Here is a 142,527-nt window from a genome sequence, read left to right as displayed (position 1 = left end):
GATTACAGCATGAACAATAGCTGAGGAGAGGGGATCATGCTGAGCTTGCTACTGTGAATTTACTCAAAATTTAATGAGCCCAATCTGCCACCTTTGCATCCAGCAGGAATTTTGCCACTGATTGGAAAGGCAGCAGAATAAGGCCCAATATCAGACATTGGGTAATGGCACTGGTGCAGAGTTTTGTTGCTGTTCTTTTCAAGAGATGCAAAGGCACCAGTAACAGCACTTGCACATGCTCTTGTCACTACTTCAGAGAAAGGTAAGCTTGGGTTACAATGTTTTATCCTCTGCTCTAAAGTTACACCTTGAGAAGTACCCATCAGATGCCATGACTTTCAGTTTGCTTCTTCCACGTGCTGGCCTAATTCCTAGCTACCTTCTGGTACAGAGAGTAAAACATAATCAAAGGGTTCAGAGGCTCTTCTAATTAGTCCTTACCTTCCGAAAACTGGGAATAAATTCCAGATTTTTTTACTAGCAGATCCCTGTTCTAGGTATTTGGTTATAACGTTTCCTTCAAAAGCTTTTTATTGGAATGTTTCAGTCCAGTTTACGCTACTTCTTTTCAGACCACTTTATCTTGCTTTTCCTTTAAGAGGTATTCAGTATCTCAAATTATGGTTTCCTGGTTTAGCACTAGACACTAGTGTACCTCCATACTAGAAATAATACATAATGTCAAGAAGGAAGCTGTCTAGAACATAAATACTTGCAATCTTTCTAGTAACTCGAAGTCACTTTCAGGTTAAATTTCACTCTAGATAGTCAGGAAGGCAAATCTGATTAGTAGTGTTTGTGCACTGAAGCTGTCTTTGATATTAGATTATTGCTTTTTCCCTCCCAGTTTTTTTGCCAGTGTTCATTGATTAAATGTGCTGCTCCAGGCACAAATAAATAAATAAATAGAATCTCGGTCCTGCAGTCCTGCAGCTAATCAATGGGCTGGTTTTTAAAAGTCTGCAGATCACATTACAAGGGCAACTGCTATTGCGGGTTCAGCAGATGTGGCTGCAAGCTGTGATTTTGCATGCAAATGTGATTTAAAAATAAACCAGTGTCTCCCTGCATCTCAGCTCTCTGGTTTCAAAAATGGCCCGTTCACTCAAATCTTTTGCTAGAATGCATTTGTTCAAACACCTTTTTATGTGAGGAAGCTGGCACAACCAGAAATTTGTTTCCGCTTTTCTTACTATTCTCTTCTTTGCACAAGGCAAAAAGAATTTCGCATCAGAAAAATCTACTTTAGCCCATCTTCACTGATCAATGTCATTGGACACAGTGCTCTAAAATACACTGGCAGAGCAATTAACTGTCATTATTTTGCCTGATTCCCATCCTGAAGGGAGTAGGTGGAAGCAGTGTTGACTCAGTGCAGTTGTAATGGAGATGAGCAATTCAGTGGATCTTTTAATATGCCATAATGATGATTTCTTCCCTTTCATTTGATGTGCAAAAGTGTACATTTTATTTTTGTCAGTGTGTGTCTCTTTTGTCACTTATTGTGTGGCATCCTGACATTCTAATGTTAAAATTATACTAAAAAGTTGAGAGTGAAATAAACAGATTTGTGAAAGTTTTGTAGGAGGAACTGTACAAGCACAGATTCCTACAGAGAGAATGTTTTAAATTGATAAGGTAAGTACATAATGGAAGAACTTTTGCCCAAAATGGCATGGTGCAGGAAGACCAGTCTGAACCTGGCTGTTACTTTCAGTTAACTGGTTAATCCATTAAGTGGTGCTACTGTCCCTGCTTACAATCCCATCTAATAATGTAGCATCCATATAAGAAAGCAGATTCCAGTGCTGACTGTGATCTCACCATGGGTGTTTAACTCCATCTTTAGCAGCAGTATGTCCTACTATATTACTATATCCGAAAGTAGCTAAAGGAAGTGGGACTCTTTTTATTGATTTCTATGGACTTTTAATTAGGTCCTCAGACAAACCTGCCTGAATCTGTTAGAGTTACTGGGAGCTTTGTCAACAATTCCACCCAGATCAGAAGAATATTTATGCCCCTAATTTCTTATTAAGTCACTGGGAGACTTGCTGTGGAATGGAGGCTGTCTCTGTGAACCCCCGTCGCCTGTGGAAGGGTAATAAATGCTTAGAAAATTTTGAGCTGTCATGCCAGTGTTTTTAAGTCAATACCAGCAGTGGCTGAGGTCCACAGACATTAAACTAACCTTGTGTTCTAGATATCTGTTTATTAAATGCTGTGTTTCAGTGCTCAGGGATGCTTATTTCTGCATACCTAAGAGTCCTTACTCTTTTCCACAGTTAATACTTCCTATAGTTCACTTTTTCACATTTATAACAAATGTGCTCTTTTGAAATGCAAAACTGTGGCAGAAACTGTTGTGTGGAGAGAATTCTGAGTAGAGTCTGTAGCTGTGATGAATGTTTATTTTAATAACAAGGGCGTTTACAAACGTGAAAGGAAAAGCTTTTGAGGAAGAAAGGCTTGTCTCTTTCTTACCAATCTGCTAATATTCTCAACCACAACTTCTTGGAACCATTATGTTCCAGTATACATTACTGTATTTCAGGCTGAACTTTGTATAGATGTGTGATTTTTAAAGGAAGGGGATATCTGACCATAGACCACAGGACCACTGTAAGTAAGGTTATAAAATGTTACATGAAAAATCAAGAATCATCCTATAGGATTTAAAATTTTAGTACCAAGTCACTATGGGCCAAATCCTGGTTACTTTACTTCTGCTTGAGCCAAAGGATGTTTTGTCAGGGTAGGTTCAGGAGGGATTTGGCCTTAGGTCTTTCACAAGTTCATTTTTGTCTGGCCTAGCTGTGGCATGTCTGCAGAATAGCCAGAGTCTGTAACTTGTCTAGTGATCAGCAGCGACAGCAGAACATGACACTGTTGTGTGCTGGCAGACAACAGCAAACAAATTGGCCTTATGTATCACGCATGTCAATAAACCAAGCAACTCTATTCTTTTGAAAATAACTGCTCTCTTTCACTTTCTTGCTTTCTCTCCTCTCTCTGCTTCCCCCCTTCCCACCCTTTATTTTTTCAATAGTCAGGACCAATGGTGTGTAATGTAGACATTTCAGTTTTGATTTAAGTAGTCTTTATATACCAAGCTACAAATCTTCCAGTTTTGAGTGCTCATTCTGAGAGCGAGAAGCCAAAGGCTGCTGCATGTTATTCCAGGTTCTGAGACCAGTGCTGGTTTAGGATATCACCTGACCTTGGGGTGTTTTAGAGCAGAATCCTTTGCCTTTAGATGTCCTTTATTCCTCTACAAAAGACTTACAGAAAAGAGGATGATTTAGTTAGTGCAATGCAGGTTCACCCTTTCTCTATCACATTCTCTGTTTCATCATACTTGTCCTATATGCTGTACACTCCTTTCTGTACCAGTCACCTCAGTATACTAGCTGACCTTTTCCCAAACAGTTCCCATTTTAAATTAAAATACATAATGTCATGCAATTTCTTTGGGATTTTTTGTTTGCTTTTTAGAACAAGGATAAGTAAGGAAAAGGCTAAAATGCCTAAGAGCCTGCATATCTGAAATTTCAGGATTTCAGTGTTGAAAGGCATCTATAACTTTATTCAGAAAATACTAGGCAGACAACATACCTAGTGAGTAGGATCAGGGGTATCTGGACTCTTTCTTTAATGGCAGTACCTTTGTGCTTCGTGCTAGCATGATTTACAGTGCCTTAAATGAATTAGTAGCTGAGCTTCACTGGTCTTGAAAGAACACCTATGCATCATCTTACTTTGACAGAGCAGCTAATCACATCCAGGAGAATTAACAGACATGTAGCCATAAATCTTGGCATTTAAACTTCAGATAAAGATTGGAGGTGAAGAACTGGGTTGGGAGCCAAGTAGATGCTGTAGCTTGCAAAATACATCCTAGGCAAATCACAAGGTCAAAGTGTGCAGAAGTTGTTTTTAACTCGGATGTTCAGTAGTTCCTGCCCTAATCGCTCGTTTGCACTCTCAAAGCTTATTAAAGAAACCAGGAACATTGGTCTCTGGGTCTCTTTCCTCCAAACATTAGATCTGTGTTCAGATAGACCCTTTTCCTGTTCAGCCTGCTAGTGAAGCTATCAGAATTTCCAGTGGTCAACCCCACAACGCTCTCATACTGGATGCGCAGAAGTGAATTATCTAGTAATGGAAGCCAGCTTTTCAAGTATCCAGTCAACAACTGAAATGGAACATACTAAGGGTCTCAAGCAGAGCATCTTTAGCCAGCAGAGGTTAAGGATGCTATTTTTATAGTGTTGACAGTAGGAAGAAACCATTTTCTAGTCCAGTTAGCTTTGTCCGTCCAGTCTGGTCTAGATGGGAAGCACCAGTAAGAGATGGCCTTTGAGGAAGAAATAAAACAAGATGAAGGAAACCTAACCTTATCTTTGCTTTCTTCTCATAAATCACTATTGGTAATAATGTGTATCATCAGCTGCAAGGAATTAGAAAAGCTCTACAGAAATCCTGTTTTTACCAGCTTGAAGATCTGGGACAAAACCCTGGTTCTGTGCTGTAAGTTTATATTGGTCAGTACCAAGTAACTCCCTGGAAACATCCATGAACTCCGAGTCAGTTTGGACCTGGATTTTTCTGTCTGTAAACTATAAAGGATCTATACATGCAAAATGAAATGTGTATGCGTAGCCTGGATTGCAAGTGCTTGAGTGCTCAAGGAACCCTCTGTTATTTTGATCCCTTACTATTCCATCCGACCGCATCAAGTCCTATATCCAGTACTCTACTACTAGACAGGGGGTTTACTTTCACTGGCACAGTTATTGAGAAAGGTATCTGTAAATATAGGTATAAAAACTGTACAGCAATCTTGAGAGACACAGACTGCTTTGTATCTCTCTCTCATATATGTGTATATATATGTATTCCACTGGCTTGACTGAATCATTGCTAAATTACCTGAGTATAGAAGGAGAAGCAGACCCACCTGCTTAGCAGAAACCACAGTACTTTATTTTCATTCTGACTGAAGCGAGAAGGATTTAGTGCTTCAGCTGTCAGCAGTGAGACGGTAGATACCACCGCTGGAGCTGCTACAGACAAGCAAGAGCACTGAAAAGCTACTGACAGATTTTTATTTCTGTTAATGGGAGGTTTAGACATTGATGTGAATACAAAAGAACATAGTTTTCTCTATCAGGTATGTGTGCCTGGCTTATGCATAAGGGCTCAATGTCACTCTTGTTTGCATTTTCACAGGGCATCTGTTTTTCTTCTTTCCTCTATAACTGGACATGTTCTAAAAGGAATGTTTCACTGCTTTCCTCTAAACTGTACTACATTGTGTCTTGATATTCTTTTCTTTCCTGCAGCCTCAGGCAATTAGACTGTTAACATAGTTACTTGTGATGAAGGATGGGAGGAAGGCAGAAATCTAGGCTCTGAAACAGAACAGCAAGCCATATGATTCTGCAGTGCATCCCTCTTGTCCATACTGCATAGTCATTAATAAAGTCCCATAGGTTTCTCATCGCGTGCTCTCAGGCTCAGAATCTGGGCTGCCCTTCACAGGGGAGTAAGGATAATGCTGGTGTGGCTCTTCCCAAATTCAAATAGGTCTAACCTCTGGGACTGCTCTACTTTATTGTCTACAGCACCTCTCTTGCAAGCCAGTGACAGACAACCTAGAATAGGTGAGCTACAAAATACTTTGTCCAGGTTTCCTCAGATCCTCGCACTGTGGCTTTATTCAATAGCAAGGAAGAACAGCAAGCAAAGATAAATATCTGTGTGTAATTGATTTGTTTAGTAATCTGATGCAGACAAAATTTTGATCTTGGAAAGATCTTGGAAAAAAATTCAGGTCAGTTGTGAAGTGAAAAGTCAAAGGCATTCCTCTAGAAAATGTTTCTCTGGTTTAGCTTCAGCAAAGTTCTACTTTTCCTTCATTCTTCTAACCAAAACTGTTTACTGAAGTTGACCTGCATTTACAAATAGCTGATTTTTCATCAAAAGTTTCATCAAAACCTGTAAGAGAATTTGTGTGGAACCTATGCCTCAGTTTACCATATAACCCAGATGGATTTGGGAAAATTGCACTGTCATGCTTGCCTTGTATTGGATCTTTGCAATGAAGCACCAGGAATTAAGATTCTCGGGCAGGCATCTGCAAACCCTGTTCTCTGCAGCAAGCCCTTCCTATGTGAAAAACAACAAACCAAAATACTCTTTACACATATGCACACACATACTGAAACTTTGTTTTGAGGAAAGGAGGGTATCTATAGCAAATACAGATTACTTATATCCTAAGTTTCTAGTTTAAATACTGCACAACTTGGTGCTTGCCTTTTTGAGGCAGTTTGCTCTAAAAAGAGTTAAGCTTTGTGTTTGTCGACAGCATTGCAGCAAAGGGGATGAAGTAAGCTTGAAGGGCAGGACTGATGTACTGCATCTTTAATAGGGTGTGTCCAATCCACTTGCTGCAGTCTCTGCTGCAGTGAAGTTTAAATTGGGCTCTGTCTTGTTAACCCTCCTTATTTAATGATAATTTGAGATAGTGATCATGTTCAGACATAGTGCTAGTATGCTGTTGATCTGAACCTGACGATTAGCCCACGAAGGATGGGAAACTGTACAGCACATATCCTCAGCTTAGTCACCCATGACTTGAGTTAGTTCGAAAAAACTTTTTTACTAATTCTGCGCTTTAGTGAGTTAAAAGGTTCTGTTCTATATAAAAAGGAGCTAGCCAGAGATTTCAGCACTTGGTAGCATGTTACCCTGTTAGTAACCTCGCTCAGTCATCAAACATTTTCTGCAGCACTTGCTGAATGTTACTGAATCAATTTGGCACTTACAAGAAGATTATTAGGCTGGTGAATTTCCTTGAGATTTTTAACAGTCTCTTGAACCCGTTTTACATGTAGTCATAAAAGATGCAGGATTTTAAAAGTACCGAGAAGCAGTTTTTAGAGGACTGGAAGACAGCAGTGGTTTTGAAATGCATCCTCTGCCTTCATAACTGCAGTGCTAGCTACACTGTGCTGGGCAGTCATTGCTGGCGTATTGGTTTAGTTATGCAAAGCTTTCCATAGTCTCCTGAGTGCTTGTTCTCTTTATATAAAAAAATCCATCTGTAACACAAATATCATTTAATCTTGTGAATTTGTGTACTACGGACTTGGTAGACAGTGTTTGCAGTTATTTTTCTGTAAAAAGAAGACACTTTCTTAGCCGAACTTGTGATTTACTACTACTCTGACAAAAAGTGCTGCTGTAAGAAGAGTTCCAATGTCACCAGATATACTTGCTGTTTCATGCTCAAATCTCATCATTTTTTAACAGAGATTTTGATCATAATATGCATCCAAGACTTCATCTTTCTTCTAAGAAACTGAGGTAGTGGCGGATGTTTTGTTAACCTAAATCCAGAGGTAATATTTAACCAAAATGAAACTACAGTTCAGGATATTGGTTTAATAGCAACTTGCACATTGTTACAGATTCATGCTGCTAGCTCATTTGTATGCATGGGCTCCTGCAGAATATGTGGAATCCAGATAAAACTGGACTGATTGCAAGATCAGCCTCTGCAATTATAACCTGGCAGACATAATTTCTGCTTGTCTGTGAAGTCTTCACTGTTCTTTTGGCTCTGGAAATTATATAGGTTATTCAATTTCCTCTGATGGCATGAGAAATCACAATTCTAAATCCTGTGGAGACTTCAGAGAAGATTGCCGCAAACTGTAAGCAGACAGCATTTCACTTAGAATCATACAGCACATATATTTTCAAAGTGCAGAGCCAGACTTCAAAGCGCATTGAGTGATGTTACAGAGCAAACCGTTTTAGACGACACTGTGCATCAACTATACAAACAGTGAAATGCTGCTGATTCATCTGTATCTTTACTTCTACTTGTATGAACTCTAGTGCCACCAAGTGCCAGTCCACAGTAAGAAAGCAGCCCTACCTGATCGACACACAACTGCAGCTGATGTTTTCCGGGAATGCAGTGATCTGCAGCAGGTGGGATCAGAGCTAAAATAATCTCTGAAACATAGAAATATGAAGGCCTGAGGTTGGGATTTACAGCATGGATTCTTCCAGAGCCTTAAAACTTACTGCAATTTAGCTATTAATAAGAGATTTAGCCACATTCTCAGATTAAAGTTGTTGACTGAAATGATAGAAACAATGATTCAGCAGTTAATATAGCAGACACGGATCCTACAGCACAGTTTAGACCACAAAAGTACCAGATGCTTTGTTTGTGATCATGTCCTTTTCCTCCCAAGCCAGAGATTCAGCAGAATTGTGAAGGGGTGCCTGAAAGCCAGTGTGAAGTTGCTGGGCTGGATTTTGCGTACAGGGAAAGAGCTGGAAAGGAACTTATTCTCTTGGCCTCTGAAATGCTAGTTCTGCAGGTGACAGAAAAAGAAAAGGAAAGGAGAAAGGATAGTAGCATGAAATTGTAGCAGCCTTAAAGCAATGGTGGATGAGACAATACATGATATGAATGCATTAATCTTATGTAATCCTAGAGAAGCAAGCTTGCCAGAACTGACGTAAATAGCGAGCTGGAACATTTTTAGGTATATACTCATCTTGATTCTCAAGTGGACTGTATCTGCCAGGACTCACTGTACTAGTATTTTTTTTCTATACCACTCAAGGTGATCCAGGTTTGTCCTGCATTCCTCCTGCTGTGTTATGAGAAGGGAATAATGCCTGAATTTTAGAGCTCACGTAATATAAATTCCTGCTGTTCTCTTCCTGTTAGTAAAGCTTCACTGAATTGCACCATCTCTGGCAGGGTATTATCAAGAGTTGGGTCTTTTTTTAGTCCTCGATTTATTTCGAGTATAATTTGGAAGATTTATGTTAGCTAATTATACTGTACTACTGCAGCAGTCCTGTTAATAAGACAGGAATACTTGTCTAAGAAATTAAACCTATTGACTGCAATATGAGTACATAGCCTTGAGTCTCTCGCAGGAGATCCCTCTCAGAATGGGGACTCTAGCCCAGTGAAGATTTGTTCCCTCCAGTGTATTTTCTAAGCACTACTTGCATATGAATCTGAGATTTCCTAAGTAGGCAAAAACTGGAAGTAGCCAAGTGATAAATAAGGCTCTATGAATTTTCCTTTTCTGTCTTAAAGAATGCAGAGTCCCTTAGCCCAGACAAGACAATCATGCGCCTCACCAGGAGATCAGCCTGTTCCCTGCAGTGCTAAAAAAACACTTTCATGTTGATAGGGCTGGGGATGGCTTCAGCAAATTGCAGATCAAGCCTCCTTCTGCCTTCCCTCCCATAAAACAATACATTGAACTGCTACCTATGATTCAGTCTTCCCATCTGGTACTCACTGAAACCAAAGAGGGCTGAATCACCAAATTGAAAAGAGTCAGAACTGGTCCCTTAATTGATGGATTTATATCTTAAGATTTGAAAAACATTCAAAGGCCTGAGCAGTGTCAGCATGTCATTGAAGGCAGCAGAGTGGTGCCGATTTGCAGCAGCTGAGATCCAGCATTCTCATTTGCTTTCTAATGCAGACTTCGAACTAGCAATTACAGATTGCACACGAGCACACGAATTTTCTCTTAGCACAAAAGGCTCCATCCTTTTTGTTCCGTTTTGTGGGTTCTTTTTCATTTCTTAAGTAGTGTAACTGTGTCTCTAACTTGCATCTCAACCAAGCTGATGTTCCAGGCTAGAGGCTGTCATCTCTCTATTTCTGTTACTGCACTGGCTTATAAAAGAAAGTGCTTCTGATTCTGCAATGCCACTGTGCTTAATCCCCCACCCTGAAAGCTGGTGTTGGATCAAGCACTTTCTCTTACTCTGATTAGTCCTTGATGTCAGTAAAGCAATAATATAATCAAGTCTTCCTGCCCTTCTTGTGGTGCAGATTCGATGAACAAATTAGTTAATGTTTTTAGACTGCTGTATTAAAGATAAGTTTGGGCTGAATTACTTGGACAGGGTATTGACAATCTGTTCCTCTTCGATGTCTGTACTAAACTCACTAATTAAAATCCAGACGAATAGGAAGACAGAGGGAAGCTTTTTCTTGCCTACTACATAGAGTTACCAGTTGCCAGCAAGTAATTTTATTTTCTTTTGCTTGGTTGGTTGGTTCTGCTTTGATACAGGCAGTGCATATACTTCTAAATGCCTGGCAACAGTGATCTGACGTCAGACCAGGCACACTCCTGGGCAACAGAAATAGAGTGTCTTGTCAACGTGTTCTTGGGAGTGAGCTACTGTGTGCTGCTGCAGGGATGGACTCTCTTAGATTTCCTGGCTGCATAGAGAAGTGAAAATGTGCTGCTTGGCCTGGCTAGAAAGGGGGGTTATAAGCAGTGCTGGTGGTGGGTGCGTGCTATGTGCTATGCTGAGGGCATGGATCTGAGCACAGCAATAGCAGATTCCCTACAGGGACAAGTGACTGCTTGTCACCTGATGACAGCTTCTGTGCATAGCAAAGTGGCAGAGCCACTCTCTCCCGTAGAGCAAAATGCCATTGCATGCAAGGCTGTGGTTCCCAGTTCCTGTAGGATTTGTGGAGCGATCTGTTGCAGTGAGTTACTACTCAGCCAGTTGGCAGTATCTTGTCTCAGTGACTCCTGATTCTTCTGTAGTGCTCTCACAGTTACACAGAATACGAAGTTTTATAAAAAAAAAAAAAATACATATAACATCTTCAAAATAAAATGGGGTTGGCATAGTAAACAGAGGGAAGCCTGCAGAGGGTATTTGCTACATTGCTATGAAGTTCGTCCTTAGTATGGATTTAAAAAACCTAATGACCACTTAATCACTTTTAAAATTCTAGATTGCCACTAATGGCTTTGAAAAGTGAGGATGTTTTGAGTTGTAGTTCATGTGCACATCTATAAAGAGTCCTTATAGAGCATGACTCTGCAAATGCACTTTTTATTCTTGCACAGCAAATACTGAGACCAAAATGGAATGATAATTTTATCTTATGTCTCTGTATTGGAGGAGGTAGTTTTTCATGTAGGAGAAGACTAAATCTCTTCTTGTTTGCTGTTGATATTTGCTGCAGAAATATTTGAAGCGGGCAAGGACTTTAGTAGGAAGTAACTTCACAGAAACTGAAATACTACACTAACTCTTCAGCTGTGCAAATTGCTTCTTCTTCATGGATTTCTGTGGCACTGTTTTAATTTGCTTTTCTTTTGCTTCTGCCAAGGAACCAGCCCATTAGTCCCAAATATCACAAACCGTGCTGTAGCCTTTCCATGGAATGGTCCAGGGCTGTTTCTGTTCTGCAGAGAAGAGCATTCTCTGCTACCAGAGGCTGGACTACTCCCTGCTGAGTCTGGGCTAGCGCTCCTTTTCCATGCTGATCTCTTAGTGGCATCTAGTGTTTAACATACGTAATAGCGTCTTCTCGTAAACGTTTGGGGCTGCAGTAACCTTGAGGACTTCTCCTGAGATAAAGCATTTGTAGATCTCTTTTTATGGAGAATATCCACCCCTACATGAGGGTTGTAGGCTGAGAGCTTTTAAAACAAACCATTTCTAATACCCTCCTCCTCCTTACATCACAGTGGTTGCCTTTGATTTTGGTATTTAGTGAGTCTTTTAATATATTTTTATATATAAAAAGACTCACTTTATAATGAGAAATATATAAAATATTTACATATTTTATATATTTGTCATTAACTGTCACTCAGCAGAGTTTTTTCCCTCCCAGTACAATTATAAAGGTTTTGCTTTTGTGGAGGGAGGAAACAATCTAAAGGGTTCTCTGTTGGAATGAACCTCATGCTATAGGAGCATCAAGATAACAAAGAGGGTGTCTGTGAACATTACTGGCCGAAAGTCTGTGTTCAGGCTCTGTACCCCTTTTGTGAGGTTTGTATGGGAGAGGGAGGGGAAGAAGGCAGTACATGGAACAGCCACAAGAAGCAACATGTGAATTAAGAGTGATCTTAAGGGTTAATGCCAGAGGTCTTCAAACCCCTAGACTATACCGCTCATAGGTGGTCATTATTTTGCCTGTTCACCCCATTCCTGCAAGCAGTGAGAACCAAGCATACTTTGCTCCTTTTTTCTCCTTTTTGGTCCCCTTTATAAAAGAAAAAAGCTCTACATTCAGTGTATTCTATCGCGTGAGTGATGACTGCACAGAGCCAGCGTACTCTCTTGAAGGTCTACATATGCAAGAGAGCTGCAAACTTTGAATGTCATCTAAACTTTTATTTCTAGAATGGATTGGTTCCCAGGAGGAGAAGTATTCTACCTCTGGAGAATCAAAACTGAATGAGAGATTACAAGAAATTTCCTTTAAAAATTAAAGCCTATTTCAAGCAAGAGAGAATTGACTTACACAGAGGACATTTAAAGCTCTGAAGACAGTCTCTTATCAGCAGTACTGCATGCATCAGGCAGTACCCTAGAAAAAGTGATTATTGTGTTGGTATTGTTTCTCAGTTTGTATTCTTCATATTGTGAATACGACTCTTTCCTCTTTTTCAATGGGAGAAAAGGGAAATAAGAAAGTTGAAGGAAAAAATTAGATAAAACTCATAAAAAGAGTCAGTATTAGATGAATGGAGAAATTCTTAGGGCTATGAATGTATCATTCATGTACTCATTTATTCCTATGCAAATGGAACTGAGTCATAAGAAGCATACAGTCTTTATTTTTTTCTATTCCACATGCATCATGTAGTAAAACTTTGTGCTTGTTCAGAACATTTCCTATAAAGATCTCTAAGATGCTTATGCAAATAAATCAAGCCCTGCAAGTAAATACAGGGCATTTGTCTTTATTGCGGATGCAAAGAATATGCTGTACCCAGAACCCTTAAGTTGTAGATTAGTACTTATGATGAGTTGCATATAACCATTGTTTGCAACAAAGTAAGGCACATCTACATCTTTATAGGTCCATACTAAGTGGAGATTAGTCTGAGCCACAAAACATGTATCTGGGTGTTAGACTGCATGACTTCTTGGGTGCCTTTATTGTTCATGATTAGGTCTAGAAACTGCAGCATTTAGTATTAGCTTGAGCTCATCGGTTCTATGTTGATTTTTTTTATCAGCATTATTATTTGAGGTAGAGACAAGCAGGCATCAAACTCCTGTGAGATCAGAGTCAGATCCTTCCACTGTTGCTGCTCTGTCAATCTCAACCTACATCTCCCCATCACCACCCAAATGTCTGACTTTTTTGCAAGGAAGCAACCCCTGAACTAAAGCAAAACAATTACTGGTTTTTCTAAAATGTATGGGAACTCCTTAGGAAAAAACACTCTAGTCCTGGACGTAACAGGCTTCCAACTTAAATAGATGTTTTTAGCTTTCTGGTATCCTCCTGACTGCTTGATTGTGTAGTAATACTTTTCATATAGACTTCCCAGGAGCAGAGGAATTTAAAAAGAGTATTGCTTTTAAAAAAAGGAATTATTGATTGCAGTCTGCTGAAGACAACTCCTAAGAATTATTGGAAGCTCATTTCCAGCCTTGGAAATTTTGATTAAATCTGACCACACTACCCCCTGCTGAGGACACTTTCGGGAACAAGCTCTTCAAACATTAAAGATGTAAGAGCTACATTAAATATAAAATAGTCGATATCCATGATTCAGCTGTGATGGATAGATACCACAGGCATTGCAAGAGGGCTTCTAGTAATAGGCACTTTGGAATTAGCTAGTGATTCTTAATGAAAATGCCTGCCAGCGCTTCCTCCTTTTAATCTTTCACATGATCTTAAAAAGGAGGGAGGAGCAGGATTACTGGCACAAAAGTAAAATATAAATTCAGAGTTTGCAAGTCTCTTGGTACCTGTTGTTTTGTTGCAGTTGTGCCACAGTGGCTCCACTTGAGGGTTCTGGACTACATGATAGCAGAGAAGCCAGAACAAGAAAGAGATAATAAAAACTCAACCTGGATTCATACTGGTGTAAATATGCAGTTTCTGTCTGAGATACTGAACTAATGGCTACAGCAAAACGTATCCTTAACTGATTAATGCTATTTGCAGCCCATGCTGTCACACCAAGAATTTTGCTGACATCTTCATCTTACTAAAGTTAGGCTGACCATTACTACTGACTTTGTGTCTCAGCTCCTCAGGTGTTGCAGAACACTTGTTTTTAGTGCTAAAACAAACTTTCATCACAGTTTTCCTTGCTGTTCCATGCATTGTAAATATAGAGTAATTATGTATTCAGTAATCTTTTCCTTTATCCTTTAGTCTTTTGCAATGAAATGTCTCTTATAGGTCTGTGAAGAATGCCACAATAGCAGCAGTAACAAAGTTTATTCTTTTATCAGGAAATTAACTGAGCTCTGTTGTATCTCACTGATTATAAAACAGGTTTAATTTTCCATAGTAAATGGAAACAATATAACATAATAAACCCTACAGTACGTTGTCATTGAAATTAAGTATTTTATCAGCAATACATTTCTACAGAACATTTATCTCCACTATAATTATTCAGTCAGACAGCACAAGAGGGCTCAGGCATATTCACGGTGTGAATGGTGTCATAAAGCAGATATTGCCCTGGGGATGCTCTTTTGCTGTTCCAAATCTAGCAGAATTCTGTGCTTCCTTTTCACAGTTCCAAACCATTAATGGAGCTGCTATATGCAATTGCTTGCATAAAAAACAATATTAGAAAGCATATGAATATGGGCTTTAATATAGCTGGGAACAAGGGGTTGAAAACATAACCCTGTGACCATTTAGTTCTATACAAATCAACAACTAGATGAAAGAAAAGCTGTCAGTATTATGGCTTTTTCACAGACAAATACCAGTTTGAGAGAGAGGAGTTTAAATCAATCTACCAGTTGTGAAAGTGATCTTTCTTGAACTTACAGAGTTCTTCCTGCAGCATCAAATGGTCTTTTACTGCAATAAAATAGCAAAAGCATAAAATACAATGATTAAAACAGAGTGTGGGGATTTGGAATCCCTACATTATGTCCCAGGCTCTGAAAATGTCTTTCTAACAGAGATTGAAACAACTGAGATTTTGCTTTTCCCTTCACAGCAATTAGCCATTGTATATAGTTTTAAACAGCAATGGCAAATTAACTGTTACTCCTCTACGAGTTTGAGTGTCCTTTTAAAAAGTGAAATCCGTTCATTTAAGCCCATTTCCTGGGCCAGTTTTTTAGGCTGATTTACTGTGAAGAATGGGAAGGAAATGACTTCAGTATTTTTGAAGGAAGAGTTACTTTTCATCATTCTTAATTTGTAAAGCTCAAGTCAATAGCTGAGGGAGTTTTAGGTAACCCAGGGTTTAACTAGATACAAGACTGAGGTACATAAACAGATTTCCTTCTCTAACAATGAGTTGATAGTAGTCATTTGTTGTGGAAGTTTCTGGCCTGTTTCAGTCACCTACCAGAGAGATCATGTGTCTGCCCCTCTGGCAATAGATCAGAACCTCAGTTAATGTAAATCCTCGTAGAAACATTGACACAAGTGGAGAACTGCTCATTTATAGCAGCTGACAATGTATTCTGCTGTTTCCTTAACTCTGCTGACTTTGCTCATGTAATCTTATGGCAGGGTTCATTTGGGTAGCGCATGCCTCATCAGATCAGTTGTTGGCAGGACAAGGTAACAGCGATTGTTATCTTCACAGATTTTGTAATAGAAGCTTGGAGTACTAAAGGTCTATTTCTGACAAATGTTCTCCTTCTGTTATTCCCTAGAAATAGTCACAAATGCCAGTCCAGCAATTCTGATTATGAGATTTTACCCATGGCCACAGTCTTGCATAACCTTTCCTCAAATATCCAGCAGTCTTTCAACGGGAACTGCAAGATAACCTCTGCCTATGCCTTCTGCTGACCTTTTTAAAAGAAGCTCAAAAGAAAGATAAAACCATTTAATATCCAGCTGTTGGGAAGGATCCTGGCATCATGACTTGAAATATATCAGTCAGATGATCTCCAACTAAAATTAATGTCACAACCCTTATTACTGGGACTGACATTTAGTGCATAAAATGTGAAAAGCAAGCAAAAGAACTTATTTCAATGAGACTGTGCTGATTTACATCCCTTGGGGATCATGACCACTGAATGAGTTACTAATATGAATAATAAAGTCTGGCTTCCAGCTGTAATTCATTCATGAGCTGAAGAGTTGAATTTGCTGCTGGCCTGTGAGGCTCTTTCTCAGTGCATGTGGCAGCAATAAATGGACTCAAGTGAATTATAGATGATGAAGATAGTTAAAAGCAATTTTACAAGTGAAATCTCTAAATGCTCTACCACTTGAGGTATTCTTTCCCATTGTGTTTCATTTCAGGAATATTGGATTTGGGACTTAACAGGGCCTACAGGAGTAAGGTATTGGTCTTCTCACATTGAGTTGGTGCAGATAAGTAAAGGAAGGCGTGCATCATGCTGGCATTTGCAGCACTGAACATGCTCTTAAGTCTTTCAGATGTGGCATTGCACCTTGCGTTTTCCAATGAAGGAAAGATCCTACTGACCTTTGCAACTAATGCAAAAGTTGATTGTATGATCGATGCTTTGATTTACATGGATAGAATTCAAGCCTGAACAGAGAGAGGGATCACCATCTGGATAAAATGCAGACTAGATGGGAAGATTCTTCTGTCTTTCCTTAAAAAGAAACAGATGGAGGAGGGGTAGAGAAGCTAAGCTTTGAAATTTTAATAAACTCAGACATAAAAATACAAAGCTATTAAAATGGAAATGCCAACTCACTGATTACTCAGAACCTGTTCATCTGACTTAAGGATACATCAAGGCAGAAATTTTCAAGGCTGCCTCAGGGCTGTTATAGTCCCCATTCCTGTTTAATTGAAAAGGAGTCAGGTTTCAGTAGTCAGATGGCTTTGGAAATATTTGCACAACATCATGAAGTGGAGATGATTATATTTCATCTAGAATTTCTCTTGAGAAGAAGTGATAAACCTGTCTAACAAACTGTTAAGCTACTCAGCAGCGTGTCACCCCAACTCAACAGTGGCAAAATTGTATTGGAAACAACAGCTCTGCCCCATTAGGACTGAAGAAATGCAGGGCTGACTTGGAGGGAATCCAGGGGAACTACACAGCACTGTGCCTGCAGACAAGTCCCGTGCTAGGGATACTAGTCATGCCAGTTGCTGCTGATAAGGGGAAGTCAAGTCCTCTTGACCTCTCCAAAGAATCTCTGCCTGCCTGTTATTTGAATGCAGATCTTGAAATCATTAAAACTGGGAGATTTTGAGCATTGCTGAACCCAGCTGAGTAAGCCATGTGAAGACAGCTTCTGAATTTGAGCTGATAAGCTTGTGTGGCACAGTGCTGGAGACATGAAATGTCAAGTCTTTATTAACTTAAACACACATTAGCAAATCTAAGTCTGGATGCTTTTCTGAGAAACTTACTGTTCCTATATTCATTTCAACAGGAATTAGCTTTTAAGGTACTTTTAAATTCTTATTAAGCATCCTTCAGCATCATTAAGCATCTAAATACCTTCACGAATCTGTCCCCAAATCATGTATCAGTTTTGGACACGAAATCTCCTGTCCAAATCATGTAATTGCTTTTGTTATTTTTACACAAAAGCAACAACTTTACATAGCATCTTCTCCATTACTGGTCTTCTCGGAAACACTGTTTACCCGCTGTTCTGCTTGTTTGTCAGCCTAGACTACCATGCAGGATAACGGTGTGTTACCATACGCAGTTAGCCTCCCCGGGAATTTGCTACTGTGTTCTATTCAGAGAAACACTATATGCCCTGCCTAAGAAACAATTTATACTGTATATAAATAAACCAAGGAAACAGTGAACACCCATTCATGTTAGACCTTGGGTCAACAAGGTGTGCACGGAGCTGCTATATATTTCTTCCAGTAAAGAAATTGTTTCCATTCATCACTGCAGGAAGATGGAACGTACTGAATGTATATGCAGAAGAGAGGAATCTTGCAATAATGCATGAGCTGGTGTTGGTTACACAGTCCTTTGCTTGCTCTTTAGCTGAAAATAGGAGAAAATACTTCTGTACAAGTTTATCATACCTGAGCTCCATGTGATAATAAAAAGGTGGGTTGTAGTAGCTGTAAACCTCAGTTCAGTTAATGGGTGTTTGCCCTCTCTTGTAGCTCTGCTGGTGCAAAATAATCCAGAAAAAAAGAGTGCCAGTGGAATTGGTGACAGGTAAATAGTGATTTTGTTGAAAAATTGTTTAGAAATATCCCTGTTACTTTAACAGAAGAACAAAATGAACTGACAATAGGGTAATGCAAACTAAGTAATAAAACTGGCATAATCATATAAGCATTTCCCTTATTTGGGTAGCAAAATGTGCGGTGAAATATTCAGCTATAATGGATCTGGGCTATGAGATTTTCAGATATGTTAAATATTGTTCCATGATAAAACATGTACAGGCAGATGGATAAAACCACCGTTTTTTCCTGTTTGTGGTGTATGTATGTATTTGCATACTTAATTGCTTCTCTAGCTTACTCTGCTGCTTTTTATTTACAGTTTCTGTTGGTGATCAGAAAATAAGAGTCCAATTCTTAACCAGACCTGATCATTCATCAGCTAGAGGGATTGCCTTATTAAATTAATGAACAGATGGCTTTGGTTGTAGTAGTAGTTTTTCAGTTGGTATGCTAAAACCAATTACTGTTTTGCTGAACAGCATGGTTTTACTATGTTTTTCTGCACAGTTTCCACATCATTTCTCTTGCTTTGAAGGCAAACCGCTTGATCAAGTGCCATCTTTTCTGTTTGTATATGCACAGAAGCTAGCTAGATAGGATCCAGGCTGATGACTAGAAAGGTTCATAAGTATTATCACAGGAAAACCCTTTTTTCCTTCCCTTTTCCATTCATTCAATGACGGTCGGTGTACTTGACCTCGTGTAGTTCTTATTCGGAACACCGGAGGGCACTAGAATAACGTTTCTTAAACAAGTATTGCCACAAAACGAGAGCTACCGTTAGTATTCCAGAAATGTTTCTAAGACACGGGTTTCTTTCTAATGGCTCTGTTAACTTCACATTTTGAACTGTTAAGTTTAGATGAAGGCTTTACTTCATCAGGCTGATAATTTGCAAATAGGCTGTTCTTTCAATTGTGAAGTAAAAGACCCAGGTGTAATACAACTTTTTTAGTGCACTAAAAATGTGAATAAACTTTATTCACCCAAGTTCTGTCCACCTCTGATCTGCAACATGACCAGTACTGTGGTTTTGATGCAGTTTTTATGTTAACTGAGTTAGTTTCTGATGTAGCTTCAATTAGAATTTAACTATTTATCCTGCTCCTGTTTGGGGCAGAGAAGAACAGAGTCCAGACTGTTCACCATTAATGGTCCTGTTAAGTGACACTTGAGCATTAAAGAAAGAAAGAGAGAAGGAAAAAATTTATTTAGTGATACTATAAAATGAAATAAAAAACTTTCTGAAATAAACCTTACTTTTAGTGATAGCTGAGATTGCTTCCTTCATGTGCCCCTGACATTTGCAAATCATTATATTTAATGAAATATTCACCAACTTTCCCTACTTCAGTAATAAAACCAGCTACTCTAGTTACTACTTGTCTGTCTTTCATGCTTTGCTCTGTTTTTCATTTGCTGCCAAGAATTTGCTTTACCTGGGTTGGAAAATTCTGGCACAGCTCAGCGAGTTTAACTACAAAATCAAGAATCTTAAAGTAAAATCAAGGTTCTAGGTTGCCAGTTAGACTTGATTAGAGAACCTCTAGCCAAAGGCCTTGGCAGCCTGAATACAGGTGGTCTTTCAAAAACTCATTTCAGTGTCTTCATGAATACTTTTCTTTAATAATCTGGCCTCAGATCTAATCATGTTCCACAGTCCCTCTCTTATCATCTACATGATACTACTCATCAAGCTGTTTCTTTTCTTTATTTGGGGTGATGCTACAGAAAGCCATGGCTAAGCATAAGCGAAATGGAAGGAAAGAAAACTATATTTGCCAGAAAAGAAACAGATTTTTTTCCAAAGAGGGTCATTTTACCTAACTTTGGGTGTTAGCACACACATAGCACCTTGAATTGCAGCAAGGAATGTTTAGCTCGAAGCACTGAAACTTTTACAAGACTAACACTTCAGGCATTGCTAAAGCAGCCCTCCACAGAAGGAAATGCAGGGTGATGCAAAAAAAAAAAAAAAAAAAAGCATCTTGTTCTGCCATAGGCTGCAAAGGGCCACAGAAAAGCTGTATCCCATTTGTAGCAGGGAGTATTTTGGAATCCGGGCAGTCCAAGAGCAGAAGCCTAGAACAACCTTCACCCTGTTTAATTGTCTTGATAGCCCACTTACATTGCTCTTTGTGTTAAGGTCTCAAAGCACTTTGCAATATTAAGCTTCCATTTAAAAAGTCTTGGTGAATCTTCCACAGTAGAAGGATTTGCAGAACATGTAAATATTTGCTCTTCATACAAGCTTGGATGCCCCCATCCCGTGGTGAGGGGACTGGCTCTAGGCAGTGCCCAGTACTCTCTGTGAGCCCTCAGCTCTCTGCAGAAACACTGCAAGGACTACGTCTAGTGGCACTACTAAATCTTTAGCTAGAGGAACTGCAGGATTCTGTGCATAAGAACAATGACTTTAGATATATGCCAGTACAACATCTGATCATGGTTGGCTGGGTTCAATTAGTGTTTTATAAATAACAAATTGGTTAACCAGTTCCAGCTTGCAAATATTTTCTTTTTTTTTTTTTTTTTATTTTCTTATAACTTGTTCTACATATGGGCCTACTCTGTGTTGAAGATTCAGGTGCCGTTTAGGTATTGAAAGAGCCCGTGTCCATATTTAACCTATAAGCTGCAGTGTCCTCACATTCAGTGGTTCAGATGTACACATCTGAATATAGTTGGGAGCATCTCAGTCACGTCATGAGCAGCCCTTGGGAGAAGATCAAAACATCATTTTAGAGAAGGGTTTGGCTGTCTGGTAGAAACTGGGTGTAGCATTACTGCACATCACAGCTAGATGAGTAACACACTGTGTGTGTAACAAATTCATGGGCCACATTCTTGACAGAAGACAGATCACCACATATTGTTAAAAAAACAGTACCTTGTACAATGATAGCGTGGCTAATAGCGATAGTGTCGTGTTTAAAATTCTGGCTTGCAAAGAACAAGTTTATTTGTTAGAGCAAATTACCAGTAATTAATTCTTGTTTATATTACTCTGCCACGTAGAGGCACCAGTGAAGATCGAGGCAAATTAAACTTCCTAGAAACACAGGTGGGAGAGCTGTAGGATGGAAAGCTGTTCTGAACAGGCAAGAGGGATGGAAGCTGGGAATCAGAGATATGGTCTGCCCAGGGCAACAAAGCTACCCCTAGTGCTTCTCACATGTAGTGTAAAATAATAAAAAGATTCTCTCACCAGATTTTCATGCTTTCATGCAATTAAACAGGTGGTTAGGTTTTAAAATATTCTGAATTATCATAGTTCTTGTTGCCTTCTGTGGGGGACGGGCATCCAGAGAAGCTCATGCACTAATGAAAATCAGATCTAGTTGCTTACAGCCCCAGCGAGATGATGAGAAACCAGATCTGCTCGGTTTGGACCAAACGCTTTGTAAAGGGTCTGCCACCGTGCTTTGCAATGGTGCTGCTTAATTAGGGGTGTAAGGAGTAGTTGTTGATGAAGACCCCCTGCCAGATTGGCACAGTGTGGTTGGGGGTGGAAGGGCAGACCTGCCTTCCAGGATGCGGGTGCGCACACGGCTCCAGTCTCCGCATCACCAGTTTGAAATCTTTTTATCAGCTCCCAGGTCGCAACACCGGAGTCGAGTGGGGGTTTACGTCACGGAGTGCCAAGTCCATCTTACAAACTCGAACACTGCGCCTTTTGCAAAGTGCAGTCCCGTGACCGTACTTTTTAAACGACCCTTTTGTTTTCTTAGTTATTAATCAATTACTTTTTGAAAATCTGTATTTACGCTAACAGTGGGGAGATGTCCGCACGCTTACACCTCGGTATATTAAGCAGCAATAATGGGAACCATTCCCGGTAGCTGCCCTCCCTCCAGCAGCGCCCGGCTTTCTCCCCCGTGCCCCATTAGCACCTTGCAGCAGCTCCCCGGGGCGGGCCGGGGGGGCCGGGCCGGGAGCAGGTGATCCCCGCCGGGGCGGGGAGAGCCGCCCGCCTGCCCCCCTCCCTCCCTCCTTCCCTCCCTCCCTCCCTCCTTCCTTCTCCTCCGCTCGGCGCGGCGGGGGAGGCAGGAAAGTTGGGCGGCTGCCGGGAAGTTCCGTGGCATGGCGGAGCGGCGCGGGCAGCCCGGCCGCAGGCAGCGCGGCGGGGCGGCGGCGGGCGAGCGGCCGCGCTGAGCCCAGCCCAGCCCAGCCCCGGCTCCGCGGGGCCCCGCCGGCATGGCCCGCTGGATCCCCACCAAGCGGGAGAAGTACGGGGTCGGTGAGTGCCAGCCCGGGCCGCCCGGACCCCCACCCTCCCCGGCCCGGCCGCCCCTTCCCCGCCGCCCTCCCCGGGACCCCGCTCTGCCTCCCCGCCCCGCCGCTGCCGAGCCCGCGGCTGCCCGCTTCCCGCACCGCCCGTTCATTTGCTACCCCCAGCTGGAGTCATTCCTTTTGCACACCTTTGACTCGTTTCTCCTCCATGCAATTTCTTCATTCTTTTTTTTTTTTTTTTTTCCTTTCTCCTCCCCCCCTCCCCCTTTGTGTTCTCTTCCACTTTCAGGTTTCAGCAGTTTATGTTCTTCACTCTTTGAACCCTCAGAGGTGGAGGCAGTGGTGTGTGTCCAGTTCACACCCTGGGAGCTCTGGCTTTCCGGAATCCTGCAAGTTTGGAACTGACCTTTATAATTTTGCCTCTCCAGCATGTCTTACAGTGAAGAGTGCTCTAACATAGCAGCAGAAATGAACATGTGGCTTGAAGAAGTGATGATGGTTGTAATCGATTTCAGGACTGCGGGTGATATCTTTGCAGGGGTTAGAAACCTTGACGTGGGGCAAGGAATGGTGAAAGCCTGACTGACACTGCCCTGTCTTCTTTATGTTTAGAAAGAGGTTGTTGAATGCCGGCTCGCTTTTCTCTAGGAGGAACATAACCATTAGTGTCACTGATAGGTTCTTCTTTTCTTGAGCGTTTGATAAATTGAAAACCACCCAATTTTGAGGTTGCTTGTGAGAATTGGGCAGAGAACAGTAAGCAGGAAACCACTAATGACACAAACAATTTCTGATAGTTTATTTTTATACAGTGATCGTCTGTCCCTTTGCGTTCCACAGAGGACTTCTTGATGTGAGAAAAATGTTTAATTTCATGCTTGCAAAGTGTTAACTGCCCCGACTCCCATAAGGTTGCTTGTTGAAGTTCAGTCCATGAGTTTAAAGGTGAAGAACCTCATCCTGCACATTTTTTCACAGAGTGAATTTGAAATAAGTCACCCACTTGATTTCAAAGGGGCTTTGCAGAGAGGCAGCCCGCTTCTCGCAGGACTGTGGCTTAAGCCTCAGAGGTGCTATACCCAGCACAACCTTATCTAGTTTCTGCTCTGGTAACTGGGAGGGTGTGGAGTATTGTACGCCCTGAACTTTGTTTCTTTCTGTGTAGGTAACAGCCCAGGCTGTGTCTATATGGGAGCCTGTATGTGTGATTGGGGAAATTACTCTGAGCATCGGGAATTTAAAAATTTTGGTATTTTAATCAGCTATATAATGTTATTGTGATTGGCTGTGTTACATTATGGTGGGAGTTTTTTTAAGCACATCTTTGATCAAGGCTCTTCTACCTCCAGAATGGCCTTGGGCAATAGGATGAATCAGAGGCACTCCTCTAGCTTCCTTTTTATTAGCTTCCGGGGTGAGTTTTTTGTGCTGGCTTGAGCCAACTGCTGCTGATGACAGCTTCTCTCCCAGAAGGGGCACTGGCTTGTGTGAGTAAGCAGGGTGGAGGGAGAAAACTGCCTCTTCCCTTACATTACCAGTCAAAAAGTGCACTGGTGGGAAGTATCCCTTTACTTCTGTGTGTTCAGACAGCTGTGTGAAAAAGATACTTCTTTCCCCTGTATACAGAGACATGGACCAAACTGGCATAGAGTGTAATGCTTCAGCTCTTGTGTTTAATTTGCACCAGAATTGACAGGGTCAATCCGCAGGCAGTAAACAGAATTATTCATGCAGTGGCGAGCTTTATCAGGAAGTGTTTGACACATGGCATTAATGGAATCGTAATGTTGGCAGTTTGATGTTTGGAGACTTGAGTTCCCTATCTACCATTGCATCCTGGGCTGTGTTCAAGCTTTGCACTCAGGTACCAGTCCTCATTGGTTTCGTGTTTAATTTGAAGAAGTTGATGAGAATTGAAAAGGAAGTGTGAGCTTCTTGGGCCGTTAATCTGCCTGCTAACTGAGGTACCTGTTTGTACCAATATGAAGGTTGTTGCAGTGAGGGTAGTGCCAGTATTTGTATGATACAGGCCATGAGACGGTAACAGCTTCCATTCACTGGCAGCATGGGTAACTTGATAGGTGTGACGTGTAAGGGTACAAGTTCATTCTTTTCAGAAAGAACACACGCATGATGGCTGTTAGTAATCTGTGCTTTGCAAACTAGTATAGGACTACTTGTGTTTATTTTAAACACAACTCTGTAAATCTTACCAATGCAGTAAGAAATTCCAAGAAGTACACCGTGTGATTCAATGTCACTTGTCTGATTTTTGTGTTTCAGTTCAAAATCCCATGCATTATATTCCACAGACCTGTTGATTATAGGTTCCAACTGATTTGCTGCTTTCTAGTTTTTTGCTCAGTTGGTTAAACCTGGAGACTGCTACCTTTAGCACGGATAGTACAGATGGCATATGGGCTGAGTTTGAAATGGCAGACAACAGAGAGTGCAAGATTGAAAATTGCAGCATTTCTGGGGAAGCATACGTGAGAGACAAATGGCTTGCAGTTTCTCACTTGCAATGAATTTTCAACCCAGTAACAGATGGGATTTTGGAAGCTTCAGCCTTGTAAAGGGACAAAAACACTGCTGATCATCCGATGGGCAACATCTTGCCTCTTTAAGCAACAGGATTTTCCGGGTCTTACAGAGCTTCCTTGCAACACACTTCACCTCTGATTTGGGAAGGAAAGATGCTATCTGGTGCATCTTCCTTGAAAGCTGGTCAGGTTTGGGTGCAAACAAAATGAAGTAACCTATTCTTGGTCAAGTGCTTTTCTCAAAAAGAAGTTGTCATTTGCAGAATGCCTTTCATGCAGACTCTTTTCAGTCTTTTAAAACGGTGTGCTCTGTAGGAAATTATACCTGAATGATGCCCCACAATTTTTAACTTCTATTATCTACTTCTTTTAAAATTATTAGGTTAGGGCATAAGGAATCAACAATGTAATTATTTTTTTTTTTTTCTGCTGGAAATAATGCAGGCTTGCATTAACTTCAACTTAAGTATTACACTTCAGCTGTAAAAGCAATTCTTTATTAGTCATCATCTGTTGTTAACATGCAAGCGTTCTTTGTGGACTTGAGAAGAGTGTGTTAATGGATTCAGTACCATTGAGAGAATCAGGAGTCAGTGGAAGCATACACTGTTCTATTCTTTTATAAACCCAGGCTGCGATCAGAACCAAGCAATTGGACCCCTTTTTACAATTCCTTCCTGCAGGCAATAGCAGTGTGGTAAGCCAGGTCAGGGAACTGACCCTGCTCAAAACCAATTCAGAAATGGGAAGTGCCGAGTTTTCAGTCAGAACAGACTCCAGGTGACTGTAATGATGCATCAGGTACACACATGCTTTATATGTCACCTTTGTCTGTGAACTAACAGGATGTGAAGTGTTTTTTTATAATTACGTAGTTTGATCTGTAGATGCACCTGTTGTTCAGCCAATCCACAAATCCGGTCTTCCAGAATAAGGAATTATTAACTGAAGTTTTATTGAAAGAGCTCTGAGACATGAGGTCCAGAATAGTTTGTGTTCTGGTGAAGATGGTGGCTTGCACCTGGTATGACTATCTCTTGAAATGTAAATTTACCCTTATTTTTGGGGTCGTGGTTGTTTCACAGAGCTTGAATTGTAGGACTGGGGAAGGACCAGGCAAATTATCGTGGCTGGCCCTCTGCAGCTGCAGGCCATAATGGACCATTCACTCCATATACCACAAAACGTTTCAAGCCAACAACAAACTTGGAGCTTGCAGCAAAACCCCGAAACCCACAAATTACGATCTTCTGCTTAGAAGGAGCAAGTGAAAGCTTAAGCAATATTTGTTGCCTACAATCTCTCCAAATTGTTAAATGCATAACTTAAAATATTACTATAAGGCCACAAAAACGTCACTCGTCAGTAAGGTACATCAATGTGCTGTTTGTATTTTAGTGTATCTTTCTAAGCTCTGAGTAAAACCAGAGTCGTGTTTTGTTTAGAAGATGTCTTAAAATGTTGGGGGAAGCTAATTAAACAAAGTGGTTCAGTTGCTCTGTGGAAAATGTTTTGATCTGGGGCATTGTTAAAGGCAGGGGGCTGGGAGGGGAAGGTTGAGAAGCCTTTGGGCAGCTTTAATTCCCAAGCTTTCCCTGCGTCTTCACATCCCATTCCAGGGATTCCCATTTTGGACTTCAAGTATGTGGATACGTGGGTGGCTATTTGAAAAGGAATAGCTCGATTTGACGTGGTTCCAAAAGAAGTGTGGCTACTTGCTACAGCTAAAATACCTTAGCCATATTACCAATAGAGACTGTTTCTTACAGTGGCAAAAAGCAGCTTTTGAGTTCCAATCTACCATTTTTTTTTTCTTCTTTTTAAATATATTTTTTTTGTTAAACTGACGGGTAATTGTCCGTAATAGTTATTGGTGGCCTATTAAACCCATTACATTTTTCCCTGCTGGAGGGACCAGAACATAGGACTATTCTTGTCATGAAGAAGTATTTACTTTGTCAAAATACCATGTGGTAGTTGAGTTACAATCAGCTGCGTCATGTCTTAGGAATGGCAGTAATTTCTCAAATGTAAACCAGTGCCTGCCAGCTACATTTGTGATTAATGTGAGCAGAAATGCAAAGGATCAGAGAGGAAGAGAGAGTGCTGCAGAATAAGGTTTTCTTACTAATGGTTTGATTTGTGATAACTTCTGATATGTTGGGCCATCAGGTCTTGGCTTCGTGTTCAAACTTCATACACCTTCTGCAAAATTGTCTCAAAATAGAGTCTGTGATCAAAGGAGTTTGATAGTACTGATAGTAGTACATCATGTCAAATTAGAGCAAAATTCATATTTGTTTCAACTTGCTGCTTGCCTTACGCCCACCATTCCTGCAGAATGCTTCTAACTTGAAACTTAAGTCCACCCTTGTGCAACAGGTTCCTGGCAAGGGCTCTGGAAGGATGGAAGAGCCTGTTCCTGCTGCAGAAGTGGCTGTCTTCCTTTCTATTGATAGAAACACTCTAGAACTACTCATGTTCCCTTCTATTTGCTTTATTCCTATTTGTGTCTAAAAATTGTTGCGTGATGGCAATAGCAACAAAACTTTCAATAGGGAAAAGTAAAAACTTAGCATTATTGACAGCAAAAAGTTTTGACTCTTCATAATAGTATATGGCACTTAATTTCTGATTTAGTTCCCCAATTTTTACTGCTGTGTCTGCAGTTTATTTGATGTGAAAGTTGGCTCTGCTACTTCTTGATTTGATAGTGCTTTCTATCTTCTGTTAATCCGTATTAGCCTGAGTCTGTCTTCTCTTACTTTTGGTGATTACTCCTTAAGTAGTTCCCTGTGAAACTAATCCCGTGGAGTTCAAAGGCATTGCTGACATAAACAAGACTTGTAACTGTTCCTTTGCTTATTCTTTCTTTGAAAAGCAATACTTCTAGAAGTGTCTTGTGACTTCTGGGTGCTTTAGCTCTTGGGTATCCACCTTGAAACATCACCAACAGTCCTGATGTTTAGGAACTGTAATACAGTTCATCTTACTAACAACCAGGTCCCTTTGTGGAGGCTCTGATTCCTCTCTCGAGGCATCTAGAGCTGCTGGCTGCCTTCTGGAGTTTTGACTGAGCTGTCTCCTGCTGATTAGATGTGGGTCTGATTGTTCGGAGGTGTCAGAGGCTGTAAGTGCCAACTTCCACCAGAGCTGGGTGTGCCGACCAGGTCTGAATTTCACACCAGTCTCTTGAATATTCTTGTGGTTCTTCTTTTGGCATAGGGGACTGTATTTGCTAGCACAAATGCAGATAGGAACTATGAATAATAAAATTTCATTAACTGAAAAAACTTCAGCCAATAGCATATTGATCAAGAAGCAGTAAATGTGTAATAATCTTTCACTATCATTCAAAAGTTGAAAGATGTATACACGTTCTACATGGAAGCTTGCCAAAGCTCCTTTAATTGAAAGTCAACTTTTTTTTTTTTTTGCTATTTAACTTACACGTGACTGGTAAGACATTTCTGTCAATTAGTGCTTTTAGGGAAAAAAAAAAAACCAACCTATTTATGCTAGCACATTAAAGACACAACCATGGCCAAGCTTAAGACTACCTTAGTCCAAAGTCATAAACACATTTATTCCCTTGCTACCATAATGAGATAATGTTTTCAGGTCCGATGCATTTAACTTATGATTGAATGCCTAAAATACTCTAATGAATTTTGGTGTGTTTGCCAGGAAACATGTACTAATAAAACTGAACACAAATATGAATTACTAAATAGCTTTTTAGGTGGCCAGTTCATGGTTGTCTTCAAAAACTGAAGATGTTACAGAGTGCTAGTTGGACCAATTGCTTAATGATAAAAATGTCACTTTAGCATAGTCAGACTGTACTTCCTACGAAGATCTCCCAGGTTTAGTGGAAGGAGCATTGTTTAAAGGATCAATAGCTCTGGCAGCCTCTTGAAGCTTTCAGATAGCTGTCTGGCACATTGTCAGAATGTCTAAAAAAAGTAATGATTGTCCTGTGGCGATTAGTCTTTGGCCACTTCTTACACTCTCAAATTTTTGGAGGTGTTGCTGCAATAACAGTGGACCTCGTTCTAGAAAGTGCTGAATCTGGGCAAAAAGTTCATTGAGATACAATGGAGATAATAATAGTTTTCTGCTCTTGGGAAGCTTGGTATTTTGATCTTCTGTAATAATAAAACAGCTTGTAACGTCAGCCGTAAAGTTCTAATAGTGTTTCAGAATGTCACAGACAAATAGTGGTTAGTTCTGACAGAGCACTTTCATTTTTCTTTTTTAAAATGCAAGAGTAACTAATATTAGAGACCTGATTCTTGTAGCACTTCCATTCTCACTGCTCTGATGATGTAGTGGGGGCTTCAGGCTGCAGAGAGATGGAGCTTAATGTGAAGGAATAAAGTAGCTCTAGAAAATGAAGGGAAGGCTACAGTGCACGGTACCCAATTTCAAATTATTTATATCCTTGCATCTTGTGCAGTTCAATTAAAACTGATCTGCTTACTGCAAATTTGGGAGTAGCTTGTTCTTCATTCTCCTTGACAACAAAGGGATCGATACTCTTGTTTAGCTTTTTTCCTTCCAGAGTAAGACCCTTAGTTCCCAGCCAAGATTTCCTGTTCCTCGTTTCAACACTATTCCCCTGTTTGCCGTTTGCTTGTTACCTGAGATAGGTGGCAAGATAAAAATGCTTTGGAACTAAAGGTCTCTGGAAATGTGAAACTGTATATCTCACTGTGCGGTGCCAGTTCTCTGATTGGGGCTTGTGTCATTTTGCAAACATGAATCAATGAAACCACAGGCATCCATTACAGGAGAGTAATCTGTTACGAAGCCCATGTTGAATGAGAAGGACTGAAGGTACAGAGGCCAATTGAAATCCCTATGGTTATGCATATTAGAAATTCTGCTTGTGTTAGCCTTGCCAGCATGAGTTAGCTCAGGTGCTAGTTCTATAGAGGTGCTATCCAGTGGAGGTAAAGAGTTTCTTGGCAGCATATCCCAAGTTTCTTAAGATACAGTGGGCCAAGCCACACTATGAATTCTTCTGATGCAAATTGTGGGGGAGCTTGTCTGTCTTTCTGAGAACATGGATGGAGAGAGGAAGGTGTTGGAGGCCTGAGAATACTTGTACAAAAAATTATGGCTGTGATTCCAGTGGGTTCCATTTGCAGCTGATGAAGTGGGATCCCTTAGCTTTATATTCTCTGTGGGTCTGTCAGCTCGAGTTTAGTGTTGATATGTGTAGGTGTGATGCTAGCAAGGGACAGTGCTGAAGTTTTAACTCAAGTGAACTTTATGGTGAAGACTAGCCTGTAGGCACAGTTGGACTCCATGCTCAAGTGTTTTACTCATTAGACCTCCTCCCATCTCTCCACTCTTACTCCCTCTGGAAGTAATGCATACAGCAGAACTCATTAGATAGGAACACTCACAGTTCTGTACAGTAGTATTTCGAAGGGATTTTTTCTACTTCCTTTGATGTTTTGCCCAGTAAGAACTAGGACAGTAATTTAAAGCCAGTGGCAAATTCACTTAATTCTTTTGAAAGTGCCACACGCTTTCAAGTTGGGAATTAGCTGAGTAGTCCAATTTATCAAGTGCTGGTTTTGGTTTTTTGCTTTTACAATTCTGCTTGAAAATTTCATTGCAAAAGTTACTCTTGTCCATAATGTATCCAAACACAAGTTGCACGTTTGCAAGCTTGGAAGGAAAAAAGGTGATAACAGACAGACTTGGTGATCAGTTCCAATTGTATGCGTATTGTAAATGAGTATCTGTTTCTTCACAGGACATAAAAATGGAAACATTCAAAATCAGAGGTTACTTTTGTGAAAATGATTTCAAACCTCTGGAAGGTATATGCGGTTGTTAAAACCAGCATGTAAGCACCACAACACTCAGAAAGCTACATATGGGTGTGAACTGGAGAAGATGCATAATATTTTAAGTTCATTGGATTCCCATGAGGCCAATAGGCTAACCTGAATACAGACCGGATCCTGATTCAGCTAAAACCAGTGGCAGAACTTGATTTCTGTGGTCACATGATAGTTGAAAGTGTTATGGGGTCAGAACTATTGCTCTAAAGGACAAGACTGTGATTTAATGTATTTTTGGGAGAATACTAATCATTCAGGCTACATGTTACTACTCAGATTTCAAAGAGGTAGAATAAGGCTGCAGGGCTTGGAAGATACGTACCTTACAATAATAGCAAGCACCCCTTAAACTAATAAGATCTATAAGCCACATGTCATTATGGTATCTAGTTCTTGTAGCCTCGCCAGTAGATGAAAAGGAGCAGTGTTGTCTTGTATCCTGCATGTTGAGAAGGTCACTGTCCCAGTGAAAACAGTTGAATGTATATCTTGGTAAATGAATGAAGTAATTAAACACAGTAGGTAGATGTGTTTTGTGAAATTAGAGCTGCCGCTTTGATATTAGCAGGATCCGAGGTTTCTCTGCAGCGTGGTAGTAATAACAACGTTGGCAGCTGTTGCTGCACCTTTCGTCCCCGAGCCAACTTCATACTGCTCCCAGCTGAGTGCCACTGGAACAGGAATGGCACTGTGGTGTCACTGTGTCAGCTGGAGGAAGGTTGACTCAATGGAATGGCAAAATCTTCCAGCAGCTGGGTTGAGAACCATGAAGTCAAGGACCACCTTGCAGACCCAAGCAGCAGTGTGTTGTCATCTTTTTGCACTTGGAAGCAGCTTTTGGCATGCGAGTTGCAAGCTGGGTACTCCTGCATCTGTTCATTCCACTTGAACACTGACGTGCTACTGCATGTTGTTTAGTTTGGATCAACCAGACCTGAAACAGACTGTAGCCTTAAAAACTGTTTTACACTGTGGCTAACACTTCATTATTTTTTCTTCCCTTTTTATGTTTGAACACTGTTAGGCAGGCACCGTTCTCACTGGCTGCCGGAAGCAGATGGGGGCTGGTAATGTAGTAGGAACAAAAGCCCAGGGCATTCCTCTAAACCACAGCCTAGGTAATCTTGCAGACAACTTTAAATGGTTGTAGCAGAAAGATATATTAAGGCAACCTGATAAAAGTTTACAAAAGCATGAATCTTCAAGAAGAGAGGGAGGCTATTTTCTTTTTCCCTTTTGCAGATACACAGATGGGACATTTCATGGTGTCCAAGGAGGCTGGAATTGCAGGTTTGGAGGGGTTTTGGGGTTGGTTGTTGTGTTGTTGTTTTGTGTTTTTTTTTTTTTTTTTTTTTTTAAATCAAGCACCAGATTGAGTGTAGTATATTCAGGAGTGGGTTGGCTCCTACACTGCTAGTACTGATTTATTTCTTCATTGACTCACAGCACTCCCTCTTACTCCAGACATAAGCTGAGACAGCTAATGTAGATTAATTCTTTATCTGAGTTTAAAATCCCTAAGAGCCCTTTAGAGTGAAAATAATAAAAGGAAGTAGAGAGCCTAGTGAAGAAAATCACACAGCTAACTGTTTGTGTATGCGTTACCCATATATAAAATAAAATACAAACTTACTATAATGTATAATGTACTGTGACTCTGCTGTGCATTATTCTGGTATATGTTTTCAGGAAAATGGTTTAGAAAACTACTGCATCTGTAAAACAGCAGAGCTGTAAACTCTACCTTGAGATGGATAGAAGGGAAAATTGGACTTTTGTTGCTGGGGGTTTTCATTTAACTTTTGAGGACAGAGTGGGTTATTGCAGATCCTAGGAGCTCTGAACTGAGTTGATTCTTTAGTCAGGGGGTAAAGCCAGAGCGTGTTCTACCACAGCAGGATTTTGCCCAGAGTGTCTGTATGAGTGTCTGTCTTAAGTGTGTTTGGAGAGACTTATTTTCTGATGGTTTTCCTGCTGTAGGTCTTCTTTGCTACTGGTTTCTATGGCCTAGTTATGAGGAGGAGGCAGAGGGGCCGAGACTTTAAAGTTCTTCCATTTGGGAAAAATGTGGAGCTACTTTAAAATGTGCACTTGGTGACAGAGAGAAATTTCAAGATTTTTCGAAGTGTCTGTCTGCTCGTATACAGCAAAGTCTGGGTTTGTATGCCATAATGCTCTAACCAATGCACTGTAGCCTTGCTCTGCTAGCCACTGACATGAAAGTAAGTCCAGAAAAGTCACTGATCATCAAGAAAACTTATTCTCTAGTCTTACCAATGTAACAGAGGGTTTCTGTGCGGTTCAGATCACAGAAGCAGCTATGACGTGGCTACTTCTACCCTAAGTACACTTATAGAGAGGCAAAACAGCTTATGCTGTGGTGACATCATTATTGGTATCCAAATCCGTGTATGTTTAGGGTGTATGTGGCTGTCCTGTATGGCAGCACAGATGCACTCTGAGAACAGATTCGCCTCTATTTTCATACAGCTACTGTGGTATAAACACTTTGCAATAAATGTTTGAGGGGAAGATGACTAATGGGAATTCTGCAGACATGAAAAAAGAGATTATTTCTGTTTCCTTTATAATCACTATGTCTTTTGCTTCAGCAGTTCTGAATCATCTCAGTTTGCCTGATCTAAATCTACTAAGAAGCTCTGATTAGGATACACGGGCTACTTTGTCATTGGGTCTGCCGCTTGCTCCAGAGCCCTGTTGTGGAACTGACTGTGGTTTTGGTCAGTAGAGTTTAAAGCCATAAGAGATCATTAGATCATCTAGTTGGAGCACTTGTGTAACAATTGTGAAGCCATCCGTACTCCCATGGGCTGAGGTTGGGAAGTTGTTTTTTTTCTAAAGCAATCCAGTCTTGAAGAGATTAAACCATTGATTCTAGAATCTGATCCAATCTGTGATAGAAAGAGAGTCAGGAATATCTGAAAATTGATGGTCACATGACAGAAAGACAAAATCTTCCCCAGTCCCAGACTTGGAAATTAGTTTGATTTTGACTGTTTGTGCAGGACAGACTCTGCAAACCTTAGATTATTTGCCTATCCCATCTCCAGGATAATACTGTGTTATTCAGAGGAGATCAGAATAATCTTAGCAGACTTTTGATCAGCTGTGCATCTGGCAGACACACTTCTTGTCCTCGGCAGGTGAGCAGGTAACACCCTTATTTGGGTTTGGTAATTGGAACAGTCTTAGGTTGAAACTGCAGTGTTGGAAGCATGTTGAGGACAGTGGATCTTCATGGTTTTCTCATAGTTCTCAAAATAAATGAATGAAATATAGAAACTGACAGTTACAGAATCCAAATTAGAAAGGCCATGCCATATCCTCCTGCACAGTCAAATGGTATAATATCTCAGTTGATTTAATGCCTGTTTTTAAGACAATCCAGCTTAAAAATTTCAAGAATAAGTAAAAGTCTTTCCAAGTGTATTCCTGTGTGTGAGGTCAGCCTGAAACAGTAAGTACGCAAGATATTAAAGGTCCACCTCTAGCTCTTCAGAAGTTGACTCTGAAGTATAATGATGTCTGTTAATTAAAGCATTTCCATCCATGTAATCTTGTTATTCTGGATTATTTGTATTCAAAATGCTAAGCAGTGACTTGGAACCTTGTAGAATCAAGACTGAAGGCCAGCATCAACCAATTCAGGAGTAGGAATTTTTTTCATAACAGTCAGTTAATGTGCATGTTTCAGTGTTTGAACCATGACTTTTTTTTTTGAAGAAGAAGTAGTCTGACATATAAATCTTAATTATGCTATTCTCAATTTTTCAGACACAAATTCCTGGGAAGTTACAAGAACGTTTTTGCTCAAACATCAAAAAGCCTTTGTTCCTATTAAGAATTAATTCCTTGGGCAGTTCCTTGTTTTTTAAATAAAGCCACTGTTTTTTTGGTTATATCTTGGCAACAGATAGCATACCAGGCTTCTCCAAATGGGGCTGTCCGACATAAATGCCATTTCTTAATACGGGGTTGTTGCAGCATAAAAGCACATACTTCTGTTTCTGTACAATAGTTTTTGACTCTTCAGTCAAAAGATGTAATGAGATGAAGTCTGGTTATTGCAACAGCACTGAATGTGATTCTTTGTTCAGAGGAAGCAAGGCACAGCCCTCTCCTATCAGATAGTGGCAAGGGCAGACTTCAGAGAAGTGGGACATGGTATTTGGAAGTGGTTATCGTGTCTTTGTGATGGGTGGAGGGGTGGTTATTTTGAGCCAAGTTAGAGATAACGGATCTTGCAGTGGCTGTGATTTTCAGGCCAATATTCCACACTTCAGATGGATTTAAATAAGTTATTGAGGGAAGGATTCCATTTCATTCTGCTTTGAATTACACACAAAATAGTATGTGACAGTTTCTACCTCATTCACTTTAGTTTCAGACATTTTAGCTGAGCTTCACTTTTAGAACAGTCTTGAAAATGAGTTACAATCTTGTTAAAATGGGACTGGGAATTAATATTTGGGTTTCATCTTTGGATATGCTGCAGATGAACAGTATGACATTCAGTTTTTCTGTCCTCTGTTTCTCTGCATGCAAGAGAACATTGCTCTTCTAATGTGCATCGGTGGTACTATGTGAAAGACACTGCATTAGTGCAGGAGATGACTTGTCCAGATATGTACTGGCTCCTTAAAGCCCAATACATATGTGGCATTGGAGCTGAGGGCACCATTACCTTCCTCCCAAATGAATGTTGTTGGTAGGCACTGCAGAAACAAGCCTGACACTGCTTTCATGGAGACCTATGTCAAATCTCCCACTATTTTCACTAAAGCTACATCAGGCTCAGTGCGTTGCTGACAGACCTGTTGCCCATTAAGGCTTCTCCCAGGACTCTTAGGCAAAGTGAAGTTTTGTGGTTTTTCAAAGTCTATTTTGGGTTGGTTCTTTTTTTTTTTTTGTAATACAACAGTGCTGCTTCTCATTTTCCACCCCATGCATGACACTGAGGCTTCTTACTCATTTAAGTGCCGCTATCTGGTGTTTCACAGATCAGGAACGTGTGCTGTGATGAATCTTATGTCTTCATACAACTGGAGGGAGTGACATAGCTAAACCTGCGCTTCCCATCATGATACTGCCGTGTGCCAGCCCACATCAAACTCTGTGCTTTCTCAGAAACTTCCAGCTCACTGTTAGCTATTACTCAGAGCCCTGGCTACCCTGGAAAGCCCCAGCTATCTTTGGTTTCCTTTGCCATTCATGCAGTCCTTGATTCTGCTGATGGCTGTTGCGTGATGCTTCAGAACACAGCAGTGTATCCCCCGACATCCAGCGTGCACGCCCAGTTGTGCAATGCCTTTAGAGTTCCTTCTCCATCCATTTTCAGGAATCACCTTCTGCCCTGAAGGATGAAAATTGCTTCTCCTTATCTTCCCCTGCATTACTCTGGCTGCTGTCACTAGTCATAAAGTTATCTGTTGCCCTTTTCAAACCAGCCCCAGTGTTGACTTCTCTGACCTTCCCTCCTCATGAATTCCATAGGCTGGATGCACTGTTGAGAAAACCACTTCTTAAACTTCCCACTAATCAAACCGGGGGACTGTAAATTATTTAATATGATACATTGCCTCTAGTAATGCTCAAAGAATATGATCATTAAAACAAACTCACTATCTCCTTCCTATGGATCACGTTTTTCACCTCTGCCTCTTTATTTAGATTAAATTGGCTAGACCTAAGTGCTGCTTTTCATTCAGGATGATAAAAGGAACAGGATCACCATCCTAAAGTGAATTTCAAAGGACAAAATCTGAACTGAAGTTTAACTTGAAGCGAAAAGACTTAGCTTTAGATATTCCTGCAAATTCAGGGACAAAAGTCTCTATTTTTTTTTTCCCTTCTTCCTTTCTTGCTGCTCTGTCAGGATTTTGTATGAAGGATTTTTATTTTTTTCATGCCACGACCATGTTTGTCATGTGCAGCTTCCTTTTTCTTTTAAGTCTGAAAGAGGTCAGATTAAATACACAAAATGAAAAAGAGGCTAAGCAGTTCAAATAACTGCAGATGGACTACTTCGGACGGGACTGACTTCAAGCATCAGGAAGCATCAGTTGCAAACAGTAAAACTCCCAGGGAAAATATGCCAGCAATTTGTCTTTTATAACTTTGTTCATAACCATTGGGTAGGAGATGTTATATACAGTGACCCTCTGTTCCTGCTTAATTCAATCTTGTAAAGCAAGATACTGCAAATCTTGCCTTTTTCTGATGTGCAGCAGCAGAGGAGTCTTCCTTTAGCTTGTAAATGCTACACATGGGGTTCTGAAACCTTTCTGATAAAAGTGGGAAAAGAGAAGGGAAGGGAACTGCAATGTTTAGTTCTCTGTCTTGTGGCTGTTGTGGTCTTTGGTGAGGGGAAGGGAACTGCAATGTTTAATTCTCCCTCTGCTTGTGGCGGTTGCGCTCTTTAGTTTTGAATTAACTGTCTGTGTTCTCAAAAGAAAGGCTTGTCTGATGCCCGCCCACCTTTCTGTTAGACACTTGGTGCTGCTCAGACTGCTTTTGTCTGAAGCTAAAGCAGCAATTTATGGAAAAATACAGACTGGTATTTATATAATGTCTGTTTGTCCCGAAGAAACTCAAGGCATTTAAAAATTGTATGTGGGAATCCCTGCACATATAAGCACACGTGTGTTTCTAAACAGCAGCCATTTCTCATGGTGACCACAGCCATGAAACAGGAATCCCAAACAGCATTTTAGGACAGAAAGTAAGGCAGTCCAGCTGTAACCACAGGAGGAGACGTCAGTAGACAGAATGTAATCAGCCAAGTTAGGAATTGGCTAAGACACTCTGCTTTAAATCTTCCTAAATTTGTTGACAGTGCAAGGGGATTATTAATGCCCGTAGAACGCTCGACGCCTGGGCCGCAGCTGGGGAGTGTCCCCGCAGGACGCGGTGGGCCAGCAGCTCGGCACTGACCCCACGGGAAGCCGGGATCCTTTCATCCCTCCACGCCGCTTCCTGCTGCACCTTGGGGAGATTTGGAGGTGTCCCATCCAGGGAACGGATTGCAGCATCCCTGCGTAACGTGAGAGATTTGGCAGGTTTACTGTGTGGCCGCAGGGAGTTTCTTTTGGGTCGGGCGCTGCGCTTTTATGCTGATCTCTGCAAACCCTAGCAGAATTACATTCTGTATCTGGCAGAATGGTTTCTTTTTAACTGAATCAAATGCAGTACTAATCAGTTCTTCTGCCAATTTATGATCTTGGAGTCTGTCAATACAAGGTAGTTCTTAATGGATTACTCTTATCTACTCCTGTGTATGTTCATGTTAGTCTTTGGCCATAACCATTATACAATTATTTCTGCAAAACTGTTGATGGGATATTTACTTTTGGGCCTATTCTAGGGCCTTCAAGGTGTCTAAACTAGATACCCAGATCACCAGTCAGTTTTTAATATCCTGGTTTACAACACCATTGCAGGGAGGGAGAGGAAAATGGATTTCAAAGCAGCTAGTGCCTTAGGAACAAAAGTCCAGTAACATTCCTGTAACCCTCTGGAAAACACTGTAATAGATTCAGTGCATACTCCGTGTGTATCTCTGCAGGCACTGGAGTTACGGAAGGCATGAATTAGGGGCACTGGGAACAAACACTGCCCCTGCAGCATAAGAAAATAAGTATCTGTTTGTGATCAGGGTCTGTTTTGGATACTGCAGGGAATTCACACCGCCTGCCTACTTCTGTTGGATTATTTATAGTTACATTATTTTAAAGAAAGCTAGTATATGTGAGATAATTTCCGGTGTGGTAAGCCACAGTCATTTGTTTATGCTGGATCCTTGCCAGGAGGCAATATACCTCATCTTAACGGAAATGATAGGCATTTGATGCAAATTTCCTGAAAGAAAAGCTCTATTTTTTAATTCATTTATTTAATTTTCAGAGAGAGTTCTTCAAATACAAACCTTCTGAAGCCTGAAGAATTTTCCCAAAGCCCCCTGAAAGTGCTTGTATGATTTGCCTTCTTAAAAGTAAACATTGTGCTTACTTCACTAATACATTTGCTTGGGGGACAGATTTGGATATGTAAAAATGACATGTGTGTAATAAGATTGCATTGCTGCATTTAAGATGTGGTCTGTACTTGAACCGGTGTTTTAAATAAATAAATAAGATTCATTTTGGTAGAGGAGTGGTCTGTTCTGACTTAGCTGACCAATTAATTGAACAATAGGAAAGCATTTTCCTGACTGCTTTTTGTCTTTCTACTTGCATTGGTTTGAAAGCAAACTAAAATTAAACTTTCTCATCCTGACAAGATTCCAGCAGCTGTAAGGAGGACTCTTCTGCTTTGCCCAGTGAAACTGTGCACCTCAAAAAAGTTCCAGAGAAAAGGTAGTTTAGAAGCATGGACTTCTGGACTTGATCTTATTCCCACTGGAAATCCGATAAGCATTCAGATTAGCTTTGTCTTTGGTAGGGATTAAATTTGCAGAGGATCTCAAGTTTTCATCCTAAGATTCATTCTTGTCTGGGAAGAGCCTTTAGTAGCAAATGGTCCGAGGCATTTAGTGTAGAATAGTGGTATTTTTGCTTATGACATCCAAGTTATGTTGTTTTGCCAGTGCTTGTGAGTGGTACATTGCAGTTAGTCCTTGAAATGCTAATAAAAAATGACAATTACCTAATTGATCCATAACCTCTGCCTGAGGTAAGTGACCTTTGCTGGGCAGGTTGTCAGTAAAGTGGGAAGATGCAGCTTCTTCATTTAGTGCCACAGATCCGTATTCTTAGTGGTAAAAGACAGACTTTGTTGGCTGTTAAGAGTAATATTTCTTATCCTTGCAGGAACTGATGATAGAATCTGGAAATAGATATGTCACGTGCTTTTCCGGTGTATTATACACAGAGGATAGCTTAGTAACTTTATAGTGCTTTTTCAAAATCATATTCTGCCTTTGACGGGCGCCATGGTACCAGATTTCAAAATCTGATTACCTCGCAGCTTCCATGACTGTGCTTTTCATCTCCCTCTCCCTCTGCTTTTCTTTTTTAGCAATCTACAATTATGATGCTGTCCAAGATGTGGAGCTCTCCTTGCAAGTCGGCGATACTGTCCACATTTTGGAGATGTTTGAAGGTAGGTTGCAGATCACTTTCAAGTACTTTACAGTGGTTTTTGAAAGTAAATATAATAAATCAAGATTTTTTTTTTTTTTAAATAATATAAATTTCACATCTCGGTTTTCAACCTCTGATATGCCTAAAAGCACAAAGCTTGCTATTTAGTGGTTACTGTATGCATTTACATTTTTAATACCTTTTTAAAATTTACAAAATATCAGAAGCAGCAATTATATTTATGCTGTCCCTGGCAGAGGTCTGTCGAGGTAAGATTTCACTAGTATCTCAAGGTAGCACTGCAAAAGAAAGCAACACACTTCTGGCTGTTCATTCCTGTTTTCACACCACACCTGTTTACCTTGGCTCCAGCCAAGCGCTTGTATAGTCATGTGATGAACTGATCCAGCTGGAAAATAATAATAATTTTTTTAAAAGCAGCTTTTAACCTGAATTGGTTCTTTGATCTGAGACAACGGAGGCAGTGGATGAGAGGAAAGGAGAGGGCAGGTCTAAATGTTTTAAAAGTAATGTTGCTTTAAGCCATAATATCACAAACTGGTGTTATATGTTTTAAAAAGCCTCCAGTTATGAGGCTTCCATGCCCTTTTTAGGCTGTTTCTCCCAGTACTTTACTTGGAAGTTTTTCATTATACATACCTTAATGTAACACATCTTGTGGAAAGGAAAACAAAATTCCTATTTTAAACAAGATGAAAATGACACTTCTGTGTTTTATATCTACTTACTAAACTGGACTGTTTAATAACGATTTCAGTATTATGAGTGGAACAGAGCCATTTAATTATTTTAAAGAATGTACTAGTCACTGCTTCATTTGGAAGGCTCTCCACAATTTAAATACTTTTTCCAAAGCATAAATTTAATTATTTTCACAAGCAGCATCAGTATGAAAGACTCTGCATACAAAAACTCTTTATTATCTCTGCTGGGAACAGCAAGCTGCTTGTTTAGCAATTTGTGCTTAGTCAATTGTTCTCTTCCCACTTCTCTGTGACCTTGACACTGGAAACAGACAGCCAGTTCCTACATGTCAAAGCAGATTATGTTGCTGATGTGTGTTTTTACACTGATGTGTGTGATAGCGGTGACTGTGTTGGGGGTGGGGGGGGGAGAGAGAGAGGGAGAAAGGGAAAAAAGTCCATATGTAATAGTACTAACTTATGAGCTGGTTTTGCAAGAAGAGACAAGGAAGAAGGAGCGTCAGAGGTGAAAATTGCCCTCCTGAAGAGTATGCATCTTGTACTTTGCAAAATTTTGGGGTACCTCTTTCTTTTTTTAAAGGAACATCTTGCCACTTGGTCTGTAATCAGCTGTTTAATGGAGAGACAGTCAAAAATAGGAAATGAATACCCAAATGGCATCCATTTTTTCACTTGAAATGTCCCAGTTTGGAACTTCAGCCTGAGAAGATTGTAAATTGTTTGGGAAAGTGAATGTGTTTTGAATGTTTTCATACACTTGAGCCATCAGTGTGGCATCGTAATTTGTGACAGAGGCATCTAGAAATTACTGCAGTACAACTAAATACTTTTCCTGGAAGGACCTGCCAGAAATTCAGGCCAGACTTTTGTGAACCTAAAAGAAAATATGTAGATTGTCTCTGAGATGATAACTTTGCTGTGGGCCTGGTCTTTTATCCCATAAATTCATCTTAAAAACTCCAAATTCTGATATTCTGTTGGCTTGGGAGGAGATTCTCATGTCTTATTGTATCTATTTTTCTTTCTTTTGGGACATTGGCTTTCAGCTTGCCTTCCAGATATCTGTGGGTTGTGTTTTTGAGAATTAGTGCTCTCACAAGAAGCCTTTTCTGTTTCTTCTCATGCTAATGATGTATACTTACACATACAACTCCAGTCTGATAAAAGTGGGGTTTTGTTCCGCTAATCACTGTTCTTATCTGGATACACAAGTCTCAATTTAGAAAAAGGTTCCATTTAACCAGGGCGTTGGCTTTGCAAGAAGAAAGGCTCAGAGATGCCTTGTGAAGCCCTTTTTTTTTTTTTTTTTTTTTTTTTTTAGTGAGTGTAAGTTATCCACGCAGCTCGGCTGAGGGCGTTCCTTAGGCTATCGGTAACATTCCGTAGGGAATTAAGGGGGAGCTTTTCAGGGCTGTCCAGAGGCTCTCATGAAATGGTAACAGCCACTTGGAAAATCTCGCTATTGTTCCCTACCTCAGGGTGCACGGGAGCATCTTTTGTGAGTTACCAGAAGGTTCTTAAGGCTGTTGCACAACGGTCCACTTCCCATTCTGTCAGTCATCTAGAACATGCCTCCTTTTTCCTCCTGGTTGAAGCCAACAGGTATTCATCCCTCAGCAGCGTTCAGTGAAAGCTCTCTGTGTATCAAACAGCCTTCACTTGAGAGCTCTTTGTATTCTGCATCTGGGGTTTTGGCTGGCTCCGCTCTGTCTGTAGGAATTGAAGTGCACAGTTTGTTCCTTGACAGCGAGGCAGCAAGGTTGAAGCTTGCGCTGGGTTTTGGTGTTAACAGTAAATGTTATCTGACTCTCAGCTGCCTGAATAGCTTTGAGACGTAACACTGATACAGCTAAGCCACTGGGGGAGGTGTGTGAGAAGCAAAGAGCAATAAAGTGAATTAAAGTGCAAGGCAGAAGGGATGGGTGCAGTTTGGCATGGGCCCTGTGCTACACAAGCTTGGAAGTAGTGTCTCCCAAACCCTTATGGTGGAGAGCCTGCAGTCAAGTGCTGCTGTTGTACCACCTTGTGGCCTCACAATGAGAGAGAACACCTTTAAATTGCAAAATGCCCGCTCTTTTATGCTAGTGCATGCTATCAGGAGTTAGAGGCCTGTTGCAAAGGCTGGAAGCCCTTGGAAAGTTGGCCAAATTTGGGATGCATTCTGCATTGCACTTTTGTTAGCAGAACTTTCTTTTCCCATGCTCTAAACAGATGCTTTGCCTAATATTTTATAAGTCCCAGTTACAACTACGGAGTTAGGCTTGGATTGTGAGTGAACAAAAGAAGATAAGGGAGTGACAACGTGGTAGGTTGTTGGTATTGTTGGACTGCAGCTTACCTGTATCAAAGGTTCATCAGAGGGTGATCATCCGTGTAAATGGTAGCTTCGATGGGGACAAAGTACACAACATTGAAGTGAAGGTCATCAGAGCTGAAACCACAGACTGAGCAGTTTGAACTAAACGTTTCACATATTTCTAGTACAAGCTGTAATGTTCTGCTGTCCCATGCAGCTTGAATCCATACGGGGACAACCTGAGAGCTGTTTGCTATTGGGTTGAATAAACTTCATAGTCCAGACTGCGTAACATTTCCTTGAGTCCAAGAACACGAAGATCATGGCATACTGCATCTTTGTCAGTCAGCTGTTGGGTGCAGTTGAATGTGGGGTTTGCACCGTAGAGTCTAAATTTGCATGTTCAGTGTTTTACTTTGAGACTGATTCTAAATAACTTTTGAAATGTCTTCGTTGGGCTTCAAGCATGCTGTGGTGTATTATACATGCAGATCTGGAGAATACCAGTTTTCTTAGACTTACCTTCCCTTTGAAACAAATGCACATGTACCCTCTGCAAAGCATGGTTTTGTTACTTCAGGTGTCTTGGTCGTGATGCACTCTTGTAAACTGCAAGGCAAAGGTTTTTTTCCTCCTATCTCTGGCTGTCTGGCTGCAGAAGGGCATGAGGTCTTTGTACAAAATTACTTTTTCAACTTGATAATAAGATAAGCAGTGCGTGCTTATCCTGTTGTTTGCCAAATATTGGCAAGCCTGTGCAGACACTGTGAAGTCCAACAAAAGAAGGAAACTTGCTATGTCCAATACCTTGAGGGCTGCTTCAGCGCAGGATTTACTTATTCTCTGGAAATCTGTCCTTGAGTAGTGAGCTGGGGGAGGGTATGTTTCTGATTAGGGGAATCTTGTCTAATCTGCAGAGTATATTATTTCATGCAAGCTGTGGAAAATAGCCAAATAGTGCATAGAAGGAATGTGTGCCCACATACCGTGATTCCAATCGGTTTCTTCTCCTGATGAAAATAAGTTTGCATTGAATTTGTTCCTAGTTTCAGTCTTTTTCTTTCTTCTGACCACAGCAGGTAAATGAAGCAATCCCTCGTTTTATTTCAGTACAGTGCAGCGGTGTATGTTGTGGTACCAAGACACAGTACACTACTGTGGAAGAGGAACAGAGACCTTGTGGTTAAGCATGTGACCAGGAATTGCATCACTGTGTATAACTTTTCCTTGTCTAAACTATTGTAATTTGAATAATTTTTCTTAGATTTTCTGATCTTTTACATACTGCATAAAATCTATTTAATGAAAGGTAAAATTGAGGACCTGTGTTCCATTAAAAAAAAAAAAAAACCCTCACAACAAAAACAAACAAAACAAAACCAAACCCCAAACTTTATGTAATTTCTTTGCAAGACTCAGTCTGTTATCCTTGCATTCTTAATGAGACTTCAGTTTGAAAGAGCGTTGTAGTAGATGAAATTTGCCATGTCATCTTCAACTGAAAAGCCTTTTAGCACATCTTTGCTTGGGGAAAATAATCAAGAGAAACGCTTGAATAGTCTATTATTCCTCTGAAGCTTTAGGCAGATTTTGTTGGGGTTTTTTAAAGAAATCAGATAATCAATTGACCACTGCAAAAAGCTTTTGTTCCTTTTAAAATTCTGGATAAGATTATTGGAGCAGAATTCTGAAAAAATTGCATGAGATGCTTGCTGAAATAGTTTTGCATGCTTTTATGCAATGATTGCAAAATATTTTACAGGAATGTGGTTAATGCCAAGAGGCCATTTTAAATATGAGGAAGCTGTGGTATAGAAGAGCTGAGGGGCTGTGTCAAATGGAATTGAAATCATGGGGAAAACATTCTTGTTAAATTCCATGAGCTTTGTAGCACACCTTAAATAACTTGTACTTGACCTTTCAGTTAATTACAATTTAGATAAAAATAGAACCTAAATCTTCTCATCCCTAATCCAGTACCTTATCCATTGGGCCATGATCGATGTATAATCTTATTTTCATGCTGTAGAAGGAATAGAATTTCTTATTTCCTCCTAACTTGCTAATGGAATATTGGGGTTTTTGTGGTCAAGCAGATTCACCTTCTAATTGCTAGAGAAAGGAAACAAAATGGTGCTTAAAAAAAAAAAAAACTCACAAAAAAACGAGCAAGTACAAAAGTGTCACCACCCCTTCACCACCCCACCCTCCCCACCTCACCCAAAAAAAAAAAACCAAACAAAAAAGCAAACAAAAAAAAAAACCAAACCCCACAACAACAACAAAAAAAAACCACCCTAAACTGTAATTTATGGTCGAAGGATCTCAGCTCCATGGGTCTTCATGGAACCTTCTTTGCTAAATATATAAACATGTGGGGGAAAAAGAAAAAACAAACAAACAAAACCAAACAAACAAACAAAAAAACAAACAAAAACCTCCACAATAAACCGCCCCCCCCCCCCCACAACAACAAAAAACAAAACAGAACACCCTCCCCTCCTCTCTTCTGTGCCTGATGATTCCCTCGAGTCCCTTTGCCTTCTTGATGCTGCTTCCTCGGCCAGTCAGCTGAACATAATCGTTTTGGGTCAGTGGTGGTGTCTGGCTTGGTAGCTCCGAACATCATTCCTGCAGAGCTATCACTGATGTAGAGCATCATCTATACCCTTCGTGTTTGCTGAGAGGTAGGGTCAGTGTTTTCAGTTTCAATGCAAGTAGAACCTCAGGAGAAGAATCAAAAAACAGCGCTCTAGGAGCATGGGAAATTGAGAGTTGGGGTCACAGAGAATCCTGACATTTGGAATGGTGTTTTTAGCGGCTGAGAGTCGGTGGGAAAGTGCAAGTTTGCATCCTGTCTCAGAACAGTGTAAGGGACATGATGTCTGCACGTCAGCATTTAAAATGTAGGAGATTCTTATAAAATGTTTAGTTTGTTATTTCCAGTACAGTAACTTCAGGAGGACTGAAGGTGAGGGGAACTGTTGCTTATGGCAAGGAGCGGGCACCCAGTGGAAAGTGCTTGATCGTGCACAGCTCTTACATAGCTGAGACAAATGCTGAAGGTGAGGGTGGAGAGGGAAAGCCCCTTTGTCTCACACAGTTTGGAGGTGGTGGAAGAAGAGTGGGAGCGACTTGCCCACAGCTATGCTTCTCTCCTCTCCTCTCATTAAGCGAGGCTCGCCTGAGGATTTAAGAAATGCAGCATTTTTTTCATAAGCTTGCATTTCAGTGACCTTGAAATCTAAATACTGGTTAAACCCCAGGTTCTGAGGGGGGAAGAAAGAAAAGTGAGATATACTTCTGAGTCTTGGGGATCGCAGTTATTACTTTGTATTTTATACTTTACTGGATCTTGTCAGGATAATACTGAGAAACAATATCTGTACCAGGGCAAACCGTTCAGGGTTGGGGGGGGCCTTTGCCTTACCTAATAAAATACTCTCTTTCAGCCTTCCTTTGAAGGAAGGCTTTCAACTGAGTCACAGAAGAAAATAACCTATACAATGTGGAACTCAAGCTCAATCTATAAGGTGATTTGGGTGAAAATGTATTTCATAGAAAAAGAAGAGGTGAAGTGGAATTGGACTTGGGACACTTGAACATATTTCTCTTTGCCAGCTACATGCTATACGAGCTTGGGTTGGAAGTTCTGCATGCACATCTGTGTCTCTCTGTCTCAACTATCAGATGATCGTGGCAGTACTTCTGGGCTGTGTATATAACTTGTAGGCTTTATGGAACAAGGAGCATCACTTTCAAAATATATAGCACGGAGTGGCCTGCTTTTCCATCCAGCCCTGTCAGTACAACCCAAAGGCAGAGGCATGGTAGAAGTGAGAGGGTCAGTTCGTGGTGGGAAGAGACATCCTTCTGCCCTGCTCTGAGGAACCAAGCCTCCTACAAACAGCGCAGAGGTGCCTTCAGGAGAGTAGATCTCAAACGAGCAAGATCCATATATTCATGTTGTAGTATTGTGAGAATGACAATATGTATTTAATTGCTATAGACAGGAAAACAAACAAACAAACAAATATTTTTGTTTCCCTTTGGCAGGCTGGTACCGAGGATACACACTTCGAAATAAATCTAAGAAGGTATGACCTCACTTTCCGGTAGCTCTTGATTTTCATTTCACACCTTGCCAGAACCCATCCGGTGCTGTAATCTGCTATGCTTCTGCTGTATTTGTTGTCTTAATATTGTGCAGGTCTCCTGATCACTGTGTCCTTTTCCATAGTGATAGAAATAAATACCCTTGAGCTAAATGTTTCAGAGCCATTAACTGGGTAGTCCTCTGTCGTGAGCATGCATAATGTAGTTTGAACTAGCAAAATTGACTTGCACATCTCTATGCACTAGCTTATTGCTTTATTATTATGGTCTTGGACTTGTACACACCCAGCATTAGTTTTATGTAATGGTAAGATTAGAGTTTTGATTTGACTTGGAAAATATTCAAAAGGTTATGCATGCATGGATCTCGGCCAACCTTCTTAACATTTGTGAAACCAGTCTGAAAACTGCATGGAAATCTGGTTTCCCATAGGAATCCTGGCACCTCTCATGTGGTAACATCCTTCCCAGTCTCCATTATTCAGGCATAAAGGGGAATGAAAAGAAAACAGAAAAGGATTACAGTACACCTATAAGGTTTCTCTTAAATAAAGGAAACTTGGGACTGATGAATTTCTACAAATACTGTCATGTGTTGTGAGCTTTTCTAGACCATCACAAGTCCAGGGCAACGTGACAAATGACTCCAAGAATATTTCATAGCAAGGGCAAATGAGTATGACTGATACTTTGCAAGAGTTTACAGTATTTCATATGGGAAGATGAGTGTCATTGAAGTGAAACAAGGAATTGACTTCTCCGAGGTGCTAAGGTCAAATATAGTGGTCAAGCATGCGGCCTGACGCTCCTAACTGTCTTTTTTCCTGTAGTACTGGGACTGGTGGACCTAACATGCTTCTATTATAGGTACACAGGAAACATCAGTCACAGTTACTGTTCTGCTGATCATGCTCTTAACCCTTTCCTCTGCTTTCTGTTGAATGCATTTTTGTCATGTCATACCTACAGTGTGATTTATTTTATTTCATTTCTGTATTCATTTTCAGGGCATTTTCCCAGAAACATATATCCATTTAAAAGAGGCAATCGTGAAGGACCGGGGGTAGGTTGGAACTTCTTGAGATTTAGTAGCAAAACCAGTGGCATGCTGTTTCATTTGAAAACGAACAAACAGAAAACCAACTTAAGTAGTGGTGGTTGTAATGAATGCTACTGGTCTGTGTGTGCAGCAGGGCACACCACCAGTGTGAAACTTCTAGAGCTGCATAACTTCTTTTTTGTCAGAGCACTGTACATACCAAACCAGTTGTAGGCATAGGTGCAGGAGAATACCATTTGCAAAAACAAGAAAGCTCTGCTAGACAAGTTAGTAGTGAGGCAGGTCAATCAAGCTTCATTTAGCTCCTCTGGGGACTCCTGCGAGTCATAACACACTCCTGCTCGCAGCCAAGTAGCCAGCAGGAGTGTGGATTCCTTCCTGTCTTGGAAAACGTTTAAGGAAATGACTCCTCATTTGTTTCTTAGAGCTGATTCTGTGATCATAGTGAGAGGAAAACAGCAGTTGCAAAGGAAGAGACTTTAGAAAGTACTTTCTCTATTTTAATTTTTTTTTTTTTTAAATACCACTGGCCAAGTTACCATTGCACATGGTGATTCTTCCAAACTTAATTTCTGTCTATTTAGCATGTTTCTGGAATGGATCCATTGAGAAGAGCAAGACTGAGAGAAAACTGAAACATGTTTGCATTAAAAATGGATAATGAATGTGCATGTATGTGTTGGAGAACCAATTGAACAACTTAAGAATCTTGGCATCGTGTGTGAGTGAATTGTGTGAATATCAAGCCCTCTGACATTTCCATTTACATATTTATCAAAGAAAGATGTTTTACCACTAAGTTTTCATCTTGAGTATAACAGCTTCTTTCTATTTTCTCCTTATTTCTCTAGACAACATGAAACAGTGATTCCAAGTGAATTGCCCCTTGGACAAGAACTCACTTCCACCCTGAGGGAGTGGGCAGTTATCTGGCACAAGTTATATGTGGTAAGTTTTCTTCAGTGGTTGATATTTTATTACATGACCTCAGATGAGATGAGGCTGTGCTTGGCACTTTAAGACTGAATAGAACATTTTGCAGAATTGTAAAACTGTCATTATTGTAAAGTTGGTCTTGAGAATTTTCTGCTCTCCCCTGAACGGAATGTGTGATCACAGATAGAACTGCAGTTCAGTCTGTGTTGCAATGTTCATGGTACTTGAATAACTGTGTGATGACACAGCACTGATGAAGCATTGACTGGCACAAGCCACACAGCATCATGTCAGCTGGCTGAGCTTCTGCGTGTGAGTCACAGTTCACTAGTAAAATACGGGTTCCTGCTTTGACTGTTGTGTGTCCGTCCTGTGTGAGTGCAATATATCTCAGCTGGGTGACAGTTGGGCAGGAAACCATGATACTGTTTTCACAGAACCTTTAGCAAGTGTGAACTCTCTTTTTCTAAAAGTACTGTAGGTACTTAATGGAATGGTTGATCCTCAGCCCAGAGTGCCTACAGCTCAAATAGGCAAGATTACAAAGGGTGGGAAGAGAATTAGGGCTGTGTATGGTGGGGGAAGATTTGACTTGTCAGAAATCACATAATAGATTTAGTTCTCAGTAGGGCAGGGGAGATATCTCTTACCTGCTAAATATGTCTAGTAGCCTGACCATACGATAGTCACATCAGAAAAGTCAGAAGCCAAAGTAATGTGTGGATTTGGTGGCTTTGCTGAGATAGGTGCGTTCTTGCTCAAAGAAACACAACTGGAGTTTACAATGAATTGCCTTCTTTTGAAGGTGGTTATTAAGGCACATTAGTCAAACTTGTTTTTTCTGTGGTTACTAGTGAGTTCAGCCTGTGTAATATGTGCTCTGAGACTTGAATTAAGATGAGAGAACGGTTTTAAATTGGCTCTAACCATTCAGTTTACTCAGAGCAAGCTTTCCTATTGAAAATTTCACCAGGCCACAAGTACATTCTGTTTGTGTGCCACAAAACCACAAGAATTTCGGCCATGCTCTTAATTTAATGAGAAGCTGTATGTGACGGTATTACTGTGTGAAAAGAGAGTTTTGTTCCTGACTTCTTTTTTGCTGAATAACTTTAGGATCTTAACCTCAGAATCTATTTTTCTTAAGAGCAGAAATCTTTCATGTCCTGTGTTTAACCAATATAAGTCTTAAAATAGTCTTGGAAAATGTTGTGGTTTGAAATGGATTTGAGTTTATTTTATTTTCCCCTGCAGTATGTATAAAAAGAAAAAAAGAAAAAAATAAAGGCTAAAGGAGGAAGGAGGTATGTGAGGAGAAAAAGGAAACACAGGGTTTTTTTTCTTTGGCAGCATTTAATTTCACTTCTTTAATTTCTGTGGTTTTCAGCAAGCATTGCACCAGTAGTGGTTATATCTCCACTGCAAAATAAATATAAAAATGGATGAGAGTTTTTAACTTCGTTTAGTTAATAGGAGTTAGCTAATGTAAACAGCTGTAGAGATAACTCAGCTTTAGCTAACTGTCCGATTGAGATCTGCTGTTTCCCTGAAAGCTAGTGCAAGTTGCCTTCTCTTTACAATTATTTTAATGCAAGTTAAGAACACGGGTTTTTTTCTTTGTTTACTAAATGTCTCTAATATCTTCCCTATAGGAACTAAGACTCATCTAACCTCTGTCAGCCCCTTCACCCAAATCAAAAGGAAGATGGCTATTTATAGCTCCCTCTAAATGTGTGTTCTCAGGGGGCAAATTAGGAGTAGTTTATGTCATCCATGTTCTTTGCAGAGACTGGAATGGGGAAATAATTGAAATGAGTCTCCTTCTGCTGTGTGAGAGCAGTTGGGCTTCACAGTTAAACATTAACGGCTTTGATACAGAGAACTGACGCTAGTCAGCTGCTGCCTGCATGGACCAGCAACATACCGTTACCCAGTTCCCACTGGCTGTTGGGGAGATGTAGTTGAAAACCTCGACAGTCATTTTGGAGCTGCATAACCATAAACGTTGTCTCAGTAGATTAAAGTTTAATGTCCTTTGATTTGTGGCACTTCCCTCTGAAAATGAGCTGCACTCAACGCGCAGTGCAAGTCAGAATCATCCTACTAAGTGGCTCAGTATGCAGTGGTGAAGAGAGGATGAGGCCTGGGCTCCCCTTTGGATGGTATAAATGGTAAAGCTAACACTTTTAAAGGCTTCATTACTAATCTAAGCTCATATTGCTACAAATATGGTAGGTTACCACAAAGCTATCCACTTTTTAATTACAGCGTCAGCCTTGCAGCCTGAAATTATAGAAAAGAGATGTATAGGTGTATGACTAATTTTATTAGGGTGGAACCAGTAAATAGCATGAGAAGTATATTAATTAAAGGTGATAACAGTAGAAATGGCAGGAAGAAACTCTTCACAAAGCAGGTTTTGATGTCCTCTTCAGTCAGTGCTTTATCATTATAGGTGCTGTATTCATAGAAAAAAATGAGAATGCAGTGACTGCAGCAAACTCAAGCAAATACCTGAGTAGCTTAGGGAGGTGGTGTCTGGGAATTCAGGTGTGATATTTTTATTGCATTTTTGGACAACCTTTCACATGGTAGGTTCTGAGTACTGCTTAAAAGCATGGGATGAGTCCAGACTGCATTGCATTGTTCTGCACAAAAGTAAACAAAAATGAGTGCTCTGAAGAGCAGATGATCTTGAGTTTTATTTGCTGATACATGCCATCCAAAGAGATTATTTTGTTTTCAGAGTTACTGTGATTTCCATGGAACTCTTGTCTGGAGGTCACACATGGACACAATCCATGCTTGAGTTACCAGTGGGTAGAAAATGAACCTTGAAATATAACATGCATACTGGCAGGGAAGCAGTGTATCTCAGATACCCATGCATTTTGTTGCTATTGGTTTATTGGTCGTTTGTTTTGTTTTGTTTTGTTTTTTTTTCTAATGTAATGGATTTTAAATGTGTGATGGGACAGGGTTAAGGGAGCAGGTAACCATGAAAATGAGTCCATGGATTCAATTTGCTTCGTGTTCTGGCTTTAATGCTGTAAGCAGTGGTGAGGGCAGAAATTCCAGTTAACCACGTTCGTGTTGTTAGGGTTGTGTTCTGGTGACAGGAGGCCTTTTCTGTATGTAACAAAGAAGCTGAAGAATTCTTTAGTCTGGTGAAAGCTATAGGTGGAACAGCTGTGAAGAGAAGCCTATGTGGGCTTCAGTGTTGGTTATCTGTTGTTATTATTTATGTTTTGGTATCACCTTTAGACATTTAAAAGCAAATAAAGTGTTTATCTCAGTCTTATGGTCAAACTAGGCAAAACAAATGGGAAACATGCATAAAAAATGACTTGCCCAATGTCACACATTCTGAGAGGGGCAGAGGTAAAGAGAAAAAGCCTTTTTCATATTAAGCTGGCAGTACTGTCTCAATCTGCTGGAACACAATTGCGATCCTCTAACGTCATCTCTCTGTCCTGTATATAAAAAGCACCCATCATAGCAGTTTAAGTGCTGGAAAACACCAGAAGCCTGTTTTTTGTCTGTGAGGTTTTTCTGATATAATGTCCTGAGGAAATGGTGAAGACCCTGAATCTTAAGACACTTTAACCTTGGCAGTGCAAAGTACTGGAAAATTTGTTCCATGGGTCTAATCTTGTAGTGTCATATAGTGCCAATTTTTGAGATACTTTTAGTTAAATATATGAATTTATGTGGTAGATTCACTTGAGTACATTTCAGAAAGCTTACTGAGCTTGCTGTTTTCAGGCTATGACTAGTTTAAAATTGCCCCTTTTTCCTGCAGGATAACAAGACAACACAGTTTCGGCATGTCCAACAACTGACTTACAGCCTGATAGAATGGCGCTCGCAGATACTGTCTGGGACCCTTCCCAAAGATGAGCTGGCTGAGCTCAAGAAGAAAGTCACTGCTAAGATTGACTATGGCAACAGGTAAACTCCAAACTCTGTTGAAGGCAGAGCAGAATCCCAAATTCCAGTGAAGGCTCTAGATGGCTAGTAATACTAAATGATGTAAATGACCACACAAGGGGAACGCTGAATTAGGGTTTACATTTTTTTTGGAAAGGGGATAATTACAGCTTTCAGTCCCCATCAGAATGTGACTAGCCTGGCAGGTGGGCATGTAACATTTGGTTCTTGCTATGCCAACAAACTCTCTGGCTTGGCAGGAAACCTTACCTGTCTTGTTTCTTCAGAAATGCTGGCACACGATTGTGTTTCCCATGGAGCACAATTTGTGCCTGGCTAGCTGGAGCCAAGATTTGGATGCCAGTTATGAACTAAACTGCTTTATCAGCATCTGAGTAGTATGATTCTGTATACCACCAAAACTCTACCTTTCATTGGTTTGTACAGAACAGGGATTGTCTCCAGAATTCATTTATCTGCCTGTCAGACTTGATTCAGATCAGATAAGTCAATTAAGAAGAAAGCTTATGGCAAAGAATAATAATTAGCCATAATCCATAAGCCTGATACATATACCTACCTTTTTTTTTAAAAAAAAACCCAGCCTTTAAGCAAGAACCAAGAAGATGTCATTAGAATTAAGTTACCTGACTCATTATTTTTCCCTTTAATGGGAAAATGAGGGGTGAGGGATAAGTATTTTGGGGCAGGAAAACCAGCAATGTGATTATTACACGGAGTGGAGTTGGTGTACTTCGGCTGCCTAGTGCGGTCCACAGTTTGAACCGTGGTTTGTGCTCTTTCAGTCACCTTTGCTTCTTAAATACTGTGTTGCTTCTTTTGACCTCGTGACTTGCATGCTACTCAGGATTCTAGGTTTGGACCTGGTTGTACGAGATGACAATGGGAATATCTTGGACCCGGATGAAACCAGCACAATCTCTCTCTTCAAGTCCCATGAAACTGCATCCAAAAGGATTGAGGAAAGAATCCAAGAAGAGAAGGTACCTCTCTTGTCGCTGGCTTTTTCCTCTTCAAGTAGCTAGTACCCACTGTATTTGTACATTCCTCTTGAGGATGTTGTTCTATTTTGGCAGCAGAACTAAATTCTTCTGTGTTTGTTTTTAATGGGAGTACTCTCCTTCTTTGCAGTCCCTGCAACAGAATTTGGACCTCCGAGGGCAGCCAATATTCAACACAACACACACATACAGCCTGTATGTAAACTTCAAGAATTTTGTCTGCAACATTGGAGAAGATGCAGAGCTGTTAATGAGCCTCTATGATCCTGATCTATCCAAATTCATCAGGTAGGGGTTTTTCATAGGTGCATAAACAATTTAGTCATCACAGTGGTCATTCCAAATAAGCCAATGGAGGTTAGAAGGGAAGATCCAGCAATAAGTTTTTCCATTCTCTTGGCTGCTGCCTGAGTGGTGATTTGGAAGGGAGTTACTTAATTTCAGATGAGATAGGAAGTTAAGGTTCTGAGCACATGCACCCCGCTTCTTAAAGCTGGGCATTTCTGTGATACATTAGTCAAAATCCCAGATTGTCTCTATGTTCTTAAATTCCTCTACTGTTGTCGCTAGGCGTGATGCATTTGATTAATTGCTTCCTGTTAAATCATGTATATGCATGATGTTTGCTGCCAAGTCAGTACAAGTTCACACCTAAGAGCTGGGCATCTGGTACTGGTAGGAGAAGATATGAAGAACTTTCTCAAGGAAGCCTGTATGTGTCAGGCACGCTCTGTCTCCATCACTGAAGTTATCAGGTGTGGACATGGAGTCAGAGTTACGCAGCGGAGTAACAGAAAGCACCCATTCACATTGTGCTTGCCTTCTGCCTTCACTGAAATGAGTCACTTCGGAATCACATAGGGATAGAAGATTTTGGCGGAATTCTTCAAATATTCCTAAAAAATCAAAATATTTTTGAGCTTTTGCCCAGGTAATGGGAAATTCAGGTCTTGATTTATTTAATATCTTCTTTTCTTCCTTTATTTGTAGTGAAAATTACCTGGTTCGTTGGGGCAGTAATGGGATGCCTAAAGAAATTGAGAAGCTAAATAACCTTCAAGCAGTCTTTACCGTAAGTTACTGTATTTACGTCCTGGAAATTCTTCCCCCATGTTGCAAATCTGGGGTTTGGGTTCTTTCCATCTCCCCTTCCCTCCTCCCACCCAGCAGAGGGGGCGTCACATAGCATTTTGTGGTCTTTTCATGGATACTTAGGATCTTACAGGCAGCCTCAGAGGAATGCTTTGGAAAAGTATTTTTTTAATATGTCTATGCAAAGCAGTAGTAAAGGTGTATAATTTTAGAATAGTCCTGTCAGTGGGTGTTGCTTACCCATGAAAATCCCACTAGGCATTTCTCTATTGGAGCCTAACTGTACCAAAAATCTAGGCTTGAGATCATGGTTGTTGTTCATTGCTTTGCCGATCCTCCTTCTTTTTTGCAACAAGATGCTAATGGAAGAATTGCACATGAATTAAATAACTTCTGACAAGTAGCAAAGGTGGCACAAACTAACTGCCTTGTCATTGGGATCTAGTGTTTTGGCAATTAATGTCACTTAACTCACCTCTCAGTACTGTTGCTGAGATGTGTTATCAAAGAGCAGTGGGATGTTTAGAAATTGCTGTGTGGAAATTGCTAGTGTTTTTGTAGTATGATTTTTTTTTTTTTTCCCTTGGGCTCAAAGGATACTGGTTTTACTTCTTAAAAAAATAACAATTTCCTTTTATATGTGTGTACAGTCTAACAAAAAAGTCTTACTCTCTCTGTCCTCTTCCATTCATAAAGCAGATTGATATAACTTTATTTTAAATAATTTCTAGGATTTAAGCAGTTCTGACTTGATCAGACCAAAAATCAGCTTGGTGTGTCAGATTGTGAGGGTGGGGCATATGGAGCTGAAAGATGGGAAGAAACACACCTGTGGACTCCGGAGGCCCTTTGGTGTGGCAGGTATGACAAATTCAATCTGGGGAGAAAATAGCAGGGCCCAGCGGCTGGGCAGTGGGCTAGGAGTTGGAAAACGCATGCTTATGTCAGCAAAGCCTGCTAACCTTAGTGTCAGCATCTCTGGCTTCAAAATGGAGATGCTGATACTGAGCTGCATGTAGTACCCCTCTGAGACCTTTTAGTGAAAGGCCTGTGTGAAGATGAAATACTGTCCCTGTTCACTTTTTGTTTTGTCACCCCTTAAAAAGATAACACCGCCATCAGTGCAGTAGATTTTCAGATCTTTATCAAAAAGAGATTTGCTCCTCATGACTAATGGGATAAAGCTGGAGCTTTTAAAGGAGCCATGGTGAATGAGACATTCAATTCCTGTTCAATTCCTGTGATCTCTTGTGAAGAGACTTGCTGGAAATTTGTGGTGGAAAACAGTTTCAAAATAATCAGCGTCTGAAATCTAGGTGTAATTTCTTTGCGTCGAAATGCCTGAGTCCCACCTGTTTTTTATCAGAGAGTACGTTCACCTTCACTGTCATAGACTGACTTGCACATCAGTGAAAAGGTGCTTTTTAAAAAGTTAAAATGAGTGGTGCTCTCTATTGCGGTCATGAGTGGCACTGGCCCAAAATAAGCAACTGTTGTTTCCATTCTGATAGGGGAAAGCTCTCTCTGTGTTCTTTAGCAACTTGGCAAACCTATGTGATGAACTTGTGTTGTTGCAGTGATGGACATAACTGATATCATACATGGAAAGGTGGATGATGAGGAAAAGCAACATTTTATTCCATTTCAGCAGTAAGTACTGGACTTCAGAGTTCATCACATATCTGGCTTATTTAAAGCAGTTGTCCTTTGGAGAAGGACAAATTTGTATGGGAGCCTGGCAGTGTACCAAGGTCTCTACAAATAGATTAGCTTATGGCAGTAGTCAGCTCTTTGAAGGAAAAGATTTTTCAGTCCTCTGAAGCCTTTGTTCCCTTTGATTTACGTGTCTGTATGATAGGCTAAATTTCTTGGGGAGTTCTGGCAATGCAGCTGAAATTGCTGGGTACCCATATCATCCGAGGTAGGAAAAGAAGAGCACAGTGCGAAATAATGTTGTGGGGTCTGGGGGATGTGACCTTCAAAACTATTAAGAGTGTTGGGAAGCAAGTTTTTCAGAAACACCTGAGCGCAGAGAACACAACTCCTCCTCCTCACTATTGTGTGGTACCCTGTGTATTGTCCCGCCTCTTAACTTTCCAGATTACCTTGTAAGGGTGAGTCAGAGGACAAGAGGAAATGGATTTCTTCCTCCTTCTGGGAAAGAAAGCCCCAATGTGTTTTGTATTTCTGTATTGCTAGCCTTGTGTGTTCTGCCTGCTCTCTGATTGCTCACTTCTTCGGCACATTAAAATAACTAAAATGAAGCTTGATCGGGTAGACTCAGCCATGTTGTTGCAGTCCTAAATACAGCAATCCATTTGGTGTAGCCATATGTTTTTACAGGGTATTTTGGGGGGAGGTTGTGTGGGTTGGTTAGTTTTCTTGGTATTTTTTTTTTTCCTTTTTTTCCCCGCTACCCTTTCAGGGCCTGAAATGCTGGAAAGAAAGAGGTCTTTTCCTTTGCAGAATAATGTTGGTCTGCTACCATTTTTTTTTTATCCCCTCCTTTTTTTTTTCTGTTCTAGTGAGGCTGAGTTTAGATCCAAATCTGGACATCTCTGCAAGGATGGGGAGCCTGCGGGGACATCATTTTATATATGCTTTGGTTCACTATTGATGGTGTGGGTACAGGAGTGAAGTCAGATTCAAGATCCAAAGCCCAGTTTGTGACTGGGGATAGGTTCATCACCTGTGTGATCTCACAGCAGTCATTGGTCACATTAATTGCCACTAGCTAATTTACATAGTCTGTTAGGTCCAGCTCTGGGGCACACCTGAAGACAGGGCTCAGCTCATCTGATGGGAGCGCAGGGCCTGCGCTGAGCCCGCAGCTGGACTTGTTCTCACAGGTCTGCAAAGCAGTCTGTGGAAGGAAGGCGAGACCAACGCAGAGCTGGCTGTGTTTAGGGTTGTCCTGAAGACTTCTATTTCAGTATGATACAAATGTAGTCATGGAGCCTTTTAGGTCACTGTTCCTTATCCTAAGCCTGAGCTACCACTGTGGTATTTCCTAGTATGAGAATTTAAATGTATTTCTATTGGGTCTGCCCAGGTGAAGAAGAAGAAAAAAATTCCCATGGAATCCTTTAAAAAAAAAATAATTATTTATTTGGAAAACAGTCAGCTGTTGGCCAGCCTACTTCTTGCAGAGCATGTGCCTGATGTTTGTCTGCTTCCCAGTGTCTATTGTTGTCCTTCTCAGGATTGCCATGGAAACGTATATCAGACAGCGACAGCTCATCATGTCCCCGCTGATAACTTCCCATGTGATTGGAGAAAATGAGCCCCTCACTTCTGTCTTCAACAAAGTCATCGCTGCAAAGGAAGTGAATCATAAAGGGCAAGGTACAGCAGTTGGGCGAAAAGCTAATGTGAAAACGTGGTGTGGGGAGGAGGGTTCCCCTTGCTTACAGAGGAAAATAAATGGCTTGTGAAAGTCCAGAGATCAAGGCTTACGGGAGTTTGTGACCTTCTCTGAGCCAAACGTGTGGTCTTTGTAATGGTTGTCACCCCAGCACATTGGGAGCTAAAAAAAAAAAAGATAAAAACAGGATCTGTTCTTATTTGTGTGAAAAGACCTTCTCTAGTTGATGTCTTATTTGCCAGTAATGTCATATTTTTAAGATAAAACAGTTTATATTGACATAAAATACTTTTAAGTGAACATAGCTGATTGCGTATTCTAAGTGGCTTTGGTTTTAAACTGCATTTTTCAGGATTCTTCTGCTCTTGCTTGTGTGTCTGGCCTTTATTCAAATACACTAGCAGATTTATCTCAGAAAGTTTGCATTTTACTTCAGAGAATTTACTTGCCCAGGAAGGCCTTATTCAGTGTTAGGGAGATACAGAACTGGGCAAGTGAGAACCAGCTTGGGATATTTATGGCATTGTTTCATGGAGATCACATGAAGAAACAGTTTTCTGTTAAGCACAAGCTTAAATTTCATGGGTTTGTACTTTTTTTTTTTTTTCAGTAAACAAGTGTTACCTTTATTTTTCTTAGGTCTTTGGGTCTCCCTGAAATTGCTTCCTGGCGATCTTGCACAGGTTCAGAAGGATTTTTCCCACCTTATAGACAGATCAACTGCTGTGGCTCGCAAGATGGGATTTCCTGAGATAATCCTTCCTGGTAGGTCCCATATGCCTCTACGTTTCCATGGAGCAAAAGTGGCAGTGGAAATTACAGACTTTCTGCTATGAACAGATTTATTTTAAAGCTATCTGAGAATTTGTTTTCACTTTTCTTGACATTTCCAGCTGATTTTTTTGGGAGGGGTCACATAAGTGCAAACATAAGATTCCTTTCTTATATTGAAAAATGATAGTGGGTCTACTTTTTGGAAGAAGACTTCTGTTTAGTCAAAGAGATGGGTTTTTTGAGTATAGGTTTGACCCTGCTCTATTTAATCCATTCAAAGAGGATTTGGCCCTATTGAGCTCCTTACATTAAAAAAAAGTTACATAAAGACAGAGGTTTATAAAAAGAAAAATGGTACATTTAAAAAGATTTTGTATAATTTGAAATGCAAATGAAATGGTGTGGTGTTGGGTGTCCTTAATTAGCTGGTATCAGTAAAGGCTAAGGAGAAGATAAGGATATTGTGGTACCCAAGGTTGTTAACTCTGAACCCGTAAAACTGTATGAGAAAAACAACTCATTAAGTGCTGTGAATTTTAGGTGATGTTCGAAATGATATCTATGTCACCCTGATACAAGGGGAGTTTGACAAAGGGAAGAAGAAGACTCCCAAGAATGTCGAAGTCACCATGTCTGTACACGATGAAGATGGAAATCTCCAAGAGGTATGAAGGCCTTTGCAGGAGGTCACAAGGCTGCTGTGTTTGCTGGATTTGCTCCGGTCCGTGGGATCTTGCGTATTAACTGTATCCAAGAGCTGTGTGATAATGAAGAAGACACATTATAGGAGATCTCAGTGACCAAATTTAAAACCTCACTGATTTTTTTGTTTTTAAATTAATAAGAGATATGAGCAAATCTTTAAAAATTCTGTAGAACTTTCAAAGAGGTGACATGCATTGAGTTCCCTTGACTGTGAAGCACAGACTTTGAGTAACTCTAATAGTTATATGCTCTGAAAATTTCTGACCCCAGATACTCCTCACATTCATTCGAGACCTTACCTTTCCTTTTCCCCCATTCCCCTTGTCTTTTTGTCCAAAGAAAGCTATCCATCCTGGTGCCGGTTATGAAGGTGTCTCTGAATACAAGTCTGTTGTTTATTACCAAGTCAAGCAACCTTGCTGGTATGAAACTGTAAAGGTAGGAGTGTTTAATTTACAGTCTTGCTTATTTTGTGTAGAAAATTGAGCTAATTTAAAATCAGCGGGTGCATCAGTAACAGAATGTCCTGTAAATTGGCTGGAGGCAGAGAATGCTGGTGCTGCATTTTTCATTGTTGTATCGTGTGCAGGTCTCCATTGCAATAGAAGAAGTCAGTCGTTGCCATTTAAGATTCACATTCCGTCACCGGTCATCACAGGAATGTAAGTATCAGATAAGATCTGCAGGAGTACTGTTCTCTTCCTACTCTCATTGAGATTTTCTCAGTATCCACCAAGGGTGTAGTGCTTGCATTTCTGCTTATTTCCAGAGTAGTGGATTTTCTTGCCAGCAAAGACAAGTAATTCGAACCTTTTACAGCCTTAAAAATGTTTGGTGCTGGTTTTATTCTAAAACTGAAATTAGATAGGGAGCAACTTGTTAGCCTCCTTGAAAGACAACTGTCAATGCTTATTGCTGCTTTGGCTTCTCAGTGTATGGTGTTGTTTTTAATCTGTTTCAAGGCCTTCACAAAATTCAGTGCAAGGCCTGGTGGGCTTCTAATGGTCTTATAGGAGGATTTCTAATTAGGTTAATGAGAGGCTAATGAGAAAGTTAGAGCCAGAAGTTTCATCAAATGACTTCAGACCCCTGAAACAAGTTCAATAATATGAGATTAAGCCCTTGAAAGACTCTAAAAAAAAAAATCTCTTAAGGTACCTGGGAGATGCAGTGACACACTTTCATATCCATACCTCACAAGCAGATCTGCAAAATCCCAACAAAAATATCTATACAGTTATATATGTCCCTCTAGCAGCACGATTGAGCGCTAAAATTGTGTGGTGAGAGATGCTTCAGGGAGGACATTTTTCTGTGTAGTTGAAGTTACCCACTAAGTGTCTTGAGATGAGAGGGAGAGGGGAAGAGAAAGAGCTCTTTGTACTGTGGATCACAGCATTTGCTACCTCCATTGCATTAGCATGTGATGCTATTAAATAAAGAAGTTGCATGTAGTTAGAGAGCTGCATTATGGATAATATGGGCATAAATAAGACAATTTCTAATAAAGATTTTTCCTTCTGTTTGCAGCTAGGGATAAGTCTGAGAGAGCTTTTGGCATGGGCTTTGTGAAGTTGATGAATGCAGATGGAACGACACTGCAAGATGGCAAACACAATTTGATTGTGTATAAGGTAGCTTGGGCATTTGCAGTCTTCACCTTTGGCTAATCATAACAACTCTCTTGGCTGACTTTTTTCCTAGCAATGTAAACATCATAATTGCACATATTTTAAGTAATTTTTCTAGGATAATAGGACAGCAATCTCTTTGGTTTGGTTTGGTTTGGGGTTTTTTCAATAAGTTCTGCTTTCACTGATGGGTTTTCTGTCTGCAAGTACACAGATCCTTGTATGTATGTGTGTAGAGCATTTTTCCCCTAACATCATTCACCTAGACAGTGTGCAACAAACAGGCCTGATGAAGAACTGCTTTGGAGGATCAGTGTGTGATGGGAATAGAGACCCGGTGCCTTTAATCACAGTAAGAGGAAAAAGTTATTGCACTGCTGTAGAAAGCTACAAAGTGAGTGAGGGGGTAAAAAGTCCTCTTAAACTCTGTGGCTTGAATCACTCTGAAAAGAGCTCAGTTCATTGGTGGTATGGGCAGCTTCTGTTCCCTAAAGTTAGAGGCCCAAACAGACAATGTGAGTAAACAACTGTAGACATGAAAAGGTGTTTAACGCCCTCTCTGGCTGTGACTGTTGAAGTGTGTCTGCAGATGAGAACTGAGGTCAGATGAGGTTTGCTCAGTGTGGGATAATCCTTGTCTCTGCTGTGTTCAACCAACAGGGTGATAACAAGAAAATGGAAGATGCTAAATGCTATTTAACTCTTCCTTGTACCAAAACGGAAATAGAGGAGAAGGAGGCCCCCTCGGGGAAAAACCTGCACCATCTAGCCAACTTCACACCCACTAAAGATAGTACAAAAGACAGCTTCCAGATTGCCACTTTGATCTGCTCCACCAAGCTTACCCAGAATGGTAGGTTTTGTGTTAGCAGCCTCGCTGTATCATGCTGTGTGTTTGAAGTAAAGAGGGCACTTTCTTTATGCAAATTTTTGACACTGCAGCATGTGTAGGCAAGGTGCTTTAGTTTTAATCTCGCTGTTTCATGTGTCAGTGGCAGCCCCATCCCAGCATTGTTGGCATCAGGTTGCCAGTACAAGCTACAAAGATGTTTACGCAGCCCCTAGAGACCATGTCACATGAATATTTTATCCAAACTACCACTGTTAAATCGAACACGTTTGTCAGCATGTATAGAAATGGCACCCATCAGTGACAGTGTACATGCGTTTTCAGAACCATAAATGTTTAAAGTTAATTGTCTTCTTTCCTCTGCATGTTAAGAACGTAGCAATTAGAACGGAACTCTTCAGGATGCTGTTATGCATTAACTCTGCTTTGCATGCTGGCGAAGTGGTCAAAATGAAGAATCATGTAATGTGTGAATGAATACAGTTTGTGCTGGTAAATGATGTGAGACTTCCAGTAGCTCTGGAAGACTCTTGGTATAACCTGCTTGCTGACTCTGGGAAAGAAGCGGGTGAAAATGGCACCAGCTGTGGCTCCATCGAGGTGTAGCTGCTGGGAGATGGACATGAGCTGTCCTGCTCACAGTTTGAGCTCAGCCAGTTAGCTGTAGTTAGATGCCATAGACACAGCCGTGTGCGTGAGGACTGAATCCAACTTGCATTATCCCATCTGACATGCAGGCCAAGCACGTTCACATCTTTCTGCCCTCCTGCACGTAACCTGTTTCTGTATGTGGTGTTCTTTGCCAGGGCTGTTAAGTCTCACATGTATTCCTGCATTCGAAGGTGAAGGTAGCAAATGAATTTAGTTTCAGAACAGAGATGATATGTACCTATTTCAGTAACATGGAAGATGTGTGTGAGACCTGCCAGACTCATTTGAAAGACTCAACTGCAGTTTGTAATCAAACTTGAGGTCCTGGGATGTCCCAGAACAGCGGCTTAATGTCATTTATACAAGTGGTTTCAATTTTAACTTTAAGAACCATCTCCAAGAGACTGCTCTAAAGTAAACACAAGCATTAGTATGAAGTCATGCACTCTAATAAAATTCCTAGCTCGAGATACCTTCTCCTGAGTGAATGAGAAGACTGCAGAATTGTCTACCAAATCCTTGCATTATCAAATTACACCAAGGTTTCCATTCATAGCAAAACTTAACTTTCTTGCCAAGACAAAAGAACCATTTCAAGGTGGTAATATATACATCAGTGTGACTTTTCCTTGTAAGCTCATTCTAAAAATAACGTCTAGTGCTTGTTCTGTATTGTTCTGCAGCCATTAAGTCAGCTCTGTTGTTGAAATCTGTTTCTAATTGCTGATTTCTGTCCTTGCTAGTTGACCTGCTGGGTTTGTTGAACTGGCGTTCTAACTCTCAGAACATAGCTCACAACCTAAGGAAGCTAATGGAGGTGGAAGGAGGAGAAATTGTCAAGGTATGCATGGAGACTCGAGTCTGCTTGGTATGCAAACACTTACATATGTGCTTGATGTTGACCTTGAAGGGTCATAGTTGGGTTGTACCCAAAAGCTCTCTGTTAAAGCTGGGAGAGCCATTCTAGCTGCTGAGCAACAGGAGAACAAAAGGTGTACTTTGTTCCAATAGCTCTCATTAGTGGAATTAACCAGATTTACAGAAGCTAAATGTTATCAGGATCTGGGAGATAATGGTGACTTTATTTTCCCCTGTATCATTTCAAACCAGAAGATACATTCACAGCCTAACTTGTAATTTTCAGTAGTGGCTCTGGGCCTCCTTTGTGGATAGGGACTTGCTGTGGATCTAGGAACAGAGTGCAGGGAAGGTCCAAAGAGCTTATAGTCAGAGTACCATAGGGAACAGACCTGAAGTGTGGGGAGGCACCGCAGAAAATGGTCTGCTGAAGGATTTAGGAGGTAAGACTTCCTGCGTTCCAAGGGTGGATCTTTTGCCATTATGAAAAGTCATGGATTTACTTAACTGCTGAATAACTAAAGTAAATGCTGTGTCACTGCAAACCAGTCTTCATGTCGAATGTCGTGCCTTAGTGCAGTGTGTGTAGTTGACCTGGCACAGTGCAAGCTTAAACTATGTAGACAGAAATGTATTCAGTCGACCTCTTAAAAGATAAAGAGGCAATAGAACAGGAAAGTGGGACCATTCAGAGCTGATAAGAAAAGATCCACCTTGCTATAGTGAGGGAGAATAGCGTGATGATCATGGCAAGCATGTGAATGACTACTGGACTAAGATCCCTTTTTAAATGTTCTTTCATGGACAGTTTTTACAGTTCAACTGAGCGAGGCTGGAAGGGGAAAAATGAGCCAAAAGAGTAGGCTCTTGTGCAGGATTCCAGAAATGATTGTCTCTTCCCACCCTTTTAATATTTTTTTTTTAATCCTCTAGTTTTTGCAAGATACCCTTGATGCACTTTTCAACATAATGATGGAAATGTCAGAAAACGAAACCTATGACTTCCTTGTGTTTGACGCACTGGTGAGCGAGTCTTCTTTTGTGAATTTAGAGTATTTGGTTTTCAGCCAAGTTTTCAGTCTGTTCTTGGTGCTTCGTTTAGATGAATGGTTGGTATTTTGCTCTGAGAAATAAATTATATTTAAACACTTCTTAAGGAATTTTCAGGAGGTAGGACTGAGATACATGTTGAGCTTTTTAGTAACCACATTGAAAACAGTGATAACTGTTACATAATTTATAGTAATTTCTTCAGATAACTTCTTGCGTTAAGGCAATTTACGGAATAGAAAAGCTGTATTATTTATCTGAAGCACAAAGTGAGCTGTTGTGTTCAGGGTCACGATGGTGGAGAATTTGTGGCTGTGGTGGGAGCAGAACCTCTACAGCCTAAATCCTAGCCCGATACATAGGCAGTAGGGACGGCTGCTCCTTTGAACCTTTACAGAAGGATTGTAATGACTGAGTAAAAGACTTCACAAGGAGTGTTCTGCATCTTTTGGGAGGCTGCTTAGTATGTGTGTGAAAGGCACTGGCTTTGGTGTGCAGTGTCAAAGCACACCAAAGTGGTTCATGCTGGTCAACAAATATGTACGTGACAGTTCAGGAAGAAGTAAGAAGTCAGATGTATCCAGCTGACACTGGTGGGAGGAGTGAATATAGCGGGACAGAATGTCCTGGCTCTAATACATGTCATTGTAGTAGCAGGTCTGAGTGTTTTCTATGAGTATAAATCATCGGAATCTCATGTTCTAGCTTGAAAAGCATCAGTTCCTAGCTTTGAAAAATGACCTTCCGCAGCTCTGTGTCTATTTAACCTGTGCTATGACAGTGTCACATAAAGACTGTGAGTAGTGCTACTTTCTGTATCACTGCTGTTGCTTTGAGAAGTAGCTCCTTTATTTCTAAGATTTTCTCTCCAAATGCTGCTGTGACCTACCTTCCCTCTGAGAAATGATGTAGTCAGTATTATTCATATTCTAACAGTGACTAAATTCTATCTGTAGCATTAATGCTATTAGAAAAACAAACAAACAGAAACTATGACCCAGCAAAATAAATGACATGCAATTAGAGACTGAGTTATATTCAAGTTGGTTAGAGGTGGTGCATCTCTGTACATCTTTTTCCTTTTGAATTTTTGGCAGGTATTTATTATTTCTTTGATTGGAGACATCAAGTTCCAGCATTTCAACCCTGTACTTGAAACTTATATCTACAAGCACTTCAGTGCAACCCTGGCCTATGTGTAAGTATCGGTAATCGCAAACCCACAGGCTGTCATCCAGGCAGTGTCTCCCTGATAGTTTCAGTAAACTACACCAAGGTGATAAAGGCAGCATAGACTAGACAAGAGTGTTCTGTCTGATTCTTCTCTGCTTTCAGGAGAGAAAGAAACCCTGTAATTACTCTTTTTTACCCTCTAGAAAGTTTCTGTTGTAAGAATTTTTTCTGTAAGGAAAAGACAGTGCTATCATGAAAAATACTGTATCATACTGTGTGATTCAGATTCTGTTTTGACCTATAGTCCTCTCTGTGTGTGCTGTAAAAACATTTTCATGTTTTTCAGCCTGATTTCCTATTGAAAACAGATTTAATGCAGTCAGTCTGTACACATTTCTCTCTTAGAACTTTTGAGTGCTTTGGTCTAGTATTGCTGCTAAAAGACTGGTGGGGCGGGGTGGGGGTGATGTGGGTATATGCATAAAGCAACAGAAAATTTTGTTAGTTGGTATGAGCGGGGGGGGAACTGGGGAAGGAGCACAGGAACACAAATTCATAAGAAATCTGGTCTGATAGGTATTGCTGCTCATGGAACTGTTTTGTCTTAACAGTATCTGCCACCACCTTTCAGTCTACCCCACCCCAAAAGTACTTTGAGCAGAAAAAAGTTTCAAATCGTCTGTATACTTTGTACTCTGTGCTGCAATTTTCGGAGTATGTTTGAACAGCATCACGGGGAGCAGAAGCAGAACCATATGTGGCTGAAATAATACGAGTGACATTGTGGTTGATGGTAGCAGAGATACGAATGGTGTTCACTTCCACTGGCTGCCTACGACCAGGCAGGTTGAGCAGGCCACAAACTTCAGAAAAGGGCTGATTGTCATAGTGGGGTTTAAACATGCAGATTACACTTCCATATTGAAAATCTCTCACATAGACTGTCATTTATTTAGAAGTAATTTGCAATTCATCATATTTTGATGTGTGGGTATAGACAGTGGGAGTAATTCTGTTTCCCTCTAGTGTTTTTAGCTGCAGAACTCAAAGCAGTTTGTAAAATTCAGCTCACAGTCATTAATCCTTTTTTATCAGGGAAGGAAAAGCTGGTGTACAGAATTTATTTAGGTACATATGAAAATTTAGTCCTTTTAATCAACCTGATGACTTCATGTGCTTAAGAATGAGGCATTTGTTTAAGTGCTATAGCTAGTCATGGCTTACATGCCCAAGGATACCCAGGAAGTTGGTGGAGAAGCCAAGAATAACACCTGGATCTCTTGACTTTTAGCTCTTTCACCTAATGCCCCACAACCCAAAGGTCTTTACCCTGATGGTAATAGGCAACTAAAAATGTTAAAAATGAGACCAACAGAGAAGGCAAAACCAGAACGCAAACTCCTTTTCCCCTCTAAAAATCTGTTCTTACTTTTACTGATACACATGAATTCCTAGTCCTGAGTATTCAGCCTCCTCTGATGGCTGTCAACCTAAAGCTAATTCTGTGAGGAAACACAATTCCACAAAGCTCTGAAGTCCCCATCTGCTGGATTGCTTTTTTCTTCCCTGCCCTGGCCACAGAAGCACTGCTTGCATGTGATTTCCTTTCCTTCTTCCCTGTAACCTATGGAAGAATCATCATTCTTATTTCTCTTCACTATAAATAAACTTTGTCTGATTAATGAACACGCTGTATCTTAGCTCTGTTGTTTCCTTGCCTTTCTTTCCAGCTTAGCTTAACAATGTGATATCTGAATAATGCCGAGTGGATTATAATATTATGTAGAGTCCTTCATGTGCTTCACATGCCCACATTGGACAAAGCAGGGAATTGGGTGCTGGCAGTGTGGCAGATAGAGCAAGCAAGCACAAAAGCTGTTGTATACTTGGCTGTCACTCACCCACTGCTTTGAGTGCTGTGAGATGTTTACTGAAGAGAAGAGGATTTTGCCCAAATATTAGCTGCCATCGCACTCACAGAAGATCCTGATCTGATTTGGCAGAGACTAGATAGCAAATACTCATCATGTGTTTATGCAACTTCTGTCCACAGCTCTCAAAGCACTCGGTAAGTGTTGCTTCAGAAGAATGTTGTGCTCCACACATGAGAGTGCTAACACGTGGAGGTGTCAGTCCGCTTTCAGTAGTATGGGTTTTCCAGCTTCCTGAACACTTCATTTTAGGGAAAAAACAAAAGCAGCTCAAGAAGCTGGGATTTGTTGACAAATTTGTAGACTTTTCTGAGAGTTCATGAACTGGTTATGAAAGTCTGGCATCCCATGAAGGCAAAGATTCCAGGAGATAGGCTGTGAAGAGGAACCCGTGTCCGTTATCTGTGTATTAGACTGTAGTTCCTCTCTGGAATGAGGAAACTGGACTTACACAGAAACTTAACTGTGTCTATATTTAGTCTCCTTTTTGTTTTATTTCCAAAGGAAACTCACCAAAGTACTGAACTGTTATGTGGGAAACGCTGATGACTCCAGCAAGACAGAATTGCTCTTTGCTGCTCTGAAAGCCTTGAAGTACTTATTCCGATTCATTGTCCAGTCACGAATATTGTACCTGAGGTGAGACCAAGGTCATTGCCATCCTTATGTTTCCTTTTGGAAGTCAGTGAAATTACTTTCAGTCAACACCACTGGAGGGGATATTCTTCAGCATATCCTCTATTGTTGAGTTATTAAGAGGAGTATCTTTCTGCCCTCTGTCTACAGCTGGAGCAAATAGGTTGAGTAAAAATTGAAATACCTAATTTGAAGAGGAGAATCCTTTTAGTCACCTGTAGTATACAATAAGCAGCATATGGTAATGCTGAAAAGGAACCCATTATTTATTAAAAAAATTAAAACATGGCATGACTTCCTCATTTTAAGAAACTGCAAGAAACAAATGCACACACAGTTGCTTGTTAGGTGAGGTGAGGATGACACGTTGTCCCGTTAGGGTGTGGTCAATGACGGTGATTTTACCATAGCCTTGGAATACGTTTACAGGGATTTATGAAGAATGTTTGGAATCCTTTCCTCATGTTCATTCTGGTTTTTTTTTGTTTAATACTTGATTCTTGGAACCCAAGCAGAATTTGATGCAATGGCACTTTAAAAAGTGTAGCTTTTCCCTTATAACAGATTACAGCAGGAAATTACTGCAGAATCCCCTATGTCATTTTTACACTCATGTCTTTGTAGAAGGAGATTGCATTAAGATGTTGTTCCACAGGATAAAATCATATTTCAGCTACTGTGACACTGTTAGCCTAGATTTATGTGTATAACTATCTCTTTTCTGTTCTTTGTAGGTTTTATGGGAAAAGTGAAGATGGGGATGAATTTAATGATTCAATACGCAAGCTGTTCCTCTCCTTCAATGTCCTCATGGACCGGCCTTTAGAGGAGGCTGTCAAGATTAAGGTATGCATAATTTGCAGGGAGAGGTAATATCTTTTATTAGATCAACTAATACAGTTGAGGGGGGTGGCAGGACAGAAAAAGGGACAAGCTTTAAGGCACGTAAAACCCATTCGGGTGAGTCACACCACCTGTGAATGTCTATTTTAATGAACCATACGTGGCAGGAAAGGAATATTTAAACCCCAAACTTTATCAAATAAAGATGAGAGCTGTGGCTTTGCTGAAAAACCTTCAGCACCTGCTAGGATGAAAGCTGACAACCAGTGCAGATGTAATCTACTGCAGAGTGAAAGACGCTTCAACCAGTAACACCAAGCCTGAGGGTGATGGAGATAGAAATGTTAAACTACTGCAAAAATCAATGTAATGCTGGGAATTAAAGTGATGACAAAGCAAACAGTTTCTGAATGTATCTCAGATTTTATACTTGCTTCTTTTACTGGTGTCAACTGGATTATGACCCATCTGTTTATGCTCTGAGGGAGGAGCAAAGCAGCCATGAAGTGAGGCTGCTGAATTGTTAAAGGCAATGAGGCCTTGAGATTGCTTTCTTCATTTCAGTTCTTCTAGCCAACGTGCTTTTCTCTATTTGAAGGAAAGATTGATTCTAAACTTTTAATTAGCACTTGGGTGATTTAAAGCCCAACTTTGATTCTCATGCAGGCAGAATACCTGTTGTCAGCAGCCATGGAACATCACAGAGAGAGTTTTAGTTGCTGTTGCACGTACTTGTCTGGATGCTACATTAATGAAAACCATGTTACTACCTAGAGTATTTATTACTGTGTACATGGACGTGCTAAAAGTACACAGAACACTGAGTTAGTTTAAGTGACTAGTTCTTTTCATGTCAGGCGATAAGGAGCTTAATCCCTGGAACTTCAGGATGTTTGCAGAAACTAAAAAACTTGGCTATGAATCCTTCCTCCTTCACCTTTTCCGCTCTGCACTGCAGATGTGTCATTGCTGGAGGCTCTTCGGATGCATAAGTTTGATCCTAAGCCAGTTCTCTACAGGTGTCTGCACATTTGCTCTTGACAAAAACTAGATTTGCCATGTGAGCTATGGGCATTGTTGTTGAGACTTTACACCCTTTTAGAATGAACTGGATAGTCTAACTCAGTTTCCATGTTTGTTTCATGTCCTTTTTTTGGTTTGTTGGGTTTTTTGTTGTTGTTTTGTTGGGGTTTTTTTGTTTTGTTTTGTTTTATTTTGTTTTTTTTCTTGCAGGGTGCAGCTTTAAAGTATTTGCCAAGCATCATAAATGATGTCAAACTAGTATTTGACCCTGTTGAGCTCAGGTAACCATATTAAGCTTGTTTGTCTGCTAAACCCAGCTCTCTGTTGGGAAGAATTTTGGAAACTTTCCTAAAAACAACCACTCTGATTATGACATGATGATGCCCATACTGTGCATGAATTTGAGGAAAAGCTTGCAGGGCTTTAAAGGAGATCAGTTTAGTTCAAAGGAATATGTACATCTCATCTGCTCTTTCTTAAGCACTTTAGGATTTTACTGAAAAACACAATTTGAGGACTGGGGAATGGTATCTTAAAATGTAGTCCAAGTTTCCACCAATTCTAAACCAAAATGTGTGACAAAGACATAGCCTTGGTCAGGAAAGCGAAAGTTGTGTTTCTTGAGGAAATTCACACCACTGTGTGGATTTCTGTTCTTTGGTGTTCATAGCTTTGCCCAGAACCTCCCAACCATGTCTTCTTGTTCTGACACAAATAATTTGCTCATAAACAGTAGACAGACAGCAAATGTACATGGAATTTAATTTAATGGAATTTCGGATTGAAATGAGTCATCACTCTTGATGAAGGGGGCATCTGGAAGGATATGCTCTTGCCATTGTATATAGCAGTGTTTCAAGTTTCAGCAGTGGTCTGCTGAAGCTTTGCAAAATTCTGCTTTCATTATGTATGAAAGTAAGTGTGATTATCTTATGCTGGCACTGGAGAGCAGATAGTATTGCCTATTTATAGACTTCTGTGATATATATAGTGTGTTTTAGGTTGCAAGCTTTGATTTTAAGAGGTTTGAGCCTGTGGTTTCTGAATACTGTTCCATTTTAGTAGAAGTCCTCTGTTAAGTTTCTTGAAAATAAGTTAAGGCTCTGTAGTAGTTTACGTGGAGACCACTTGCAGGGAACATGACCACAGAGTGACAAAACTGCTTGACTTGCCCAGGTGCAGGACAGCGTAAGTGTAGGATGGAATCCCATTGGGTGAAAATGCTGATCATCTCCTTATTCTGTGGTTTTCACACTAGTGTCCTCTTCAGCAAGTTTATTCAAAGTATTCCTGACAACCAGTTAGTTCGACAGAAGCTAAACTGCATGACCAAGATAGTCGAGAGTGACCTGTTCAAACAGTACGGTAAGTAGCAAATCGACATCTCTGGATTCTGCATGGGGCTGTGCACCCTTGGAAACAAAAATGCCTTTCAAGTTCACACGTCCTTTACATCAGTCATCAGTGGTAGTCTACTCTTAAATCTATCCTTAGAAGTATTCCTTGCCACAGAAAAGCTGACACTTTTTTCCGCTGTTCAGTCTTTATACAATACCTAATACTGGAGGATCCTGATCCAGTGTGTTGATTTAGAAAGAGGCAGAAGGTGAGAGTGCACTATTTGGTGCAATACATATAATTACGGGTTATTTATGACTCTCTCTAGCCTGTCAGTGGTAACTCAAGTGGATTTAAGCATGTTTTGGTGTCCAAGATAAAGTTGTGAGCAGAAACCTACTATGTGGTACCCTTGTATACAGAATGCTGAAGAACTTTGAGACCAACAAGATATGCTCTGTTTAATTTTTTAGAATGCAGAGATGTTCTTCTGCAACTACTAATAGATCAACTAAGTGGCCAGTTGGATGACAATTCAAACAAGCCTGACCATGAGGCCTGCTCACAGCTGCTTAGCAGTGTTCTTGAAGTCCTGGATCGCAAAGATGTGGTGAGCATGAACTGTCAGGGGTGCAAATTAAGGTTAATTCTTCTTTTGAGGAGTTATAGCAAAGAAATGTTCTCAACTTATGCTTTAGAGAATTACAAAATTCTGCTGTTTATAGAAATTGTGTTGCATTGCTGTACAGTTCTTTGAATCTCTTCGCACATAAAGTAGCTGTGTCTAAAAAGGAGCCATGGAAGGTTGAATTAGTGGTTATCACTACAGCACAAGAAGCAATTACTTTCCTTTCTAGGGACCAAAATGTTATTCCCAGCTACTTTTGTGGCTTGTTGAATTATTTGGAGCAAGTCATAAAAGTAGTCAGTTTCTCATTTTCTCTGCTATGAAATAGGGACAATGATCATTATTCAGTCAGGAGAATACAGTTACTCGCCACATTAGTCGTGGGAATTGATTCTAAGTTGCTGTGAAAAGAATAGTTTGAACTGAAGAGCTGTTCAGGGAAAACAAAGCCAAATCAAAGCACCAGCTTTGGTTTAGCTATGCCAGGATGAACTAATGAAGCTGCTGTAGATCAATTATGCTAGCTATCCACCCAGTGTATACCTAGAGTATTTGAATCGATTGCTCATGTGTTTTAAATCTCCTTTTTTGCATCCCCTAATAACAATTAGCCACTGTCAGGCCAGTCCTCCCGCACAGGGAGCACTCTATAGAACAGTATACATAAAGAATTGTCTCAGATTTTCCTGATTGAATATCCCCAGGGTCCCACTGCTGCCCACATCAAGCTGATCATGGAACGCCTGCTAAGGAGAATAAACCGCACAGTGATTGGAATGAGCAGACAGTCTCCACATATTGTGAGAGCCTTTTACTTGCTTCAGTTATTACTTTACCATTTGTTATAGTGGAATTTATTCTCCTGGGAGATTTCAGTGTGTAGTAGTGGTTTATGAAATCATCTTTCCGTTTCCTGCAGGGCTTCTGTGTCACTAAAACATGGATTTTGGTGGTTTTCTGAGACCAGGTATTAGGATACAAATTGTCCTACTCCAGCATCAATTTGAACTGAATCACAGTTGACTTTGCTTTCAAGTTCCTTTGGGCCCCTTGTGCACAGAGAATTTGGTTTCAGTGCACTTTCTAATACACAAGGAGTCTTTGCTGAAAAAATGCTCTTTTATCACCTTGGCTGAACAGGATTAAATGCTGAAGGATGAGGCATCTCTAAGGGGTGTTTCTGACTACTGTGTGGCATCTTAGAAGGTGTAAGCAAGTTGATATGTTTTAATTTGCTCTGTACTTCACGTACAGAAAGATGGTAAAATGAGGAGCTGGGCATATATACCAGTATCTTCTTTTTGGTAACTTTAAGGTCAAGTTAATGCTATTACCAATATGTCCGCCCCGAGAATTACAGTTGGCCGTAGTAAATTGGAAAATCATAGAATCATTTAGTTTGGAAAAGACCCTTAAGATATGATCAAGTGGTTTGTATACATATATATACAGACACCATTATTTGGAGGATGTGTTTTTCTTGAAAACTGTGATCCCTGGGGAGAAAGGAAGCTATGCCAAGACCACACTTGTAATTTAGGAGGTCTTGGCTGGTTTGGGGTAGAGGACTAAACAGTCACAGAGAATGATGACAGGACATAGATAAGCAGGATTGTGATCAGTGATACTTGATGAGGCAGAACTCTGGAAGCACATGCCACACTTAGAACTTACAATGCTTAATACAGGAAAATAATCAAATGTTTTGTTTTTCCTATTCCAGGGTATTTTTGTGGCCTGCATGACAGCCATCCTGAGGCAGATGGATGATTCCCATTACAACCATTACATCAGCACTTTCAAAACCAGGCAGGACATTATTGTAAGTCAGCCTGGCTGGGGGATTAGCTCAGTCCATAAAGAATTACACCCTGCTTCTGAAAGGTCATTTCAAGTTACTGTATTCAGTTTGGAGTGATTATATTGCATTCATCAGCAATGACTTATGGGCACCTAATGCCACAGCCACAGGGGATATATTCACATCATCCCTGCTGGGTATACACAGTGGATGTTGCTGACTCGGTAGAACCTGAGAATAGCATCGGTAGCATTGACTAAAAACACGTTTAATGACTATTTAAGTCTGTGCAAGTAAAAAGTCAGGGACCAGAAGAGCGAATGAAGATGAAAAGGAAAAGCATTTTCCCCTCTCTCACTTTTACTGCTTCTCTTTGTGATCCGGTCCTCTTGATCTAATTCTTTCCCCTCCTCTAGAGCTTAATTAAATGGTTCAGTCTTGCTTTAGTGAGCAGCAATGCAAATATTTCCCTCCATGTTACAAACTGTGTACAATTCATGTCCCCAGAGACTGCCAATATGCGACCAGGTGAAACATAACATTTGGGGGGGTTTTTTTGAAGCCCTTAGAATTGTGTCCAGATTTTTCTCCAAACTGCCCAGAACAAGTCAGAACCAAAACCAGTATTTAGACAAGTCTCCGAAGCATGACACAGCAACTGTTCTGGCTTTTTCTGTCCCCATACTCCTTGTTTTGCAACTTGCTTATTTAAATACTGGCTGGGGAAGAGCCTGGAGTTATGTTCTTCCTGTAAAAGCTTGATCAAAACCCCCAAGAAGGAGTTGCTAATTCATTTCGGATAGCAAGGTGATCTTTCTTTCCCTTGCAGTTGGAATTGCTTGCAATCTGTTGAGCAACATAGCCACCTACAGGACACACACATTTTGTCACTTCTGCATCTGAAAGGCCACTTGGCTGCATTGTCTATAGAGAGCACTCATCATCTAGTTTTAGAATTGCTTTTTATATTACCCAAAAAATTTTTTATGAAGGTAGAAAAAACAAAGTCAAGTAGATTCAGGAATTCTCCTAGTTGTTCATCAAATAAAGGAGTGAAAAGGTTTTCAGCAGGGTTACACAGAAATACTGTGTCTGAGGAAGAAGGGTGCTAGGAAGACAAATCTGATAGGTTTCAGAAAAAAGTGGATTCAAGGCAGGATTGAAACAAATTTTGTGTTGAATGGGCCTTAATTCAGAATTCTTCCTTTTTTCCTGAAGAGCAGTTGAGGTAGTAGGAGACCATCATAACTTAAATTCAATGTAAGGTTAAACAGGTGCTTAAAAGCTTTCCTGAAATGTAAAGTTCAGATTGAAACTCAGCTTGCAAGTTGAAGATGTCTTGTTTTACCACAGAGTTCTGCATCTTCTGACTCACATGGGAGAATATTTCAATATTGCTTTTGTATTTCTGTATGTACGTGTAAAGCTTCTATATGAAGACATACCAAGAGGGTGAATTATGTAATCATTAAAATTACCTGCATATCATTTAAAAAGATACTGATCAAAAGTAACAATTTGTAAGCTAATTTTTACAAATCCTTAAATCTAAAGAAGCAAGCCTGTGTTTGTGGTGGTGTGGTAGCTGTTAGTACTAGTAGAACATTGCATTTTGTTTTACTACAATAATTGATTTTTTTGTGTTGTTTATTGTTGGTTGTTATTTGCTTTAGGTATTTTCAGCCTTGGCATTGCACCATTACTCGGTTGGTTTAAGTTAATTCCTATGTTCAGGGTGCCCCGTGTCAAGTCCAAACCTTTCCATCAAGCTCTGATTTAATAATGCCTAAAGGATTTTCACTGAGGCAGCACCAACTGCCCATTTCTCTCTCTACATCGATGTCACTTGCCAATTCTTTAGAGCGAGCTGTTCAGCTCAACAGAGTATTTTTTTTTGCTGGTGATCTTTGCATGGTGGTGATTTCTCATGTGACCTTCTTTGTGTCCCTCTCAGTTTTGAATGCTAATGTGCTGTCTGTAGAGAATAGAACCCATTTAAATGCTCATAGGTAGCATTTATATCTGTAGGGACCACAATATAGAGATCAATATTCTTGATATTACCTTCTTTTGCTCATCTCTCTTATTTTTCCTTTTCCTTTTTTTCTTATTCTACAATTCAGCCTTGCCTTGCCCAAGTCTTAAGGTGCAATACAACTTTGTTTGGAGCAGTTCAGTGTTTGTGCAAAAAGTGTCTCTTCGACAGAAATGTTCTAAACCATGTCTCTGATGACACATTCACTACCTCTCTTTAACTATCCTTCTTAAACTGGATCAGAAAAGACTTAACTACTTGGGGAAGTGAAAACACATTGTAATTTCCATCTTGGAAACAAGTCCTTGAATATTGGTTTTGCTTTTTAATCCAGTTTGTGCATCAGAACTCCCTGCAACACAGCTTAATTCAAAACAGTAAAGACAGATTTAATTAAGCAGATCAACATGTTCTGTGGAATTATTTCTTCTTCTGTAATTGAATGGATGAGATGTCAGAAATAATTTAGTTATCAGAATATACCCACACAATAGGAGATCCTTCTTAGGAGGTACAGTGTATCGATTGCTGATCAATGCAGCCATTAATCAATGCAATTACAAACATTTGCATTTCCCTATATTTTTATGTGGATAAAAGACTACCATATTCAAATTGATGGGCTGTGGTTTTTATTTTTCCAACAGGACTTCCTGATGGAAACATTCATTATGTTTAAGGATCTGATTGGAAAAAATGTCTATGCAGCTGACTGGATGGTCATGAATATGATGCAGAGCAGGTATATAGTTGCTGCTATTTTTAAATCTTGCTACTGCTTTGGAACCTTCCTTGTTCTGCAAGGAGGGTGACTCACACAAGCAGGCTTGCAGATCACTGGAGTTATATAGGCTTATTTTCTTTTACAGTTTCAAGGTGATTTAAATTAGATTTCAGTAGAGTGTAGCGGTTGCATGTTTCTGTTGATGGAACTGGAAATCTTTCTTCTCCTGCCCAAAGGTACACAATCAAAGCCATGCAGTCTTTCATCCAGTCACCTGCTGGAGAGTGCAACATAAATCAGAAATGCCTTTTTGGTTTCAATTCTGGGGGAATCATGTGGCAAAGATAAAGCTAGAGTTGGACATAAGTGTGATCTAGGGTTCAGTGTGCTGGCCTATAAACTAGGTGTAGGTATATATATACAGTCCATGCTGTGCTACCTGTTCACCTCTCTCCTCTGCTGTGGACTTGGTTTGGCCTTGTGTGAGTCAGTCTCTCCTGCTAAGTCTGTACAATTTGAATGGCTTTGGCTCACTGTCTGTCTGCTGTGCAAGGTAGCACAGCATGGCCAAAACCTGCTATCCAAGGCACAGCGGGGCCTGTGTGCCCCTGAGTTTAATGTTCCCACAGGAGCCATCAACAGAACTGGGGAAACAACAAGCACGTAACTCCTCTTTGCATGGCACAGTCATGCAAGTCATCTTCAAAATGGGGGCAACGTAGCTCCACCGTGTCGTAGGGGTGCAGTGTGGAGAAGAACATGAAAGTGGCAAGTTATTTGAATGCTGCAGTGGTGAGGTTAGGCTAAACTTAAGCCACCATCTGGAATGACACTGCACTGTCAAAAGAGATTGGATGATACAAAAAGTGTTTGGGTTTTCGTCCTCCTCCAGTCAAGGTTTCTTTTGTTAAGAAACAGAGAAATAACTTTCCCTAGTGTCCCTCTACTGGGAAGGAGGTGAAATAGCATTATAGAGGAATACCTGTCTTACATTTAGGAGTTGTAAACCCAGAACTGCAACGTTACTTTTTCAAGAGCCATCTTTTATTTGATGTTTTTATCTGTTCCAGGGTTTTCCTCCGGGCAGTGAACCAATTTACCTCTGTACTCAACCATTTCTTTCTGGACCAAGCAAATTTTGAACTCCAGGTAATAGTTCCATTGTTCTGGATTTTCTTGTGGTTCCCAGTCCTGAAAGGCAGGAAGAGCAAACAAATCCCACTGTTAACAGATTTGTTGATACAGAGCATGCCTGTGGAAAATGTCAGTCTTTTATAGAAAAGCAGCAGAATGCAGAGCAGTTCTGAAGTACAGAACTGTGATTAGTATAGCAATAAGTTGCAAGCAAATACAATTGCTGCAGGCTTTACAAGATGAAGTCGAGCATCATGCTGACTGTAGCTGACTTGTGCTTGACTAGCTAAGAACATAATCTTGTATGGGTGTAGCCACTGTCATTTCCTTTAGTTGGAAAGTACAAGCTAAAAAGAGTGAGAAATTTTAAGTTGCTCTATGCTGCTGGCTTGCCTGCTGTGGCTGAGGACACAGACTCATCTACCAGCTCACTGTTGGTTCTCTTCCTCGTTAACACTTGCCTGGGAGACTACAGCATTTGCAGCTGTGTAGCTCTGTTGTGCTTGTTGTTGCTTTTTCTTTGTCTTCTAGTTTAGACTTGTTTCTCTTCCACAGCTCTGGAATAACTATTTCCATTTGGCAGTGGCCTTTCTCACTCATGAATCCCTCCAGCTGGAGACCTTCTCACAAGCCAAACGCAACAAAATTATCAAGAAGTGAGTTTATATTTAAAAGGTTGCCAGGCCTTTTTGCTTTTTAGAAGCTTCGTTTGTACTGTTCCAGACGTACCCGGTACAATCGTAGAATGAGATGAAGAATGCCATGGAAGTGCTTGATTAACAAATGATGATAAAGGGAGGAGACAAAGACAGATGTCAGGTCTTAACACTGTGGATGTCTAAGTCTGCTCAGATAGATACTGAGTTTTTCTGACCTGAGCTTAGGCACCCTGCCAAAAGATTCTTTCCACTCTAAGGTCTGTAATAGATGACTTGCCATAGTTCCTGAAGCAATTCCTTATGCAATTCCTTAGTCACAACATAAGGTAGATAAGCAAGGATCATTAAAGTCCTTCAACTTTTTAGTCCCCTCTCTTTGATTTTTCTGTTTTGAAAGCAAGAGCATTTCCAAAACATTCATCAACCCAAAAGTAGCAGTTTGGCCAAATTCACAAAGACCCTGAGCAGCTTTTACTTCTGCATTTAGCTGGAATCGAGTGCCTAAATATCTTTGTAGATCTTGACATAGAATTTTGTTAGGGCATAGCTAATGGCTGTCACCTTATTTTCTGCAATAATGACAGTTCTAAGAAGCCTAGTAATTAAATATTCTTGCATTCTCTTGACATCAGCAGTTAAAGCTTTAGGGAAAAACAACAAAATTCTGGGTAGGATTGCATGAAGCAGCAGGGCTGCAGCTTTATTCTGCTCTCAGGGAGCCTGCAGTCTTCTGTCGTAATGGCACATGGCCATTGTCTTCCTCTGTGCATTGAGCTTTAGGGCTGGGCAGGGTAAGGAAGAAAAAAGATGAGGTGAACATCTAACAAAATGTATGTAATATTGAGGAACTTCTTGGTAAACCCTTAGTAGGGAAGATTGTCTGTGAGACCCCTTGGTGTAAATGCCCAGCATATTCAGGTTTGTGTGTGATGTTTGGGGTTTTTTGAGAGGATGATAAATTTTGTGGGTTTGCTATTAAATTTCTTCAGCGACTTTGCAAGTGTAATTTCAATACTTTTTTCATATTTTTCTTTCTAATACTTTTTTCTAGGTATGGGGACATGAGGAAAGAAATTGGCTTCAAAATAAGGGATATGTGGTATAACCTGGGTGAGTTCCAGCTAAAGAATTACCTTTATTCAAGCTCTCAAGCTGGGTTTCAAATCCTTTATTTCTTTCTAAAAGCTTCTCATGTTTAATGTGGGGAAATACACTTAAGGTTCAGCTGTTTCAGCGCACACAGTCTCTTTTCCTTTTTCTGTGAATAGCTTGCAAAAGCTGATCTTTTCTCATATCAGCTGCTGAGATAATTTCTTAGATTCCTTATAAAGGATGTTCTGCCCTATGAAGGGCGAGAGTAGAATTTTTCAGAGGGCTTTTGTGATTTACAATATTGCATGCAATTCAGCTCAACTATTTTCTTGGACTATTCCTGAATTTTGGAGCAGTAATATGTTAATTCTGCCTTAAGTAGCCATTATCCATATAAAATACACATTCTAAGCAGAACGTCTGTGTTTTATGGTCTTTACTTTACATGAATAATGTGCTTAAACATTTGGATATCCAAAATCTGCCGTTAGGATGCATCTGAATTTGACTTTCTTGCAGGTCCCCACAAAATAAAATTCATTCCAGCAATGGTAGGCCCAATCCTGGAGGTAACCCTGGTCCCAGAGCCTGAGCTACGGAAAGCTACCATTCCCATCTTCTTTGATATGATGCAGTGCGAGTTTAACTTCAGTGGGAACAGAAACTTCCATATGGTAAGGGAGCCTGGTATCTTCAGTACAGATGTTCCCCAGTGTGCGTTGGGCAAGAAGGAGAGAACATTTAAACAAAACCCAAAACAAATTAAAAAAAAAAAAAAAGCCACACAAAACAAGCATTGTGCCAAACACTGGGAAGTTATTGTTAAGTGGTTTGTAGGAGTCAGGACTCTTCAGTTCTGTCCCTGACTGTACCTTTGCATGACTTTAAAAACAGAGGAATTCATTAATTATCATACCTTTCTGCATTTGCAGATGCCTGAATACCCACATCTAAATTGTGAAGCAATTTGGAGACCCTAAGAGAGTACTCTAAAAAGTAATATCTATTTACATTTCTAATAACAATAGAAATTCCCACAAGACAGATATTTGGCTGTAAATGTAAGTTACTATAAAAGAAAATTGCTGCACAGTCAAGTGTTAAGACTATGTAGTTGCTTACATACTGACTAATCCTTCATTAACTTCAAATTTGACAACACGTTTTTGAATACTGATGCCACCATTATGGAAAAGAGAACAGTCATACAAAGGACACACACGATTTCCTTGAGGCTACACAAATAAAAGGACAAAGCGGGGAACAGGACCCAGATCCCTGAGTTCCATCCCTGTGCTAATTTCTCCAGAAGTTACCTTTTGTTGCTACTGAGAAAGCACCAGAAATTAAGGAAGGAAAATGAGGAGCCTGGCTTTTGCCCTGAGGTTAAGTTTTCACTGCGGTTTCTAAGGACTTACTCTTCCAGCTTTCCTTTGGGGATATCAGATATTAACATCTCAACTGGCAGGCAGAGAACACTCTAGTTATGCTGTAGACAGTCTTCTCCCTGGAGATGGGTAGCAGCCAGCCATCCAAAAGGCAGCCACCTTGGCATTTCAGACTGTTGTCAGATGTGACGTGCATCTCCCTAAGCACCATCCTCACACCAGCTTAGACCCCAGCTTCGATGTCTATATGGGATCTTTCTTCCCTTGGGGTCATCAGTCTTTGGTGTGGTTGGCCCCAGGGTCTCGAGGGTTTTTGGAGTCGGTAGAAGGGAGCAGGATGTGTGTGGCATGGATTTTTCTGTTCCAGTGGTATTTATATACTAGATACAGTTAAAACCGAGATTATGTACTTGACCTGCTTGCAAATAACAGGGCATATCTTCATGGCTAGACAGATAATCACACAGGACTTGGTTCTTGCATCATGAGAAGTTGCTTTAATTAGTCACAGGTGTTTATGATGTCCAGAGAGTTGTGACTTGCCCTTAACGGATGGTAGTAGTTCAGTTTCTTTACGGTGAGTGAACGACCATTCTGTAAGCTGGCTGCTGGAATGCTTCTCCATCCTAGCAAAACTGAGCTGCTAATGGCTGGGGGAGAAGGAGAAGAATTACCCCAGAGCATGACTTTCCAGTGACTGTAGGATGAGAGACAAAGGAATTTTATTTCCTTGTCATTTTGGCTTCTTAACCATTTTTACTTTGCTTCGACAATGAAAGCATCCTCTAGCTTGGCTTGTAAAACAGTGTCTGATGGCAGGGCAGTTCCAAAACACGAGCCACAAGCATTACTGATGTTCAGACCACACTTGTGAGAATTGCTGTCTGTTTGATTGTGGTTTTTTGCCTTTTCAGTTTGAAAATGAGTTGATAACCAAGCTGGACCAGGAAGTGGAGGGTGGCCGCGGGGATGAACAGTACAAAATTTTGCTGGAGAAACTGTAAGTTTTACAAAGAATATAGAGGCTCTTTTTTACAGCTTAGCTGGCTATTTTTTCTCATGCAAAGAAACCATAATTCATTACTCCAGTGAATAAGGAGACAGTGCAGTTGACAGTAATCTTAATGCTGTACATGTGTTCTGAGACTGATTGCTTTAAAATGATGCTTTTATTCTGGAGCAGCAACTTGCACAACTACCCTAAACTTGAAGATGAAAGCCTAGAGGCAGGTGCCAAACTGGCAAGGGGGTTGTAAGTGGAAAAGCTTGGGAACAGCAGGCTCAGAGTTAAAGCAAAATCAGAGCTGCCTTCTAGCACTAAGAGTAGAACCTGGGGTTTTGACCCACAAGGCAGGCTTCAACCTGCCTGACTTGGGTATCTCTGGTCTGTGAGAGTCTCTCTTCTGGAAGCATATTTAACTCTGTTGGCTCAGGTAATTTACACTGAAGTTCTGCTTACCGCCACTCAGAACCATACCTGAGTTTTCCTTTCTGTCTCTCTGGGTATATCTGCAGCCTCCTAGAGCACTGTCGGAAGCATAAATATTTGTCTACTTCTGGAGAAGTGTTTGCTTTGCTGGTCAGCAGTCTGCTAGAGAACTTGCTGGACTACAGGACAATCATGCACGATGAAAGCAAGGAGAACCGCATGAGCTGCACAGTCAATGTGCTGGTATGGGGAAGGCTGGATTTCGATGCGGGTGTTTCCTTACTGACTTGGCTTTTGTGGGTTCTGAAGGATTTTGGTGGTGGTGGTGGTTTTGGTAGGATTTTAAGTAATTCTTATGCCACTTCTGGTTAATGATGGGCCCAAATCAGGTTACCAGCTATCAACAGCTATAAAACATAGAAAGATGTACAGTCCAAAACCAGGTCACGTGGCTGGTCCTTGTCTGCAGGGTAATCTGAAGCCTTGAAATACAGGCAGGAAAGATGGCTAGCTGATAGTTTGGGAAATGTGGACTTTAGTCCCTGTTCCATTGCAAAGAGCCTGTATAAAACTTTGGACAAGTCACTTTCTTTGATTTACCCCTTTTCTAGAGGTGATAGTAGCCCTACCTTATGTTAGAGGGATGATAGTTGCAGAGATATATGCACCTAAGTAGGCAAAAATGACAGCAAAGGTCTTTGAAATATCTATAACTGATGCTTAAGTTACTTGTCTAGAGATGATTATGCAAATCCATGGTGCTTTACATTGTAAAAGTTGGACTTTTTTCTGTGCTTCTCAGAATTTTTATAAGGAGAAGAAACGAGAGGACATTTATATCAGGTAGGCTGTTTCCCTCCATAGGCCCATACAGAAGCCTTTATTTCTCTTGGTGTTCTGTACACTGACACAGGAGTCCTTCACATCGAGTAACAATTGCTTTTTGTTTATTTAGGTATCTATATAAACTCCGGGACCTGCACACAGACTGTGAGAACTTCACAGAGGCAGCATACACTCTCCTCCTCCATGCAGAGCTGCTCCAGGTATTGCACTAGAGCCAATTCTAGCTTCTACTGTCAGGGTATGGGTTTTAAATGAAGTGCAAACAGCTCAGAATAAACAATTCACTTTTTTTTTTTTTGTTGTTTTTTAATGTGACTTTACATTACCTAGGTTTTGGTGGTCATGAAGGATGAAAGCAAAAATGTTGTTAGCATCAGTTTGTTATCTGCTCTTGGTGAAACAGAGTGCTGTAGTGAGCTGGGAGAAGATGTCCCTGTTTGGGGTCATAGTACAGTTTTCTTCCACTTCTGTGTGAACAGTGTAAAATGCATTAGCCTATGACATCTAAACTTGGATTTGTCAATCCCCATGTCTTCCACAGATCAGTAAAGCATAGACATTCTGTTAGTGTCTCCACATAAGACATTAAGCCAAAATCATACCAGTTTTGCAGATGTAATTAAACTTGTATTAACATTTTAAAGTGATTTTTAAATATGACAAAAAAAAAAATGTGTAAAAGTTCAGATGAATTATTAAACTGGTTTAAAATGAACTTTTAATGCAGAAAAAAAAAAACAGCATGGAACTGAAGCTTTCTGGCTGCTTATGTGTGTAGTGGGAGACTGTAATCAGATGTTTTTCTGAGCAGCTGGCTGGACTGGCTTAAGAAGTTATTGCTTACTGGCTACTTGTTCTAACCATGCTGCTGAGACGCAGTGTTTGTGTGTGCATTCCTTATATCAGTGCAAAACTTCCTTGCTCTCCCTTTGTATTGATGATGTACTTGTCATGAATGCACCCCTGCGGAAGGTGAGTCTGTCCACAGTAAGGATTTGTTAATCTAAAAATGTTCCAGTTCTTTCAACTTTGCCTTTTTTTCTTTATACCAGTGGTCTGAGAAGCCATGTGTCCCTCACCTGCTGCAGAGGGACAGCTACTATGTCTACTCACAACAGGAACTCAAGGAGAAACTCTACCAAGAAATTATCTCCTTCTTTGACAGGGGCAAGGTGAGTCTCTGCAGTGTTCTTACAGTTCACTGGTAAATCTTTGGCCTGGTGAATGTAGCAGGCCAAAGTTGTTTTAAAGGTAAAAGCAGACATAATTCCGTAACAGGCCTTTGGTGCTTAGGCCTGGCTTATTGATAGGGACCACAGTACTGGCATGAGCAGGGCATGTATTTGTCCTGGTCATATTTGAATCCTTCTATTTTGTTGTTAGTCCAAGAGCATCTGAAAAATTAACCCTGTTCAAGGTACTGGGTAGATGAGAAAGCTGTAAGTGTTTTCCTTTCTTTTTCTGGGTAATGCTTCTGTCAGGTTTTTTGCATTGCAGTAAGTATGGCTTGTCTGGCTGATCCTGAACTCGTGCTAGTTGCACTTTGGATAGATGGTTCTAAGTGAGACAAACCCACGGGAACGAAGTATTAGTGTAGGAGGAGACCACCTGGGCTTCTCTCGTTTGCTGTTTACACGTGTCCTGCCACCTTTGTGCCTCAGTTTTTCCCTATCAGGAGTAATGATAGAAACCTTGCTTTGTAAATCACTTTTAGATCTACAAATCAAAAGAACTGTGTGACTATAATAATTGTTGCAAAAAACATAGAGCATGGAGTCTAAGGGAAAGTTGGCAGTGCATTAAAGTACTGCCTGAATTAAAATCAGCTGAATTTTTTGTTTACCTATCTGTGGTAATGAATGCTTTTAACTGAGTCTTTTATTTTACTTGTGCTCTTCTTCCTCCACCTGCCTCCCTTCATCCTCCATGGAGATGTGGGAAAAAGCCATTCAACTAAGCAAAGAGTTGGCTGATATGTATGAAAACAAGGTCTTTGACTATGAGGGACTTGGTAATCTCCTGGTAAGATTGTTTTTCTCCATTTTCAGCAAGCTGCTGACTGTTCAAATTAATATCGTTGAGCAAGATAAGCCCAAATACATTTATGTTAAAGACAAACAAACCAAAATAACCCTCATGGTTTTGTTAAAGCTTAATATTAGAAGAATGTTTTCATAATGTTTTTTAAAGTGTGTGGTTTTACCTTGTAGTTAGCGTGACAACATCATGTGCAGATGTTTAGCATTCTTGGTGTTAATCAAATAAGGTAACATTTGCATGGTGTACTTTCAGGCTCCGTAAATCTCATCACCGTGTTATTTCTGTGGTAAAACTACTGTGTATGAACACAGAACTATAGAATCATCTCAGTTCTGAATTATGTAACCAGATGGTCCTTATGTTCTTTCATATGAGAATCATCTGCCCGGTTTTATTTCTGCCAGTTCTCTGACATTTGTCACCATTTGTGTCTGCTCAGTTTCAGAACATATTTATTTTTAATTTGTGTTGCAATAGTTAAGGATTTCAAGTATCCTTCTGGAATCCTAAAAAACATGGCATTGTTCTCATGTCTGCAAACCAGGAAATGAAGTTGATTCTGGCTCAGACAAACCAAATATTTAACCAAGTAAATGGATAAGTACGAGATATGGTATAAAAAAAACAATTGTAAAAAGTGTTCTGTAGGGGAGAACTAATACATCAGGAATTGTCACTGGGAGTGTGAGCTACAATCTGGCTGTATCCTTGAATACTCCAAAGTGAAAATGCTGGTGACTTTTTCTTTTCCAGAAGAAACGAGCTACTTTTTATGAGAATATTATGAAGGCAATGAGACCGCAACCAGAGTACTTTGCTGTTGGATACTATGGTCAGGGTTTCCCCTCTTTCCTCCGGGTAAGAATTCTTCAGCACTCACATTCTGGAGTGGTGGGTACCCTAAAAGTCACAACTTTTGCAGGGCTTCCAAGAAGATTCAGATGCCAAGCTCCTTTTCCTTTGCATGACAATGAGAGGTCTAAATCCCTTCAGTATTTCAAAGCATTTAAGTGTATAAAAAGAGACAGGAGACCAGACTTTTTGTGTTGCCAGCTTTGATAAAGTTAGTGTGTTGCAGTAGGGTTTATTTGATTGGTATGGTCTTGTATGGACTTAAACAGATTCTGCCTTTTGTATTTGTGCCCTATCACTTCCTCAGAAATACGCTTGTTGCCATTAGAAAATGTTTAGCTTGTAAAGGATTTATCCCATTACTTTTCAGCTTGAATCAACTTAATTTTCAGGATGTGGATCATTTCAGTGCTCAAGCACATTAGTGAGAGTCTATCCCACGCAGAAGAATTAAAATGTAAAGGTGCTTCCTGTTTGAGATTGCTTCTAAGTATTCCTGGATCTATGCTAGCTGTAATACAAGAATCTAGCCAGAGTGAGTCAGATGGGCAGGGTGTAGCATACTCAAAAATATTCCTGATTATGGTTTAAAATTAAGGAACAGTTACATTTTCAGACTGAAGTTGCTGGCCCTAAATGGAAGCCAAGCTTAATAAAAAATAAAAATGTTAACTTAAAAGTGTGTAACTGGATGGCATAGAAAGCTTTCACCTCCAGGTCATGTTTTTGAATCCATCCCTTCCAGAAACCACCACTGCTTGGTGCCCAGTTTGGAGAAATAATTGGCCATGGTCTACTCTTAAGTCTGTAGTGCAAAACTGCCACAGCTGGCCATTTTATTAATGGGAGCTGAAGAGAGTCAGGAAAGGATCGGAGGTAGAACTCGTGTCTTTGTGCATAGGGAGATCCCACAGTTAACTCAGTGGTCTGGCAGGGAGCATGCATTAAAGAACTTTTTGGCACACATGTTCTCTTATGTAAAATCAGTCCCCTGACTGAAATTTCATGTGTTGAATGTGTGAGTTCTTAGCCTGCTAGGAAGCATGAAACGTGTTCAATAACACTTGTATGTGGAATGGTGAATTTTCTACACAAATATGAGGTTGCCATTGCAGAGCCTTGCTCCTGACAGTTGCTGTGTTCTCACTCTAGCCTGTGTTTCTTCTCTCACGTGTTCTGACTGTTAAGCTAGGAGACAACCCTTCATACAAACTAGATTTCTGAAATTACTCTGTGTATGTTTGGAAAGCATTTTCTCATTGCTTTTTTGAGTGTTAATTCTCTCTTTCTTTTGCAACCCGCAGAATAAAATTTTTATCTACCGTGGCAAAGAGTATGAACGAAGGGAGGACTTCAACCTGAAGCTATTGACCCAGTTTCCTAGCGCCGAGAAGATGACCAGCACTGCCCCTCCAGGAGAAGAGATCAAGTCTTCTCCTAAACAGTGTATCTTTTGGTTCTGTTTTGGCACATTCAAGATCTGCCTCTTTCCTAGAACAACAGCATTGGTAAACAACAATAATAAGCAAGGAACTTTGCTCTGAAGGCAGGCACTGGACGTGAAAATAAGACTATCCAGAATTGCAGTAGTGAACTTCCACATTGAAAAACAGAGATGGCTTGATATTGTCAGAGTTAAACTGGTTGCTGCTAGGATGAACTGTAAGAGGTTGTGGGTCAGGATTTCTTGTGCTTTCTCCTAGAGCAGGTAGTTCTGATTGCTGTAGTATAGGTGTGACCCAGTTTGATATTTTTAGGTGAAGTACAGGCAGTGAAAGTGGGATACAAAGAAAGTAGAAGTATGCTCTCTTCTTGCTTGCAGTTAACTAGCACTTACGAAGTGGCTGGGTTGTTGGGTTTTTTTCCCTAGAAATCACTCTGTAAGAAGTGTGAAGTGATTATGTTGGTGAAAGTTGTTGGCCTTTTTTTTTTTTTTTAACTAACTATGCTGGTGGAACTCCAGACTGTGTGCCACAGCACACCACTAGGCTTCAGGCCCTCTTTTTCTCAGTTATGAGCATGACCAAGTACAACTTAGTGAAGATGCTTTAGATTCTAGTTTGTGACTTCCAGTCAGCAGCAGGCATGCTTCTGGAAGGTGTACATCAGTAAAAACTAAGTTAATGGACTTCTAGCCTGTGTTATACAAGCCAATGTTATTCAGGCCAGACTAGAGAATCTGATGGTCCATTTTGGCCTTAAAAGTCTGTGTACAAAGGCACAACTCAAGCAGTGATACCAGATGCTTCCCTTGCAATAAGCCTGCCAAGCACTAAATCCACATAGGAAATTAAAATTCATTCAAGACCAAACTTGGTATCAAAAAATGCCTCTTCTGTTGCTGCTTTGTTTCAGCTACTTCCTTTGCATCTGTTTGTGTTTGTTCTAATGTTTTTGGCTCAAGATGAACCTGAACTGCAAAATTTGGATCCAGATCTGAACTATTCCAAAAGTTTGGGGGTGTTTGGTTCCGGGTCTTTGGCATAGCCCCATTATAAAGGGGAGCAGCTGCATAGCTTGGATTTGGTACAGGTTCTTCTCAGACTCTTACAAACACCTTCTGAAAAGATGAGGAGTTTGAGTGCCCAAATCACTGTTGTGTTAGGCAGAGGTTGATGGTTCTGTAGTTTGTTTTAATTTCATGCTTCTTTAACCTCCTTTGTCTTAGGCTCTTTTTTACTTTTGCTTAGAATCTGTTTCCTCTCTCTTTTATGATAAAACGCCTTGTTCTTCCTTTGGTGGTTTCATAATAGTGTACAGGAGATATCAAGTGAGCCGTACACAGTCTCAGGGAATGGCTACACGCTTAGACAGGGTAGTCTTCCACCAGTTCTGAACTAGAAGCTGTATAGCATGCTTAGCATGGCACGAAGCCCAAGCTAATAAGCTCTCCTGAGAGAAAGAATATATTAGCTTGGGCTCAGTGCTTGATCTAATGTGGCTATGTGGTTTTGGGTTCAGATTTGGCTAGGATCCAGCTGGCTCTTCGATGCAGGCAGAATGACCTTGCCTTTGCTTTCAAAATACTGTTTAGAACTACCCTCAGTGAAATAAAGGAGGTATGGGGCTACCCTCCCCACCAGTAAAACATTGCCACCTCAGAGGGCAATTGGTACGTGATTCACAGAAATAATCTATTACTGTGGGTCAAATTATTTATGCTTTACTTTTCCACACAGGTTTTTACTTCTGCAAAGCCTTTAGAACAGTTCTTAAAACAGAACCCTGGAGGAGGAACAACGTTGTAAGCTGTTGTGCTTGGGGATACTGTTACTAACTATTTAAAAATTTCTGTCATGGTTCACAGGTGCTAAAGCTGAAGATGAAGTAGATATTAACTGATTAAAAACAGCCTGCTTTCTTCAGTTAGCTTTATTGATCTAAAAAGTGAGAGGGAAGGAGGGACAGCTTCACTGTACTGGAAGAATCTGACAAATAACCGTGAGGTGGTGGGGCAGAGAGAAGACAGGTGCATCCATTACAGAACCTCATACAGAATCTTATTTTCCTGTCCCCAGAGTAGAAAGCAGTAGCACCCAGGCTTCCCAAGCATTTCATCAGGGAATTCCAGTAGTTGGAAGTATTTGTACAGCCCTTATCTTTATGGGCTTTTAGTTCATGAGTAGCGTATGAACTACAAGAAGCAATACAATGCCTGTGATTGTTGATGAACTAGTAAGTATTTTTCTTCAAACTTGACAAGAGCACGGGGAATTGTTGAGAAGTCTGGCATTTGATGAAAACAGGAAGGGTATTTCTCTCCCTCTCCTGTTCTCCCAAAAGGATTCATAGATTTTCATCCTTAACTATAGCTACTCAGATGTGCAGTGCTTTATTGTGAAGCCTGTGATGAACCTGCCACCTAATTATAAAGATAAACCTGTTCCTGAACAGATCTTAAAGTAATTTCTTTTCCTTTCCCCTCAACATTACGTCTGTGTTTTTTCTCAACTAGCCTAGGCACAAGATGGAGTGCCTTTGTATCTTGTGTGAATTTGTTTCACAGTCCAGTTTAAAGTTGATTTTTTTTTTTGAGAGAAAGCAGAACGTTTGTGTAAGGAGAATGGGAGGCGAGTAGACTCACTATTTACTCTGCTTCTTTCTAGCTACTACAGAGCTAATGAGGTACAGCAGTTCACGCACTCCCGACCAGTCAGGAAAGGAGAAAAAGATCCAGACAACGAGTTTTCTGTGAGTCCTTTGCTGTTGATGCCAGTTGGCTTGGGTATCTGGGCTATGAGAAGACTGTTCTCTGCATTTATTTATTTTGTTGGTGGCATTTTGAGCAACGCTGTCACAATTGTTTTTCCCTCCACCTGTAGCAATGGAGTTTTGCTATGAAAATGTAGGAGAAGGAGGGAGGCGCTTTGCATTGCAATCTTTACATAAAGCCAATGTACTGATGTCAAGGGGCTCTGTAGCTGAAGTTGTAACATTCAAAATCCTTGATCTAGAATCCATAAATATTGTGCTGTCTAACCACAGCTTCCTACAGAGTACAGCTGTGTGTCTGGTAGCCTGTGAATGATGTGGCCATCCTTAAGGAGACCAGCCCCCAACCACGAAGGATCAGTTCACCTTCAGGCCAACTTTTAAGATTTGCAGTGGAGAGTGAGCCTTGGGAGTAGTGTAATACTATGTTTCTTTGCTGCTTATGAGGCATACTGTTGCTCCGGTGTAGTGGTTGGGCATCTTGCATGTAGCTCTGGCTCAGTATGCCATAATTGCAGTCCTGCTAATAGTGGTTTAGGTGGAGGACAACAGCTTACTGCTGCTGATGTTGATACCATTTAAATAATAGAGGTGGTATTTCTTGCCAAAAACACTGGGTTCCATCCCAGTTAATGAAGGTGAAAATCATTGTGTAAGTTTTGCCAGGTAGTGCTGGAAGCCTGGTTCCATGCTCTACCACAGAAGAGATTGGAATTGCAAGACCAATATTTTCCTTACATCTTGGAATTTTTTTCCTTTTCTAACTAGAATATGTGGATAGAAAGGACAACCTACACAACAGCGTATTCATTTCCAGGCATCCTCAAGTGGTTTGAAGTCAAACAGATTACAGCGGTGAGTTCTGCGGATGGGCTGGGTCTCATCCCCTCCAATCTTCCGTGAAGTACCATCTTGCAGCAGTTAGGACTGCTAGTCCTCCCACTGTTGGACGCGGCACACCAGTAACTTCTGCTTCAGATAAAAGCAAACATGTATCTTCTTCGATGTGCTCGTCTTTTTATGCTATTCTGCAGTTCTACCCAAGGCTGCAAAGTCCTACATCAGCTGTGTAATGTTTAGGAGAGTGGTTACTTCTGTAACATACTCCACAGCCAAGTCCTAAACTGCTGTTCCTTCAGATGAAGTTTTAAGATCACTCTTGCATTTTCTCTGAATGGCAAGATAGTTAGCACAGGGGTGCCAAAATCCTCTGCTGGAAACTGTTGGGTGTCCATTCGTATACAAGGAGTTGCTTAAATTCATATTCATTGGAGGCAAATGAAGGTTTATTCTGTTTCTTCTTTCTGTCAGGAAGAGATCAGCCCCTTGGAGAACGCCATAGAGACGATGGAGCTAACCAATGAGAAAATCAGCAACATTGTCCAACAGCATGTCTGGGACCGGAGTCTTCCTGTACATCCTCTCTCTATGCTCCTGAATGGGATTGTGGACCCAGCAGTCATGGGGGGATATACCAACTATGAAAAGGTCTCTTTCACATTTCTCTCTAGCTCAGTGTGACCTCTGCAGTGTTGAAGACCTGAATTGAGACATGGGAGATTCAAGTTCAGTTTTCAGCTGTTCCTCAGACATAGCATGTTCTGTAACTGTATCTGTGCGTTCAGAGCTCAAAGAAGAGGAGAAAAGAGCAAAGAGATTTCCACTAGACTGCAAAGTGGAAAACGCCCACATCTTTAATGTTTAATTTTAGTGCTGTGCATTGCCACAGAGGTGAATGATCCAGCTCTTTTGGGCCTCATTTATAATGGTGATAATAACATGATCCTACCTCGTGGGGGCATTGAGGTGCTTGGTCAGCCCAATGATCGGTGCAAGTAACAAGGAAAAGCAAAAGAGCTAGCGTTTCTCCATTGTATTAATATCAAATGGTAAGGCAAATGAGAATTTTTCTTTCCAGCAGATAATCTGTCTTTGGAGTCTTGCAGCAAAGAGTATATATTTCAGGAAAAAAAGCAGTATCTCCTATCCAGGTTTATTCAGTGGAACAGCGTACTGAATCCTTTTTTTGTGATGTTTAGCTTAAGCTATTTATTCCCAGTGTTTAATGATGGTATTCCCAGCACAAAATATATTGCTTATTTCCATAAACTGAATGGATGGTGTTAAAACACATTTAATTCTTCTCAGATGTGTTCCAGTCACATGAAATGAAGTGCAAAAGTTAAATGGGAGAGGGTCTGATTTATCTGGGGTCTAACTCTGCTGATTCCAGAGAAGTTGCATACTTTGCCAGGGCTGAATTTGGCCCTAAGTCCTCCCATTTTATGAATTAAGGTTGACATAAAGTTTAAAATTACGAAAGTGGGAAAGCAGTTAAAACTAGGAAACACAAAGTATCTGTAACCACATCTGGAAATACTCATTTCTGGTTCATATTTTCCTATTTCAACTGAAGAACAGTACAGAACATTTGGCTTTTGTGGGCGGCTAAAATCTTGAGTTTTAATTGTTTCATTGTAGCCAAAAGCCAAAGTCTGCGTTTTTAACATGCGCTTTCTTCTTGCAATAATTAAACACTTTCAAGAAAAATCCGCTGGGACCTACCGGGCAGTCCTTTCACAGGCTAACCTCCTCTTGACATCAGCCCTTTTCAGAATCACGCCACTAGGCCTATAAACACTTGTACATACAGTCCAGTTAATGGAACGCAGAGAGAAGAAATATATGCAGAGGCTGAAAGAGATCAGAGACGCGTTTTAAAACCAAATGAAAAATTATTAGGGATTTTATCTAGGAAAAAGAAAAATTAAATTCTTCTGACCAGGACTTGTGATACGTTTCAATGCAATACACTGTAGCGCATAATGTGAATTGGCACAATTTTACGGCTTCAGTCCAGGAAAGTGTAGTTGTGTTTGTTCAACTTTAAACTGATACCAGATTCTATTAATTAAAGGTAAACACCTAAGAAGTGTAGACTAAAGGTGCTTTGTTGAATTAAACTGTGAGTCAGAATCTCAACGCGGTCTTTATTTCTACTGAAGCTTCATAACAAGCCCCATGTGAAAACGTTGTACTTAAGGGCTTAAATCATAGAGGAAATTGCAGGCAGGAGATGCCCTGTTCACCTTTCTGCAGCTGAGGTTGTTTGTGTGTCATTGTGTTCTTCAGGTCACTGAATGCTGAAAATGAAAGAGGCTTTTTGAAGTGAGAACACAAGAGACTGGATCTGCTACTCACATTTGAGCAACAAGTAATTTTTGGTTATTCAGATCAATATTGTTCTATGAGAAGGGAATTAGAATTGAAGAAAATCCTTCTGATGAAGGAACTTTTTTTACATATCTGTGTTTCAATGAAAAAATAGTACTTTAAAAAAAAAAAAAACAACAAAAAAACAAAAACAAAGAAAAGTCTCTTGAGTTCCCAGTTCTCAACAAATAACCATGGTTCTCTGCTATCTCTCTGACACAAAACTGAGGGACAAAATTTGGTTTTAATATGAGGAATAATGGCAATGGATTGCTTATAAAATACAGGCATCTTTCACTTGCAGTTAACTGTGAAAGCTACTTAGTGTCTGTATCATCTCTCTTTGCTTTCAGGCCTTTTTCACAGAGAAGTATCTTCAAGAACGTCCTGAAGATCAAGATAAAATTGAACTCCTTAAGCACCTAATTGCTCTACAGGTATCGTATTGGGAAAGAAGTGGAAGCACTACCTGTGAGTGCAGATGTTTTTCCAGCATCGTTGTTTTGGAGAGAGAATTCAGATAAACGCTATAACAATGTGGATATGAGCACAATTGTTTTTTATTTTAAGGAAACTGCTGTAGTCTGAAACTGTTGCCTAGAATGTTCCATGTGCCTTGTGTTGCTCTGAAATGTTATCCTGAAATATTTGCCAAAGTGGCAGGGATTTTCCCCTCATGAGTGTAACAAAGTATCTGTTACCTTTTCATTAAATCATCAGACCTAATGTTTTGTCAGTCTGACCACTGGAAGTTTCTATCTTGACCTGCATAGCAATGAGAAATTGCCGTTTCTTGTAATGCAAATTGCATCCCTGCAGACCAGTTTTTATATATTTCCACAGACAGAGCCCAGTTAAGGCTACCTCACAATCATACAGCTTTGAGGGCTAAGTGCTACTCCAACATTTGACACGCTCTTTTTTCCAGAGCAGAATGTGCAATCTGAGTGGGGAAGAGAGAACCATAGGTATAGGTGGGGAAAGCGTTCATGTTTCTTGAACGCATGGAGCTCAAACAAACAGTCAAGTTACTACAGTGTCACAAGTTATGAGTCAGTAGCTGAGCTTCTTTACTGTATGATTGCTTTTTTTTTGCCTCTGCAAACTCAAATCATGTTGACTTAAGTCCTTTGAGTGTATCTGAGATGGGTAACATGCATAGAAAATTCCTGCCGGGAACGGGAGAGCTGTTTTGTCCTTTTGTAGCTTAATTTTGTTCCTCCTTTCAGATGCCGTTGTTGGCAGAAGGGATTAGGATCCATGGTGAGAAGCTGACAGAACAGCTGAAGCCTCTGCACGACAGACTGACGGCCTGTTTCAAAGAGCTGAAGAAGAAGGTGGAGAAGCAATATGGTGTGATAACTTTGGTAAGTGTACCTGGTTGTTTAGTGTTTTGTCTTAGACGCACAACTCTCCCCTTTCCCACTTGTGAGTTAGTGTTACATGATTTATCACGAGCGTGTTTGTCTGCAGCATCCCTCCCTCACCGAAAGGAAACAGAGCAGGTCAGGCTCTGTCGTGTTGCCCTATATCATGTCTTCCACGCTGAGACGGCTCTCTGTCACATCTGTGGCATCTTCTGTGGTCTCTACATCTTCCACGTCATCTGATAGCACTTCCTCCAGACCAGGTTCAGATGGGTTAGTAATCAGCCTTTACATGTGATTTACAAGAGTGGGGATATGCCTTTGCTGGAATTAGTTACTCTTAAAATGAAGATTTGTTCCATACACAATAGTAATACCTACCCATTTAAAACTTTAAATGGAGGCCGATGTTGTTATTCCATTTTACAGCTAGGGAGTTTGAAGCACAGCTAGGGATAGTTCTGGGAATTGAAGCCACGACTGTCTCTCTGGAGTCCCAATTATCTACATGATACTGAAAAGGGATGGAGCAGTGTATTTCAGAGGCACACGATTTCTGTTTGCCAGGAATTCTGGAAAACAGAGGTGTAAGATACTACAAGGCAATTTAATTTGATGTGGTCTGCAAAGAGGTGCATGGTGATATGGTCCTGCACGTGTTCCACGTGCCCGTTTGCAGCTGCATCCGTGGCATTCAAAGGAGCTGCCACACGAACATTTCCTGGTGTTACTCCTCTGTACATCTACTCTGCATCTGCGATAACCAGAGCGTTGAGGTGATTTGCTCAATGTCACACAGCAGACTCGGTGGCAGGGTTCAGCATAAAATGCAGGTCTGGCTCCCTACGCAAGTAGGTCCCACTTTATCTTGTACATAAGACATAATACTCGAATTGCTAGGGTAACTTCAGAGCACAAAGCTCTCTGAAAATTCCATGGTCATAACTCAGTTTTTCACAATAATCTCTTATGCAAACTAAGAGATCACAGCTTTTTAACACACAGTGGTTTAAATATCTGATGGACTAATGTTTCATGTTTTTTCACTCTTTTGGTGTGGGCCACAGATCTATTCTGGAGCCTCTCTTGGAGAGAAGAATATCAACAGCTTCCAGAGCTGAGGAGCTGCCCGTGAAAGATGATGGTGATAACCGGATTAGCAAACTCAAGCGGAAGGACTGGAGTATTAGCAAGTCTCAGGTTATTGTAGAGAAGGAGCCAGAAGCGGAATTGACTTCCAAAATGGTAAAAAAAAAAAAAAAAAAAAAAAAAAAAAAAAAGTAATAATAAAATTGACAGCAGGAGATTTTAGTGTTTCCGTTGCTTTCAGCCATGCTTGTCATTGGGAACTTCATTAAATAGTGGGAGGGGTTCAAATACCAAAAGCCTTGGTCATCTGAGTCATTCTTGCTTTTTTTATTTGGAAATTTTGTCTCACAGACCAAACTGCAGTTTGGCTTAAGGTACAAAATAGAAGCATGAGGCGCTGATGTTTCATCTAGGTGCTCAGTGCCCTCATTTCTTATAGGAGTGGAGGACTGTGTGATGCTCTCAGCACCACACAGAATTGTTCTGTTTTTGTTGGAGCAAGCAGATACTGCTAGCCCACTCAGAAATCCAGCTGGCAAGCCAGATGTTCAGCCGCTATCAGTCAGCATCACTGCACAAATCAAATGTACTGAAAGGTGAAGATCGGTTTGATAGATTGCGGAGTTGAAAAAAGATGGTCTGGTAGTTAGGTCACCAACTTTGAAAAACTCTTTCTTCCAGTCTGTACTCTGCTCCAGACCTCCTGCGTGAGGGCAGGAGTGCTGACTCTTTGAGCAGATTATTTACAAAAGAGGAATAAAAGAGAATCTACACCCCCACCCAGGAGCGTTGTAATGAGGAATATATTGGAGACTGTTAGGCATTAAGGTAGATAGTGTGATTCAGACTGATCACCTAATACAAACAGATAAGTTTCAGCCCAAAAGTAGAGTTGTATGACCTTGGAGCATTACCCTGCTTTATGCAAAGACTGTGTTACACCGTTAGATAGCATGCAGGAATTAGGCATCCGAGTGTTTAAGCTGGTGGCTCAGTGATGTTAATTTGATTTAACACAGGCTGTGTTAATAATGAGAAAACATGAGTTCTGCTATTTCCCTTCCTCTCCCAAGATCTCAACTGAATCTGGCAGGAACAGGTTATGCTGCTATATATTCAGGAATTCTCATCAAATCTGAGTAGTGCTGCCAGCACTTGGAGTCTGCAGAATATTTATAAAAAGGGGAACTGTGGTTCTAGAACCATGTCATTTGTTACTGACAGGCTTTCCACTCCAGGGGAAAATTGGGGGTTGTAAATACTAGTGGTTCAGGAGGCCTGGCCCTCTGCCTCTGGAGGAGCTGCCCTTGAATTAAATGGGTTTAACCCACAAACTGTGATGTCAGCTCCTGATCACTTTATTAAATAAAACTAGAGGGAAAAGATCTGGGAGAAAGCTCATTTGTATTGCCCGGCTCGCTAGGACAGTAAGGAATGTCGGTCCAAGACTTTGCATTGCAGAGAGCTGAGAGATACAAAAAGGAACACCCACCCTCCCTTCTCCCCACATATCTCTGAGGGAGAATTACGTGTGTGATCAGCTTACTGAGGCGAATGAGCAGTCGAGGGTTATATCAATGCTTGAGAACATTGCAAAGTAAAAAGAAAGCTGTTTTTTATAGCTTATCTGTTCCATAGCCGCGTAGTGCAGCACAAGAATTGGACAGAGTGATTTTATGCAGCTCTTGACTAAGCTGCTTGGGAGCGAGGAGGCCAGAGGGAACCAAAGACTTGCTGTATGTCCAGCAGCTTTGGTCTTTAAGTTTTATATTCACTGTACACTGATGTGTGGTCCTTTCTGTGCAGTGAGAAATACTGAACTGCTCAATGATGGAGAACTGATCTCTAAAAGAGCCCAGTGAGTTTAATTACACGTGTAAGTGACAGCCTTCTCTGACAACCAATAAGCTGATATTTAAAAGGACTATGATATTCATGTGCTGGACTCTTGGGACCATATTCAGATGGCCTCGTGATTTGAGTGAAGAGCACAGAGGACACGTGTGACACTGGAAGAAACTGGAAAAACATCTCCCAAGTCCCAGATGCAAAGGATTTACTCTGTAAAGCCTGAAGTAGACTTGTTTCACAGCCCTAAGCTGCTGGATGATACTAGCAGTCCTGACATGCACCTAGAATTTCACCTTTTTTTCTTAATGGGAACACTTTTTTTTTTTCCCCAAAACTTCATTCATAGAACTGCTTGTCAAATGCAGCAATTTTTCAGCTTTTCCCTTCTTAGTCAATACGCTAAGGTCATTAAAAATAGTTTCCTACTGCTCTCCGGTTAGTAAGGTCCCACAGAAAACTGGATGTGTCACAGGAGCACATCGTCTGCCTTTTGACCTGGCTCCATCAGTGCAGCGGCTTCACTCTTACGTTTCACCTGAATGCACCTTTCTCTCTTACGCATGGCTTTTCTGGAGCATGTTGATGCCTTTGTGACAGGTCTGAATATCTGATATGGGTGCAGCAACCTTGCTGACTTCTGAAGGTTTTGTTTACTCTTTGTTTCAACCAGGGCATGTCAGGAAAAGCACAAAGGCCAAAGAGTCTCCAGTTAGGAGACAACAGACTGACGTTGCTTCAGGGTTCTTCACTCCAGCAATCAACGCCTCGCACCCCACCACCGATCACTCCCAAAACCCCAAGAACCCAAAGTAAGTTCTATTGTAGAGCAATTGCCACATCCCTCAGGGCACTACCTGCAGGAGTAGGAATTACTGTGTATTTGCTGAGGTAACCTCACTGGGGAGCGAGATGGGAAGGGAGGAACTGCTCTGAAGTAGTTCACAGAGTGACTCTGTGCTGTTAATGTTTCTAGATGTTTTTGCCAGATAACAAACTTTGGCATTGTTATCAAAGGCACAACGCTCATACTTGCGACTTGCATATCACTTGTTAAAATTAGTATATCAGAGGAATTCTCGAAAACAACTTTTATCTTTTTCAATTTCTCTCTTATTGACTTGTGGGAGGGTGTATTACACCTCAAGGTGAACATCCCGTGCAATCAACGTCGATGCTTGTCAAGTCAGGTATACTAGAGGAATAGCTCCTGTGAATTCACTGGATGGAACTGCATCAATCCAGCACGGTATTTCTGATCAGCTCTGTGGTTAAATTTTCTGGGCAAGCCCTGAAGGCTTTGTTAATTCATGAACAGTAACTCCCATCACGTGGGAAAAAGTCTTAGGAGGCAAGCTTTGCAGCTTGAAAACTCAGCTAACAAATGCTACACCTCGAAGAGACGGAATTTAGCTGCAAAAATTAGAGAAGTGCACAATCTGTGCAGTTACCTTCCTTGCATATCCAGTGAGCTCTGTAATTAATTCTGAAGCACCATATAAATGTGGCTAAGGTAAAAATACGACTGCAGTGTCACTGCTGACAGCTTCCTTGCTTGCTGTTGCGTTTCTCACTCTACTGCCCTTTTTTTAAAGGAAAAGAAGCTCATATGTAGGACCTGACTGTCCTTCCTCTTATGTGGATATAAATTGAGAATCCAGTGTAGATAATAAACTAAACTAGCAGAAGACTGTTGCAAGAGGCCTGAAACCAAAAAACACATATCAGGGTGGGGAGACAACCAGAAACACAAACAAATGCAGGAATACCGTATGAAGAAAGATCTGTGAAGGGAATGTGAAACCTCACTCTTCTACTTAGCAAGCAGTTTTAATTGCCATTAGTAGCAGGACAGCTTCCCAGAAATTCTTCTGAAGTTTGGATACTTATCTACTCCATCAGCTGGAGTTAAAATCAAAGTGAATTCTCAGGTTGAGGCCCAGGCTGAAAGGAAACCCCACTGAACATTGCAGATGTGATAATGGATTCAATTTTCTGTTCTCTCAGGCATGAATTTTTCACATAAGCTTAGATTCATTTGATGAAGATAGAACTCTTCTGGACATTCTGAACTTGAGGGAGATACCGCTGTGACTCTACTTTGACATATCCATTCTGGTTTAGCTGCTAAAGCAGATCGAAAGCAGAAGATATTAAATGAATCTCCCTTAAAGTTCCACACGGTCAATCCCATTTCCTGTTACTTTTCCGCCTACTTTAATGTCTTTTCTTATTATTGTTGTTGCTTCTAGGTTTTCCCTCATTGCAAGCTGATGGATTGGCAGCTGCTAGCTTACAGAGCACCCCACCCCCACCTCCGCCCAAAAGCAAACCCTATGAGAATAGCAACCCGAGGAATTCTGTGGAGGTAAGGAAATGAGAGCTGACATTTTTTTGGAAGGCAGCTTTTGAGAAAGAGACACCAGTGGAATTTTCCAGGCTGCTTCTAGGGTGGTGCTACTTGAAACTTGTCTAATCATTTTACTGGTTCACTCCCTGAAACCACAAAAGAATAAAAAGTTTTTTGCTTCAAGAGAAGGCTATCAAGCACAGTTCCTTTTTTTTCAAGTGGGAGTTGTGTTGTCCTTGGTTAGACGAACTATGTGTGTGTGGGGGGAAGATACTGAAAACAAACAGGCACGATGATTGAAAGGTTTCAGAAACATGATTAGCATAAAGTAATGTAGTAATCTGGTCCTGAAAAAGAAGGGAAAAAAAATCACATGTTCTCAGAAATGATAAATAATCTCCCTTGAGTCCCCAGCTCAGAAGAATCTAACTTTTCAAGGTATGCATCGTTAGTCACTTAAAACAGCGTGTATTTATCACCATTTTAGCCTCAGCCTTTTTCTCAATTTCATAAAGTTCTAGAAACATCAAATTGCCACTTTTTTCAATGCTGTATCACTAATGTTTCTCTTGCACTATGGGCTTCCAAACAGCTTGCAGATACTTCACGTGCAAATACTCTGTTCACTGTGTCAGAATCATTCTGTCTGCCCCTGAAATGTAGGTGCTTCTGATACGAGACCGGAATGGCTTACCAGTGCACAGCAGCAGAAAGCATACTGTTATAACTGTGAAAGGGATGGGTGTCTCCCCCAGTCCAGTTTGCAAAGAGGATTTATGGAGTACCTTAGTGAGATGAACTGGAATTCGACCAAAAATAATTTAAAGAATCATTGTGCTTAAAATATGTTACCTCCGGCAGCACAGGAAGACAACAAAACAGCTGATCACTTAATTCTGTTAGAGAGAGATATGACACTGGTGTAAAGCCTTGGAATAAATGGGAGGTTTTCTACTTCACCCTTCACTTGGTCAGAATTGACCGTGCTTCTGAAAAGGGGCAGTGGAGCTGCTGTAGGTGGTGTGAGTGGCGGAAGTATGCCAGCTCTAGGGATGCTGTGGGAGTCACTGCTTGAAGAGGATTGATTGAAGAGCCTCCTTCCCTTGAGTCTTGTAAGAAAACTAATTACTAACACGTTCTGGCTTGCAATATTAGCCTTGGCTTTCACCCAAATGGAAAAGATTCGAAAGTCTGCAAAGAGAGATTGCGGAAGTATTTTTTCTGAAGGGTTTTGTTACTTTGTTGTTGTTGTTGTTGTAAAGTTGACTCTGTCCTCCTCCAGTTCAAATACTCCTGAAATCTTGGCGGTTTTGGCTAAGCAAGAGGTGAGCCACGCAAGCTTCTTGTTGGCCTGGCCTCTCACATCTCGTTTGTTTACAGGATGCCCCTTAAAACAAGGGACGAGCCAACCCAAAAGAACCCACCAGTGCAGTTTCCTGCAAGAACAAGGAACACCCTACAAGCCTCTCTGCTGGGTGGGGAGGCTGTGGCTTGCTGCCATTTTATGGAGCTCGTGCCACAGTTCTGCACTGGAAGCATTTTACGTCCCTTTGGCCCCTACTTAGTGTAACTCACCAAGCCAGCAAGATAAAAATAGTTGAATTTTGAAACCCTGAGGGAAATCAGTTTATTGCCATTTTACTGATAAACAAAAGGTGGGATGGAGGAGCAAATGGGTCTGACTCAGGCTGCAGGTCAGAAATAACTAAAGTGTATGTGCAGCTAAAGTGTATTCTAGCAGCTGAAACCTTTCTGCTTCTGTTATATTCTGGCTATCCGGCCTTGTTTGCTTCTCTCATCGATTGCATATGGCACCAAGAGTCTGAACTCAAAGATTTGGTCCTGAAAGAAACATCAAGTACTACAGGACCTTTTGGATTTCTTGTTTGGTAGAGGAAAATGTCTTAACTTGCTGGCAATGGTTTATTTTTCTGTGTGTTTTTGTTTTATCTTCTCAGGTTGCTCCACCACTACCCAGCAGACGTGAAGCCAAACCTCCCCCTCCACCCCCAAAAACCAGAAAATCCAGCGTTGTCTCTTCAGAGCAAGGATTGCAGTGAGGATCATCGCTTGCTGGTGAAACAGCAAGCACCTACAGTGAAACGGCTGCTTTTTCCCTGACACGCTGGTGCTCTCTGATGCTAAAGACTAGTGATCTCACCTGCCATTCCGTTCACTCCCCTTGGAGTTTTCTTTGGGAAATACCAAAAGGACCTGTTACTGGGACTGTATTCCCTAACCTCTGGTTTACCTTTCCAGTACTGAGACACTAATCACATAGCAGGAGAAGTCGCCCTACTGGAATTCTTGTATGTCTTAGGCTTGTCTGTCCCAGGTTTTTTCACTGATGCAGTTTCAGCAGCTCGTTCCTAGTGTAAATCTGTCACAGTAGTGATGTGCACCAGTGTTTGGAACAAGGTAAGCCACACCAGGATGAGATGTGTCCTACAGTATTTTCACATAAGTTCCTTACAGCTTTCCAGCTGTACTTAAGCACCGATCCCCTCTTTCTGTCCAAGCCCTGATTTGCATGAAGTGAAATAGATCTCAGCCATTCCTGAATTTTGAAATGTCAGCTCCTGAGATGTCAGGTGCCGCTGTGAGATATGCAGTCTCCTAAGATTCTTGATTGCAGGCAGAGACCTGAGCATCGTTAGCAGAGTAAGAAGTCTTTCTTTCTGCTAGTCATCATATGTATTTAAGATGAAGTGCAGACGTTCTGCCTTACGCCATCTCCGCTTGAGTAGTGGCAGTTGCTCACTCCCAGTGGAGAGTTTAGGTTCACCAGTACTTTGTCATAATTTCACTGTTGATTCTGGTTTTAACACTACAGAGCAGTTGATACTCCTCCCTGAATTATGTTACCTACTTGGTTTGTGTTTGCATCTGGGACCTGGTACAATATTGCATCTTTGTGCTTTTTTAATAGGGTGTAAAAAGTTGCTTCTCTCCTGTGAATATGTGAGAAGAATAGAAGCTGCATTGATACCAGCACTGTACTGGTACCAGCAACTTTGAAAGGATGGACTCTGCAAAACTAGTTACACATCCTGACCTCAGAAACAAAGACTGATAGCTACTGTAACCTTTACCTTGGCTGGGCAAATTCACACAAATACAAATAATTCTCATCCTTTTTTTTTTTCTTGCACCCATTTGTGGCAGTACTTGCACCTTGGTTTATAGCCTCCCTTGGACTAGGCTTTTTAACAGACACTGGACTTTAAGGAGCAATTTAGATCTGAGATGCATGTGAAAGACTTGAAAGTTAACCACCTAGATTCCTCTTGCATGGATTACTCTAGGTCTCTGCAGCTTTTCTTTCCTTGGAGGATGGGATAATCTGTTTAATTTTTTTTTTTTTTAATTATTTATTCCTTGCTCTGTCTGGATGTCAGCATCAGTCTTTCTGTTTGTATAGAGAAAGAATTACATCATCTTAGGTTTCAGTATTTTTAAATTCACATGACCCATGCAGAAAAAGGCTGTTGCACACTGCTAGAATAGCCTGTCCTCACAGTTGCATAGCGACTGAAAATTTAACACCAATATCATTGTTATCGATGGGCCAGATGGGTCTTAAACACAGCATTCCTCTGTGCCTCAGCTGCCACTAAAATCTTGCTGGTAAAAAACAGGACCATTTGTGATTATTACTCCTAATGTTGGCGGGTCCACCTTGCACCTTCCAGGGCTCTGAGCTCTGGTAGAGGGGCTGCAGCCCTGGGCTGGGGACTTGCTCCCCTGCACGGGCATCCAGGGAGTTCTGCAGCCCCTAAACCAGTTCAGTTCAAAATTCTCTTGCAGTGTATTTCTAGTCTGTTCTGCTCGTAGAAGATCCAGAGGACTTCAGAGATAGTTACAGCACCTTTTTTGCAGGGTGGAGCAGGACTTTCCTAAACGGCCTGGTTCAGAACTAATGCGCTGTGAAGAAGTTTAGTTTTCTTGTCAAGCTACATAATTGAAACCTTTTTTATATACACAACACCCCCCAGCCCCCGAAAAGGTGCAGCTGCCTGTTGGAGCTGTGTGTCCCAGCAGCAGAAAAGCCAAGGAAGTTTATGGTTTTCTTGATTTGTAAGGATTACTCTCTTGTCACATTCAGGCAGAATATTTTGCCGTGCTATTGTGCCTGTGTGACTGGCCTATTTATAAACATAACTTTTGTCACAGCCGTTACTTTTCACTGATGTTTTCCAGGGAAGGGAAAAAAAAAATCACTCATCGTTCCCTCCCACTGTGGAACTCGGGAGACACGGGAGTTTGCCTGCAAAGTTTAGATCCAAACTTTTTGTGCCTGCAAAGTTTAGATTCAAACTTTCTGGAAAGTTCAGAGTTTCTTAAAACTCTTCATAAGGAGACACCAATGAGGAATTTGGATCCAAGTTTATTTCTGAGCCTATACAAAACTTTGGCTATTTGGTTACAGCGTGTGGCCTGTTTATCATCAGTGTTGATGAATATTCTGTCATGGGCTCTCTCTTCCAGGAAATAATTTTGCTTGTTAGCTGTAACTGTCATTTAGCTTCTGATTATCTGATAAAAGTTCGGGAGATCCACTAAAACCCTGCTGAGGATGTTGCTCACAGTAGTAAATACAAATACCATTGGGTTGGGGTGTTTCTGCAGGCCACTGCACCATTATTCTACTCACATGACTTAAATGTGTTTCATTACCTTCCTGAAAAATGGAAGTTCATTAAACCTAATGAGAGTTTTTCTCAGCAAAGCCTTTTTGGGGGAAAACCAGAACTGATGAAACCCTGTTTTTTTTTGTTGAGACTGAAGTTGTGCTTTTTTCTGTTCTTATACTTTTCTTCGGCTTCAGTGTGACTCCGGTTAAAAAAAAAAAAAAAAACAAACCTGCAGAAGCTGCATTTGCTTTGCTGCCTGCATGGCTCTGTAAAACACACTGCTTTCATCAGAGGGTCATAGTGGAGTCAGATCACAGAAGAGGTTGGAGACATTTTGAAGTTGTGCTGCAGGCACATCCCCTGCCTCCGCAGTCACGTTTGCTGCAGCACACACACAACTGTCTTCTGGGCTGGTGCCTTCTCAGGGGAAATCTCTGAAACCTTTCTGGACATCTTGACGATGGTTCACCCCCCCTTTCTGGTGCACTGTAGGACTTGTCAGCTCTACATTATGTTCTTGGACGTAGATGCTGCTTGACTTGAAAACCACAGGGTTTTCTTGTCTTTCATTGTTTGTCCGCTTCTTCCTCTCCTTCCTTCTGCTGCACACATGAACTAAAGGACCCTCTGAAACTCCTCAACAAGAACTTTTTGTCTTCTCTGAAAATTTTGCTCTAGGCAGAACAGCAGGATGTGGTCTGAATTGCAGAAAACATTAACCCCACCTATTGTGAATTACGGTGCCTTTCCCCAGTCTGCATCTGCCCGTTACCTCATTCTTAGGTGCATTTCCTTTTCAGAGAAGGTTTAGTTTCAACTCCTTTGGTAAATCAGAAACAAAGGAGACGTTGCTGGAATCGCAGCTAACGGTTTGTCTGTCCTGGGTAAACAGACTGGCTATCAGGTTTAGGTATTTTGGTTCCAGGTGACTTTTTTGAGTCTTATTTTCCTACCTGTTTGATCTGCTTTAATAACTTTAACTCGTAGATATACCTTGTACATTCAGCATTTTTTTTTTATTTTCCTGGAGGAGGGAATTAGTCCATGCCAAAAAATCCCACAGGAGGAAGTCTGACCTTGGGAAGAATTTTTCATCTGATCTTTAATGACCCTTTACATAATGCTCCTTAACTTCAGGAGACTTGGTTCTGACTGCTTTTTTTTTTTGCAGTTTTATGGACTAGGTTTATGAACAGGGTACTTAACATGTAAGTGGTTAATTATCCCCTCCCCTCGCCTTCCTTGGGTCCCCCAGCCGCCAGCCATTAGGAATAGGAACAGTTGCTGTCTCCCCTGGGTGCTGGCCCTTGGGGCTAACACCCGAGCCCGCAAGGTGCCCAAGTCACCTGGAGAGTCAGGGGAGCGTGGGGGGTGCTGCCTGTACCCCAGCCCAGCGCTGGCCGGGGTCTAGGAAGCCTCAGTGCTTTGTGCAGTTTGAGCAGCGGTGTAAGTGGGTCTTTCATTTGTATCTTGGTCTTTGGCTTTTGCTGGAGAGCCAGCTCCTCAAGAAGCAGCGAAGGTTCTATCTCCCTGTTTGCTCTGCCTTGTGATTGCGCTCTGTCCCCACGTTTGTCTGGGTGTGCTCGGTGGCTTTGCTTCTTGCTGCCTTTGTTGTCCAGCCGGCTGGAGACTGGTAGCTGAGGCATCCCCCTAACTGGAAGGAAAGGAACAGCTGATGCTGAAGAGTACAGAGCGAGGAGATTTCCCTTCCCGAGATACTTTGGGCATTTTCATTAGCAAATTTTGCTATGCTAAAAAGGGATTTAAGGTTGGGGGGATTTTAAAATCTTTTTCTTTCTTAGCATTATTTTTGTTCTAGAGTCTGAAGTGCTGTCAACTCTTCCCAGTTCTTCTTGCCTTTTGGCAAACCAGCTCACAAACAGGAGTTCAGTTTTCTTAAATATATTACTGACTGTGGCATGTGAAGAGTTATGGTCCTAGCTGAAAGTCAGCATAGTTTCCTTAGAGGTACAAGATGGAATTTCTGTGCTGTGCCTAAATGGTTTAGGGCTTGGTGCCAGTTTTAAAAGAAAGTATTGTCTTCTAAGTGTCAGATTTTTAAAGGCAGTTGGACATTTAAGTGTGTGAATAAGCATGGGGCCTGACTGATTTTAATTAAGTAGAATGAAGTGCCCACACTCTTATGAGAAATCCCACCAGACCCCTGATTTTTTAAGTGTTCTGCTCTTTGCTACACTACCTACCTGACTTAAATTCCGAGATTTAATTTTCAGAGACAATTTAAGGTCTTAGTTTTCAAAATGAAAATCATCTTTTCCATGTTAATTCGATGCTTTTGGAAATGTCATCTGATGTCTTTTAAACTGGAGGGCTAAAAATGGGAGTAGGAGAACAGTCCATAATGATGTCATCTCTGCATGCCAGAAATGAAAGCAAACAGTAGCATTTCTACTCAATTCATAGTTTTGAATAAAACAAATCTCAAAGTTAAATATCCAGTCTGCAGAGAAGACAAAATCTAATCCCATTTCATAGCCATGCTGTTCAAAGCTAGTGTTAAATTTCAAGTCTTAGAGGATTTTTTTTCTTTGGAGAAATATGCTCAACACTTGTTTTCTGGAGCTTTTAATTAAAATTTGTCATGCTGTGAGAAATTCCTTTAAAAATGTTACAGGCTGTAATCCACATCAGGGGAAGAGAGAAACAGACAGTTTTCCATTTCAGTGGATTATTGGATTAGGAAAGGACACCGATTCCAGTGAGAGCAGCTCTCTGATCTGCAGTAGCAGAAAATACTGTAATGTATATGCGGTGGTTTGGAGAACCTGCATCTAATAACCTTCACACAGTGCAGCCCAGTGTGTGTTCCACAGACTAACAGTAAGTTAGACTTGTAGTGATAATGGCTCAGATTTTCTCTCCTTATTTATTTTTATAATTGTAAATGGAAATGATAAATTTAAGATGTCTGTAATTTAACTGTAATCTTTTTTAATAGTGAAAACATTCCTGACCCATTACTGCTACCTTCTTTCAGTTTTTTTTTCTTTTAATTAAAATCTTCTCTATCTTACATTTACTGTTGCAGACCAAATTATCTTGTGGACCAGGGCGAGCTTTTCCTAGGACTACATCAGAAAGAAAAAGTAAACAAATAAGGTGATTTCATTGATTGCACGGCAGGAGAGGAGCTTTCCATAAGCACGTGAGGTTCTCCTCATTCTGCTCCTATTAACAGTCAGGCACCTTTAGGACAGTGTGCTGGGCCCTGTAGAGAGTGAGCAAAGGAGGAGAGTGGATCTTAACAAAAGATGAAAAGCTCCTGTTTATGCTGTATTGGTCTGACCCTTCAGATTTAAGGCCGTCATTGAAATCCCTGGACATGCATGACCACATACTTTGAACCTGTTTTTCACATGCATGGTCTGCAGTTTTTGCATTCTTTAAACAAAAATGTAAGTCCTCAGCAGCTCTGAAATTCAGCCCCAATATGCATGGTATTAATTGATGTTGTTTTTCATTGTTGGTATTATAAAGGTTTAACGACATGATAAACCTTGGGACGTGTTCCTCTTGAATTCAGGAGGATATGGATGCTGGGTAACGTGTTTTTGTGACTGTTTTGAGATCCTGGATGTGATGGTTTAGTTATAAAACCCATAAAACCCACCTCTGCAGACTGCAAATACTTTTTTTTTTTTTTTTCCCCCCTCTTTCTTTTAGTCCTCTGCAATTCAATCAGCAAAAAATACAGCTTTTAAACTGGCTCTGAAGAAAGAGTAGGAGCTAAGCTTTGGAAAGGGAGTCTGCATCTCTCTGGGTAAATGACATATGATTCACTAAGTCTGTAAAGCAAGGTGTATAAATTTTCATGTTTTTAAAAATGTATTAACTGTTGTAAAGTTTGTAAATACCTTTTTAAAATAAATGTAGTTTTTATGATTGAACCAGTAAAAAAAGAGCATATAAAAGTCTTTCATACACGGACTACTGAGGTGCGAGTGGAATTACATTCCAACGGTAAGTTTATTCTTGATTTTTAACAAAGTTGTGTTTCTGTTTTATCCAGAGACTAGTGAGATCAGGCAGTGCCTTTGTGCAGGCATTGTCTGTCCATGTGAAACAAAAGCTGTCACGTCCAAGTTTTCACTGCAGGACACAAAGCAGACCCTACGCTGCTGAGTCCCGGCCACTGGCCTGGAATGTGTTCCCTTTTACATATAAGCTAGTAATCTACACAACAATTATCTTCTGTTATTTAAATGCAGCTTCAGAGTATTTATTCACATAATGCAATCTAAGCAAAGGCCATTTGAAGAGGAATTGATTTTAACATAGCTTTGAAATTTTGTTCTGGGTCCGTTGTTCCGTTTGGCTTTGTGGATTTAAATCTTCTTTCGTCTAGCTTCTCCTTCGATCAGACTTTCCTGTAAACACACATCATATAGTTTTTCTAAAGAGAAAAAAAAACTTTGATGATGGAATCTTAAAGCCTGGTCAGATGCTAAAATATTCATACTGTGGTCTCCGCTGGAAGGAGGATTAGAATGACATAAATCTGACCCGACATGATCTCTCTGCCACCTGCCCGTGGAGCTGATCATACAGTATAATGTAACTGGCACTTAGAATGGCCCTTTTCATCCCAAAGTGCGTGACCAACCTTGCATCTGTTAATGGTCCACCCCTGCAGCAGTTCTTGGAGTGCAACCCCACAGCTGTTGAGCACTGCGCTTCGACAGCAGTTGAGGCCAAGCAGCACGAACTTGCACAAAGCATCAGTATGTAGAATGTCTCTGTGAGCTTAAGCAGTTGGCCGAGAGAGCAGAGACAAGAAAGCTGTGCTTGCAGAAGTACTGCGGGGTCATCGTGGAGTGGCACAGTTGCCCTGTTGCCATTCGCTGTGTCCTTAGTGCTGCTGGAATGGAAACCATGCTCCTGTGTCACATCCTGCTGATCTGGTCTCCTACGTGAATATTAATTTCTGTTCTTGCCTCTGAGTTGAAAGCCTGAGGTGTTTTGGGCAGATGCGCTGTCTGAATGTGTTATTTTTATTCCCTTACGTGTCTTAGCTAGGTGTATTTGTGTTTGTGCTCACTACCAACTTCTTTAGGAAATTATTAAGATAATTTGAAAAGCTTTTTCCGTGCAGGTGGACTGTTTCCAGACACCTCCCCTTTCATTGCAAAATATTCCTGTAGCAACTCCAGGAATGTGTTACATTGGAAAAGCTGCATGTGGAAAAATTTTAATTTGTTTTCAATGTTATTAAGCAGCTAGAAATAAGAAGACCACATAGTTCAGACTATTCTCCAGGAATAAGACATGCAAACTAAGCGTCTGATGCAGAGGCTTAGAAGTTTTTACACTTCTGTGCGAGATTACGAGCAGTTTCTGAGCAAACCTAAGAATCTGACTGCGGCAGAGGGGTGCCATCAGCTCTGCAAATCAAAGCCAAGTTTCCCTTGGTCAGCAAGAAGTATCAAGGACTCATTTCAAATATCCTGATAATTATTCTGGTATCTTTTCCTGCCTAACAATGTCTCTTGCAGGAGGAAAAGAATATGTCTTAACATATGAAGTTAGCGTTGGTGGCTATTCACTCTGCAGGCAGTGCCATTGGAAGCCAGAGTCATGGACAAAGATTCCATTTGATGTTCAGTACAAGTAGGATTGCAGCTGACCTAACACATACATTGTTTAGGTAGTTTCTGCATGAAAATCCAATGGAAGTCAGACTCTGACCTGTCTGCATTACTGTTACTGAGCTTATGAGCCTTTATTCAGGCCAGATTCCTCAGCAAAAGGCAAGAGTGCTTGACAATTGACACTTGACACTTTTGGTCTTGGCTTCAAAAATGAAGTACAGATTGAGTGTTTCGGCTTCTAGGACAGCTCAGAGACACTTCCCAGAAAGTGGTGACCATCTGGTCCAATCAAGGTGTTGCTATATTAATTAAAGAGCACATTTTTGCCTGAGAGTATTCTTTCTATGGCAGTTAGCTTGTATGTGAAGTCTCGGCTGTCATTGCCTTAGAGCATCTAATGGAAAATGCATTTCCCAGTCTGGGGACCTTGGGAGCAGCAGCTTCCATATGGCTTGATCCTTCAGCTGGCGGAGCGCGCCTTTGAAGTTAAGCATCTGCGAATGCTGCATAGATTTGTATTAAGGTAGAATGTGTTTGACTTTATTTTGTTTTTAATTTAGTGAGTAATGACATTGCTACAAGGGGAGCATAAAATAATGTAGTCCTATCCTAGAACTTCAACTCTGAGGTACTTGAGAGTGATGCAGGTAATGAGGGCAGAGCCAATATTGCCACATGGGAACTAAACTTACATGCCTCTTCCTCCTCCTCCTTCACCACCTTTTTTCTCTTCCCTCCATGTACTTTCCCAGCCTGGACCGGTCCCCTAATTTTCCCACAGTGATAAAAGAAAAGGCATGTTACTTACCACGGCTTCCTGCAGATCACTCAACCTGGAATGCTGAGAGGAGCCCGGGCATTCGCTCTTCTGTGCTTGCCCTAATTTTTCCATTTCGTTTGCAGTCTGAATTGGGAAGTGAAACAGCCTTCATGAAAGGAGATTTTTCTGCTAAAGCAACTCTACCCTAGGTACAGATGAAGATGAAACTGTTCCACTGCACAGCTTACACCCACCTCCTTCCCAGGTGAGGTGCTTGTGCTACAGCCAACTTAAAATCAGGAGGCAGGATCTGCTGTTGCGAGGGACTATACATGAAGTATTGGAAAGGATGGGAAAACACTGGTGGACAGAACCTTCCACATCTGCTTTGTCACTTAATTGCTTACCATCTCATTACATGACAGCTGCCCCTTGCCACATTCTCAGGGAAGTGGATGAATGTTGTCATTAAACAGCCCAGCCGAGGAGTGGCTGCAACTTTGGGAGAGAATGAAATTGGGTTTAACCTGGAACTCAGGCTTCCACCTCTCCTTTAGAGCAGGCTGCCCAAGCTCTCTGTCCACAGAAGGCACCACTGTTCTTTATCCAAGGCTGTCAAATGTCATCTCACCCTCATGCTAATTACTTTCCAATTACTACTTTAAAAAAATGTGTGTGTGTGCATGTACATATGTATGTATATTTTGGGGGAAAGAGAGGTACACATAGATAGTAAAGCCTATGCCACCTCTTTTTTGCAGATAAGGGATCCTAGCTAAAACAACAGGATGGTTTTACAGTCTAGAACCTACCTCTTGAAATGATTCTACCAGGTTTTCAGCGTTCCTTTTTCCTCCTGGTTGCAGGCCGTAGGACCAGTGTTGAGCCAAGCAGATTTCCACAGACATGACAAACAGGAGGACACTGACGAAGATCTTCCTGGACTTCTCCATCCTGTGAAAGAACAAAACATCTTTCTGATCATTATGACATTACAGCTCCATTTTTTTATCTTACAGAATTATGAAAATGTTACATTTCTGGATCTCCAGTTCTGATTTTCTGCACCCCAGTGGCATTGTGGCTGTGTGTGAGCCACAGCTGGATTTTGAGCATCTCGGAGTGTGGATTAGCTCATTATAAAGAGATTTAACATCTGAAAAATTTGGATGAAGATCTGAATTAGGATTTTTGAACACCCTGTCAGAGTTTTAGGAATGTCTGGACCTCAAAGGTTCCATGAAAGTCCCTGTTGATATTTGACAGATGTGTTTAGCCCGTTCTAATGTCCCTGCTCCTTAAAAAGTGCCCTTTGCAGTCTCTTCTAATGCGAGTTTCTTCTAATACAAGCATCTGTAAGCACTGTAAAAAGGGAATATGGTATGTTGTTCGAGCACATTACCCGCTTGCCGAGAGAGGCTGCAGAATGACTCCAACTCTTCACCGTTTGCAAATGTCCTGCCAGTACGCTTGTCATCTCACTTTATATACACAACCACCCCAACACCAAACCTTTCACAGCAGGTAACTTTATCTAATTCTATCTCACAGGCTGCAATTTTGTTCTTAAAATTGCTATAATGCAGCAGAAGTAAAGCACATAATTGGAACACCCCTGGTGTAGCTATTAAATTCAGCTGTTTTCTCTAAGAACCATAAAAGTAACAGCCTTTCTTTTAAGAGGCTGTAAATCTGACATTCAAACCTGACTGACTGCTGTTGCCGGGTGGAAAACACGGAGTCTTTTCTTTCAGTGACTTCTCATTTTTAAGTAAAAGTTCTGGGGTGAGTTTGAATTTGTTGAGAGGCGGTTACAGGAGTTGAAACGGCTGAGGACTTCAGCTCAGTCTGTATCGGGAGCGAAGGAAGCAGACTTCTGGTGCATAAACAAGAGCTGGTGGTTGCACAAGGGCACAGAGCGTTTTGCGTGCTCCTTTCAATGTCCTCAATGTTTAAATTAAAGTGCCTTGCTATTCTTTGCTCTATAAAATGCAAAGTAGTATTAAACTGATCAGATGAACGAGTACATTAGATTGTAAACAGGCTTTGTTGTCACGGTGGAATCTCTGACAGGAGTAGGACTCCCTGACTCTGCTAGTGTCCTGCATTTGTATGTACATGTATGTGTGCGTGTGCGTATGCATGGTCTTCATCCTTGAGAGTTTATACGCTGCAGTTTTATAAAGGAGTTGATAACTATTTGCATGCAGGGGTTACATTCAGTAATTTTGACTACAGAAATCTAATTTTTTTTTTACCCACCTGGCAGCTATTGTGACTTGTTACCCACTGGTGTGTGTGCAATTGAATGTATCACGTTTAATGTTCTTCAGACAGTCTGTCTTCCTGATCCCCTGACCTCTTTGAGATTCATGGATTAAAAGTAACGTAATAAGTAAATAATTTAAGGAGGATTTAGTGACTAACAAAGAGTAATTCTTCCTGCTCTAATGCTCCTCCTACTCATGGCAAGAGTAGCCAACATTTAACTGATAAACTGATCAAGCTGTGAAAATCGTTCGTTCCAGGGGGAGAAATGTTACTTCAGCGTACAGAAGTGAGCTTTTCCCGTAGCAGTGTTTTAACATTCCTTCCTTCCCTGATGAGCCTAGCAAAAATTAAGGTTATTTAAAGGTAAATAGAAGATTTTTTGTTCATCTGGAGGGATGACATTTAAAGGCGCTTAGCCCGATAATTGCACCTTTTATTATTAACCCACCATTTTAAGCTAAGCCTAACGACAGCCTACCCTTCACATCTTTCCACAACTCTGTTTCTCCACAGGTTTCTGCTGTAGTGACAAAGCTTCACCTACCAAAGCTCCCCGGGAAGGGCATGCGACTGCGCTGGTTAGCGAGCGGGTCCACGGCGTCTCTTAAACTCTAGGCTACAGTTGTGAGTTACATAAAGCAGTTGGGAGGTTAAGAAAAAAGTTTACAGCTGTTTCTGTTTGCCCACAAATGCTTTTAGGGGCCTGTGTAACAGAAACCAACAAACTGATTTCGGCAGAGGCCGAGCCTGAATGGAAGCTAGATCCAGGGTTGGGGAGTGCTTCAGTCTGGGCCGGCTTTGTGCTCTCAAAAAAAAAAAATCAAAGTCTGAAGCTGGGTTTTTGTCACGGGAGCTCTCTTTACTTTTCAGACACAGGAATATGGTTGATGTAGACTTTTCAGAAGAGCTCCCAGACCTTCAAGTGTGCCAGTTGTTCTGGTTTGGGGAGAGAAATCTTAATGCCCGCCAGTGCTGTTAAGTACCTACCTGGAAGTCAAGGACTTGTCAGAAAAATTGGGGTTTGTAGATTCCCATTCCAAGAACCAAGACCTCTCTCAGCAGCAGCGCTGGGAAGGCAGATCCCAACCTCTGCAGTCTCTTAGGCTTTTTAGACTGCATTCCTAACCCCAAGCAGTGTGTGCTGGAGGCGAGAAACTGAAGAACAAACTAGATTTTTTCCAATTTGGGGCTCAGGGTGCTCTACAGCACACATGCAGATGTGCTGTATTTGTATTATCACTTGTGCCACAGACTTTATTAGACAGAAATCATGAGCACTCTCTAGACCAAAATCAAGGACGTTTTTTTTTCTTCCAGGAGTGCTTTAGCACTTCCTTATTACATGAGACAGAGTTTAGCTGCTTGTGCTGTGTGATGATCTGTAACGTGGAAAGTATTTTAAATAGCACACATACCTATGTAAATTGTGATTAATGACTTCTAACATTTTATTAAACAAAGAAAAGCTGAAAAGGGTTGCAGATGGATGACAAGTCAGCAAACCCCCATGGAAGTTCTCAAACTGAACGTATCAGAAACACTGCAGCAATCCCCCCGGCACCAGGTACACTGACTTTTCTTCCTGCAGGTAAGCTTTACACTCAAAAGCAAAAATTTGCTTTCTGCCATAGTGCAAAGTACCTGTGCAGGAGGAATAACATCTAAAACAGTCTTCTCCTGAAGTCGGTACTCAAGCAGGGGTAATTCCTAGTTTACAAGTAGCCCACTTGAGAAAGCGCTTGTTACCTACAAGTCCTGGCTAAGGTGACAGTCAAGGGCGCACAGAGGGCAAACCCAACTTCAGCTACAAAAAAAGTTTGTATACAAGGAGCTATCCAAGTTAAAAGTTGTGTTCTCTTCTAACTTGCTGTCACATATAAGCCACATAAGATTGTTTTTTTCAGTGAAGACAACCAAAACACTTTTATATTTCGCACTTTTATTAATGCAATTTCAATTAGGCTGGAACGTGCAACTTCTGAATAGGCCACTTGGGGCTATTCGTACAGCTGTGTCATAGCAAAAGAGGTACCTTCAATTCATCTGTGAATGAATGATGCCACATGCTGTGATTATTCAAAACATAGTGCTTCAGTGAAAGTTCAAATATATTTTATACACAGTGATTATGAAAATAGATTTTTCCATACAATATTTTACTTCTGCCAGCTACAAAATATGATAAAGAAAAATAATTCATTTATTTCTCTAGCCCTAGGAATCTTCTTCTACTGCAACATACACATCACTCTCAGTGAAAGCGATGAGGTGGGAGCAAGGACTCCAAAAATCACACTGAAAGATTTCCCTTGAATCTATAGGTGTATTTCACTGAGGATACGGTGTTGTCCTGGAGCCAGATCAAGAGGCCTGGGAATCCAAAGGAAATAAAAATCCCAATTCTGAACCCCATTGCTGTGGGATTTTTAGTCCCAGAAGTTCATGTTATATGCCTGAGTCAACCCAACTCAAAAATAAGGGAGAATCCTGCAATTCCCCCCAAACAAATCATATACTGGTCCTGAACTAATCTTTTCTAGATTGATGGCAAAGCAGCATTTTCATAACAACTGCTGAGACGACTTCTGTTGAGAGGACAGGAAGTCTGCACTGCACATAAAGACAAGCCACCGAAGTAACTGTGGAACCCAAACTGCTACTAAGTGTCCCATTCTGTAAGTTGTAGGATACATTGGCTCTTAACTTCCAGTAATAGCTGTATTTCCTTAGATTCAAGGTTAGTTTTAACTTTGGGGTATTTTAAGTAAGCATCTGAGGTAAGAGTTCTTGATGCACCTTTCTTTTTTTTGGTATAGTTTCTTTCTGTGCTTTTTGATTGCATACAAAATAAAAGTTGTGTTAGATGAGAACTAGATTGATACTACAGTGGAATCAGCTTATTAAATGAAGTGCACCACCACTCAAGAGATGCTGTGAGGCTTTCTGCACCGCCCAAGTCACAGAGTTCCCTAGTTGCTCACCAGTAAAGCAGCTGTGGAAAGGGCACTTTGCGCTACGCAAGATGCTTTTACAGCCACTTTAAGCAGGCCCAAAGTGCACTAACATCTGGCTGGGAAGGGATTATGCCCACGCTTTCAAGGATAAACGTGTACACGAGTATTTGCATAGTACATCGAGGGGAAACAGGTGCCATTTATTCATTTACTGGAGTAATGACGGGAGGACGGAGCGGGTGCTGCGGCCCCGGTGCTCGTCTCTGCTTTGGTGACAGTTTTGTATTTTCCTATGTACATTTAATTCCCCACAATGAATGAAAAAATCTACAGGTACTCCAGGTTGGAGCAGTTAGGATATTTGAAAGCAAGAGAATTCTTCTTACCAGCCATGATTGATAGTGCTGTTCTATACCTGCATTCGAACTACTCCTAGGCAATATATTACCTATGATGACAGATAACGACTGTTTTCACCCCAGAAGAAAAGAGTACCTGAAAACATCCTGTGGACATTGTCTAAACCACATCTGTCTCTTAATACACTGTGCACGAACGCATCAACTAACTGTAAATACACTTAGTCTAACTGTAAACCTGAACTTTGTTGCTACTATACATTAATAACATTTTCTATTTATATTGCAGCTACAATTTAATAAATAGAATTGCATATATTGTGCTTGATAAATTAAAATGCATTCCAAAGTGAGGCAATGCTAAACAATGAATCTATTTAATGCTCCCCCCCCCCAAACCAGCAACACATTCTGGTTCTAGAAGCAGCCCACTTCCTCACTCTGTTCGCTAAGGTAGACACACTGTCCCTTTCTACCTCTCAAACAACAGCTCCCTCTGCCCAGAAGTGATCAAAGAAGAGTTTACTTAGGCACTACTGCAAATTTAAGTTGTCTAATAACCATTACTCTAACTTAATAAGGGGAGGAGGTGAAGAAAGTCACAATAAATGTTTTGATTCCTTCTTCTTCGGAATATTCTCTTCCCTATCTGACGCTTTGAGACATGTGCAAAGGTGTCAGCATCTCTTCAAAGATAGCTCCTTTTACATTAGATCCCCTCAAATTAGCTTCTTGTAGATCACAACCTGACAGATCACAATTCTAAAGGGTAAAAGAAAATAAATGTTAATTGAATATACCCCAGAAGTTAGTTCAAAGCTTTACCTTAACTACATTTATACCAAAATAACATATACTTCCATAAATTTCAGTGTAAACTTCCAGTCTATCACTTAAGAGTTTTAGTTGCTTCTTGTAAGAGAATAGTTCCTTTTCACAGTAACAGCTGGATTTATTTTTAAGTTGCCTTACACTCTTTATATCAAATTATCTTCCAGGAGTTACTAACGCTTGCTGAACAAAGCAAGAAAGAAGCTGCCTCTTGTAATCTCACCAGACATTACTCCAAATACTTCTCTAGTACTTGAGGAAGAACAGCCATGTATGCAGCTTGTAAAACCAGCTAGTTTCTAACTAATAGACAGCAGTGTATCACGTGCCACCAGCCAGGTAAGATTCCATCATTACTCTACAAATGATGTCCCGCCAAAAAAACCCAACCCACAAACCTAGGCAACTGTATTTCTCTTCAGTCTTTCCGTGATGGCATGGTCTCACACTCTGAGTTAAGTTCAGCAGTATTTCCATGCATCACTTCTGAGTTGATACAAGCCATTCCTGTGGCTCTGAGGTGCTGGCAAAGCCAAGACACTAAACTGGCCTTCCAAACCGAGGCCAGAATGAAAGGCGAGTCATGAGATCATCCATAGCTCACCAAGACTGAAAAAAGAATACTTCACTGTCTAGTCTGAAGCTATAGAACTCAGCCAAAAGTCAGCAATCCCCCAAAATCAGTTGACTAGTTAGTATATAAAATGAATCATAACTCACTTCCAAATCAGTTCCTGCCAAAGTTGCTCCTCTAAGATTACAGTTTTTTAGTTTTGCATTTTTCAGTGTTGCAACTCTTAGATTTATCCCTGTCATCTGACTGCCTTCCATGTCAACACCTTTCAGGTTAGCACCTAAAACACACAAAGAGCAGTTTTATTGGGAAAAAGAATCAGAAACACAGTAGCTCCAGAGTGATGCTTCCTCACAGCCATGTAAGTTGGTAGAGGTCAAGGTAGAACTTGGAATTTAATGACTATGGTCACACACTCCGTCTGGTATTTTTGGCTTCATCTCATGAAAACATGGACTGTACAAACCACAGCTAAGCCTTTCACACGCCATGTAGATTTACAAACACACAATTCAGTCTCCACAGGCAAAAACTTACCTTCCAAATTAGCTTTAAGGCCTGATGGATCTTCAAAATTGCACCCTTTTAGAGACGCTCCTTCTGCGTTGGAACACAGCATCTTTACCCCTTGGAGGTTTGCACACTGACAGAGACAGACGTGTCGGTGAGATTGCAAAGGTGAACAATACCAAAAGTGATCAGAGTATAGTTTTCATTTCTGTTTTGGAAATGAATCCCATTAAAGCACAGCAGCCTTGTTACTGTCAGGAAGTGGAAGAACTTGCTATACTATCACTTTTGTATCATCAGGAAGGCAGATAATTCTCACCGACTGCTTTTTATTCTCCTTATGATAGATCACTTCAAAAGCTTTTAGAAGCTAACTAGAACGACTGCAGAAAACATTAAAGAACTACATGTTTTACACTTATCTGCTTGTTCCAATCCCTCTTCCCTTAAAATAACTAAAGGATAGCCCAGACCTTCCAAGATGCAACAATTCTTACATCAAGCACGGATCCAGAGAGGTCAGCTCTTTCCAGATTTGCACAGCACAGGTTGGCATGTGCTAGGTTGCAACGGCTTAGGTTAGCCATCTTGAAGTTTATGTATCGAAGATCTAGACGTGAAAGATCCGCTCCACTGAAATTGAGACCCTAAAACCAAAATAAACCCCAAAAAGTTACAGAAGATGAGGTGTAGCTCTGAACACAACACAGTTAACAGAATCGTGTATACGTACATGTGCATGTAAATATACACAGAGATAAAGATACACACACACAGGACCATCTATTTTACTACATAAGACTAATGAAATGTAAGTGTAAAGTTATCAAGCATCGTCCTTGGTTATACTAGTGCATTTTACATTTAAACAGAATAGCTTAACAAAATCCTCCCCCAGGAAACCTTCAACCTAAAGAAGGAAAGCAGAGCCAGCAGTGCGCTTCAATTTCACATTAAGGTCGCTCTGCCACAGCTTGGAATCAACACTCAATTAAAAAGCAGGGGGGAAGCACACAGTGTTTGCATTTCATGTTGTCACATGATGCCACAGGGTATTTCACCACCAGACACCGACACGACAGAGCAAGACAAAGTCTGGATTTTCACACCTGACATCGCAGCTCAGACTTGGTTGGGGTTGCCAGTAGGAATCGGACAAACTCCTTTCGGGATATAGGAGAATGATCCTCAGCTGGCTGTGAATTCTGTTGAGAGAGTTGTTTAAAAGCTAATACAGATAGGACTAAATTATATACTGCCTGGAAGAACAAGCCATATGCATTCATGTATTAAAAAAAAACAAGTTACCTTAATAGCTATTTCTAGATGTTCAATTAGTGAATCGATACCAAAAAACCTGGCTTCTTCCAACACACCTACCAAAACAAAGCAGTATTTGTTATTTACACAGAGTCGTTAAACAAGAGGGCACTCTGCCTCCCTTACTGGAGAAGATTGTGTATAGCCAGAAACTGGGTTAATCCATCCTTACTACTGGAGGAGCACCAATTCAATCGACTTTCCCTACTTGTTACACCTCGTACACATTTTAGCTACACTAACAAAGATGAACAGATCACTTGTCGAGGTTTAAGGAGTCTCGAAGAAATGCCTATGCTAATAAAACTGACAACCACATACGTTGTATTAGATATAACTGCATAGAGGAAAAGTGAGCTTGCTTGCAGCTAAAAGGAAAAAATAACTCAGGAAGGATGTTTCCCATACCAGTATTAGGTTAGAGATACCAAATCCAGAAGGAAGAATTTTTAACGCTCTCAAGACAAATAAGTTCAGACACTGTATCTTCATTAAACCAAGCATGTGGAATTGCAATGCTTGAGAATAAATTCACCAACTAAAAATCCCAAACATTTAGATGAGCGTACAGAAGGCCCACTGACTTTATCATGTTTACCTGAGGGCAAAGTTTAATTTCTAAAGAGTAATAATTTAGGAGACGTCATACAGGTAATACCTACCTAGCAAATTAATGCCATCATTTACAATGAGCTGTCCGTGACGCAAATAGTTCAAAATTGGCTCAAAATACTCTGGACTGCGGTCAATTAGGAATGCTCCTCTATGATCTTGCTTATTTCCCCAAGCATCTGTTTCCACAACATATATATAATTAAATTTGATGTATTAATAGAAGAGCATTTGCTTCAGTTTCAGATTTTTACTACCAAAGGGGACTGGATTATGAAACGTTCCACTTGAAAGGGTGTTTCTTAGAGAAAAGGAAAAAAATAAGAGGGGGGAGGGGGAAGTCCCCCTACAACAAACTCACTCCTGCTACAAACAACTAAAACACTTTATCACATACATAAGAATCATTGCTAGAATAAAAGCAGCATGAAGACTTTAGTTTCCTAAAGGCTGTCACATACAGCATTTGCCCATTGACAAAACTGAGCAAGATACAACAATAAGATGATAATCTAAAAATCAAAGACCCCAAAATATTAACTATGGATGAAAGTTATATTTTCAGTTTGTGAGATGATAAACATTACATGGGCAATGGAGAAATAAACAACTATTAAATAAATAATTATATGTTCTGCTTTGATACTTCAACATATGAACGAGAGTCTCAACTTGAAGGTGCCTTTGGCCTCTTTTGCTAATTTGTTAGCTTATAAAATAAAGTTTATTTCAATATACTAACCTTTATCTTTAAACATGTGGGCCAGCATACTGTCAGGTTCTTTATTAACCAAAGTGCTCCTAGAAAACAAAGGCAGCACAATTTTATTTTTAAAACGGAATGCCTTCCTCAAGAGACAAACTTGCCTGTTGGTGTCTTTTCTGCCCTCGGTGTGTGATATGCATTCCCAAAGCTACAACACTGTTCTGATTTAATTACATATAGTGTGATAACAAAACACATTTCTGACCTGAGGTATCATAAAGGTATTTTAAATACAAAGCACTTTGTTAACTGAAACATTCCAAGGATAAATCCAGGCCTGTTCAGGCTTTTCACCAGTTTTACTTCATATGTGAACTGTTTTAAGAATCAATTTGCTTCAGAATCGTGGTAGCAAATATGAAATAAGGAGAAAGTTGCACAAGTCAAAGACCTCCTACTCCACAGTAAGTTATTATTCTAGCTCTTTTGCAAGAGAATCTGGAGCCTCGCCAACTGAATGTACACTACCAGCTGCGAAAACTACTGAAATCAACGCCTTTAAGAGCAAAATGAACTAGCTGCATTTTTACCGTGTAGTGGTGAAGTATCGGCCTCCAACATTGAGAGTTAACCAATCTGTGTGTGACCCTGTTAGTTCTTCATGAGGTCTCCCATCGGTCTGAGGATCTACACAGATGAGGAAGACACAGTAATTATTAGAAAAAATGTGAATATTTCTCAATCCTCCATACAGTAAGAGGCATCTTCTGAAACCACCACAGAATAAAATTTTAGATTTATATTAAAGCAAAAGTAAACCTGTTCCACATAAGAATTGCAGAGACTTACCAATGAATGGTTCCCCTTCACAGACAAACAAAACATCATCATCCCTGAAAGGTGAAGAAGAGAAAGATGAACAAAAAATTCTGCTTAATTGGGCAGGTTTCGCACTGTCACTTATATGAACAAAAAATTATGCTTATTTTTTTGTTCATATAAGTGACAGTGCGAAACCTGCCCAATTAGTTTCAGGTAAACGATCATCATTTGCCATTAGTTAGAACTTCAGTATCTGATTTTTATCTTAATTTTGCAGGTTCCAGTGGACTGTAGTATGACTGACTTCACCACAGAGCTTCAACCAGGTAGGGATCACTTGTTACTCTACCAATTTAGTTTCATAAAATAGTCTTTTTTCTCTGCACTCTTGGGAGTATTCCCTGCGGCCAAAGCAATGCTATAGTTTGTCTCCTTTTCAAAAAAACCTCATCCAAGTGCTGACTAAAATAGTGGGATTTTCCTGGTATATACATTGCATTGTGAATCAACACAGGAGGATGTTAAAAAGCATAAAATGCAGCTTGTATCAAGTTCTGATTCATCAAGACAGAAATGCTTTGAAGTTCAAAAGACTGTATTATTTTTCCTTGAGGCATGAAAGCACCTTTGGGTATACTGCCTGGCAACGATAAGATCTGTTTTTAAGGAACACACTGGTTATTGACTAAGGTCAGAGGATTAATAGGCTAGTAACTCTTTTAATCCCCATCTGTGATTTGACTTTTATTGGATAAACCTTACCTAATCAAAGCGATATCATCAATGAGTCCACCTTTTCCATTGTAAACACTGGTCGCTTTTATTCCAAGCTTATTACTAGCCACAGACAGCAAATCTGATAAAGTCCCATACACAGCCACAACCTGTGGAAGAGAGGTAGCTATAGGCACCCTGTGCAGATAGCTTCTGCCATTTCAAGCTTGTTACCAGGGCTACCAGTATCTTCTTCTGCAGGGAGGAAGGTATATATGGATCTTTACCGAAAAAAGGAAACAAAAGTTGACGTTAGAAACATAGCTGCCTTAAAATGGGGTGATTTGCACATCTCTCAGCCAAGACTCAACATACCAAGGTGGCAGCAGTAGTTAAAAATGAATGCTGGTACTACAGGAGTATTATGATTCCAGTTTTTACTTCTCTAAAGAAAGACTGCTCTCTGTTCGGTTCCAAGTCTCTCCCGAGTTTATTTACCTCTCTAAAACCAAAAATTACACTACCACCTTATTAACTGTCTTCACTCAATATATGGATGGGAAAAATCACAGCTCATGGGCAACATTTTGCACAACTGCATCACAAGGCCTTTGACTGGACTATTTCTGCACTGGTTGGGCCCAGAAACCTGAACTATTTTCACTCTTGAGCCATTGCTACGTAGGTTTTAAACGAGCCAGCAGGAGTCTAAACAATTTTACTGGCTACTCAACAGAAAGCGCACAACGCAGCATCAGACACGGCGGAGTCCTGCCATCCTGCCGCAGGTAACCCACACGCTTCCCACCGTTACCCAGGACGTGCGCAGCAGGACCTGATTCAATAACGATACGAAGGCGACTTTCACTGCGATTCCAGTGAGAAGTTTCGGGCCTGTGGCGATTCCCCTCAGCGCTCCCCGGCAGCCGCGGAGGGGACACCCCGGCCGCAGGAGGAGCAGGCCCGGCAGCCGCCTGCGAGGCCGGGGAGGGGGCAGCGGGGCGCCTCAGCCGAGCCCCGGGCACCGCGGCCCTCAGGGGCGGCTGAGGGCTCCCCCTCGGCGCCGACCCACAGGCGGGAACCGAGTCCCGAAGCGGCGGGAGCCAAAACACGGACACCGCGGTGTTTCGCTAACCCTCTACCCCCCCCCCGCCCCGCCAGCTACTGAGGCGAGAGAAAGGGAGGAGGGATTACTCTGAGGGAGAAGAGGGGGCGAGGAGCGGGCGGCTGGACCCCGACCCCCCCTCCCCGCCCCTCACCTTCCCGTTCCGGGGGCTGCCGTTAACGAACAGCGTGACCCGCCTCATGCTGCTGCGGCGGCGGCAGCCCGCGCCCTCCTGCCGAACCCGGAAGGCAGCGGTCGCTGAGCGACATGAGCCACGGCCAATCGCGGCCCAGCCAGCTGCCCAATAGGCAGCACGCCCCGCCGCAGTGGCGGGGCAAAGGCGGGGAGGGATGGGCGGGGAAATGCCCACGGAGCGGCTGGCCGGCAGCCAATCGAGAGGAACAGATCCCGATATTATCGTGAGTTGAGGCAGTGCCGCCCTTGATTGGCCCCGCCTGGCACGTGGGCGCCGCACGTTGAACGAACCGTTTGTGGTGGTTTTGCCCCTTTTTTTTTTTTTTCAAAATGGGGCGTGAGCAACGGTCCGCGATCCCTCCGCGCGCAGCGAGCCAAGTAGTCCCCCGTCCGTCAGTCCGTCCGTCTCCCTCGCCGTGAAGCGGCGCCAGCGCGGGGTGGGGGTGCGACCCGGGCCCGGCATCTCCTGGGCCGCCCTCCCTCCCTCCCTCCATGCGCCTTTGGGCGCCATGCCGGCGGGGCGAGAGGGGCGAGGGCGCGGAGGGATACGCAGCGCTACGCAGCGCTGCGGCCCGGTTTGAACGTAGGAGGCGGGCAGGGGCCCGGCGGCTGTGGGGGAGTGCTGGGGCGGGCGTGAGGGCGGCCGTGAGGGGTAAGGTGGGGGGATAGGAAGGGGGTGGTGAGGGGGGACATGTCGGAAGGGTGTCTGAGGGGGGTGTGTGGGTGAGGGCAGCGAGGTGCAAGGGGGCGAGCGCTGAGGGGGCCGGGGGGAACCTTTGGGGCGGTGTTGGACACCGACCTCTCCCACAATCGCCTCTCGATTGTATGACCGGGTAGATGGAGGCATGTCATTTTAACGTGCGCGTTAAAAAAAGCAAAAACAAAACAAAAAAAAAAAAAAAAAAAAAAACAAGCCCAAAACAGTTCCGAACGCGGTGTTTAACAGCTTGATTCGTGTTACGCAAAATACGGGAAAATGCATATGTTTGTGGAGCCAAAGTTTCAGACAGACGTTATTGAGTTCTGCATGCTTAACTTAAAATCCAAGAAGCGAAATGCAAGCAGTGTCTGAAATTTTGCAGCTAGTATTAAACTGCTAATGCTTGTTGCAAAACAGCAGAACGATCCCAGTGTGATTATGCTTAACATTTTATACTAACTGAGATTATAAGTTTTATAAAGGGTGAAAGCATAGCCTTGTATTTCCTTACTCGTTAAACACCTCTTGCAGGTTTATATTGCCGTGCATTTTCCGTTATGGTGCTAGCCCTTTGTGTCCTGTCTATGTAGCTTTCTGGAGATACGACTTTCCCTTTCCACCACGCTCTGTTACAGGAAAAGCCTAGATTTGTAGAAGCTTGAGAATGCAAACTCTTGCTCTTACCAAATACCTATTTAAAATCTCTTTTTTCTTTTTGATAGGTATGTGATTACAGGAGAGCAAATGCTGATTAAATGTTTCTTAAAATAAGTCACTAACAATGCACAGACGATTTAAGAATATAAATGTTCCCCTGAAAATTAAAGAAAATGGGGGTAGATACACTGAAGAGAAGGAAGAGGCCTCTTTCCCCAATCAGTCAAAAGACCAGAAGATTTGCAAAGTGGCCAAGTCAAAAGCTGTAAAGGCATCCAAGAAGGAGAATTTAAATGATGGGAACCAGGCGCAGTTGCAAAAATGCACCCTGAAATATTGCGAAGGCCTCAAGAAGGAATCGTACCACAAGAAGGAGGATGTTGTTAGCTGTGGGTTCACTGAATGCTTTTCTGATAAACTAAAAGGGAATACAGTTGGTGAACCCACCTTGCCTTTGAGCAGTAAGGAAAATTTTTCAGGAAGTAGACGTGTTTCTTTGGGGGCTGAAGGCTACTTGACATGTAATGTGGAAAAAGCAGAAGAAATACCTGACTCTGGAATGTCAGAGAACCAGAGGAAAAACCCTGTTGATTTTGCAGCTGTAACAATTGCTGAATTTGGAATTACTCAAGAAAGTTTTACTAAACACTCTATAGGTAAGGCTGGAGTGACTAATGACTGTTGTCCGTCTCCGAGGAACATCTGGAGGTCATCTTGCCCAAGCACTTATCGAAAGCTTCAATTTAGGTCAAGTTCCAGTTGTCTGGCTGGGTTTGAATATGCCCAAGAATAGGATTGTGATACAATGTTGCTTTAATTCCCTATTAACTTTTTTCTGTCCAGTTGCTTAGGTGTCATGTGAGTTTCAAAAGGGAGTATTAAGACAAATTCTGCAAGTATTGGTAGACAGACCCTTTACTAGCAATTGAAAAAGTAAAAAAAAAAGACAACTTCTCAGTTGGTATATAGTTTAAGTAAATATTAACTTGCTTTTAGGAAACTAATTTGCTTTTGGTCAGGAAGGATGTTTTCATAAATAGCAGAAATCACTCTTACAAAAAAAAAAAAATTAAAGCTTTAGGTGTTCTTACCAAAAAAAATTTTTTTTTTTTTTTTATCTTGTCGCCATTTCAGGGAAGTCTCCAACTTCATTAAAATTTAGACGAAGATCAACAATTGGATTACGGGGGTCACCAGAAAATAACACCCTTATTCGATACCTTGCCCAACAGAGAAGTGACAGGCAAAAAGAAGCTATTGCACAGGTGAGTCTTTCTCAAACATCTGATGCTTAGTTCCTCCCAGGAATCAAATCTGGCAGAAAGAGAAGCCAAGTCTCAGGAAGAAGCCAGTAGAAGGAATAACCATGGCCTTAATTTTGTTGGCTTCCCTTGAACACCTTGCTTTAGAATAAGGGGATGTTAGAGGTTTTGTTTGTGTAGAGTCTGGAGTCTTTTCTCCATGCTCATGTATTTTAACTTTTGTTTACCACAACCTTTACTTTCCTGCATTTATCATGCTTGATTTGTGGTTAATTAAAGTGTTGATAGTTCAAAGTAAAGTAAATACTAGCATAAGTGAGGTGGTTTTTAATCAGACTTGTTCTTAACTTCAACTAGTATAGACTAGTCAGTAAACAAATTCTGGATGTGGTCTAGAGGGACCGATTAGGAAAGGTAGTAGAACATAACAGATTTTCTTTTTTGCATATTTTTATCATACAACAAAAATTGCAGCCATGTTAAATACAAGATTTACTCCTCTGAGTTTGTTTTATGCCAAAGTACAAATACTAAGTAATAAAGCCTCTGTCATAATGGCGGGGGGCAGGGGGAAGTCTCATGAGGTTAATTTTGTTTTAGCAGGTTAGTCCCTTTAAACATGAAAATGTCAGGTCGCTGAAGGACAAGATCAATGCCTTTCAAGCATCGTTTAAATCAGTACAAGAAGCTGAGGGGGCGACTGGCTTCTCTGGCCTGTCGAAAGTGGATGATGTTTCCCAGGAAGCAGGCTCGTGTAAGTTGATTGTGTTTCTGGTCAATGATTTATCTTAAACATCATGCCTTCCTGTAGGCCAAAAAGTACAAAATTACAAACACTTAATATAAAACAAAAAAAAATCTCCCTTTTTAAGGATTGGCACAGGTTTTTTTATGTTTGGTTTGAGGTTTTTCATTCATTTAAACCTATTTTTTTTCTTAGAGCATCTTGAATATTGTTTTTTCTGAATAACCTCTGAAGAAAAATGAAGACTAGTATTTTTTGTGACTGTTTTCTTAGTTTTACTTTCTAGATTTATACCCTTTAATTTACTTTTCACTAAGCGTTGGTGTTTTCACACTTCTTCCATGAAACAGAATGGTTTTTATGACGACTGGTTTTAGCAGTTGTAACTGTTACCTCTTTTGATGGTGATGTGCAGACTTTTGCTTAATAACTTTTAAGTGCAGTAATTTTAGAAATCACATGACATTACTGTGGTGTTAGCATCCTTATTTCTTAATGGAAATTTTAAGTATTGCAAAAGCAAGTCAGGGCAGTGCTGTAGTAACTGTGAGAGGATGATACTGTATTACTTCTCTGGTATTGGTGCTCTTAATAACATTTATATGAAGAGAGTAACTTGCTTTGTTTTGAAGATTTGGTAATGTTACTTTCAAAGTAGAACTAAAAAATGCATGTTTTCTTTTTCCTGACTAGAAAATTACCTAGCTTTTTGAATCTCACTGTCCTTTTGATGAAGAAACACAGAAAGAGCATTCATTGAAAACCTGAAGTTTGTGGTTTGTTTTTTGTTATTTGTTTTGGGTTTAATTGATGCAGCTCACAACAAAGTACCTTTTACAAAAGAGCGGAACCTGGATCAGTGGAGTGAAAAGCTCATGTCATACAACAGTGGAGCTGATTCCAAAGAAAGTTTAAGACAAAATTTGACCAACAGCAGTAAATCTGATATCAAGATCTGCAGCATCTTGTCTCCATGTCAAGATGTGACTGTCGCTGAACCTGCTGCTGCTGTTTCAGAGGTACTTAGATAAGTGTGGGCAAAGCACATGGAGAAATCAAGTAGCACAGCAAATCTCTCTTGTAAGAATAATGCATCTTATTATGACAAGTCAAAGGAAGCAAAATCTGGCATGGGCACTGATATGGTGGGACTGACCATGAATACAGCCTAACCTCCGATACCTGCTGCTGGCTTTTCTGAGGATGGGCTCAGTTTTCCTGTAAATGATCAGTGTGGATGCTCTAAGTTGTTCTAGTCAGTAAGATTATGCTCTCTTTTGATATTCAGATGGAAAAACTTATTTTATTCTAATAATAAAATTTAAGTATGTCTTGATTCTTCGGAATCCTCAGCTGTAACCATGTGAGATGTCACATTCACAGATCTGGCAAATACAGCTTTTTTCAGATATCAAAAAAAAATTTATTCATCACTGGGATGACTTTGAATGTAATTCTTAATCTTCACCTTGTGTCTGCTTGGCAGTTATTTGATATTTCATACCAAAAAAATTATATACTTTTATACTGATGGAGAAGTTAATTTGTCTTCTACATCAGTATCTCTAATGGCCCATTTATTAGTGGCATAAAATGTGGAGACGGGGTCTGTTTTGCTAGGTGTGTCCTCTGATGCTGCTGGAGCTGTAAAACAGCTGTGATAGTGTAACAGTTGTATGGAGGTGAGGAAAAAACCTGCCTGAATCGGTGATTAAAATATACAGGTTTTTCATTCCGTCTTTTTTTCATTTCTGATGTCTAATCTTTTTAAGCATTTAGCCTTGATGTTTTGGGAAAATAAATTCAACTGAAGTAGTGGATGACTGAGAACTGAAATCCTTGTCTATGAGGTTAAAAAACTCTATAGTTCATGCTATTTTAAAAGGCAACATTTGCAAATAGTTTTTTATTTCTTTATCATGTTGTTTGGGTGTGTATATAAATAGATGAGAGAGATATTATATATATAAAATCTTGTAACTTTTTCTCTAGGAATGGGTTTATGAGCAACACAATCCTATTGAGTCCTGTGAGGCTGTTCTAATTAGAGATATCTTAGAAACAGGCCATGGTAAGAGGATTCATCACTCTTATAAATCTTTGTTATATTCTTATTAGAAAACAAAAATACTTAGACTTGTATGATATGTAAGGAAATGTTTCACAAGCAGTCATCCCATGTCTGTTGTTTTGTCTACAATTTATAATGCAGTAGAAATCTGATACAACTTTGACATAAAGGCTGATGAGGGAACAATAAAAAAAAAAGGACTGCAAATAATGATCTATTCAAGAGCTGCTGCAGAGGAGGCTCAAGTCCCAGTTTATAAACTGAATTCAGAGCTCATTCAGTAGAGCATAGCTTTAAACATGGTTTTAGTTAAGCACAATTCATAGGAAGGAAATAGCTTTTATATTTGGAAGGTGGGGTAGGGCCTCTTGGGTGGTATGTTAGCAGTTTGATTCTGATAGAAAAAGCAAGCTCAAACTGAGACACAGGCTGGGAAAGATTGTTTAGAGTTTTCTGTAATTTTGCTAGTCAGGCCATTTTTAGGGAAAAATATAATTGAGTAGTTCATGCCTGTGAAGGAAAGAGGGATGTTAATGTACAGGGTCCCTCTCTCTACATTAAAGAATAGATTTTTTTTTTTCCCCCCAATTTACATGGATGAGAATTTTCCTTCATACAGTGCTCCTCTTTTTACTTTAAATTTCTGAAAATGACCTGTAAATATGGCACAGTAATAGCAGAAATTTAGAAATAAGGGGATTTTTTGGTGATGTTGCTGCACAGAATCTATGGAGATGTGTACATTTATAGTTCATGTAGCTAATACTAAAGTCTTCACAATTTTACTTCAGTCCTTAATTGTCATATCTGTCTACTTGCTCTGAAGATTTCAGTTCTGACCACATCAGTAAAGACATTAGAAGTAATGTTATATCAGATCTAAGCAGAAAGAAAGTTAGCTTTGTGGAAGAACTGAGCCTGGAAATATTTGATGAAAGCAAGCCACCTATCACACCACTGCAAACGAGAAATATTTCATTAAATGAGTGTACACAGAGTGGCTCCCATCTGCGATCCGTATTGAAGAAAACACCAGTGAAGCAACTAATGGAGAGCACGAAGGTTGGTTAACTGACTTACATGGAAGTACTGATACTAAGGCTGAACTTCTGCGGTCATTATTGAACTGCCAGAAGTTGAATCGTGGTTAAAGATACTTTTTGAGTAATTGACATGCATCAGAAGCAATTCAATGCTATCAGTGGATATCTGTTTGCTGTTTGGTCATCTTGGAAGCTTTGAAGCTTTCATGTGATGTGAAGATCTAGATGTATGTTGCTGAGTTTTATTAATTTAGAAAACAAGTAGTTTTTTTAAACAATAGGACTGATTATTAAATGCTGCTTACAGAAAAAGTTGTTTTCACTTTGATTTGAACATGGACAATATTTTAATTGTAGTACTGAATAGGTGATTGTATCACTTAAATTTGATAGGAATACTCAAATGATGCAGTTGACAGAGGAGGAGGTGAATCTCCTGCAGTCTCCAATTGTGCGGAAATCTCTGACACACTGCAAACAGGTTAGATTCCTCTTGTTTTTTAAATAGGCAGAGCAATATGTGGGTTCATAAGGTTTTGCCTCTCTGGTAAATGTGAAGAATTATATGCATTAAGCACCACTGAAGTAGCTCATGTATGGCATCCTACTGAATGAAGTGGAAAATAAGATTGGCAAGGAAAATAATGTGTATTTAAAAAAAAAAAAAAAATAATTCCACATTAAAGCTTCAGAAAGCCTCTCATACTAGAATAGTATCACTTGTTTTTCAAGAGATTTTATACTTGTCAACTGGAACTTGCAGAACAGCTAGTCATTTCTAGTCATCTATTTTCTTTCTTCCTTAATTCTTGATACTGTAATAAAGCTATAGTGAAAATTGTGGTTGAATCCACAGGACAGGTATAGGTGGTATTTTGCTCTTTGGTTGGGGGTGATGGTGTGATTTTTAAGAGAATGTTAAGACCCATAAAAGGCCTTGAAAAGTCTCTGCTCTATGAAAGCTTTTAAGTTCACTAACCATTCTATGTATTTTATTACAATAGAGAAAACTGAAAGACATAGTTATGAAATGCCAAAGAAGAAGAGAGTTACTTTTGGAAAAGTTCTAAGCCCAGAAATATTTGACAAAACTTTGCCTGCAAATACTCCATTGCGCAAAGGAGCAACTCCAGTCCGTTTTCCAGGATTACAGAGTACTAGCCCTTCTGCAGGGTCAAGTCTCACTGAAGAACCATTACCTCAGCCAAACTTTGATTGCAATGATGTGAGTTTTTTGGGTTTGTGTTTTTTTTTTCCCAAGCTATAAAAAGAGCCACTTAGTCTCTATGAATGTTCAATTTTTGTTTAATTTTTTTCCTCCAGTATGCTTGGTTTTAAAAAGAAATTTCTCAAATATTAAAATACAGTCCACTTGAAACTTTAGAATGAGATTGAGAACTTTTGCTTTTGCTTTATGAATTCTAAATAGCATTTTGGCCTGTAGAGCTATGTTTAAAGTTGAATACTGGTAGCACATGAAATGTTTTTGCCTTGGATTATTCATATACTTTAGCTACTCTATTTCTTTTTGCCATATACAGCAAATGAGCTGCCACGTTCTTTAAGGAAAAAAAAATAAAATTGCCTGGCTGTTCCAAACACTAATGGACCAGGTGTTTTTCAGTATATATCTGGTATAGTATATTGCCAAAAGATTTAACTTTTTTTTTAAAGGAATGTGGTGAGCCTCTTGAAGAGTTAGTGGAGGGTCCTGTTGCTGCAGAAGACCCCTTACCTGTTGAAAATACAGAAGGTAACCCCAACTTGTATTTTTTTCATTAGATAATGCGTCTTTCTGTATCTGGAAATTGAGAGATGACACAGGCATTTTTTGTTTTTGTTGTTTTATACAGTGGATATATTTCAGTTGTGCTAAAATCTAAATGTTCTTGCTTTCTTCTCAAGGTTGTTGCAGTAGCTGCAGTGTTTACCTGTTATTTAGGTTAACTGGATGTTATTTGACCTTGTGGTATTTTTCTGTGAAAGTGGCTGATCTAATTAGACTTACTGCTTTAAGTAATTGGGATTACTATCTTGACTCTGATATTGTAATTTTGATGGTTTTAAAATAGCAAGCAAGACAACAACAAAGAAAATTGAAGGGGGGTTGTGCATGTGTATGCATGTATCTATGTGAAAGCTGTGTAAGTGCTAATTATTTTGTTACCAAATCCTCACAATTTCTGTTTTCCTCTGTTTTGTAAAGCAAGCCGTTGGGTTTTGGTGGTTTTTGTTGTTGTTGTTGGTTTTTTTTTGTTGTTGTTTTTTTTTTTAATCTTGCTGTGTTTGATAGTCCTCAATACTAAGATGCCTAAACACACTGTGTATGTAAGAAACTGTGGATAATTTCCTCAAAATGTGATTAGCTTTTTGTGATGAAACTGAATCAATATTCTTGTTTTCTTCATATATATTAGCAGAAACTGACAAGTCTGATATGATAACAACTAATTCTTCTACTAAAAGAAAGGTAAGCTTCTTTAGTGATAATGGTTTGTTTGTTTTGGTTTTTTTTTTTTTTTTTATCTTCTTCAGCAGAATTTTCTTTTATACCTCCTGATACTTAAAAGAGTTTTTACAGGTTCAAGTATGAGGATTGTGTATATCCAGTTATATGCAAACGTCTCAAGTTAGTGCAGGTAATTGTCTTAAGGAAATCTCATTTTTGAGTGAAAGTGATTTTCCAGTTATTGAAAACATTTTTTGGTTATAATCTGGTATTTAAATTCACTATTTCTGTTGACTTTTCCAGGAGCTTTCCCAAATAGTCTGACAAAATTTAGAAGAGATGTATTAATAGTTTCATTGATAGGGTCAGTGGCTTCATTCATGGGAGTCTAAAAACTTAGAATCACAGAAAATTTAGGAGAATGGAAACAAAGTTTTCTGTCTGATTTTTCTATCTGGTTTAATTTCTTTGAAATCTAGGAACATGAGATAGAGGCTAATAAAGTCAAGTTTATTCTGCAGCCTGCGATGACTTTTGGTATCACCAAAAACGTGGTTGTGTTCCCAAGTCCACTGCGACAGACCTTCAGTCTTGTTAACCTTTTTCTCTGCTAGCCATAAGGCAGAGTATCATACATGTGTATCTTCTGGTTGCTGGAATTTTAAGATGCATAGAATTTATTGTACAATGATTCTGCAAGAAGTGCTTTCAGACTTCAGTGTTATACAGTTCCTAGTGTGGAGGGAGGGGGAAGGCAAAAAATAGGTAATACAAAAAAGTAACACATCTTCTCTGAAAGAAATAACTGAAGATGAAAATTTACTATTTTCTCATTATGATGTCATTTTTGCACAAATAGGGTTATACTGTACTGGATGAACAGACTAGCTCTGTAAATGTTAATTTCCAGTTACGAGTGTCTAACTCTTATGACCTTGTATATGAAATAACAGAGACTAATTACAATGTGATTCTTCTAACTGCTGGACTCTGGAGTATTTTTTAAAAAGGCGAGTGTATGCATGTGCACTTACACATGGACCCCAACAACTTAAAATTCATGTTTGTCAACAGTGTAGAATCATTTCAGAGGGAACTGATTTTAGCGTCTCAAGAGCCACAAATACTAAGAATGCTAATGATACTAAAAATCCAAGAAAGAACAAGCTTCAAAGACAAAATAATATAACCACATCTGCTGCCAAAAAGACACAAGTAAGTGACAGCCCACTGCAGTTGGTGGATGTTGCCTTTATTTCTCTATACAAGTGTGTCTCCTTTTTTGTGTCTTACATGATTATTTTGATCTTTATTACAAAGATTTTCTAGAAGGTATTAGGTATGCTGTTTTTGCCAATATTCTCTTTTTCACGCCTATCTTGTTTACCTCCACTTACTGCCACACCCCCCTTTTCCTTATTGCTTGTTAAGGCTGACTAGCCAGGTTTAAATACTTTTAGGGCAAAAAGGATACTTTGTGGAGGTGAAGGGGGGGAGTGTCACCTTTCAGACAGAAAATGAGTTTATGGTGGTTCTTTTACCAAGTGTATGCTGTAGTAGTTCTTTGAACTTGCCCAGTTACGTGCTAGTTAAGTATTATAAAGCTGTGAGACTCCTAAAAGATTTTTGCTTTCATGTATTGGAAGGGAAAATGCACATTCCTCTTCAAACTAAGCATGAATGAAGAAGCTGTAGTTTTGAGGTGAAAGACTAATTTCTTTGATTTCTAGATTCGGTTAAATGAAACAAAAATCAGATCTCATGTTTGAGAAGTAATTATCCCCTGCTTGGAGTTTTTAGATTAATTTGTAGATGGCAGAATGAGTGGAGCCTTCATTTTAGGGGAAACAACTGTTAGCCATCAAAATCCAGTAATGGTGTTACTTATTTGTTGGAAAATATTGTCCAGGATAATTTGGTCTTCTCAATCTTTTCAGAAAACAAAACATACAAGCTATGGGAAAAGAAGAAAGAAAAAAGTAAAAAAATCTTTATATGGGGAAAGAGAGATGGCTTCTAAGAAACCTCTTCTCAGCCCTATTCCTGAAATTCCAGAGGTTTTCTCTTCTGCCTCATCTCCAAACTCACCAGAGGCAAATGTACTTTTTTCAGGTAATGTGGTTTTTAGTTTTGGTTTGGCTTGCTCTTTATGTTGCTCCTAATTTTTTGTTTCGACAGTTTCATAAAAAAAATGTTGAGAGTTATCTTGAATTCTGTGCATAGGTGAGGAGCCCAATATACGTTTTTTACTTTTAATTACTTCTGTAACAGTAGAGTCCAGAGGATCTAATAGATTAATAATCTCTAACTGCATAAATGTAACGCTTGTTGGACTAAGTGTGAAGCTGACAAAAAAAAAAGCGCACCTCTGTGTACTTTGACTGGATATTGATATTTTCATAGTGTCTAACACTGGTAAGTTGAGCATGAATAGTGATGTGCAGTAGCTTTCTGGGCTGTTTTTGTTTGTTTTTTTGTTTTTTTTTTTTTTTTTTACACTAATTATCTAGAATGGTTGTTTAGGTTACTTTTATGTAAGTAAAATACTATAAAGCTTTTTCTGTAATATTTAAAAGAGATTTTGTACTTCAAGTAGAGTCAAGTAATCACGCGTTTATTCTAACTCAGAGGATATATTTTTAGATAATACCAAATCTGGCAGTGCTTGCAAGGATGTTCAACAGAAGCCAGCGGTTGAAAGAATTAGTGGGAAAAACATCTGTGCAGTTCACATGTATTCAAGCTCTAAGGGCCTGGACATGGGAGAAGCCAGCAGCTCCAGTAATACAGTGTTTCAGGTGTCCGATGGTGATCTGAAGTCTGTTTCTGGCATTGATCACAAGGTAACCAATATGCTTAAGGATACTGCTAGAAAATAAGTCAGAATTGTGCTTGATGTTGGATCAAAAAAGTAATGCTTGGGGGGAAGAAAAAAACTAAGTGATTAAACATTGGAACAGGCTGCCTGGAGAGGCCATGGGATCTCCATCCTTGGAAGGGAGGTATTCTGAACTCAACAAGGCCTCAAGTGACATGAGTTTGGGCCCACACTGGAGCAGATTCCAACCTGCAGGATTCTTTGTGTTGGTTGGGTGGGATTTTTTTGAGAATGACTAGACCTGGTGTGGAAAACAATAACAGTTGTTTAATTGTCAACTGTTTGAAACCCTTTTTTTGTGGACTAACTTTCGCCTATGTTTAAAAAAACAAAACAAACAAACAAACAAACAATAAAAAAAAAAAAAAAAAAACAATACAACCCTTTTTTTTTTTTTTTTTTTTCCCCCATAGTTTTCAAACATTATGGCAGATGCAAAGTATGGTTTTGATACATCTGACTATTTCCAAGAAGGTAAAGAGACTGCATGTATAAAAGAGGCAAAAGGAAGTGGTTCTTTGATAGAAAACAAGGAATTACAAGGAAATCCTCTAAATAAGGCAGAGCAACTAACTGGGCTAGAATTTCTGGAACAAGAGGACACTAGTGTACATAAGGATGTCCAGAGACCTGAGTGTCCACAAAAAGGTTCTGTGAGAGGTAGTCCACGAAGAAGAAGAAGTTGTAGTGCCATCTATTTTCCTCCTGTTGAAAAATTGGAAATAACTGGAAACAATCTTCCAGTTTCTTCTTTTAACTTGGAAGAAGTCTTATCTGTTCCTCAGCTAAAAAATGACTCCTTAGAGCCTTTTAGAAGAAAGATCAGTACCAGTGGTGAAAGAGTAGTGAGGCGCAGCATGAGATTACATAAAGATGCAGAAATGGAAGGGCTTGCATGGATTCAAGTACCTGATGAGATTCAAAGGAAGCCTCCCCTGCTAGCTTCTGCTTGTAGAATCAGGAGAACAATAAGCACATCCATTCTTACAGAATCTGAGAATATTCACCGTGAAGAACAAAATCTCATCCTGTTTTCAGCACCAGGGAAGGAGAACAATGACTCTCTTAATCTTAATGATGGTCCTTGCAAAAGATGGAGGAGAAAAAGCATGTTTGTATCCTCACCTCAAGAAACAAGAACTTGGTCTCAAACCCGGAAAAGGAGCATAACAAATTCTGCCTATAGGAAGGACAGAAGTAACCCAAAACACTACCAAGAAGTAGAAATACCTCTTGAAAAGAACTCTAACATTTAGTGAGGTTTCAGCTACCTCTGATTTTCTAAAGTGAAGGTCAGTATTAGACTCTTATGTTCACTCTCCTAAGTGCTGTTTTCTTCTCTCTCACACTTATGTTTCCTTACTTAGTATTTCTTTATTAATTTTCTGTTTAACTTAGAACTGATTTTCCTTGTCTTGGTGCCTAAAATGCTTGAATATCAGAACTGTGTGAAAGACCTAGCTTGGCTCAGAGCATTGGTCCAGTAGACAATCATGGCAGGTAATCAAGAGGATAAAAAATTTTTCTCCCATCATGAATTAAATTTGACATCAGCTCTTTATTGTAGTCTATGTCCTTGCTTACGTGTATTCATACTTCAGTGCTGTCTACAGAGCAATAGCAGTTAAACACTCCTAACATTATAAAAACCTCAACAAATTACAAGTTTTCTCTGTACCACCAAGTTCAGACATTTCCAGAAGGCAGAGACTATTTTTTCTCAGCTGTAAGGATTGCTTGTAGGGGCTAGTGAATTCTGTTGCAAGACAATATATAAAAATTAAATAATGTTTATGCATGAATTTGTATGCATCTTATCACAGTTTGGGATTTTCTTGTGTTTGTATAAATGTTTACAGTTGTGGTACCTGCACAGTTGTGTGGGATTTTTGCCCTTGAAACAGTCAGGATTATTAGACTGGATGTGTTTAGAAAACGCTCTGGCTACATTTGCTCCTCTTGCTACAGTTGCTAAATGGAGAGATGTCAGCAAATGTGTGACTCCCAGCTGTTTTAAGTAAAGAGGAACAAATTTCATAGTTCAAAAATATGGTCTGTGGTGACACGTTACTTTTTAGATGATTTGGAGTTGATATTAATCCACATTTTGCTGATAGGGCTCTTCATTTGAAAGAATATGATTCAAGCTTAAGATTTTGTTATATTTTTAGTTTAATTGAAGTAGATAAAACATGATTTTATCTTCAGTAGTTAAACCATGATGTTGTGAAGTATGTCCTTACGGCGAGAATTGCTTGAAGTGTTGATGTTTCCTGTGTGCTTGATCATTCCTTATAAATTGCTTTTGAAATCTGCATGAATTTTCTTCCAGATTTCAAAACTATCCTCAAAAAGCCCTTGAGATTCTCTACAAATAAGAAAGAAATCACTTCTGGCTTGAAGGGGAAGAGTAGAGGCGGGGAAGCGGTTACCATCTTCTGAAAAGACTTTGCTTTACTTTCTGGGCATGAACAGGGGGATAGAGTTTTGCTTCTCTGGTGTGAAGGTTGGTCATTTTAAAAAAAAAAAAAAAGCTTTTAAATTTTTATTGTATGTAACAATAATTTTTTTAAAATTAAATTGGCTAAGTAAAGTGAAACATTCATCATACAATAAAGCTGTACTTCATTTCTGGACATTTCCAATCTTTGGTATATATGTACTAAATACAATGCATATTATTCAGTAGTTGACCTGTCATCTTACTACTTTCATTTTTCTAGTTTGAACAGTGTAATAAAAAGTGATGACTGTAGGTGGTCTACTTAAACATTTGCTGTTGCTTTCATTTTTCATACTGTTCTGTTTCAGCCCTAGTGAAATACCTGTGCCAGCTTGAAGGAAATAGCTTTCTGTTGAAAACGATCTCTTCTGTGACCTTGTTTTTAACATTATTGATGTGGAATAAAATACTTTATGTACTTGGCTGCTTTTATAAAGCTTAAAAGCAAACAGAACAGTTCCATTTTTATGCATGTTTTTACTTTTCTCTACAGACATCATCAGTTTTTCCTAAGACAAGAACTCCTAAGGCAACTTGAAAGAAACTTCACTACTTAAATGCTGTTCATCTTATGCTGCTTTAGAAACATTACTGAAGTTATCAAAACAGTTTCCTTGATGTTTTATTTTGGGGTTTGCTTTTGTATCACAATGAAAATTTTAGATTTGGGAACAGAAGGGCAATAGTTCCTTGGGTTTTCTTGTTGTGTTAGCAGTATGTTGGTGTACCAGGAGAGGGCAGTCTGACATGAGTTTTTACGGTTGTAACTGAATTTGAAAATAATACCCTAATGTACAAGATCTTTGAAGAGATAGTAGCTAAGGTTAAAATCTAAAGCTCCTTGACATTAAAATTAATAATAGGTGCTACTTGTAACACTAAAAAAAAATCAAAACAGCAACTGGGCTACGCACTGGAATTAATCTGGAAAAGTGAAATGTTTATGTGCTGTATTCAGATATGACTCTCTATATGGAAATCACATTGCATTCCTAAACACAGGAGAGCACTACAGTGCAGCTGAGATGTTAGGGTTTACCTAACAGCTTTCAGATATCAAATCTACAGTGAGTGAATCCTTTGGAGACTGGGTGTCAGATACTGAATACCAGACTCGAGTAGTCAGGTCAAGTAAAGAGTTGTCCTGGAGAAAGAGGCAATTAACTAGTGTGTATGATACTAGAGGGCTTCATCTAAAATGCTGCCTAGAATCTGCTTTTTGTGATGTTGCTGTCCTATGTGCCAGTCACAGCAGCACTGGAAGAGAATTCTCCCTTGAGGTTTCTTGAGTGGATAGGCTAAGTGTACTTTAAATGTGAAGTGTAAGTAAAGTCAGAAATAAAAGAGTAAGGGTAAACAGAACAAAGCTTGGATATTCCTCCTGGCAGAGCTTGCTTGAAAAGGGTTGTTAGGAATTATGTGGAGATGCTTGATGGCAGTTTGCATGGCTTGCATGAGGGTGAGGTTGGAACCTACAGAGAAATAAAAGAGGTTACAGTTAACAGGACTTAATCTGGAGAGAATCTGAGAGAAGACAAGTCTTCGATTATGCAGAAGGTTGTTGTAAGGGGGTATGGGTAATAATCTGTTCTCCATATCTGTACTGAATGGGACAAGAAATAATGTGTTTAAATTAGAGAAAAAAATGTTTCTGTTAAACATTAACATAAAAGTTTCAGCAGCAGAGATAGTTGAGCACAGGAATACATTGCCTTGGGAAGTTGTGGAATCTCCATCACTGGAGGCTTTTAAGAACAGATTAAACAAATATCTGTCAGGAATGACATATGATCCTTCCTAGGGGTAAGAATAGGGCCTGGATGGCCTCTTGAGGTCCCTTCTGGCTGTTTTCTGATTGCTGGAGATTAGGGTTGCAGGAGGTGATTTGGGACTTGCCTAATAGTTAAGACCCAAGATAGAATCTGTTGTGGAATAGGGAGCTGGAGAATTGCTAATACTGGGGGCTGTTTAGCATGGGATGGAACTGGGGAATTTGACAGAGAGCTCTTCATGCAAGGCTAGCAAAATGGTCTTAGTACTTTAAATATTCAGATCTCGTGTGACTCGCTGCTCCTCAGAAGAGCCTCTCTATAGACCCTTGACATAGTGTAACCTACAACTGGGTGGCTGTGCTATTATACAGGAAGAGTGAACAATCGTGTTCCATTTTCAGATTAGCTTTTCTAAAATGGAGTTAACATTAATGTTTGAATGACCAGCAACTTCACTATCCCTATTCAATCAACAGTAGAACTTTTTGAAGTAATTTCTTGTCTTCATTGCCACTCTGGGGTGCAGGTATTAAAATAAAGGTATTGTGTGTGAGTGCAGGCTGGTGTCAAGATACTTTGAGTTGATGGTTCTAGTTTTCAGCTGTTAATTGCAGCACTATCTGAAGTAGATTTTAATGGTGTTCTGTCACAGTAGGTTAGCTTAGTCACTCTGATACAACCTGCAGTTTTATTTGCAGCAAAGTCATCGGACAAAAGAACGCACAAAGTCAGCGGTGTAAAACTGAGTGGTGGTGTTTGATCAGTGAAGCATCGCGACCCAGTATGTCAGACTGGGGAGCTGGCTGATGCAGTCTCCCAGTGTGAAGGGTAGCCTTTGTAGCCTTCAGTTTAAATCACTGGTTTGACTTTTTTTGTGCTGTACTGAGCTCCATGTCAGTCTGTGCACTATAGTGGCATCTTCCACCTCTCATTTACTCTCCCTACTCTTCTAAAGGGAGGCTTGTTCTTTCTTCAGAGGATTGTTGTAAAGATTACTGTGTCTCTAAAAGTACTTCACTGACATTAAGTGCTGCATTGTATAGACGTTCAGTGGCTTCAAGTATGGTAATAGCTAGCAGTAAGTGTATATTGCCGAATAATTGCATTTAGCAGATTGTCATGTAATTATCATGCTCTGACTGCCATAGAGGACAAGTGGTGGGCCCTAGAAAGACTGATTATTTTGCCACTCTAATTATGATATCGTTAATAAGTGAGAGTAATTACATATCACTTTTCTTGCGCTATCCTATGAAGTGCAGTCTTGATAAATATTCAGATAGCTGAATATCTGACAACTAGCAGTAAGGAGTATTTCATAGTTGGCATGGTTGCTTAAATTAGCTTAATATTAGTGAGCTGAAGAGACAATACTTGAATTCTTCAGAAAGTTTTGAAGGGAAACTGTTAGTGTTTTCCAGGAATTATTTTATGCCAATATTTTGCGATAGTTAAAATGCACATACGTTACAAAAGCGGAAATGATATGACCAAGTTTTCTCACACATGAGTTAACAGCAGTAAAATAGTTTTCTCAACCCGACACTCATGGTAAGTAAGGAAAAGAAAATAACAAGAATTGTACATGCCTTAGTGTTGTGTGGGGGGGTTGTTTTTTAAGAAAATAGATAATCAATTGTTAGTAAAGCTTAATCAAGTCTTCAGCTTATTTTTCTCTACTTGCTTTTGCCCAATTGGTCCATAGAAGGGGGAACTGAAACACCTCAGTGTTGCATGTAAATGTCACTACTGTATGTTCATCTCATTTAATTGCTGTTTATAAATGCACTAAAATGTTTGTGCTCTACTTTTCCTTCTCCTCACTCTG

General features: G+C 40.4%; 4 protein-coding genes across 10 annotated transcripts; 2 read left to right on the top strand and 2 right to left on the bottom strand.

Annotated features, from left to right (window-relative positions):
- Window positions 1-22,234: 22,234 nt before the first annotated feature.
- Window positions 22,235-109,181, top strand: DOCK5 (dedicator of cytokinesis 5). The gene is made up of 52 exons (XM_042801514.1): window positions 22,235-22,434; window positions 39,868-39,951; window positions 47,010-47,050; window positions 48,077-48,132; window positions 48,981-49,077; window positions 52,868-53,016; window positions 53,864-53,999; window positions 54,148-54,305; window positions 55,008-55,089; window positions 55,841-55,970; window positions 56,687-56,759; window positions 58,312-58,454; window positions 59,113-59,238; window positions 59,788-59,912; window positions 60,292-60,390; window positions 60,542-60,614; window positions 61,483-61,586; window positions 62,244-62,436; window positions 63,828-63,925; window positions 64,876-64,965; window positions 66,090-66,190; window positions 68,601-68,735; window positions 69,467-69,578; window positions 70,809-70,879; window positions 71,857-71,963; window positions 72,410-72,546; window positions 73,269-73,364; window positions 74,288-74,386; window positions 77,048-77,142; window positions 78,195-78,273; window positions 78,814-78,914; window positions 79,969-80,027; window positions 80,529-80,683; window positions 82,312-82,397; window positions 82,913-83,069; window positions 83,629-83,669; window positions 83,782-83,872; window positions 84,725-84,844; window positions 85,605-85,694; window positions 86,466-86,570; window positions 87,869-88,010; window positions 90,385-90,466; window positions 90,671-90,755; window positions 91,545-91,631; window positions 92,088-92,264; window positions 94,343-94,426; window positions 95,219-95,356; window positions 95,463-95,629; window positions 96,424-96,601; window positions 98,967-99,105; window positions 100,546-100,661; window positions 102,602-109,181. The coding sequence occupies exons 1-52, from the start codon at window positions 22,392-22,394 to the stop codon at window positions 102,701-102,703; spliced, it is 5,634 nt and encodes a 1,877-aa protein (XP_042657448.1). The 5' UTR covers window positions 22,235-22,391; the 3' UTR covers window positions 102,704-109,181.
- A 53-nt stretch (window positions 109,182-109,234) lies between these two features.
- Window positions 109,235-112,638, bottom strand: GNRH1 (gonadotropin releasing hormone 1). Its single transcript, XM_009966684.3, has 3 exons — window positions 112,459-112,638; window positions 111,695-111,790; window positions 109,235-109,665 (listed from the first exon to the last, which is right to left on the bottom strand). Exons 1-3 carry the CDS (start codon window positions 112,597-112,599, stop codon window positions 109,624-109,626), a joined length of 279 nt encoding a protein of 92 aa, XP_009964986.1. The 5' UTR covers window positions 112,600-112,638; the 3' UTR covers window positions 109,235-109,623.
- Window positions 112,639-115,839: 3,201 nt separating this feature from the next.
- Window positions 115,840-124,689, bottom strand: KCTD9 (potassium channel tetramerization domain containing 9). Of its 2 annotated transcripts, XM_032990014.2 has the most exons (12): window positions 124,579-124,689; window positions 123,368-123,489; window positions 122,633-122,676; window positions 122,374-122,470; window positions 121,820-121,878; window positions 121,128-121,256; window positions 120,454-120,521; window positions 120,255-120,350; window positions 119,643-119,792; window positions 119,173-119,278; window positions 118,782-118,915; window positions 115,840-117,992 (listed from the first exon to the last, which is right to left on the bottom strand). In XM_032990014.2, the coding sequence occupies exons 1-12, from the start codon at window positions 124,624-124,626 to the stop codon at window positions 117,876-117,878; spliced, it is 1,170 nt and encodes a 389-aa protein (XP_032845905.2). In that variant the 5' UTR covers window positions 124,627-124,689; the 3' UTR covers window positions 115,840-117,875. The 2 variants fall into 2 exon arrangements, with proteins under 2 accessions (XP_032845905.2, XP_042657497.1); XM_042801563.1 differs by lacking the exon at window positions 121,128-121,256.
- A 264-nt stretch (window positions 124,690-124,953) lies between these two features.
- On the top strand, window positions 124,954-139,703 carry CDCA2 (cell division cycle associated 2). 6 transcript variants are annotated; one of them, XR_006166155.1, is made up of 17 exons: window positions 125,104-125,202; window positions 126,042-126,632; window positions 127,111-127,241; window positions 127,839-127,992; window positions 128,800-129,002; window positions 129,976-130,054; window positions 130,881-131,116; window positions 131,491-131,578; window positions 132,102-132,322; window positions 132,772-132,850; window positions 133,515-133,567; window positions 134,621-134,761; window positions 135,484-135,658; window positions 136,190-136,389; window positions 136,838-137,716; window positions 138,757-138,930; window positions 139,421-139,703. XR_006166155.1 is itself a non-coding variant. In XM_032990008.2 (16 exons), the coding sequence occupies exons 2-15, from the start codon at window positions 126,101-126,103 to the stop codon at window positions 137,678-137,680; spliced, it is 3,135 nt and encodes a 1,044-aa protein (XP_032845899.2). In that variant the 5' UTR covers window positions 124,954-125,056; window positions 126,042-126,100; the 3' UTR covers window positions 137,681-137,716; window positions 138,757-139,345. The 6 variants fall into 6 exon arrangements, 5 of the variants coding, with proteins under 5 accessions (XP_032845899.2, XP_032845900.2, XP_032845901.2 ...); XM_032990008.2 differs by lacking the exons at window positions 125,104-125,202; window positions 139,421-139,703 and adding an exon at window positions 124,954-125,056 and having other exon boundaries at window positions 138,757-139,345; XM_032990009.2 differs by lacking the exon at window positions 139,421-139,703 and having other exon boundaries at window positions 127,842-127,992; window positions 138,757-139,345.
- Window positions 139,704-142,527: the final 2,824 nt, after the last annotated feature.

This window comes from Tyto alba, unplaced genomic scaffold (genome assembly GCF_018691265.1).
Source record: "Tyto alba isolate M040663 unplaced genomic scaffold, T.alba_DEE_v4.0 Super-Scaffold_34, whole genome shotgun sequence".
NCBI lineage: Eukaryota > Metazoa > Chordata > Aves > Strigiformes > Tytonidae > Tyto > Tyto alba.
This window is presented reverse-complemented; position numbering and strand designations above follow the sequence as displayed.

Coding starts and splice junctions, on each gene's coding strand:
- CDCA2 (XM_032990008.2), top strand. CDS start 126,101: ATGCACAGACGATTTAAGAATATAAATGTTCCCCTGAAAATTAAAGAA. Junction 135,659..136,189: donor GGCAAATGTACTTTTTTCAG/GTAATGTGGTTT, acceptor ATATATTTTTAG/ATAATACCAAATCTGGCAGT. Junction 136,390..136,837: donor TTTCTGGCATTGATCACAAG/GTAACCAATATG, acceptor TTTCCCCCATAG/TTTTCAAACATTATGGCAGA.
- DOCK5 (XM_042801514.1), top strand. CDS start 22,392: ATGGCCCGCTGGATCCCCACCAAGCGGGAGAAGTACGGGGTCG. Junction 68,736..69,466: donor TCACGAATATTGTACCTGAG/GTGAGACCAAGG, acceptor TGTTCTTTGTAG/GTTTTATGGGAAAAGTGAAG. Junction 70,880..71,856: donor TTTGACCCTGTTGAGCTCAG/GTAACCATATTA, acceptor TTTTCACACTAG/TGTCCTCTTCAGCAAGTTTA.
- GNRH1 (XM_009966684.3), bottom strand. CDS start 112,599: ATGGAGAAGTCCAGGAAGATCTTCGTCAGTGTCCTCCTGTTTGTCATG. Junction 111,791..112,458: donor TGGTAGAATCATTTCAAGAG/GTAGGTTCTAGA, acceptor TTCCCAATTCAG/ACTGCAAACGAAATGGAAAA. Junction 109,666..111,694: donor GTGATCTGCAGGAAGCCGTG/GTAAGTAACATG, acceptor GTGTGTTTACAG/GAAAGTCTGATCGAAGGAGA.
- KCTD9 (XM_032990014.2), bottom strand. CDS start 124,626: ATGAGGCGGGTCACGCTGTTCGTTAACGGCAGCCCCCGGAACGGGAAG. Junction 122,471..122,632: donor TGAAGGGGAACCATTCATTG/GTAAGTCTCTGC, acceptor TCATCTGTGTAG/ATCCTCAGACCGATGGGAGA. Junction 117,993..118,781: donor TGGCAGGAACTGATTTGGAA/GTGAGTTATGAT, acceptor TTTACCCTTTAG/AATTGTGATCTGTCAGGTTG.